The 144179-nt window shown below is 43.1% G+C and overlaps 1 protein-coding gene across 3 annotated transcripts; it reads right to left on the bottom strand.

Moving 5' to 3' along the window:
• Window positions 1-11571: 11571 nt before the first annotated feature.
• On the bottom strand, window positions 11572-113011 carry SAMD5 (sterile alpha motif domain containing 5). 3 transcript variants are annotated; one of them, XM_069767950.1, is made up of 2 exons: window positions 100755-102183; window positions 11572-12996 (listed from the first exon to the last, which is right to left on the bottom strand). In XM_069767950.1, the coding sequence occupies exons 1-2, from the start codon at window positions 101217-101219 to the stop codon at window positions 12811-12813; spliced, it is 651 nt and encodes a 216-aa protein (XP_069624051.1). In that variant the 5' UTR covers window positions 101220-102183; the 3' UTR covers window positions 11572-12810. The 3 variants fall into 3 exon arrangements, 2 of the variants coding, with proteins under 2 accessions (XP_069624051.1, XP_069624052.1); XM_069767951.1 differs by lacking the exon at window positions 11572-12996 and adding an exon at window positions 55988-56364 and having other exon boundaries at window positions 100755-102078; XR_011321698.1 differs by lacking the exons at window positions 11572-12996; window positions 100755-102183 and adding exons at window positions 55994-56364; window positions 112985-113011.
• Window positions 113012-144179: the final 31168 nt, after the last annotated feature.

Below are 144179 nucleotides of genomic sequence, written 5' to 3' on the forward strand. Positions count from 1 at the left end.
ACTATACTGTGTCTGCACCCTTGCCCACCTCCATACTGTTTCCTCACACATGCACCTCAATCTCCCTTCTTGCTCCTCATTCTGTCCTCAAATTTCTCCCGCCTCCCCCTCCCCATATTGTGTCCGTGCCCATCCTTGCTCGTTCCCCAAACTGTGTCTTCAAATCTTATTTCTTCTCTCCCCCAAACTGTGTACTTAATCTTTTTACTACTACTCCCCAAACTGTGTCCTCAAATCCTATTTCTTTTCCCCTCATCATCAACATTCATTACAATAAATCTTCTGTGTCTTCAGCTCCACTGGAGCACTTACCTCTGCAGCGCAGATGACTGATGTCAGCAGTGTGATCAAATGACCTAATCAGACTACTACTGTTGTCCTGAGTTGGTTGTCAGAGCTTTAATTGTACTCACGTCTGAAAGCCACTGGGATCTGGCACACTGCACCTTCTCTGAGCCTGCTGACAGCTTGAAAAAGAAAACAGCCGACTCCCAGTCCAGGGGGGAGGGGTGGGAGGCAAAATGTAACCGCTGGATAGACTTCTCAGAGTGCCGCATCAGGCGACCCGATGGCACCCCACTGCTGGCTGCACCAGGGGAAAATGCCTCGCCTGCCCCCCCCTACATATGTCTCTGTTCATTAGCATACAATTTTAACTATGGATTTCTCTAAAGCACCAAAACAGATTTATATAAGAAATTTCAGTAAGGATTTACTCAACATTAAACTACCTTTAGATAAATTCCATCAGTTCTAGGTACTAAATGCCATTGACAGGCTCTTTTTAATAGTTAATACTATTATGATCAAGAGACGACTTGCCTACTGTACAGCGTATTATATACAGCTGGCAACCCCAACCCATGGCTTGGGAGCCACATGTGGCTTGGGGCCCCATGATGTGTGGCTCGTGACTGTCTGCCAGCTTGATGCAGGTCTCCAGAGGGTGACTTTTGTGAATAGACATCCACAGAGAAGCAGATCTGGATGCACATAGACTGATTTTCAAGAAGAAGTTGGGAAGATAAATATGGTAAGCTGGAGCTTGGATAAAACTGGCAGTTATAGGGGTGCCTGCAGCTGGATACAATAGTGTGGGTAGTGTCCTTGATGCAAGAAAACTGAACGGGGTAAAGTGGGAACCAATTGGTATAAGTTTTCTGCCTATAAAGGAGGGAAGCTGGGTCAATGCTGGAGGGTAGGCAGGTACTGGATGTGATTGTGACGCCCAGGAGACCGGGATACCCAGCACCGGACCAATGGAGTCTGTCTCTTGAGGGGGATGTCACGGGTGGCTTGGCCCGGTGCTGTGGCCTCAGGCAATGCACAGTGTAAGGGGTATCGTGAGGGGACAGGCACTTACTTGATCAGCAGCAGGTTCTCCCAGCGGTGACGATCCCGATCCTGGATAGATGGCTATTGTCCAAATGAAAGACTGAGGCACTGAAACGTTTAACCAGTTTACTTTAACATAAAGGGATTTACAACCAGTCCTGTCACCGGAGTCTGTATGGGAACTCTGAGTTACTTTGACCCTGCCGGGGTCTTCGCCTCTTATTGTGCGCAATTTCTGTGTGGCCCTGCTGCTGTATGTGAACTGGCTGCCGGCCCAATCTGTCCCCTCCGGGTCCTGGTTCGACGGGCAACTTGAGTCCTTTTATCGGTTTACCCCCTCTGGGAGTACCGCTGAACTCTGTGTCTGTTGCTGCGTCCGGCCCTAGTGAAGCTGATATCACCTCACGTTTTTCCGGTTGCTGTATTATATGTAATGAATACAGCCACGGATCCGGTATCCGTCTTTGCGCCTGTTCTGGGTAGTGATTAATGCTACCCGGTTCTCACAATGTCCTTTTTCTCTGTTCCTTTTCTCCTCAGGCCGGTGATTTGGGCCTGGAAACCGTCATAGGGCTGTTAGAAATTCAGCTGTATGACCTCTCACTATCAGCTCCTTAGCCCAACTGCCAGTTCTTCTCTCAGACCAGAATGGATCAAGGGGAGTCTCTGGAGCTCCCCCTTCTGGCCGGAGGTGGTAGTGCAGTCTTGCTATTTTAGTATTTGTATCCAGTGTCAGTAACTGTTTTTGTGGCAAATACCCCTAGGGGTGCCACATGATTCATGATAATCTCTCAGACCAGAATGTGCCTTTCACGGTAAGAAAAGTTGGGGACCACTGATATTCAGTATGTGATCTTGCTGGGAGCACCAGTTTCAGCATCATGATGACTTGTCTATAATATGTTTACAGGTACATCTCACAAAATTAGAATATCATCAAAAAGTTAATTTATTTTAGTTCTTCAATACAAAAAACTGAAACTCAAATATTAGATAGAGTCATTGACTTCCCACTTCAAAGCCAACAAGCTTTTTGGAGATGGAAATGTCATTCTCCAGCAGGACTTGGCTCCTGTCCACACTGCCAAAAGTACCAATACCTGGTTTAAAAACAACAGTGTCACTGTGCTTGATTGGCCAGTAAACTCGCCTGACAATAACCCCAGAGAGAATCTATGGCGTATTGACAAGAGGAAGATGAGAGACACCAGACCCCACAATGCAGATGAGCTGAAGGCTGCTATCAAAGCAAGCTGGGCTTCCATAACACTTCAGCAGTGCCAAAGGCTGATCACCTCCATGCCACGCTGCATTGATGCAGTAATTGATGCAAAAGTAGCCCGACCAAGTATTGAGTGCATTTACTGAACATACGTTTCAGTAGGCCAACATTTCGGATTATAAAATCATTTTTTCATTGACTGTAAGCCATAATCAACAACATTAACCCCTTCATGACCCCAGCTTTTTTCAGTTTTGCGTTTTCGTTTTTTGCTCCCCTCCTTCCCAGAGCCATAACTTTTTATTTTTCTGTCAATATGGCCACGTTAGGGCTTATTTTTTGTGGGACAAGTTGTGCTTTTGAACAACCTCATTGTTTTTAGCATGTCGTGTACTTGAAAACGGGAAAAAAATTCCAAGTGCTGTGAAATTGCAAAAAAAGTGCAATCCCACACTTGTTTTTTATTTAGCTTTTTTACTAGGTTCACTAAATGCTAACACTGACCTGCCATTTTGATTCTCCAGGAGGTCATTACGAGTTCACAGACACCAAACATGTCTAGGTTTTTATCATATGCATAAACGTAACCTCAAGCACTCATCCGTGAGGAAATTCTTTATTAATGGAATTCACAGCCGAAAATAATTACAGAAAAAAACTTTTCCCAACATTTCGGGACTACTTCTGGCCTTTTTCAAGGGTATTTTTCTACATGAAAACATAAATATACAGAATATATAAATCCATCAGATAGTCGTATGACATAATCATGTTATACATACGGCGAAAACCAATGGAAAAAAAAACATAACATACTTGCTTGTGAATTCACCTAAAGCAAAGGAAACCAAACTTATCCTCATTAAAAAGCCAGTATATTAATAGAGGATTTCCAAGAGGCAAAAGAAAAGAAAGAAAGATATGACAAATTAACTCTTCAAATGACAGGGGAGAAAACCAAACACCACTTGTCGGAGACAGGTGCCAGAGAGTAATGATAAAACATGATGTTTATTTATCGGCTATAACCCTGATACTAATCCTAGAGATCGCAAGGCTTTAAAAACATAACAAAACATAATAAAAACCGCCAACCACTGTACCTGCCGATTCCCCTACTTACAGGTACGCTATTGCGGGCACATGTCAGCTGTTCAAAACAGCTGACATGTCCTGGCTTTGATGCGGACTCACTGCCGGAGTCCACATCAAGGCGGGGGATCTGACCTAAGACGGGATTCGTCCGAGGTCAGAAAGGGGTTAAACAGAAATAAACACTTGAAATACATCATTCTGTTTGTAATGACTCTATATAATATATGAGTTTCACTTTTTGAATTGAAGAACTTAAAAAAAAATTAATTTTTTATGATATTCTAATTTTTTGAGATGCAGCTATAGGTCTCACATAAAATCCCTGTGCTTTTTCTGTAGAATCCATATGGAATAAAACAACAACAAAAAAATCAACTTTCATTTGTCTCCATTTGAAAACATAGTATAAGGGGTTTTATGCTCCTTTATGGCAATACTATTATAGCTCCACAAATAAGTAAGACATTACACAGTCATACGCATGAGCTCTAAACCTATTTATATGGTATATTTCTATTAAATCCTTTTTAAACCTTTGTTAATCTTTCTCGATTTCTATACCATTACAATTCCAGAAACACAGCTTTAACAGATTTCCCAATATTTGTTCTCAAACCTGCTCCGGGATTTTCATCTTCCTTCGTAGGCATATAGGTTTGTAATTTTATACGAATGACTTAAGATACCTCATCACTTTTTAATTATATCAGGAAGCTCTTCTTTAGTTTAGACAGGCTCTTATCACATTAAAGCAGTTAATCAATAATAGTGACATGCTTGTCAGGTTCAGCGGAAAGAATGTCAACACATGTCAAGAAAACTTCAGTCAAAGATACAACTATAGATAATAATTCAGAAAATATCTGCATCCTACAATAGCCCCCCAAATACCGTATCCTCTTGGGGACTTATGACCTTTCATTAGAATCATTGTGTGTATATTTGCTTGTTACATTTACGTGGTGGCCAAATAAGAATGTAGATAAGTCCAATAAGGAATGGGCCACAATTTCCACTTAGTTGCTTACAATATCTGGGTAGAGGAAAGAAATATATCTTGGTACCGTGTTAGCCAGTAGATAGAAAAATATTTAGAATTGAGAGTCCTCAGTGGTTGATACCTTTTAATGGCTAACTGAAAAGATGGTAACAAATTGCAAGCTTTCGAGACTACATACGTCTCTTCATCAGGCAAAGTGTCTTTGCCTGATGAAGAGACGTATGTAGTCTCGAAAGCTTGCAATTTGTTACCATCTTTTCAGTTAGCCATTAAAAGGTATCAACCACTGAGGACTCTCAATTCTAAATATTTTAATATCTGGGTAGGAAAGTTTCCTACAATCTTCCGAGTATATCAGGACACAACTGTTATTTTACAATTATAGTAAGGCCAAGTTACTATGCATTTTAGTTTCTTCCATCATGTTCTTCTTAATTGTTGGACAGCAATGACTGGCAACAAATCCAGGAGCAAACATGATTGCTCATCACTGGGCTAGAAGCTTCATAATGTCAGCAGAGGTCTCACAATGGACCCCTCATCTACAGTAAGTATCTTCCTCTTTGGTTTAATAGTTTGCCTGTCAGTATAATATTTTGCAAGCAATAATGCAAACACATAAAGTACAATAAAGTTTAATGAGATATAATAAACTTCCTCACTCAATGTAAAAAAAAACAACTTTTTTAAATTTAATATTAAAGTGTAAATTTCATTTCAGGAGAAGGCAGAGACCATCGTCGCCCCCACAAGTGTCAATGCTTGCTTTTGTCTCTGTTCACTGGGTAATCCTCTTACAACGCACACTGACAGTGCGCTGCTCTGTTGTCGGCTTGATAGTTCTGATCAGAGCTGGTGAGAGAGTGCACTGGCAGTGTGCAGATCGTGCGGTGACAGGAATCTACTGAGCATACATCAGAATTGATAGCTTACGTATGCTCTGTAGGGCAAGGACTAGCCTAGCCCCTGAAACGGATGCTACTGATAACGCTTCATTTCAGGGAGCAGGCAGTGGCTGTGGCAGTGTCCGCAGCCTCTGCCGCTTGGTCACGCTTCTTTTGAGTATCACAGCAAGCACTATGATTCTCAATCTAAGAGTAGAAGGAAGTAGTGGTTAGATATTGTGGTTAGGGAAGGATAGCAGCCTTTTAATTAAAATATATTAAAGTTAATTAAAGTATATTAGAGAATAAATTAGATTATGGTATTAAATAGACAGGCAATCAAAATGAAAATGAATTTGTGTTTCGGATCTCCCCTTTGATAAAAAAAAGAAGAACGTTATTGCTCTTGGAATGAGGCCAGATAAAAATGACCTTTTATTTATATGAACCCTATATTTTTTTTTTTACAAAAGTACTAATACATACCAAAACTACATGTGTTTTATATTTTCATATTTGTACTACAGAATTAACTTATTGTTACTGCACAGCAAACGGCAGCTAAGAAAAACGTTGCAATTGCTATTTTATTTCATTTCTCCATAAAATAAAATCTAATGAATAAATTCTATGTGCCTCAAAATTATGTCATTGCAAAATACATGTTGCTCTTGCAAAAATGATATCCCATCTAGCCAGATCAACAGAAACATAAAAAAGTTATGACTTTTCAGATGTAACAGTGAAAAAATGATAACAAATTACCTCCTCCTACGTATCTAAAACACATGCAGGAAGGGAATTTGTCACCAGGTTTTTGCTAACTCATCTGAGAGCAGCATAAACATAGAATCATAGAATGTTAGAGTTTGAAGGGACCTCCAGGGTCATCGTGTCCAACCCTCTGCTCAATGCAGGATCTGCTAAACCATCTCAGACATATGTCTGTCCAACCTCTGTTTGAAGACTTTAATTGAAGGAAAACTCACCACCTCTCGTGGCAGCCTGTTTCACTCATTGATCACCAACACTGTCAAAAACATTTTATAATATCTAATCTGAATCTTTTACCTTTCATTTTCATTCCATTTCTTCTTGTGTTTCCATGTGTAAATGAGAATAAGGGTTATCCCTCTACACTGTGACATCCCTTCAGATATTTGTAGACAGCTATAAAGTCTCTTCTTAGCCTTCTTTTTTGCAAGCTAAACATGCCCTGATACTTTAACCGTTCCTCATAGGACATCCTTTGCAGTACACTTACTATCCTGGTAGCTCTTCTCTGAACTTTCTCCAGTTTTTCAATGCCTCTTTTAAAAGGAGGTGCTCAGAACTAGACACACTATTCCAGATGAGGTCTGACCAAGGAGGAGTAGAGGGGGATAATTACTTCACGTGATTTAGACTCTATGCTTCTTTTAATACATCCCAAAACTGTGTTTGCCTTTTGCTGCTGCATCACACTGTTGACTCATGTGCAGTCTGTGATCTATTAGTATACCCAAGTCTTTTTCACACGTGTTGCTGCTTAGTTCTATTCCTCCCATTTTGCAGATGTTATTTTCGGTTTTCTTGCCAGATGTAGAATATTGCATTTCTCCCTGTTAAATATGATTCTATTAGTCCTTGCCCATTGTTCAAGCTTATCTAGATCCTTCCGAATCCTTTCTCTGTCTTCTCTAGTGTTAGCTATCCCTCCTAGATTTGCATCATCAGTAAATTTGTTTACCTTCAGTTCCCTTATCTCGATCATTTATAAAAATGTTGAACAACACTGGGTCCAGGACAGAGCCTTGGGGTACTCCACTTTGAAATACTCTTTCAATTGGATGTGCAACCATTTATTATCACTCTTTGAGTCCGATCACTTAGCCAGTTATGAATCCACCTAACCGTAGCATTGTCAATCCCATACTTGTTCATTTTTTCAATAAGGATAGTATGAGATAATTTATCAAATGCTTTGCTGAAGTTGAGATATACTATATCTACCACATTTCTCCGACGCACCCAGTCAGTGATTCTATCATAGAAGGAAATTATATTAATCTGGTATGACTTCTTTGCCACAAACTTATGCTGGCTCAGGTTAATTACTGTATCTTATACAAGTAATTACATACATGCTGCTCTATAATTTGTTCAAAGATCTTTTCTGGTAAATAAAGTAAGGCCCACTGGCCTGTAATTTCCTGGCTCCATCTTCTTTCCTTTTCTGAATATAGGGACAACATTTTCCCTTCTCCAACCTTCTGGGAGTTCTCCAGAAATTTTCAAATCTTCTAGTTAGTGGTTCTGCAATGTCCTCTGATAACTCTTTCAGTACTCTAGAATGTAATTAATCTGGACCAGGAGATTTAAGTTCCCTCACCATTTCTCTGCTTATAGATAGTGTGGATTATTTTATTCCTTTGATAGCACTAATAAGATCAGTTGATGTTACAATTGCTTTCTTAGAGAACACAAATGCAAAACAGAAATGTAAAAGTTCAGCCTTCTCAACATCATGTTTGACCACTTCATCCGTTTCATCCTGTAAAAGTCCTAAAACATCTTTAACTTTTCTTTTGCTATTGACATATCCCAAAATCATGTAGGAAAAGAGACCCTGATTCCAGCAATGCATCACTTAGTTTCCTTGGTGCAGCAGTAGTGACACAGTCAGAGTTTTTAGATATATCTTGGATCAGAGTTCAGAAACCCCACCCACACCAGGCTCTATATGTACAAAGTCAATAGGCAGTGAGCTGCTTATCACAAGAGGGAGTGGAGTTAAACTAGGTCTCATGTGCTGCTGTAGTCCAGCAGTGATAATATCCTGCCGATAAAGCCTTTATTGTATTGCATAGCAAAACCTGCTGACAGATTCTGTTTTAAGGAGTTAATGATTGAATTCCATGTAAAGACATGTAGAATATGGTAATACACTATAAATACAGCATCATAACATGAATTACGTGGCTCAATTCACTAATCAGAAGAGAATGTGACCTGGGTTATGATGTGTGCAATTAAAATCAATTTGTCGCTGCAGCATTGTTGTCATAAACAAATATAGACTTGGTAAAATAATAATCTGAGCAAAAACAAACATCTGAATTATTCCAATGTATTTGCAATGTCATTGTTAAAACCACTTATTTCATATTCTTTTGAGAGGCTGTTCCTAACATTATGTAGCTTTACCCTGTAATGCTAAATGCAGTCTCGGGAGCACGTCTGATATCTCCTTCACATTTGAAGTGACAGGCATTCCCAGCTCTTAGATATAATGACATTTCAGAAAGCACACGGGATTTGGGGAGGAAAGTATAGAATTGGAATCGGGCTAAGAGCTGGTGATGGGAAAAAAACATCCACATGACATCAAAGTTCATTCTACGAGTAAATTCTAAGGCAAATTTCTAAAACAGATTTGTCATGTATGTGGAAGAAGGTTGGTTTTGGCTGTAGACAGTGACCTTAACGCTTTATCTCACTGAAAGATGGTGCTGTAACAAGGGCAGACTTGGTATAGCTCTATAAAATAAAACTTGACTCCATATGAAGGAGCAAACAATGAATGGAGTGGAGGCTATGCATTAGCACCTACACTTCATTCACGACAAGGCTGAAGAGCCCCATTCTCAGGGTTCCAAAGGAGCCCAAATTTCAAATTCACTGTGGGTTTCAGCCATCTGTCCCCAGGGAGTAAGGCAGGATAGGTAATAACTTGACTTTTTTGGGTAGAACCATGAGCCATGAGACACGTCTCGTGACAAAAGACACAATTAGGTCACTGAAGCATAATGATAAAAAATAGGGTCACAATGTTGTTGTAACAATCAATTTTCAAAATAATCCAAATGATTTAGATTTTTGTGACTTGCTTGTTGCAGCAGCCTGTGGGTCAATTACTCTGCCACGTAGAAGTGACATGGGGCACTCTTTGGCTACTTGATGTGTGTCATGGCCAACGTTTCCATTTCCATGTAGCCCAGTCTAAATGTACCTAATGTGACAGTGACATTTCAGGTGCCTGTAGTCATTTTTTCAAAACCTGTCTGTCCATATATGGATACAGATTGCACATTTGTCTATGTAGAAGAGGACATAATAGGGTGCAGTTGACTAATTAAAGGGAATCTGTCATGTTTCCAAATGCTATTACCTGTAGATATGGGGTTAATTTGCAGATTAATAGCAGTATGGCCGCCGCACTGAGAGCCCGGCTACTGGGAGGAAATGAACTCTATTCTTCCCGTTAGCCTCTGGCTTTCAGTCATAGAGGCGCTCAGTACGGTAAGCGGTGGTTATAACCACTCAATGGCAGTGACTGACAGCAGGCTCAGCACTGTTGTACTGCTGGGAGAGATAAAGTCAATTTCCTCCAGTTAGCCAGCTTTAGAATACTATTAACCTGTGGATTGACCCCACATAGGCAGTTTACTAGCGATTTTTTTTTTACATAAGAGGTAAACCATATGGACACAAACAAAATAATTGTGTTGTGTTGCATATCTTTATATTATGGAGAGATGTGACATAGTAACATAATAATATTATTAACATTATTTTATTTGCTGCAGTGTTTTGCCATAAAATAACAACCCAGTTGTTTTGCTGAAGGACTACTAGTGCACTCCAGGGGAGGTCTGGACTCAGCCGAATCAATGATTTAATTCTGGAAACCTAACAGTAAAATGTTCCTGGGAGCAACTCTGGAATTTCCCTGGAAGCCACATTCCTTGGCATCATTAATCAGCTGATCCTGCAACAAGGTGGCTCAGTGGTGAATACTGCTGCCTTGGGGCACTGGGGATGTGTATCCAAATCTGGTTGGGCCATCATGGAAGTATAGATTTACACTTCCCACATTCAAAAAGCTCCTGCTGCAGCTCACGTGTACATAAGGAAAAGTACGGGCCAGATCATTCCGTACATTCTGTACACAATGTGCAGAATATGGTGGCTTTAGTAAAACCTGTTTGTCAGATCACTAACACAAGAAGGCCCAAATTTTCATATGAAACATAAGTTTTGTCAATCTTCTGCTATTCTTCCTGGAAATGTTCAATGTAATGTACAAGTGTGTTTTACTATTCTTCTTCTCAATAGGGCATGTATGGGGCAGGGTGAGGTGCTGAACGCAACATCATTACCGGCAAATGATTGAGATTTACTGCTGTTTAGCCATGTAAATGTCACTAGCAAACGGCAGTTATACTGTGCGACTGGCAGTGAGTATAGACCGGTTCCCATCAAACCTCCTGCGACATGATTATGGGGTGTAGATGGTTTGTCATGGTAGCTAGGACCCCATGGATGCCGCATTAGCCCTCCTCTGGCTGGACTTCTGAGAACATTCTTTTGACTATAGTATATATTGCAATACAGCAGCTTTGCAGAAAACACAACAAAACATCACACGTTCAAGTCCCTAAGGTAAATGTCAAAAGAAAAAAAAATAAATAAAATGACCTCCATTTAAAAAAAAAAAAATTATATTAATAAATAAGCATATTTGGTTTTGTTACATCCATAAAAGTCTGATCTAATAAAAAATATAACATGAATGAACCCATATGGTAAATGCTATAAATAGAAAAAATTGAAATGCAGGAATTGCCTTTTTTAAGTCCCTGAAATCTCCTAAAGAAATGCAATAGAAAGAGATCAAAACGTCATTTGTTCCCCAAAATAGTATTAATAAAAATGACAGTTCCACACACAAAAAACAAGACCACACAGCTCCATCAACAGAATTTTTTATTTTTACAAGTCATGGCAACACAAACCAAAAATTGGTTGTTAGGGCTAGCAGAATGCACCGAGTATAGATAGGTAGCTACAAGGTGCATTCGCAGCCCAGGGTCCACTGTGCAGAGATATCTGCTGCAAGTAATGGCGGATAACCTCTAAGCTCACAAGTGGGTTAAGCTTCACTCCGTATGAACTGGAAGCGATCTCTGTTGCCTCACAGAGTCGTGCTGTGCACAAAACTATTACCCTAACTAAGGGTTGTGCATGCTCTGGAACTATTCTGTGCTAACCGCACACATGAAGGAACCAGATGCTAAGCCAAGGCTAATTGCCCCCACTGACGCTAGCTGCCTGCCTGAGTGTACAGTCCCAAAGCTACAGCCTCACACCACATATGTATAGAGTGGTATAGTATCCACTGGCATAAGCCAAACACATTTGATACTAGTGCATGGCTGTGCGGCCATGCAAACCTTTTATAGTTGCAGCTCTACAGGACCTTCCTGGTGGACCAATAGGAGCTGCAACAGGGCCTGAGCGTATGACCCCCGACCTCCAATGAGAGCTCCTCCCGTGGGCATGCTCAGTGCGTGAAAAGCAGGACTTAGTGGCTGCTGACCAGTGCTGGCTACAAGGGCAGAGCCTGGAAAGGCAACAGTAACCATTCGCACAGTATCAGGCTGAGCCAGACGCTGGGACCGATGTATCTGCTGAGCAGGTTCTACTGCTGCTGGAGGAGAATGGGAGAATGCAGCAGACATGGCTCGAGATTCCCCCTGTGCAGCCGCGGGAACTCAACACCTAACATTGGTTTTACAAATTTTAAAATTTTATTCACTACTCATAAAGAAAAAATAATACACAAGTTTGGTATTATCAGCGTAATATTGACATGCAAAATCATGTCGCCATTTTTACTGCACAATGAACACTGTAAAAACAACACCGAAAACAATGGCAAAATTGGGTTATTTTTTCAAACAAAATTCACCACAGTTGAATTTTTTTCTCTCTGTTTCGAGCACACTGTATGGTGAAGTAAGGGTATGTGAACACGTTGCGGATTTTCCTGAGGATCTGCAGCAGATTGGATGCTGCGGAATCACAGCAGTTTTCCATCCTGTTCACAGTACCATGTAAACCTATAGAAAACCAAATCCACAGTGCACTTGCTGCGGGAAATACTGCACGGAAACGCTGCGTTGCATTTTCTGCAGCATGTCAATTCTTTGTGCGGATTCCGCCGTGTTTTACACCTACTGCTCAATAGGAATCCACAAATGTTAAAACGCAGGTGAAATCCACACAAAAAACGCTGGAAAACGTGATTTATCTGAGTTCTTGAAAGTCTGGGAGTCATTGCCACGGCCAAAAGCTCCAATGTCCACGGTGCTAAAGCGACAGTCCACATCTGCTATTGCCATGAGCACTACAGAAAAATATTTTTGCAGTTGAAGTAGTCAGATCCAGATCTGGCGGGTTTAGTAATCTGTATGTGCTTTCCATCCACCGCTCCCAAACAGTTGGGGAAATTACACACTCTCCAGAATTTTCCGGCAATTTCCATCCACATGTCCACGGTGGGTAGGGGGATAAATTAATCCCAGAGAACGTTCCACAAAGCCTGGCAGGTGTCCGCAACTATTCCAGACAAGGTAGAAATTCCAAGCCGATACTGAAAGTGGAGCGATGATAAGCGCTCTCAGGTAGCCATGAATCTGAAAGAAAAAAAGAAAAAAAAAATAAGAAAAATTCTATTTATGGTGGTGTTTAGCTAAAGACATAAAGGAAAATACAAAGAATACATGGCAGGGCAATAATAATTATGACAGGCTTTTGTTTAGAATTATTACGTCCCTTAGTGTGACCAGGAGATGTTCCTCTGCAGGAATTGCTCTATGGAGCTGGGTGTCCTGTCTCCTGATGGCTCCTTGGACACGACAAAGCAAATCCTGAAAAGTCCGGCTCTCCCGGAGTTCAATAATGGGGTGTCTCCAAAAACACAGACGCCATGTCCTTCTCTGTCTTTCTCGATTTCTTTGTTACTCCCAAGCAAAAGCACAGGCAAGAAACAGCTTGATACGTAATTCCAGGTTGAAATAAAAGCTCTCCATGCGAAGATCCATCATGACACAGGATACAGTAGCAAACTGTGAAGATTTCAATAGTCCAAGGGTCTATATAAAGATATCCCATAATAAACGCCCTCTGTAGTCCCATTGGCGGTGTCTGGTTATCTAGATTTTTCTCCTGTTAAATTTTCCAGCATGCGCACAGAAAACGCAAACGCATGCAAGACGCATGAAAAAGCGTGTAAACGTTGTGTTTTTTTAATGCATGCATTACATTATGCGTCTAAAAAAACGCTGAGTTTACACGCGTTTGCATGCAGTTTATCGTGCGTTTCAGGTTGCAGATTAAATGCTGCCGATTGCAACACAAATGTGAAACTAGCCTTAAAATGACAAATCATTTCCGCAAAAAGCAAGCCCTCGTGTGGCTATGTTAAGGGAAAACTAATAAATGTATGGCAGGAAGAGTTTAATAATAAGTCAGGGATTTATAACAGCCTTGTATCTTCTCTTCCTGCTTATGAAAAAAAGCCACAAAATGAATATAATAGAACATTTTCTGGCATTTTAGATGCCCAAAGTCATGAGTTTTTCATATGTAATACATGGCATGTCATCACTTACATGAGAAAAAGTATATAAAACAAATAATAAAATGCAAGCAGAGCATTATAGAGCTAATGGAAAGCAAATGTTAACTGTTGAAAACAACAAATGAGTTCTTACCAAGGACAATTACAACTTTCTGCATACGTAAGCTCTTACACGGTGCAATAAATAACAATTTCTGTCATTCTAAAATATATTAATGGACAAAGCTCCCATGGCCTAAAAGTAATCACATTACAAAAGATACATTTTAGCACAACCAACAAAAAGCCATTTGAGAATCATTGCAGAAAATATTTATTTTTACTTGGGGAAACAGGACCTGTAATAATGCCCAGGACGCTTATTGTGAATTATATTGGGATGTTGCTCATTAGTCTCTAAAGGAAGCGGATATAAAACACCAGAAGAAATTGCTAAGGGAATGGTTTGCTGTGAAGATAAGAGTATACAGTATATGGATTCTTAGAACTAATGTAACTGCATGAAAAACAGATTTAAAGCTTTCTGTATCCTAATTTCTATTAAAGCGATTACATTTACGGACACCTTAAAGGCAAAGCAAAGTGCTAATATTAAAGATGTAGCAGTATGACAATTGAATCACTAAATTTATAGGGGCTGATTAATAAAGATCAGCGTTGCACATTGCACATGCCAGTGTGAATGAAGGTCTCGCTGGAGACTGATGTGCCCAATTCATTTAGATGTGTGCCACATCTAATCAGTTGCGTGCGCCTCCATGCACCTCGTCAGAAATGCCACTCTAGTCTAGGACTGGAGTAATACTTCTGGCATAAGAAATGCCAGGCACTTTTGCTGATGTTGATGGGTGGGTAGTCATGGCGGTCCTGCCCCACCTCAAACCATTTTGGCAGAGATGATGTAAATTGGCGTGAAAACACCACGTTGCACGTTGTGCAAAAATTTTGCAAATTTTGACAGTGTTTTTGTGCCAATTTTTTTTTTTATCGCCTGCATTAATATATTGGAGATCATACATACGAGATCCTTTAAGGCTAGATCAGCACAATTAATTGGACAATATGCAATCGATACAGTACAGTACATGTGAACACATCCTTAAAGCTGTCAGATATAGGAATTCGACCCTAAGTGAGAAGTGGGAAAAGGAAGCCACTCTGAGCTCCCTGAGGTTTATGAACCTCTTATTAGAAGAGGAGAAAAATACATTAGTTACCTTGGGGGAAAACCTTAATGAACAAATAGAAAAAACTAAAAAGTTTTCAGCAGAAACGGATTTTGCATCAAAGAAGATCACCCTACAGAACTCCATTAAACGCTATCAGTTTCATCTGAAAGAGAGGAAACATCGAAACTTTGTTAGAGACCTACAAGAGTTCAAGGAAAATAAGGCATATCAACTTCCTTCTAAAAGACATCCTGTAAGAATTTTTGAAACAGATATTTCCTCAACGGACACTGACCTTTCGGATTCAGATACATGCCCAAAAAACACGAAAGGAAGGCAGAGAGGGCGAGGCAATCAGAGGGGACGCCCTAACGATAGGACAGGAAGCACACGTTTTTTAGATCGGGATTACTTCCTACGAAACAGACCAAATCCGAACAACAACTAAAACCTTTTTTGGCCCCCAAAGTGATTAATCTCTCCTCTAGAAAATTAAGTGATTTAGAGACACAAATCTTGAACAAAGGCCTCAATTTTGTGCCTACATCAGATTTTTTCAATTGTTTGAAAGCATAAACGATCTGCACCTCTTTACAAGGAAACTAAAGTGGAAAAAATTCTTTGCAAAAGAGGATAAACGAATTTGTAAGGAAATGGACATCCCAGATTCTCTTCTGGGTGATGTCAGATTCCTTTATGGTTTGGCGGAATCCACTCCTGAACAATGTGGTGAGGGACCTTTTACTGAGTTGAAAAATAAAAGTAAAAAAATGCCCCCAGCACAAAGTGATTTATCCACCATTGACATTTTTGTGGAGTTGGTAACCAGAGATCTGGAGAAATTGGAAACTGGAACCAAAAATGGGAGGTACAATTTATCCAGATCTGAGGTAGAAGTCTTGAAAATGTTGGAAAAAGATACCAGCATTATAATTAACTCTCCGTCAGGGGCAACTGATCTGACAGGCGCAGCTCACTTAGTTTCATTTCTCTATTTTCAATGGTTTGTCTGGGAAACACCATCCTCCCAGTACCTTCCTATCTTTAGAAACCTGAGAAGCCTCTTGTGCTGCAGAGCTGCAGGAGATCAGATATCAGTGTTTTGGCTTCTCAGGCTCATTGCCCCTGAATGCGTCACACCTTTGACGGTTAGAATTTGCTGTTTTTATTCATCCCAATTGTTTTTTTAGCTTGTTTTATGAATAGCGTGTGCTAAATTTGTGGATTTGTCATAGAAGGTTTTGTTAGAAATAAGAGTGTGCTTCTCAGGCACATTGCACCCTAATACATATTATCTCTCTTGCTTCTGCTTTTCTTATGAAATGGCGAGGAGAATATTTGACTTGTCCAATGCCCGTCATGTTGAGCAAGTGCAAAATATACTGCTTGATGATGAGACAGAGCCCTTACAGCTAGAAGATTTAGGGGAAGAAAGTGACATTGATTCAGAAGATGATGTGGAAGAATGTCCAGATGTGTCTGATACAGATCAAGATGGAGAGAGTGAGGAGGATGCTCAAGACATAGAAACATATTACTTTTCTGGTTGTTAAACATTTTTTTTTACACCAGATTATGTGTATTCTCATTTATTACATTCCTATTAAGGTAACTGATCACTTTTAGAGTATTGATATTTTTTGAAAAAGAGAAAATATATTTTCTAGCCTGTGGCGGACAGGCACAATGCCCCTAAACTTGTTATGAAACATATTGCCCCTGACGGAGGGTTAAACCCTCTGACAATGGGGGCAACACAGTCATCATGAATCAGAAAGACTATGTAGCCATGTGTCACAAAATTTTGAATGAACCCAGAGATTATGAAAAGTTGTCCTCTAATCCTACATCCATGTATGTCAAACAACTTAAAGAGATCTTATATAGGGGTTTGGAAGACTCCCTAATTGATAAAAAATGAGTATGATTTCCTCTTCCCACAACACCCTGAACTAGTGACCTTCCATTGTCTTCCAAAAGTACACAAAGGTCTGATACTATTGAAGGGGAGACCGATAGTATCAGGGATTAAAGGTACCTTCACACTGAGCAACTTTTGAACGATATCGGTAGCGATCCGTGACGTTGCAGCGTCCTGGATAGGAATATTGTTGTGTTTGACACGCAGCAGCGATCAGGATCCTGCTGTGACATCGCTGGTCGGAGCTAGAAGGCCAGAACTTTATTTCTTCACTGGATCACCCGCTGACATCGCTGGATCGGCGTGTGTGACGCCGATCCAGCGATGTGTTCACTTATAGCCAGGGTAAACATCGGGTTACTAAGCGCAGGGTCGCGCTTAGTAACCCAATGTGTCACGCTCACGCCCTGACTGGTGGGCGTGAGCTCGGGGGGTTTGTGGCCCCACTGAGCCACAAACCAGACTACCCTGGAAGGGGCGTGACTATAACAGCTGCCTGGGTTTTCACTGGAGCCTCTGATGGTGAGGACAGGCTTGTGCAGCAGGCAGCTGCCAGGTGCTACTCCAGGGTGGTGTCTGGCTGTGGCTGCTGATCCCACTTGGGAGACAGGAACACCAGGATTGGTGCGGGCATTAGGCAGGACTGGCAGAAGAGCACTGCTGGAACACAGACAAGTAGGCTGGCACGGCTGAGACAGGGCTGGCAGAGACACGGCAGAGAACTCAGAGCTGGCAGAGACACGGCAGGAAACAGGACTGGCTAGGACAGCAGGAACACAGGACTGGAAGGCAGGGCAGGAACGGCAGAACTGGCAGGAACACAGGATTGGGAGGCACTGCAGAGAACACAGGACTGGAAGGCAGGGCAGGAACGGCAGGACTGGCAGGAACACAGGATACACAGAACGGGTTGATGTGGTGTATGAATCAGGCTGCACTCAGATGACACCCGAGTGCAGTCCTATTGTGAGTGTGATGAAGGAACAGGTAAGGACCTGTACACACAGGAGGTGCAGGAAAGGAAACAAGCAGAAAGGAATGAGGTATGAAGAAACAGGTAGGGACCTGTTCACACAGGAGGACCAAGTAACAAGTAGAAGGTGGAACTAAGAGAAGAGAAGGAGAAGGCAGAGCCAAGGGCGGAACCGCAAGAGGCGGAGCCAAGGGCGGAGACGTTGGAGGCAGAGCCAAGATCGGAGACGCTGGAGGCAGAGCCAAGAGCGGAGACGCTGGAGGTGGAGCCAAGAGCGGAGACGCTGGAGGCGGAGCCAAGAGCGGAGACGCTAGAGGCAACGCCAAGAGCGGAGACGCTGGAGGCGGAGCCAAGAGCAGAGACGGAGCCAAGTGCAGAAACACAGGAGGCGGAGCCAGATGTTAAGGACTGGCGGAAAGCACCAAGTATAGATGATATGAAACTAGGTGCGTTCGCAGTCCGAGGTCCACCGTGCAGGTAAAAACCCTGCTGCTAGTAAGACGGACTATATGGCGGTACTATAAGTATACACGCACGGGTTAACTTCACCCTGTGTGTTGAGTCACAGGACCGCGGTACCGCACATAGAGCACGAGCAAGAAGTCAGCGAACACAACCCCAACACAGGATTGAAGTCCGATTAGACCACTTGCTGGCACAACACCGCAACTGGGTGTGCAGGGAAACTATTAAATAGTATATAAAGGCACGAGAGTGCATGCAGTGCCGCACTGACGGACACCACTAACCACCCAGGCTTGGGTAAGGAAAGCGCAGAGGAAGCGCACGGTGCCGTACAGGCGGACACAGCAACTAGACGCTGTTATGTGTGTAACGTGCTGTTGGATAAGTCGGGCGCTAGATAGCAAACATACACCTTCGGCGAACAGTCATCCAATAGGGAGGGTATTTTAAAGAGCGACTTTCACTCACAACACACACACATATTATCAGGACAATACTAGCGCATGGCCGTGCGGTCATGCGCAGTTTATATAGTTGCAGCGCAGTTTATATAGTTGCAGCACAGGAAGCTGCTACCGAAGTTTTGCCCTTTCAGTTCCTTCCTGGAGGACCAATGGAATGTGCTGCAGTACCTGAGCATGTGACCCTTGATCTCCAACGGGAGATCTTGCCCTGGGCATGCTCAGTGTGTGAAAATAAGGACTTAGTCCCAGAGAAGCCTGCTCGCCGCAGATCAGTGCAGGGTACAACAGGAGAGCCAGAAAAGGCAGTAGTAACCCTCTGCACAGAATCAGTCCCAGCAAGACGCTGGGAGCGACGCCTCCACTGAGCAGACCCCACTGCGGCCGATGCAGAATGGGAGACCGCAGCAGACACGGATCGAGATTCCTCCTGTGCAGCAGAGGAAACTCGACTCCTAACATTACCCCCCCCTCCTAGGGCCCCCCCTCCTTGAGCCTCACTACGCTCAAAAGCTACAATAAGCAGCGGAGCCCGAATGTGCTCTACAGGCTCCCAGGTTCTATCCTCTGGGCCGTGACCCTTCCAGTCCACCAGATAAAATTTCTTGCCACGTACCACCTTGCACCCCACAATAGCATTCACCTCAAACTCATCCGTGGATGAACCCGATGTCCCAGCAGATGACTCAGAAAACCGGGACAAACGAACAGGCTTTAAGAGGGAAACGTGAAAAGTATCGGTGATACCAAGGCGTGGAGGAATAGCCAAACGGTAGACCACAGGGTTGACCTGTTCCAGAACCTTAAACGGGCCAATGTAGCGAGGAGCAAACTTAGTGGACTCAACTCGCAGCCTGATGTTACGGGCGGAGAGCCACACTAAGTCGCCAGGAGCAAAGACCGGAGCGGGGCGCCGATGTGTATCAGCCGAAACCCTCATTCTCTCCTTGGAGGCCCGGATGGCATCCTGTGTGCGGTCCCAGATGTCACGTGCCTCCACCGCCCAGTCTGCCACCCTAGAATCGGTGGATGACACGGGCATGGGCACAGGGACACGCGGATGCTGGCCGTAATTAAGGAGAAAAGGAGTCTGACCAGTGGAATCGGCTACGGTGTTGTTCAAGGCAAATTCCGCCCAAGGTAGCAAAGATGCCCAGTCGTCCTGCCTAGCAGAGACGAAATGACGCAAATATGTCACCAGAGTCTGGTTGGTTCTCTCCACCAACCCATTCGTCTCGGGATGGTATGCAGAGGAAAGGTTTAACTCTATGCTGAGTAAACGGCAGAGCTCTCTCCAGAACCGAGACGCGAACTGGGGACCCCGATCGCTGACAATCTTATCAGGCACACCATGCAATCGGAAAACGTGCTTAATGAACAACACCGCCAAGGCCCGTGCTGAAGGTAACCGAGGAAGCGGCACCAAATGCACCATCTTAGAGAAATGGTCGGTGACAACCCAAATAATGGAGCAGCCATGCGACTTGGGTAAGCCCACCACAAAGTCCATCCTGACCATCTCCCAGGGCCTGTCTGCCACCGGTAGAGGGTAAAGCAACCCAGCAGGCCGTTGCCGAAGAGACCGATTCTGGGCGCAGGAAACACACGCCTGAATATAGTCCCTGACATCTCGGACCATATGCGGCCACCAGTATGTTCTCGCCAAAAGCTCAGATGTTCTCTTGGTCCCAAAATGCCCACCCACTCTGGAGGAGTGAGCCCAAGAGAGAACCTCCGGTTGCAAGTTAGCTGGCACGAAAGTCTTGCCCGGGGGCACAGACTCTAGCGAAACCGGAGCTACAGTTCTCAGGCTCTCAGAAGGTACAATAAGCCGAGGCTCCTCCTCCTCCTCAGATGACACTACGGAGCGGGAGAGAGCGTCGGCACGAACGTTCTTCTCCCAGGAGAGAAAATGGAGAGTAAAATGGAACCGGGAGAAGAACAGGGACCATCTAGCCTGGCGAGAAATCAGCCGCTGGGCCGTTTGTAGATATACCAAGTTCTTGTGGTCAGTGAAGACTTGGAAGGGAAAGCGAGCTCCCTCCAAGAGATGTCTCCACTCTGAAAAAGCCAACTTCATGGCTAGCAACTCCCTGTCCCCGATGGAATAATTCCTCTCCGCTGGTGTGAAGGTCTTGGAGAAGAAGAAGCAAGGATGCTTCCGACCTTGAGCATCCTTTTGGAAAAGGACTGCTCCAGCACCAACAGATGAGGCATCCACCTCAAGATAAATGGTTTATCAACATCGGGGCGATGTAGGATGGGAGCGCTAGCGAAATGAGACTTGATCGAGAGAAAGGCTTTGGAGACCTCCTCTGACCACAACTTGGGATTTGCTTTCCTTTTTGGTGAGGGCAACCAAGGGAGCTACCAAAGTTGAGAAGTGTGGAATGAACTGGCGATAGTAATTAATGAACCCCATAAAGCGCTGCACCGCTTTAAGAGAATGGGGTTCCTGCCAGTCCATTACAGCCTGTAGCTTGGCAGGATCCATAGCCAAACCCTGGGCAGAGATGATATAACCAAGGAATGGCAAGGACTCCTGCTCAAACACACACTTCTCCAACTTGGCGTAGAGGGAGTTTGCCCGTAAGAGGTCGAAGACTTTGCGAACATCTCTCCGATGGGAGTCAATATCTGGAGAGAAGATGAGAATATCATCCAGATAGACTACGACCGAGGTGGTGAGTATATCTCGGAAGATGTCGTTCACAAAGTCTTGGAAAACGGCTGGGGCATTACAGAGCCCGAAGGGCATCACCAGATATTCATAGTGCCCATCCCTGGTGTTAAAAGCCGTCTTCCATTCATCCCCCTCACGGATGCGAATCAGGTTGTAAGCACCCCGCAGATCTAACTTTGTAAATACCCTCGCTCCCTGTAGCCTATCAACCAGCTCAGATATCAGGGGTAATGGGTATTTGTTCTTAACGGTGATGGCGTTAAGAACCCTGTAGTCTATGCATGGACGTAAGTCTCCAGTCTTCTTCTGTACGAAGAACCCAGCCCCTGCCGGTGACACTGACTTCCTAATGAATCCTCTTGCCAGATTCTCTTGGATATACTGAGACATTGCCTCCGTCTCCGGGAGAGATAACGGATAGACTCGACCCCGGGGAGGCTCAGCACCAGGCAAGAGGTCAATAGGACAGTCATAGGGGCAGTGAGGCGGAAGGGTCTCCGCAGCTCTTTTGGAGAACACGTCTGCATAGGGCCAATAGTGCTTGGGGAGAGAGGAAAGATCTGCGGGTACCTGTGTAGTAGCAACCTGAACGCACTCCCTCTGACATCTACCCTCGCAGGATTTACTCCATCCCAAAATTCTCCCAGAGGACCACTCAATATGCGGAGAATGGTAGCGAAGCCATGGTATCCCCAACAGGACCTCATCAATTCCCTCAGGAATGACTAATAGGGAGATTATCTCCTGATGTGATGGAGACACAGAAAGCGTGAAAGGAATGGTTTGGTGGGTAATCTGTGAGGGTAGTGTTGACCCATTTACCACTCGAACGGTTACTGGCTTGGCGAGCATCACCAAGGGTATTGCGTGACACTGGGCAAAAGCGGAAGACATAAAGTTACTCTCTGCCCCAGAATCCACGCATAGCTCGACCATAAGAGTGGATGGGCCTATGGTAATTGTGCCCTTGAAGGACAACTTTGAGGCAAACGTCGCCGTGTCTAGTGTACCTCCTCCAACTGCCACTAGACGCTGACCTTTCCCCGACCGCTGAGGACCCTTGGAGGCAAGATGTCCTGACTGCTGGCAAACATGATGGACCTTATGTGCACGGGCGGACAGAGATTTGGATCCCGCTCGTGTCACCTCTAAGGCCTCATGTGATTTGGATGCCTGGATTGGAGATTCCAAAGGTTTGGCGAAGGTGGGAGCCAGCCGAAACCTCTGCCTACACTGGGCTCGCTCTAACCTCCGCTCGTTAAAACGGAGGTCAATACGAGTAGAGACAGTTATTAATTCCTCCAGTGTGGCAGGAATCTCCCTAGTGGCAAGAGCGTCCTTAACGTGATCAGCCAGGCCCCTCCAAAATATGGGGATAAGGGCCTTATCCGACCACTCCAGCTCGGAAGCTAAAGTACGGAAGCGGACGGAAAAATGGCTGACCAAGGACTCACCCTGAGTTAAAGCCAGTAGTTGGAGCGCTGTGTCATGGGTGACTTGAGGTCCCAAAAAGACCTTTTTCAGAGTGCTCAGGAACAACGGAGCACTCTGCACCACATGATCACCACGCTCCCACAGCGGCGTAGCCCACTCCAACGCCCTGTCCGACAAGAGAGAGACAATAAATCCCACCTTAGCCCGCTCTGTAGGAAAACGTGCAGCCAGGAGCTCGAGATGGATAGAGCACTGACTCACGAATCCCCTACAAGTTTTGCAATCTCCAGAAAATTTTTCTGGCAATGGGAGGCGGGATAATGTCGGAACTGGGGTGGCAGTGGACAAGGTTGCTGCAGCCACGCTAGCAGCCTGTACAGCAACTGCGGTAAGTATACACGCACGGGTTAACTTCACCCTGCGTGAAGAAAGCGATCCTGTTGAGTCACAGGACCGCGGTACCACACATAGAGCGCGAGCAAGAAGTCAGCGAACACAACCCCAACACAGGATTGAAGTCCGATTAGACCACTTGCTGGCACAACACCGCAACTGGGTGTGTAAGGAAACTATTAAATAGTATATAAAGGCACGAGAGTGCATGCAGTGCCGCACTGACGGACGCCACTAACCACCCAGGCTTGGGTAAGGAAAGCGCAGAGGAAGCGCACGGCGCCGTACAGGCGGTCACAGCAACTAGACGCTGTTATGTGTGTAACGTGCAGGGTACAACAGGAGAGCCAGAAAAGGCAGTAGTAACCCTCTGCACAGAATCAGTCCCAGCAAGACGCTGGGAGCGACGCCTCCGCTGAGCAGACCCCACTGCGGCCGATGCAGAATGGGAGACCGCAGCAGACACGGATCGAGATTCCTCCTGTGCAGCAGAGGAAACTCGACTCCTAACACCAGATAGTACCGCAAAGAGCGGAGCCAGATAGAACCGCAATGAGCGGAGCCACAGAGCAAAGCCAGAGAGTGCGAAGCAAGGTCTGAGTGCAGAGCCGCAAGAGTGCGGAGTGTAAGCAGACAGAAAACACAAGGAAAGAAAGCAGGGAAGGAAGCCACAGACAAGGAGACCGAGAAAAGACAAAGTACAGACAAGGCAATAGAACAAGACACAGGGATAAAGACACAGGGACCAGGATATTCTGCCTCCTGGAGGGCGGACTACAAGATCAAGGCAATAGCACAGAGAAAAGCCTCCAGAGAGGGAGAAACTCAGAGCAAGGCCAGGCAAAATCAGCAGCTAAACACTAACTGAGCTAACACATTGCACAGGCCCAGACCACAGGGTGGAGCTGCACTATATACAGGAGGCCTCTTGGTAATTGGTCAGGAACTGATTGGACAGGTGCACCTGATTCCTATAAGAACCAGAGAGTTCAGGCGCCGGCCCCCTATACACGTAGCCATGAGGCATGCAGAGAGCAGAGACACAGAACATGGAGCTGGCATTAAAGAGAAAGCACATCATGGCCTGCAGCAGTGGGTAAGATCGTGTGAGAGATGTGAGGCCATGCTGCGATGCCAGCAGAGTTGTTACACGATGTTTACCCTGGTTACCATTGTAAATGTAAAAAAAAAAAAAAACACTACATACTCACATTCCGGTGTCTGTCACGTCCCCCGCCATCAGCTTCCCGTCATGACGTCACTGCTGTGCTCTGCTTTACGGCCGGCTGGTGCTGACAGTCAGTGCGGGAAGGTGACGGCGAGGGACGTGACAGACACCGGAATGTGAGTATGTAGTGGTTTTTTTTTTTTTACATTTACAATGGTAACCAGGGTAAACATCGGGTTACTAAGCGCGGCCCTGCCCAAAAACCCTGCCCCTATGGCTGAAGATTGTTCCCTCCAAATTCAGGTGACAGAGTCCCTTTAAGAACCTGCCAGTTGACAGAACTATTGCAGCCAGATATATTATTTCATAAAACGCTCAGTGTTTCAGTGAAAATGTAGTTTGAAGATCCCAGCACAACTCCAGGTGATTGACAGATCTTTCCTGATGTACACACAGGGAGAGACCTGTCAATCAATTAGGGCAGTGCAGAGACATGGCGGTCAGGGGGCAACACTAGATTATTCTCATCTCTGCCTACGATTCCCAACCAAATCTTCAAACTACATTTTCTCTGAAACGCCGGGGCATTTCAGAGAACGTATAGTTGACAGCAATAATGTATCTAGTCTACAATTCATTCTGCCCGAGATTTGGGCAGTATGAATCAGACAACAGGTTCGCTCATCGTCATCACTAATCCATACCTATCATATATTTGCAATTAAGGCCAAGATGTTGGAAGTGCAGCCATATTGTTTGTGACTCTGAATTAATGTCTTACTCATTGGCTTGAGTCATTTATATTCCATAAAAAAAGTTTGTAATAAGCCAATTCAAAGTAATAACCTACATGGCTTATCTTTATAGAAAATATTTAGAACCCAATCATCTGGTCTTGGTAGGGTACTACTGTCCAGTTTTGCCATAAGCAACTTATTGTGGACAACAAAAGACAATAATAGTGTAAACTAGAATTTTACGATAAATAAATGACATATAAAGCATAGGAATTTCAACAAGAGAAATAGATGGGGCAGATTCATGAAATATAATGAATATAGTAGCTAAAAAAGGCAATTCATTAAAATCGGCATCTGACTGCTCAGCATTTAAAGATAAATCATAAACAAAGCGAGAGACCCTGACGGGGGAGTCTAAACAGCCTTAATTCTTGAAGGAAAACAGTCAATATCAGCAATTAATTGGCAGTTTGATAGCTGAAGGCCCTCAGGCACAGCTGAAAGCATTTTCTAACAACTTAATTACAGCAAGATGATGGAAATAAATGGCATTAAAATGCTTATTCTGACACTGATAGAAAAAGACTTGGCTTGTAGTGTTGGTGGAAAAATAAAACAATAGGTTAAAGCCTTTTATTTAAGGGGATGTACATTAAAAAAACCTACTGTTTTACTGTGTAAGCCGAAAAATATGTGTAAATACAGTACTATCATATATATTGTAGTGCAGTGCTCACTGTTGAGGGGACACTCGCTTGGCAAAGGGTTTAAGGCACACAGGAATGTTTTCTCACTTAAACAGTCTATGTGGTTTATTTAGAGTCAGCATAAACCACTGTAAGCCATGTTACATATCACAGACCTATCGCATAGTCCATAGCACTTCATAAATCACAGGTACTAAACACGTGTCTTTGTCCAGTTACCGTGGGTGACCACACGCCATGCCAATGTCTCTCACAGCTTTACTCTGTAATACACAGCATTAGATTGTGGTCACTAAACACGCCGGACCTCCCTTTGTTCAGTTACCGTGGGTGCCGGCACAGTACAGTCCTCCATACTCTGAATTACCTACCAGGAGCTCCGCTCCACATGCTGCCTCCTTGTCAGTCCTATGTTCCCGAGGAAGCTGCCTAACTAGCATCACTGTCCCAGACAATGACTTGCTCCACAGGCCACCTGACAGTTCCAGACCCTCAGAAGGTCAGTAGCCTACCCAATGCAGATAGCCATCACAGACTCTGCAGGTACATGGTCTCACCCTGTGCTCTTCAGGTATCCGGGCCACTCGTAGGACCTTCCAACACAGAGGCCATCCTCTTTCAGGACCTTACAACACAGATCATGTGACTAAAACACTGTCACATTATGTAGCTGTTAGTGTTGTTAGCCAGCTCTCCGGGGCATTTACAACTATGCCGGTCACTGTCTCACAAGAGATCGCGGCGGCCATTTTCCCAAAGCCGAGTTTGCATCTCGGCTTTGGGAAAATGGCCGCCGCGATCTCTAATGCGCACGCGCGGCATCCCGCGGCCATTTTCCTGAAGCCCCGTGCGGCAGAGCATTCCATCTGCGCACGCGCGGCCCCAGGAAGATGGCCGCCCCCACCGATGCAAGGGATGACAGCGCAGATCGCGCGCTGTGTCTTCACGAGGGCGCAGGGAATTCGGACCTTGGACATGCGCACACCACTACGCCACCAACGGAAAGCTGGGGAAGAAAAGAGCGCTGTGAACACGCCCACCTGACCAGACCAGCCTGATTGACAGGCGAAAATGGCGACTTTGGTAATGTATTTCTCAGCATACATGGGGAATCAGGGTACACTACAGTGGGGCAAAAAAGTATTTAGTCAGTCAGCAATAGTGCAAGTTCCACCACTTAAAAAGATGAGAGGCGTCTGTAATTTACATCATAGGTAGACCTCAACTATAGGAGACAAACTGAGAAAAAAAAATCCAGAAAATCACATTGTCTGTTTTTTTATAATTTTATTTGCATATTACGGTGGAAAATAAGTATTTGGTCAGAAACAAACAATCAAGATTTCTGGCTCTCACAGACCTGTAACTTCTTCTTTAAGAGTCTCCTCTTTCCTCCACTCTTTACCTGTAGTAATGGCACCTGTTTAAACTTGTTATCAGTATAAAAAGACACCTGTGCACACCCTCAAACAGTCTGACTCCAAACTCCACTATGGTGAAGACCAAAGAGCTGTCAAAGGACACCAGAAACAAAATTGTAGCCCTGCACCAGGCTGGGAAGACTGAATCTGCAATAGCCAACCAGCTTGGAGTGAAGAAATCAACAGTGGGAGCAATAATTAGAAAATGGAAGACATACAAGACCACTGATAATCTCCCTCGATCTGGGGCTCCACGCAAAATCCCACCCCGTGGGGTCAGAATGATCACAAGAACAGTGAGCAAAAATCCCAGAACCACGCGGGGGGACCTAGTGAATGAACTGCAGAGAGCTGGGACCAATGTAACAAGGCCTACCATAAGTAACACACTACGCAACCATGGACTCAGATCCTGCAGTGCCAGACGTGTCCCACTGCTTAAGCCAGTACATGTCGGGGCCAGTCTGAAGTTTGCTAGAGAGCATTTGGATGATCCAGAGGAGTTTTGGGAGAATGTCCTATGGTCTGATGAAACCAAACTGGAACTGTTTGGTAGAAACACAACTTGTCGTGTTTGGAGGAAAAAGAATACTGAGTTGCATCCATCAAACACCATACCTACTGTAAAGTATGGTGGTGGAAACATCATGCTTTGGGGCTGTTTCTCTGCAGAGGGGCCAGGACGACTGATCCGGGTACATGAAAGAATGAATGGGGCCATGTATCGTGATATTTTGAGTGCAAACCTCCTTCCATCAGCAAGGGCATTGAAGATGAAACGTGTCTGGGTCTTTCAACATGACAATGATCCAAAGCACACCACCAGGGCAACGAAGGAGTGGCTTCGTAAGAAGCATTTCAAGGTCCTGGAGTGGCCTAGCCAGTCTCCAGATCTCAACCCTATAGAAAACCTTTGGAGGGAGTTGAAAGTCCGTGTTGCCAAGCGAAAAGCCAAAAACATCACTGCTCTAGAGGAGATCTGCATGGAGGAATGGGCCAACATACCAACAACAGTGTGTGGCAACCTTGTGAAGACTTACAGAAAACGTTTGACCTCTGTCATTGCCAACAAAGGATATATTACAAAGTATTGAGATGAAATTTTGTTTCTGACCAAATACTTATTTTCCACCATAATATGCAAATAAAATGTTAAAAAAACAGACAATGTGATTTTCTGGATTTTTTTTTCTCAGTTTGTCTCCCATAGTTGAGGTCTACCTATGATGTAAATTACAGACGCCTCTCATCTTTTTAAGTGGTGGAACTTGCACTATTGCTGACTGACTAAATACTTTTTTGCCCCACTGTACATACACTATAGTAACGCACAGCGCAGGCCCTATTTAACAGTATTTATAGCTCAATCTGAAAAAACGGGGTGACAGGTTCCCTTTAAGAAAACAACCAATAAAAAGGTAATGTGCAATAATATATATATTATATGTGTTTAAATGCCTATCTGAGCATACTGAGGAGCTTGCTGTATAAGGAACTGTATAGCTACGCCATTTTACCTCAGTATGTGTAAGCCAAAACCAGGAGTGGAAAAATTAAAGGAAAAGTAGAATAGAAACATATTCACCACTTTTGCATGTATCACCCACTCCTGGTTTTGGCTTATGAATACACATGGAAAATACTGACCAAATACTGAACGTGTGAATGAGGCCATAATCTTGTCTTCACATGTGACTACATACTGCACCATCACGGCATTTGTTTCTTCTCATTGGCACATATCTCCACATTAGTGTCTGTTTTCTGTCCTCTGCACCTACACATTTTGTTTCGTTGTGCTGTCCCTGCCTGTAGTCTTTTAATCACACCTGCATTACTGACATACTCTCTACTAACAGCCAGACTATCTTCAAGAAAACCTACCACAGCTCAGAAGGCTTCTTAGAGCCATGAATATCTCAACACGTATTCTTTATATTAGGCTTATCTCACTGTTACCCTCACATATCAGTTTTGGGGGACAGGCCCCCTGGACAGGCCTTCACTAGAAGTGACATTAAACTCTCCACTTTCTTGTGAAATATGTTTTTCTATTTTTTGTTGTGTACACCTTGCTTGTTATAGCTTTAAGGTACTGTATTGTTTGGACTATAAGACACACTTTTTTCCTCAAAATTTTGGAAGAAAGTGGGGGGTTCGACTTATAGTCCTGATGTACAATATATATATATATATATATATATATATATATATATATATATATATATATGTGGCACCCCTAGGGGTATTTGCCACAAAAATAGTTACTGACAGTAAATACAAATACTAAATTAGCAAGACTGCACTACCACCTCCGGCCAGAAGAGGGAGCTCCAGAGACTCCCCTTGATCCATTCTGGTCTGAGAGAAGAAATGGCAGTTGGGCCAAGGAGCTGAAAGTGAGAGGTCATACAGTTGAATATCTAACAGCCCTGTGACTGTTACCAGGCCTAAATCACCGGCCTGAGGAGAAGAGGGATAGAGAAAAAGGACATTGTGAGAACCGGGTAGCATTAATCACTACCCAGAACAGGCGCAAAGACGGATACCGGATCCGTGGCTGTATTCATTATATATAATACAGCAACCGGAAAAACGTGAGGTGATATCAGCTTCACTAGGGCCGGACGCAGCAACAGAGTTCAGCGGTACTCCCAGAGGGGGTAAACCGATAAAAGGACTCGGGTTGCCCGTCGAACCAGGACCCGGAGGGGACAGATTGGGCCGGCAGCCAGTTCACATACAGCAGCAGGGCCACACAGAAATTGCGCACAATAAGAGGCGAAGACCCCGGCAGGGTCAAAGTAACTCAGAGTTCCCATACAGACTCCGGTGACAGGACTGGTTGTAAATCCTTTTATGTTAAAGTAAACTGGTTAAACGTTTCAGTGCCTCAGTCTTTCATTTGGACAATAGCCATCTATCCAGGATCGAGATCGTCACCGCTGGGAGAACCTGCTGCTGATCAAGTAAGTGCCTGCTCCCTCACGATACCCCTTACACTGTGCATTGCCTGAGGCTACAGCACCGGGTCAAGCCACCCGTGACATCCCCCTCAAGAGACAGACTCCATTGGTCCGGTGCTGGGTATCCCGGTCTCCTGGGCGTCACATATATATATGTCCCCTGTGGATATGGATGGGATAGGAGCAGCAGCGGGTCACAGGAGGTAGGAGGCAGGAGCCGGCTGCTGTGGCTAACACTGTGCCCGCTGTTAAAGAAAATGAATATTCACTGCTCCCCACACTCATAGTCCCTCCCACCTCTATGCGCCAAGAGGTGGTAGGCATTATGGGCGTGTGGAGCAGTAAATACAGTGACTATTAATTGTCTTTAATAGCAGCTACACTATTAGCCGCAGCTGCCAGCTCCTGCAGCAGCTGGGTGATCACATGTGCCCGCTATTCAAGAGAATTAATATTTACTGCTCTCCATGCCCATGCTGTCAGCATTTGACAGCAGCATTACCTAGTTAATAGCAGCGGGTGGATTGCGATTTCACACCTCGCTATTGCGGACACATGTCAGCTGTTCAAAACAGCTGACATGTCCCGGCTTTGATGCGGGCTCACAGCCAGAGCCCGCATCAAAGCGGGGGTTCTGACCTCGGACATACTATCCCGTCTGAGGTCCGAAAGGGGTTAATGGTAGTAATACAATCAGTGATACACCAAAGTAGTCAGGACATCAATACAGACCCAACGCACGTTTTGCCTCACTTGATGACGTGAGCAACTCAACAACCTTTCATGTGTTCTCATTAGTAAATGGCTGTAGAGCAATAGCTGCCCGCTTTCTACCTGTACATATTCACATCAGTTTCACCCAGCTGTGCTAAAATGGGCGGAACTGGGGCAGTACAGGGGCATGACACCACTGCTCATCCAATACCTTAAGCCAGAAGACTTACTCTAGTAACTAAGCTGATGGAATGACATTTGTGGCGTGGTGCACGGAGGGGCATGCCACTTGTCAGGCACTCCTAATTCAGTAGAAGGCATACGCTTCTTCATGAAACAGGAGCGTCTGCCTCTAATATGCTTCCTCATCCGGATCGGCGTGATCATCTCCAATCTTGATGAATCAGGGCCAAAGTCTCCATGTTCAAGTGCATTTTGTAGTCAAGTATTTCTGTCTCTTTATTGTAATAAAATGTAAGGAACTGCGTTAGGTTCAAATATACAATTTCTAAAGGTAAACTGCAACAAATCTAAATTACAAGTTCAGATTTTTGTGTTGATCTGGATTTGTCTCCCTTTAGGCATTCAGCTTGAAGTAATGATATCAATGACCCGAAACTAACGTTTTTAATGAATCTATAATATTAACATAAATGTCATTATAGTTGTAATACTGTGCACGCAGGTCACATAAGGAACTTTCCATAATGTGGTGACTTGCAAGGTCGGACGATTGTAATGAGTGACAGACTTTGTGAAATCTGTTCTTTAATGAGAGATATCCTGTAGTGTGCAGAACACTGAAGGATAATAGCATGGTCACGGAGCATTGCTTATTCATGATTTGCCTGTTCAATGAGGGGATTTTTAAGACGTCGGAAGGAGAATAACATACAGATTATACATATTTAACTCCTGCACTCACAAATAAATATATATATATATAATACTTTCACAGTTGGTATAGATAAAATGAGAACAGTTTCTGTAATGTTGGTCATAAATAGAAACCTGACATATCAATGTAAACATTAACAAGTGTGGTAGTAGCATTTATATACTAAACTAGCTGAAGAGCCCGGCGTTGCCTGGGCATAGTAAATATCTGTGGTTAGTTATAGCACGTCACTTCTCTTATTTTCCCATCACGCTTCTCATTTTCCCAATCACATCTTTAATTTTCCCCCTCACATCTCTCATTTTCTCCCTCACACCTCTCATTTTCTCCCTCACTCCTCTCATTCCCCCCTAACACTTGTCATTTCGACCTCACATCTGTTATTTTCCGATCACTACACTATTTTCCCTCACTCCTCTCATTTTGCACTCACACCTTTTCATTTTCACCTCACACCTCTCATTTTCACCTCAGTATATACAGTACATGTTTGTCATCTCCCTTATATATAGTATACACCTGTATGTCATCTCCTGTATTTAGTATATACCTGTATGTCATCTCCCCTGTATATAGTATATACCTGCTATGTGTCATCTCCCCTGTATATAGTATTTTCCTGTATGTCATCTCCTCCTATATATAGTATATACCTGTAAGTCATCTCCTCCTATAAATAGTATATACCTGTATGTCATCTCCTTCTATATATAGTATATACCTGTATGTCATCTCCTTCTATATATATAGTATATACGTGTGTCATCTCCCCTGTATATAGTATATATCTGTGTGTCATCTCCTCCTGTATATAGTATATACCTGTATGTCATCTTCTATATATAGCATATACCTGTATGTCATCTCCTCCTGTATATAGTATATACCTGCTGTGTGTCATCTCCCCTGTATATAGTATATACCTGTATGTCATCTCCTCCTATATATAGTATATACCTGTATGTCATCTCCTCCTATATATAGTATATACCTGTATGTCATCTCCCCTGTATATAGTATATATCTGTGTGTCATCTCCTCCTGTATATAGTATATACCTGTATGTCATCTCCTCCTGTATATAGTATGTACCTGTATGTCATCTCCTCCTCTATATAGTATATACCTGTGTGTCATCTCTCCTGTATATAGTATATATCTGTGTGTCATCTCCCCTGTATATAGTATATACCTGTGTGATCTCCTGTATTAGACCTCATTAACATGTTATTTGCTCAGTATTTTTACCTCAATATTTGTAAGATAAATTGGCAGCCTCATAAATCCCCAGCCAATAGGAAGCCCTCCCCCTGGCAGTATATATTAGCTCACACATACACATAATAGACAGGTCATGTGACTGACAGCTGCTGTATTTCCTATATGGTACATTTGTTGCTCTTGTAGTTTGTCTGCTTATTAATCAGATTTTTATTTTTGAAGGATAATACCAGACTTGTGTGTGTTTTAGGGCGAGTTTCGTTTGTCAAGTTGTGTGTGTTGAGTTGTGTGTGGCGACATGCATGTAGCGACTTTTGTGAGATGAGTTTTGTGTGGCAACATGCGTGTAGCAACTTTTTGTGTGTCGAGTTGCATGTGACAGGTTAGTGTAGCAAGTTGTGTGCAGCAAGTTTTGCGCATGGCGAGTTTTGCGCGTGGTGAGTTTTATGTCTGGTGCCTTTTGAGTATGTGCAAGTTTTGTGTGAGGCAACTTTTGCATGTGTTGCAAATTTTGTGCATGTGGCAATTTTTCCGCGTGTGCAAGTTTTGCGTGTGGCGAGTTTTCCATGAGGTGAGTTTTGCACTTGTGGCGAGTTTTGCGTGAGCCTAGTTTTTGCATGTGGCGAGTTTTGCGCGTGGCGAGTTTTGAGCGGCGACTTTTGTGTTTCGACTTTTATGTGGCGAGGTTGGTGTATGTGTGGTGAAATGTGTGCTGAGGGTGGTATATGTTTTCAAGCACGTGGTAGTGTGTGGCGCATTTTGTGTGTGTGTTCATATTCCCATGTGTGGTGAGTATCTCATGTCGGGGCCCCACCATAGCAACTGTACGGTATATACTCTTTTGCGCCATCGCTCTCATTCTTTAAGTCCCCCTTGTTCACATCTGGCAGCTGTCAATTTGCCTCCTACACTTTTCCTTTCACTTTTCCCCATTATGTAGATAGGGGAAAAATAATTTGGTGAATTGGAAAGCGCGGAGTTAAAATTCCACCTCACAACATAGCCTATGACGCACTCAGGGTCCAGACGTGTGACTGTGCAAAATGTTGTGGCTGTAGCTGCGACGCCTCCAACACTTTTCATTTCACTTTTTCCCCATTATGTAGATAGGGGCAAAATTGTTTGGTGAATTGGAAAGTGCGGGGTTAAAATTTCACCTCACAACGTAGCCTATGACGCTCTCAGAGTCCAGACGTGTGACTGTGCAAAATTTTGTTTCTGTAGCTGCGACGCCTCCAACACTTTTCCTTTCACTTTTTTGCCCATTATGTAGATAGGGGCAAAATTGTTTGGTGAATTGGAAAGTGCGGGGTTAAAATTTCACCTCACAACATAGCCTATGACGCTCTCAGGGTCCAGACGTGTGACTGTGCAAAATTTTGTTTCTGTAGCTGCGACGCTTCCAACACTTTTCATTTCACTTTTTCCCCATTATGTAGATAGGGGCAAAATTGTTTGGTGATTTGGAAAGCACGGGGTTAAAATTTCACCTCACAACGTAGCCTATGACGCTCTCAGGGTCCAGACGTGTGACTGTGCAAAATTTTGTTTCTGTAGCTGCGACGCCTCCAACACTTTTCCTTTCACTTTTTCCCCATTATGTAGATAGGGGCAAAATTGTTTGGTGAAATGGAACGCGCGGGGTTAAAATTTCACCTCACAACGTAGCCTATGACGCTCTCAGGGTCCAGACGTGTGACTGTGCAAAATTTTGTTTCTGTAGCTGCAACGCTTCCAACACTTTTCTTTTCACTTTTTTCCCCATTATGTAGATAGGGGCAAAATTGTTTGGTGAATTGGAACGCGCGGGGTTAAAATTTTGCCTCACAACGTAGCCTATGACGCTCTCAGGGTCCAGACGTGTGACTGTGCAAAATTTTGTGGCTGTAGCTGCGACGCCTCCAACACTTTTCCTTTCACTTTTTTGCCCATTATGTAGATAGGGGCAAAATTGTTTGGTGAATTAGAAAGCGCGGGGTTAAAATTTCACCTCACAACATAGCCTATGACGCTCTCAGGGTCCAGATGTGTGACTGTGCAAAATTTTGTTTCTGTAGCTGCGACGCTTCCAACACTTTTCCTTTCACTTTTTTCCCCATTATGTAGATAGGGGCAAAATTGTTTGGTTAATTGGAACACGCGGGGTTAAAATTTCGCCTCACAATATAGCCTATGACGCTCTCGGGGTCCAGACGTGTGACTGTGCAAAATTTTGTGGCTGTAGCTGTGACGGTGCAGATGCCAATCCCGGACATACACACACACACACATACACACACACATATACACATTCAGCTTTATATAGTAGACTAGCTGAAGAGCCCGGCGTTGCCTGGGCATAGTAAATATCTGTGGTTAGTTATAGCACGTCACTTCTCTTATTTTCCCATCACGCCTCTCATTTTCCCAATCACATCTTTCATTTTTCCCCTCACATCTTTCATTTTCTCCCTCACACCTCTCATTTTCTCCCTCACTCCTCTCATTCCCGCCTAACACTTGTCATTTAGACGTCACATCTGTCATTTTCCGATCACTACACTATTTTCCCTCACTCCTCTCATTTTGCACTCACACCTTTTCATTTTCACCTCACACCTCTCATTTTCACCTCAGTATATACATGTTTGTCATCTCCCTTATATATAGTATACACCTGTATGTCATCTCCTGTATATAGTATATACCTGTATGTCATCTCCCCTGTATATAGTATATACCTGCTGTGTGTCATCTCCCCTGTATATAGTATATACCTGTATGTCATCTCCTCCTATATATAGTATATACCTGTATGTCATCTCCTCCTATATATAGTATATACCTGTATGTCATCTCCCCTGTATATAGTATATATCTGTGTGTCATCTCCTCCTGTATATAGTATATACCTGTAGGTAATCTGCTCCTGTATATAGTATATACCTGTGTGTCATCTCCTCCTGTATATAGTATATACCTGTATGTCATCTCCTCCTGTATATAGTATGTACCTGTATGTCATCTCCTCCTTTATATAGTATATACCTGTGTGTCATCTCTCCTGTATATAGTATATATCTGTGTGTCATCTCCCCTGTATATAGTATATACCTGTGTGATCTCCTGTATTAGACCTCGTTAACACGTTATTTGCTCAGTATTTTTACCTCAGTATTTGTAAGATAAATTGGCAGCCTGATAAATCCCCAGCCAACAGGAAGCCCTCCCCCTGGCAGTATATATTAGCTCACACATACACATAATAGACAGGTCATGTGACTGACAGCTGCTGTATTTCCTATATGGTACATTTGTTGGTCTTGTAGTTTGTCTGCTTATTAATCAGATTTTTATTTTTGAAGGATAATACCAGACTTGTGTGTGTTTTAGGGTGAGTTTCGTTTGTCAAGTTGTGTGTGTTGAGTTGTGTGTGGCGATATGCATGTAGCGACTTTTGTGAGATGAGTTTTGTGTGGCAACATGCGTGTAGCAACTTTTTGTGTGTCGAGTTGCATGTGACAGGTTAGTGTAGCAAGTTGTGTGCAGCAAGTTTTGCGCATGGCGAGTTTTGCGCGTGGTGAGTTTTATGTCTGGTGCCTTTTGAGTATGTGCAAGTTTTGTGTGAGGCAACTTTTGCATGTGTTGCAAATTTTGTGCATGTGGCAATTTTTCCGCATGTGCAAGTTTTGCGTGTGGCGAGTTTTCCATGAGGTGAGCTTTGCACTTGTGGCGAGTTTTGCGTGAGCCTATTTTGTGCATGTGGCGAGTTTTGACCGTGGTGAGTTTTGAGCGGCGACTTTTGTGTTTCGACTTTTATGTGGCGAGGTTGGTGTATGTGTGGTGAAATGTGTGCTGAGGGTGGTATATGTGTTCAAGCACGTGGTAGTGTGTGGCGCATTTTGTGTGTGTGTTCATATCCCCGTGTGTGGTGAGTATCCCATGTCGGGGTCCCACCTTAGCAACTGTACGGTATATACTCTTTGGCGCCATCGCTCTCACTCTTTAAGTCCCCCTTGTTCACATCTGGCAGCTGTCAATTTGCCTCCAACACTTTTCCTTTCACTTTTCCCCATTATGTAGATAGGGGAAAAATAGTTTGGTGAATTGGAAAGCGCAGAGTTAAAATTTCACCTCACAACATAGCCTATGACGCTCTCGGGGTCCAGACGTGTGACTGTGCAAAATTTTGTGGCTGTAGCTGCGACGCCTCCAACACTTTTCATTTCACTTTTTCCCCATTATGTAGATAGGGGCAAAATTGTTTGGTGAATTGGAAAGCATGGGGTTAAAATTTCACCTCACAACGTAGCCTATGACGCTCTCAGGGTCCAGACGTATGACTGTGCAAAATTTTGTTTCTGTAGCTGCGACGCCTCCAACACTTTTCCTTTCACTTTTTCCCCCATTATGTAGATAGGGGCAAAATTGTTTGGTGAATTGGAACGCGCGGGGTTAAAATTTCGCCTCACAATATAGCCTATGACGCTCTCGGGGTCCAGATGTGTGACTGTGCAAAATTTTGTGGCTGTAGCTGCGACGGTGCAGATGCCAATCCCGGACATACACACACACATACACACACACACACACACACACACACACATTCAGCTTTATATAGTAGATGTACTGTAAATAGTGTTTAATTTTTTACAATTTGATGGCAAACCATAGTACCCTGTGGACTGCCATTTACATACTGAAATCTGCTTAAAATAGAAAAAGTATCAAAAGTAGACAAAGGTTTGGCTAAGGATTTTCAAGTGCCCTGTCATGAAGAAAAATTTAAATCCATACAGACATTTCTAGGGAGAGAGCATGTCCCTCACACATTGAACATATGGGGAAGAGAGAAAATTAATTATAACTGAGAAGGGAGAAAATTAATTAAGGCAAAGGAGAGATCTGACATTGCAATCTCCATTGAAGTAGGAACCCCCCTCAATAGACAGGTAATTACAGCAAGGATATTTTCTCGGAAAGAGACAACCAGTCTGAGATTTGTTGACGCAGAGGAGGAGAACTGCCTTCACAGGCATAAACTTTCTCTTATCAAAGCATCTTTTGTAGAAAGCAAAAAAAGGTTTGGGCTAAAAAGCCACAGCCAGCTCACCGATCAAACGCAGGTGCATGGAACTTCATCTTGGACCAGGATGAGTAGATATAGTAGAAAACAGAAGAAGGCGTTCCAGCTCCATAAAATTTCAAATCTTTATTACTCCGTTAAAATACGAATAAGAACAACAAATCCTTGTCTGAGTGCGAATGCAGGAGTGCACTCCTGCATTCGCACTCAGACAAGGATTTGTTGTTCTTATTCGTATTTTAACGGAGTAATAAAGATTTGAAATTTTATGGAGCTGGAACGCCTTCTTCTGTTTTCTACTACATCTTTTGTAGAGACTATGTCTCTGGTGTCCAGTGATGAATATTGAGGTGAGCATCAATCCGGTAGTTATGAGAGATATATTTCTGGCTTAATAGTGAAGGAATGAACAGAACATATTCACTCACATCACTGTAATACCATTGTAACCACTCCAACTTAATAATGGTCCGAGGTAGATGATGCTATCCAGCCATGCTTGATCTCTATGTAAAGGTAAAATCGCAGAAATATGATGAGAATATCTACAGTCTATGACCTCAAACGGCGAAGATAACCTGTAAGTTGGGGATCTCATAAAAATTTAACAGACCTAGCACATCCCACAATCAACCCCCAAATGAGAAATGAGGTGAGGTATGTGATTGTAACCTTGAGCTAACAAAAAGCAGTATTTGGGTTTTGTTCATTGCTCATCCTGGAAGTTATAGTTACCTGTGAGGGTGGTCCATTTTCTCAATCAGAGTGCTTTCCTACTCCAAGCTCTGAGCCATTTCCATGACATCAGGTTTTGTAATTTTCTTTTGTTATTCTTTTTTTATTTTATATAATTGTATATATCATATTGTTTTGTTCCCATTTTGTATCATCTTTGTTTATTTTTATAAACACTGTTTAACTTTCTGGATGAAATATATAAAATGTAGTAACTCTGTTCTTCTTGCTCTGTAAATGGCACCACTGAAGCCATACCTGTAATTGGTGTCCAATCAGCCTGTATAAACAATTGGTAGTGGCTGCTAGTTATTCTTTTTGTTATTGTGGAGTTGGCAGTAACCGTACCGAGGTATATGGAGCGCCCCCAGACACAGGGCCACGAGTTCTCGGTACCGAGCCTCTCTGGTTCGGTTCTGAGGCTGTCACGGTGGCTAGACCCGGTCCGCGACCCTGCTAAGGGGCGTCCAATAAAGGTGGTACAGTCTATCAGGGATTCGTGACGCCACCTGTGGTGTTCGGTCAGGGTGACCGACGCTGCTGTGGGGTCCGCTAGGGTGATGGAATTGCAGTTGGATAGTATACCTTCCCACAGGTGAAGTGTGTCCCCAGGGCTTCCCAGTAAGGTGGATGGTGATGGTGTGAGGTGCAGGCAATAACGAGGACACAAGGTTGCAGTCTCTTTACCTCTTTACTGAAGACTTCAGGATCCTCAATCCAGAGCACGCTTAACAGGGCTATCTGAGACCAGCCGGTCCGATGGGCACATCCAGAGTTCTCTTTGCAGGTGGAAATCAGTGCCTACCACTAGCGCCTGTGTGTTGTAGTGCTACCCTGCTGAGCATTCGGAATAGTCCTCACAACTGCTGTTCTCGTTCGTTCGTTCTTTCTAATTCTCTCTCGCTTGTTCCAGATGTTACTAGTTTCTTGTCCCCCAGTATGTTATTGCTAGGACGCACCCGTATGACGGGGAGGCTCGGAGCTCTTCCGGGACCCTAGAGATGCCCCTCTCCACGCGTTGCCCCCTATGTGTTCGTAGGAAATTTAAGGTAGACAGCCAACCTATAATTAACTGTCCTGCAGAGTTCGAAGTAAGGCCTAGAGTTAGTTACTCCCGCAGTGTTCCGGCCACGGGCTACGCGCCTCAGTAGGATGTTGCCTCGGTCTCACGGCACGACTCCTACTGGTTCTCCTTTATTCTTGATCTCATTTCTCACTGTTCCACAATATCCTTCCCTTCGTGTCTCTCTCTCAGGATACCGCCGCGGGGTGTGCAGGCGCGGTTCCATTACGTTCTGCTCTGTTCGCTAGGCACCTGCCAGGTTCCCACGCCCGACATGGACCCCCCTGAATCTTCTCCCTGCAACACCCCCTGCCACGGGATGTTGCCTGAATCCAACCCAGTCAGCTTCTGACTAACTTCCTATCCAACCCCTAGTTTTACCAGTGTGAGGAGTGGCCCAATAAATAAAGCCCTTTTCTCCCCCTAGTGGCCGGAGTGTGAAGTGTAATGTGTGCTGGTGATACCTGGTCAGTAGAATTCCCTCAGTGCCATCAGACGTACCATCACTCCCCTTAGCGGCAGAGTGTCATACTGCAACGACCAGATCTCTGGGGTGCTGTATATATATATATATATATATATATATATATATATATTTATTCCATGTGGGAATAGGTGGTGTATATACCATACGCTCACTGTGCGTTCCCAATAACCAGCCTAGCAGTGGAAGCAGCCATGGGCTCCTCCATCTCTTGTCACTTTATTGCATAATTGTGCTTATGATTGAGGCAGTGGAGTTGCATTCCCCTGACAAGCTGGTAGCAGCGGTGAAATCTGGATGATCTTTCTGGTAAAATCTGTGACAAACTGGTAACAGTGGAGGGATCTGAGTGACCGCACCCCCCCCCCCCCCCACCCCCCCCCCCCCCGGCTGGATTAATGGATTTAATGGAAAGTACACATAACCAGCAAGCCAGCCATGTTTTCCCATGCAAAGCCTCTTTAAAATAACAAAAAAAAAAGTTTTCTTGAAGCGGCTTTCCCGACCTTGCTGTGCATTAAGTTCATTTTATTTATTTTATTTCCTGTGCTTTTTCAGGCGGATTCCAGGCATGTATGCATATACCCATACACACACATACCCTAAACATGATTTTCCTTCAAAGTTTCTTGAAGTGAAATATAAATTAAAATATTCACTGAAAGCCACATATTTTTAATATTTTGTTGCAGCATACTGTAAATTCAGTAGTTGATGTATTGTATATTACCATTGTCTTAGTCGGCTTCCTGGATTGACTGTTGAGCCCTTGCAAACCTCAAGAACATACTGATAGGTAAATGACTTTCTCTAAAATTTGAACCTCAAAATTGGAAAGTGTTTGAGGTCTTGAAATGTAATTGTAAGCCATATTAAAAACAGATTATGAAAATCTCTGTACATCGCTTCAGAATATATTGGCACTATATAACTAACACAAAATTTATTAAATAATATTACACATATCTAGCTGTTAATGAAATGAATTTAGTAGTCAAAATTGTAAATAGAATGAAATCTTGGCCTTTAGCGAGACATCGGAACAATATCTCATACTTATGTCTTTGCCAATTGGGGAGAGTCATCATTTAAAACTAGTACTGTCATAAATGACAAAAATATTCAGCACATGACAGCGTCATATTGTTGTCATACAACATATTACTTTCATACAAGGTTGCTAAAATCATTGCAACCCTGTAACCTTTCTTTCAACTGTTTCTAGGGTTTTACCAGTAATTTGTAATGTATTTCAGTCCACTTTAAGAGTGACTGGTTTGCTATTAATTACTGACTGCCACCTTTTCTCCCCGAGTGACCTCCTTCCCAGCCTGGCTGAATGTAATCTAAAAGTGATACTAACACTCATTCCCACCTGTGAGATCCCTGCTAGTCCATTCTGAAATAACTTTCATGTGGCGTTGTCAGATCTAAACACAGAATGGACGTGTTACTATGTAGCGGGTGAAGAGCTTTTGATATTTCTCTAACTTGTGTTACAGAGGATATTCAAGAAAAAGTCACATTTTGTTTCATCAGAGCCATAACTATATTATTATTATTATTTATTTATATAGCACCATTAATTCCATGGTGCTGTACATGAGAAAGGGGTTACATACAGGTTATAGATATCGTTTACAGTAAACAGGTTTACAGTGACAGACTGGTACAGAGGGGAGAGGACCCTGTCCTTGCGGACTTACATTCTATGGGATAGTGGGGAAGAGACAGAAGGTAGGGGTGAGGCGGCGGCTCTGGCGGTGGTGAGGCGGCAGCTCTGGTGGTGGTGAGGCGGCGGCTTTGGCGGTGGTGAGGCGGCGGCTCTGGCGGTGGTGAGGCGGCAGCTCTGGCGGTGGTGAGGCGGCGGCTCTGGCGATGGTGAGGCGGCGGCTCTGATCAGTGATCACCAGTGACATTATATCCAGGAGCTCTGTATATAGTGTCAGTGTATAGGTAATACAGTTGATTACCAGTGACATTATACACAGGAGCTCTGTATATAGTGTCACTGTATAGGTAATACAGTGATCACCAGTGACATATGGACATTATAGTGATATTATGGACATACAAGGCTATACAGCTTTATAACAATCTAAAAAGATGTAAGTATTTATTTGTAAAATCTATCTGCTAGAAATAGCAAAGGTGGCAAATAATAATATAAGAATTGAGGATTTTACCAACCAGTATCGCTCAACAATGTAGATATGAAGCTATCGCTAAAATACCAGCGCCTCATTTATGATTTGGTATTCAGGCTGAAGATAATATTGCACAATTTCTGCTATTTATAGGGCTAAGTCCAAACAGCAACCACTTGGGATTCTTTCCACCAATGCCAAAAGTAAATTTGATAAAGGCAACTAGGTTCTCCTAGATAAGACTCTACATTCACTAAACCTGAAGTCGTATATGATGAAATGGATCTTCGCCCTGCACTCCAAGCCATCTGGGTGAATGGTGTTCTGTCAAAGGAATGTGACATACGCAATGGAACCCGTCAGGTTTGCTCCCTTGCGCCATCCATTTTTATACTCACATTGAAGCGTATTCAGTTGATTTATTATTATTTATAGGCAATTATAGCTAAAATAGTTGTAACTGTCATTAAACTTTTTTTAATGTATAGACACTGCAAATATCTGCTGATAGGTGGTGGTCTGGGTTCTGAAACTCCCACCGCTTGCACAAAATACCTCTGAAGTTCGCAGCTCATGTATGCTGTGTGAACTCAGTGCAGTGTATGGGCTCAATACCATGATTATTGCGCCTTTCAATGTTCTGTGTGATTGAGTATATGGACTGTAGATTTTAGAGTGTACTTTCTGTTATTGATGGAGATCTCATGACGGCCGTGCATATTGACTGAAAAAGTGACACAAAAATACCAGCATTGGCCAACCCATGGCGTAAATCCTATTTTGCCTCGCTACTCAGATACCATATTACAATTGGTGCCACCTTACCTGGCTGTGTGGACTCTTTTGTTCAGGCACCTACCATTCCTGTCATCTGTCTGTCATCTCTACTGCTTTATTTGATTTTGGGGAGCCCAAAATTCACCTCACGCATGAATGTCCTGGTTTTTCAATGGTGGATTTTTTCCAAATGGTTATAGTATCTAATTCTGACAATGTTTACATTTACTGTCCACTAATCAGCGTATGGTAATTATATACAGTGGGGCAAAAAAGTATTTAGTCAGTCAGTGCAAGTTCCACCACTTAAAAAGATGAGAGGCGTCTGTAATTTACATCATAGGTAGACCTCAACTATGGGAGACAATCTGAGAAAAAAAAATCCAGAAAATCACATTGTCTGTTTTTTTAACATTTTATTTGCATATTATGGTGGAAAATAAGTATTTGGTCAGAAACAAAATTTCATCTCAATACTTTGTAATATATCCTTTGTTGGCAATGACAGAGGTCAAACGTTTTCTGTAAGTCTTCACAAGGTTGCCACACACTGTTGTTGGTATGTTGGCCCATTCCTCCATGCAGATCTCCTCTAGAGCAGTGATGTTTTTGGCTTTTCGCTTGGCAACACGGACTTTCAACTCCCTCCAAAGGTTTTCTATAGGGTTGAGATCTGGAGACTGGGTAGGCCACTCCAGGACCTTGAAATGCTTCTTACGAAGCCACTCCTTCGTTGCCCTGGCGGTGTGCTTTGGATCATTGTCATGTTGAAAGACCCAGCCACGTTTCATCTTCAATGCCCTTGCTAATGGAAGGAGGTTTGCACTCAAAATCTCACGATACATGGCCCCATTCATTCTTTCATGTACCCGGATCAGTCGTCCTGGCCCCTTTGCAGAGAAACAGCCCCAAAGCATGATATTTCCACCACCATGCTTTACAGTAGGTATGGTGTTTGATGGATGCAACTCAGTATTCTTTTTCCTCCAAACACAACAAGTTGTGTTTCTACCAAACAGTTCCAGTTTGGTTTCATCAGACCATAGGACATTCTCCCAAAACTCCTCTGGATCATCCAAATGCTCTCTAGCAAACTTCAGACAGGCCTGGACATATATGGCTTAAGCAGTGGGACACGTCTGGCACTGCAGGATCTGAGTCCATGGTGGCGTAGTGTGTTACTTATGGTAGGCCTTGTTACATTGGTCCCAGCTCTCTGCAGTTCATTCACTAGGTCCCCCCGCGTGGTTCTGGGATTTTTTCTCACCGTTCTTGTGATCATTCTGACCCCACGGGGTGGGATTTTGCGTGGAGCCCCAGATCGAGGGAGATTATCAGTGGTCTTGTATGTCTTCCATTTTCTAATTATTGCTCCCACTGTTGATTTCTTCACTCCAAGCTGGTTGGCTATTGCAGATTCAGTCTTCCCAGCCTGGTGCAGGGCTACAATTTTGTTTCTGGTGTCCTTTGACAGCTCTTTGGTCTTCACCATAGTGGAGTTTGGAGTCAGACTGTTTGAGGGTGTGCACAGGTGTCTTTTTATACTGATAACAAGTTTAAACAGGTGCCATTACTACAGGTAATGAGTGGAGGAAAGAGGAGAATCTTAAAGAAGAAGTTACAGGTCTGTGAGAGCCAGAAATCTTGATTGTTTGTTTCTGACCAAATACATATTTTCCACCATAATATGCAAATACATTGTTAAAAAAAACAGACAATGTGATTTTCTGGATTTTTTTTTCTCAGTTTGTCTCCCATAGTTGAGGTCTACCTATGATGTAAATTACAGACGCCTCTCATCTTTTTAAGTGGTGGAACTTGCACTATTGCTGACTGACTAAATACTTTTTTGCCCCACTGTAATTACTAGATGGAGGCCCGATGCTATCGCATGTCACAATGGGGGCAGGCTTTGCAGCGTTGAGAATCTCTCCCCCATGTGCTCACCCACTTATCCACTCCATCCATGTGCTGACTTTTCCCATCTGTGCTCTCTTCTTTGACCTGTTTACCCCATGTACTATCCCCCTTGTCTGCTGTCTTTCTCCTAACTGTGCTGTGTTCTTGTGATGCCTCAGGGTCTTGGCCGTCACAGTGGCATTGCTTTCCCCACATGGAGAGTGATGTCACTCTTGGAAGCAATAAAGGATATCTTTCACCAGGTAGTCACTACATACAACACATTCACACTCCAGGCCAGAAGGGGGAGCTCTGAACCCGGATTCAGGGTGAACTCCCCTTGATATATTCTGGTTTTGGAGGGAAAGCGGGCAGTTCATCCCAGACAGCAGACAGTGCAGACGGTCAGGGGACCTGAAGAGAGCAGACAGGCAGTGAGTGCCAGAAAGTCTGAAGGGCTGTGTAGTCCCAGGTACTACAGCTCCTGGAGGAAGAAGGAAACAGAAAGGAAGAAGAGCTTGTAGAAAGAGTGCAAGGAGGGTGAAAGCGCAGGAGAACAAAAACAGTGGAGCAGAGCTGAAAAGTTGCTACATCCCTGGCTAGTGCAGGTTCCAGTAGCTGGAAGACCATGTCCGTGCTGAACTCTATAGTGGCATAGCTGAAACCGGCAGGACAGCTGGATTGTACATCACCTGTCCGCATTGATACCCAGGAGACACAGTGATAGCTATAGGGCCCGGGTCATGATAGAGACCCTGTAAAAAAGGCCCAGTTCATCTGTCATATGGGTTGTGTCCTAACCTTTATGGGGGACAGAGAGGAACTGTGAGGACCTTATTGGAAGCCTTAGGCAGTAAGGGACTACAACACCACCACACTTGGAGGAGGCTTTGATCTCCACCTGGTAAGGGAGACTCTGGATTCGCTTCCAAGCTGGCCGGACCCTGCCTGTACCTGTTGTCTGGTGCCATGGACTGTGGTTGCCTGAAGCCTACATTAAACAAGGTAAAGACATTGCAAACGTGTCCTCATTCTTCATCGCACCACCCATCATCTTTACCATACACTGGGAGCCCTGGGAACCTACTTCACCCATGGGAAGTTTTTACCATCTAGCTGCTATACCATCACCCCAGAGAACCCCTTTAAGCAGTGTCTGTCCCTACTGACCGAATACCACAGGTGGCGTCACGAACTTTGTTCATAAAACTCCTAAAGACTTTTCCTTTAATTGTGCATGCATCCAGGGCCATGGACCTGGTTGCAGCCACCGTGACAACCCCTTCAAGACTGGACCCGGTACCCAGTACCCCACTGCCCAGGCGGGTGACTCATTCTCCCCTCATGTGCTGCCCCGTTTGATCTGTCTCCCCTTGTGCTCTGTCTCTTTCAACACTGTGCGCTTTCTCTCTCCCCCATCTGCTGTCTTCTCCTCTCATGTCATCTCTTCTTTGACCTGTGTACCCCATGTGCTCTCGTACACGGTCAGACACAATTTTTAAAATTAACTTTCGTCGTGGGAAAACCCCTGTAATGTGATCAGCTTCCTCTGTTTGTAGAAATGTCGTGCATCTGCTGCCAGGATCAGTCGAATGATTCACTGCGCCTGTGCGGAATACATGCAGACGCAGTAAATCAGACCACCGCCATCTTTGTGCAGACAGATAGCGGCGGTCACATTAAAACTGCGCACGCGCTCCTCCTGTACAAAGATGGCAGCGGTCAGTGAATCATTCGAATAATCCTGAAGGCAGCGTGTTCGCTATGGTATTCTGCTGGTGGTACCACGCAAGAGGCTGCATACGGCATATACAGTGTGTGTGTGTGTGTGTGCGTGTGGTGCATACGGCGTATACAGTGTGTGTGTGTGGGGGTGGTGCGTACGGCATATGCAGTGTGTGTTAGTGTGTGTGTGTGGTGCACACGGCATATACAGTGTGTGTGTGTGTGTGCTGCGACAGTGTTCTGCTGGTGGTACCGCGCAAGAGGCTGATACCACCAGCATTTTCTATATTGAGACACCCATCACTTGGGTGTCCCAGTATGGTGGTCGGTGAACTCCACCGCTTGGAATTCTGGAATCCGGACACATCTGGACGGAACAGGATGTGAAGGCATTATAAGGTAAGTATATATTCAGATTCACAAATATTAAAATACGTGTCAGAAAGTGTATATCTCTATGGACACAAGTACTGTTCATTAGGCTAACATCCTAAGGTTCTCACAGTCCTAATAATCAAACCTCTTTCAGGGGGTAGAATAAATTGGTGCGACCACTAAATATATCTTTTTACTTTTACACCCCAGTAACATGCTGACTAGCACAATTAGAACTAGTTCCTAAGCCTCCCCAACATATTTCACCAGGTAGCCCAGTACAGCTTCAATCCCCTGATGATGCCAGTCTAACAGGTGAAACATGTTGAGAAGACTTAGGAGCTAGTTTCAAATGAGCTAGTCAGTGTGTCATTTTAATTTATATTTCATAAGTCAACAGTACACATTAAAATAAGAAAAACCTTGTAATATATCTATTAGAAAAATGTGCGCCTTTCTCTATCACGACTAACCATTCATTCTCAAAATTCTCAATTCTGGGGTAAAATCTGAATTCAGTGAAGACAGATTTTTACATGTCTGAGGTAGAAGATTATAAGATAAGATTCTTTAGTAAAGGAGAGGGGAAGGAGCTAGAGGCAGAGCTTCTCTACATCATTCCATCTGCATAGAGTATTATCAGTAGCAGCCCTCATCTCCTATCTCAGTAATATAAAAATCTGTCTTCACTGAAGACAGATTTTACCTCAGAATTCAGAATTTTGAGAATGAATAATCCATCATGGCAGAGAAAGAAGCTGATTTCTTTGTTAAAATATATTACAAAGTTAATTGTTTTCATGAGTACTATTTATGAAATTAAATTGCAATGATGGTTACCCAATAAAAAAGAGAGAAAAACTTGTGCTATAATAACTACATTGTAATAAAATACCTTGTAATGCCTCAGTTTGAATGTGGGGTGCAAATTAATGGCCTAGGCTTCTATCTCATTAATAATGGCACATTCCCACATACATTTCCATTTTAACATCTGTACAAAACAGTCTGTTTTTCTCTCATGTGTCATCTGTTTTGCCTCCATTTCACATCTATGTTTTATCTTTTTTTTCTCATACAATTTTAAAAACTGAAGCAGGTTTACTATCCAAACTTTTTTTTATCCATTGATTCTTAACAGTGGATCAGTTATAAATGGATGAAACATGGATGGAACACTGAAGTACAAAGACTGTTTTCAGTTTTTCATCGATTAGACTTTATTGACCAAGTCTGATCCACAAAACTGGTAGGACATTCTCTATGTCCCACTGATCAGAGACATGTATCGGTTTTTAAAATGAATGTGTATATAGGTCAGGGGTTCTCAAACTGTGGCTGAGGAGCCACATATGGCTCACAGGCCCATAATATGTTGCTTGTGGCTGTCTGCCAGTTTGGTGCAGAAGCACATGGTCTAGAAAACAGCTATGGCTGGTTTCTCACTTGCGTAGGGCATAGCTGCGGCGGGCTGCGTACTTCCTCTGTTAAGCCCCTCCCACTCCAGCACCTCTTCCATTCAGCTCCGCCTACTACAACATGTGTCCTACTGTACCTATCTTTAACATTGGATACACAGGCCATGTGAATGTATGCGGATGCCTCTGCATGCATCGTTTTGAAGCTGCGCTGAACTGCGCCGAATGTAGCATGTTGCATTTTGTTGCGGTCGGCACAGCATCATAACGACGCATGCGGAGGCATCCGTATACATTCGCATGGCCTGTGTACAGAATGTTAAAGATAGGTACAGAAAAACGCATGTAGAGAAAGGAAATGTGGATCCAGCTCCAGGAATAAAATGTAAAAAACTTTATTAGTTCACATTAAAATGCTGCTGAGACATGACTGGCATAGTGGGTAAAGGAGAGCAACCAGCACCCGACTGGACGCGTTTCGAGCAACAAATGTGCCCTTAGTCCTCAGTATCAAGAAACAGAAAAACGCATGCTGACATAGGTGGAGCTGAATGGAAGAGGTGTGGCAGTGGGCGGGACTTAACGGAGGAAGTACAAGGAAGTACGCAACCCTCCGCAGCTATGCCCTACGCAAGTGTGAAACCAGCCTATGAAGAGAAGGTCTCAAGATGGCAAATTATGTCAGTAGCTCAGGATAGAAGAGCAGATATGGATGCACATATACTGGTCTTGGGGGTTTAGAGATAATTTAAGTATGGTATGCTGGAGACAGGATGATACTACCTATCAGAGGAAATGATTAAAGCTGGATGCGAGAGTGTGGAGTGCTTGATTTGAGAATACTGTTTCTTGTGATTACTGTGGGAAAGCTTTTGCTGTCATTATACAAGTAATAGGAGCTCTGAGTGTCACTTCTGTACGAGGGCCGGAAGCTGAACGTGGCTTTCAATCCTCTCTCAGAACTGAATGTGACTCACGATCCTCTCACAGCGATGAATTTGACTTGCGATGCTCTCACAGAGCTGAATTAGGCTCTCAAGGTCAGAAAGGTTGTGTACCACAGGTATAGGTCAATGAAGCTCTACGGATCAGTGTACTGTCCAAGAAAAAAATGGACACCAGGACGTTCACATGGATGTGTGACTGCAGCCTAAGGGTTATAGCAAAGGTTGATCTTGATGCACGTGCTCTATGTAATTAACCATTGGCGATTTACTAAATGTAACGCAATTTATTCAAGGCTTTTACTAGTATATACCTTCACATATCCATCTTTATGTTAAATAATGAAGTCACTGTGCTGACTTGCACACAGTCTAGCATAGTCTAACCATAATCTAACTAGGCAGAAATCAGTATGTGACATTTTTTAGACTGCCAACGCACATTAGTGGTGTGGTCTGTCATTATGCAGACGACAGAACATCACATTGAGATTAAGACTTGAAATTTCCAGTCAACGTAAAACCCTTTCATCTCCTTTTACTGTTCAGAGACATGTAGCTGCTCTACACAAAATGTGTGGTAACCAAGGTAACAAACAAGAAGATTGACAAAAATAACAGTCAGCTACATTCCCTGAATGAAATGAGCTTTCTGACATGCTTTGTGGGTTTTGTTGGATAGCTCAGTACACATATATATGGCGTGACTACATACAGCTGGAGTAAACAGCTTTTCTACGAGAAATCAAACATAGGAAGAACTTCTAGGACCATTTTGTTTTGCAACATGTTATACATGTCCTATCATTATTTCTAAGCCAGAAAATATTTAACTTCAGTATATATTTAATTTTTATTTTTGATAAGAATGACACTGACTCATACACATCTTGAATTACTTGGATTTTAAAATATAATTTCTAAATTCATAGCACCTAACAAACGTACCAGCTAAAGAAGTTTTACCACAACAATAAAATCAGTCTATGTAAAAGATTTTGGAAAAAGAATAAACTTTTCAAATGCAATTTATTTAAAAAAATGTATCATTTTTCTGTTGCAGGATTACCCATATGGCCTGATCATTTGTCTTATTTGCTGCTAATCATATAGTTTGTCGGTAGCAGGCTTCTCCAGCTTTGGTCGAGCATGTGCCGATGCCTTCTGTAGTAAATTGCTTTTGCATAGTAACCGGGCAGCACACATAACCGACTGTGAGGAGTAGAAATGAGTGCATCGATACACAGGACCTTGGTCAATATTCCATGGCTGCAGAACAGGACCTTGCTAACTGCCTCCTACCTGCCGGATATCTCTGATTAGCCAAGTGGGAGAAACATCATCTTCACAGCATAATGCACACACAAAATTGTGCTATGCCAGCTAATCATGAGACAAAAATACCAGGAGGTAGGAGGCAATATCAGAGCTCCCATCCAGCAGCACCAGAGTTCTGACCTGTCCACTGAACCAAGGTCCAGCAATTTGCTTTGCTCACTTCTACAGAGTAGCACCCATAACACTGTGCAGTGGGACAATTTGCACTTTCAAGTGAAGTGGGAGAGGAAAACAGGGTTGCTATTTGAAGATATATATATATATATATACAGTGGGGCAAAAAAGTATTTAGTCAGTCAGCAATAGTGCAAGTTCCACCACTTAAAAAGATGAGAGGCGTCTGTAATTTACATCATAGGTAGACCTCAACTATGGGAGACAAACTGAGAAAAAAAAATCCAGAAAATCACATTGTCTGTTTTTTTAACATTTTATTTGCATATTATGGTGGAAAATAAGTATTTGGTCAGAAACAAAATTTCATCTCAATACTTTGTAATATGTCCTTTGTTGGCAATGACAGAGGTCAAACGTTTTCTGTAAGTCTTCACAAGGTTGCCACACACTGTTGTTGGTATGTTGGCCCATTCCTCCATGCAGATCTCCTCTAGAGCAGTGATGTTTTTGGCTTTTCGCTTGGCAACACGGACTTTCAACTCCCTCCAAAGGTTTTCTATAGGGTTGAGATCTGGAGACTGGCTAGGCCACTCCAGGATCTTGAAATGCTTCTTACGAAGCCACTCCTTCGTTGCCCTGGTGGTGTGCTTTGGATCATTGTCATGTTGAAAGACCCAGCCACGTTTCATCTTCAATGCCCTTGCTGATGGAAGGAGGTTTGCACTCAAAATCTCACGATACATGGCCCCATTCATTCTTTCACGTACCCGGATCAGTCGTCCTGGCCCCTTTGCAGAGAAACAGCCCCAAAGCATGATGTTTCCACCACCATGCTTTACAGTAGGTATGGTGTTTGATGGATGCAACTCAGTATTCTTTTTCCTCCAAACACGACAAGTTGTGTTTCTACCAAACAGTTCCAGTTTGGTTTCATCAGACCATAGGACATTCTCCCAAAACTCCTCTGGATCATCCAAATGCTCTCTAGCAAACTTCAGACGGGCCCGGACAAGTACTGGCTTAAGCAGTGGGACACGTCTGGCACTGCAGGATCTGAGTCCATGGTGGCGTAGTGTGTTACTTATGGTAGGCCTTGTTACATTGGTCCCAGCTCTCTGCAGTTCATTCACTAGGTCCCCCCGCGTGGTTCTGCGATTTTTGCTCACCGTTCTTGTGATCATTCTGACTCCACAGGGTGGGATTTTGCGTGGAGCCCCAGATCGAGGGAGATTATCAGTGGTCTTGTATGTCTTCCATTTTCTAATTATTGCTCCCACTGTTGATTTCTTCACTCCAAGCTGGTTGGCTATTGCAGATTCAGTCTTCCCAGCCTGGTGCAGGGCTACAATTTTGTTTCTGGTGTCCTTTGACAGCTCTTTGGTCTTCACCATAGTGGAGTTTGGAGTCAGACTGTTTGAGGGTGTGCACAGGTGTCTTTTTATACTGATAACAAGTTTAAACAGGTGCCATTACTACAGGTAATGAGTGGAGGAAAGAGGAGACTCTTAAAGAAGAAGTTACAGGTCTGTGAGAGCCAGAAATCTTGATTGTTTGTTTCTGACCAAATACTTATTTTCCACCATAATATGCAAAAAAAATGATAAAAAAAACAGACAATGTGATTTTCTGGTTTTTTTTCTTCTCAGTTTGTCTCCCATAGTTGAGGTCTACCTATGATGTAAATTACAGACGCCTCTCATCTTTTTAAGTGGTGGAACTTGCACTATTGCTGACTGACTAAATACTTTTTTGCCCCACTGTATATATATATATATATATGTATATATATATATATATATATATATATATATAAATATATATATACATATATATACACACACACACTGGTCAAAAAAATTAAGGGAACACTTAAACAACAGAATATAACTCTAAGTAAATCATACTTCTGTGAAATTAAACTACCCTCTTAGAAAGCAGCACTGTTTGACAATCAATTTCACATGCTGTTGTGCAAATGGAAAAGACAACAGATGTAAATTATTGGCAATTATCAAGACACACTCAATAAAGAAGTGATTCTGCAGGTGGGGACCACAGACCACATCTTAGTACCAATGCTTTCTGGCTGATGTTTTGGTCACTTTTGAATGTTGGTTGCGCTTTCACACTCGAGGTAGCATGAAACGGATTCTACAACCCACACAAGTGGCTCAGGTAGTGCAGCTCATCCAGGAAGGCACATCAATGGGAGCTGTGGCAAGAAGGTTTGCTGTGTCTGTCAGTGTAGTGTCCAGAGGCTGGAGGTACAACCAGGAGACAGGCCAGAACACCAGGAGATGTGGAGGGGGCCGTAGGAGGGCAACAACCCAGCAGCAGGACCGCTACCTCAGCCTTTGTGCAAGAGGGAACAGGAGGAGCACTGCCAGAGCCCTGCAAAATGATCTCCAGCATGTGTCTGCACAAACGGTTAGAAACCGACTCCATAAGGATGGTCTGAGTGCCCGACAGATGGGGGTTGTGCTCACAGCCCAACACCGTGCAGGATACTTGGCATTTGCCACAGAACACCAGGATTGGCAAATTTTCCACTGGCGCCCTGTGCTCTTCACAGATGAAAGCGGGTTCACACTGAGCGCATGTGGCAGACGAGACAGAGTCTGAAGACGTCATGGAGAGTGATCTGCTGCCTGCAACATCCTTCAGCATGACCGGTTTGGCAGTGGGTCAGTAATGGTGTGGGGTGGCATTTCATTGGAGGGCCACACAGCCCTCCCTGTGCTTGCTAGAGGTAGCCTGACTGCCATTAGGTACTGAGATGAGATCCTCAGACCCCCTGTGAGACCATATGCTGGTATGGTTAGCCCTGGGTTCCTCCTAATGCAGGACAATGCCAGACTTTATGTGGCTGGCGGAGTTGGTGGGTGCTTTAGTCCAGGTCTGAGAGGAGATCCCTCAGGAGACCATTTGCCACCTCATCAGGAGCATACCAAGGCATTGTAGGAGATCATACAGGTACATGGAGGCCACACACACGACTGAGCATCATTTCCTTGTCTTGAGGCATTTCCACTGAAGTTGGATCAGCCTGTATCTTCATTTTCCACTTTGATTTTGAGCATCATTCCAACTCCAGACCTCCGTGTGATATCAGTTGTGATTTATGTTGATCATTTTTAAGTTTTATTGTTCTCAACACATTCCAATATGCAATGAATAAAGATTTACAAATGGAATATTTCATTCAGTGATATCTAGGATGTGGGATTTTAGTGTTTTAGTGCAAAATTTACTTTCATATGAAAACAACACCTTGGACCACTGAGCAACAGTCCAGTTCTTCTTCTCCTTGGCCCAGGTAAGACGCTTCGAGCATTGTCTATTGGTCATGAGTGGCTTGACTCAAGGAATGCGATACTTGTAGCCCATGTCCTGGATACGTGTGTGTGTTTGTGTGGCTCTTGAAGCAATGACTCCAGCAGCAGTCCACTCCTTGTGAATCTCCCCCAAATTTTTGAATGGCCTTTTCTTAACAATCCTTTCAAGGCTGCAGTTATCTCGTTTACTTATGCACCTCTTTCTACCACACTTTTTCCTTCCACTCAACTTTCCATTAATATGCTTGGATACAGCTCTCTGTGAACAGCCAGCTTCTTTAACAATGACCTTTTGTGGCTTACCCTCCTTGTGGATTGTGTCATTGAATGCCTTCTGGACATCTGTCAAGTTAGCAGTCTTCCCCATGATTGTGGAGCCCAGTGAAACATACTAAGGGACGTTTTAAAATGCTTAGGAATCCTTTGCAGGTGTGTTTGTTAATAATTCTAATTTACTGAGATAATGACTTTTGGGTTTTCATTGGCTGTAAGCCATAATCATCAATATTAACAGAAATAAACACTTGAAATAGATCACTCTGTTTATAATGACTCTATATAATATATGAGTTTCACTTTTTGCATAGAAAAAGTGAAAAAAATTAACTTTTTGATTATATTCTAATATTGTGAAAAGCACCTGTATATACAGTTACATCCATATATATATGGACAGAGACAACATTTTTCTAATTTTGGTTATAGACATTACCACAATGAATTTTAAACAATACAATTTAGATGCAGTTGAAGTTCAGACTTTCAGCTTTCATTTGAGGGTATCCACATTAAAATTGGATGAAGGGTTTAGGAGTTTCAGCTCCTTAACATGTGCCACCCTGTTTTTATAAGATTGTTGGAAGACCATTCCCGGTGACTACCTCTTGAATCTCATCAAGAGAATGCCTAGAGTGTGCAAAGCAGTCATCAAAGCAAAAGGTGGCTACTTTGAAGAACCTAGAATATAAGACATATTTTCAGTTGTTTCACACTTTTTTGCTAAGTATATAATTCCACATGTGTTAATTCATAGTTTTGATGCCTTCAGTGTGAATGTAAAATTTTCATAGTCATGAAAATACAGAAAAATCTTTAAATGAGTAGGTGGGTCCAATTTTTTGGTCTGTACTGTACTATTAAAATGGTATTCTATAGGAGGTGGTGTCAATAGAAATTAGTACAGAATGCTGAGAAGCATCCAATCTAAGGCCAGTTTCCCATTTGGAGAGTCTGACGTTTGTTTTTCAGTAAAACCACAGAAGACCTTGTAAAGTATGAAAACTAAATACCATTTTACTTCACACAAACTCCTTACATTTATGACAAACAAAACACATTTTCCATTTAAACAACTGTATTTTTTTTTATATTTACACTCAAATTATTTTATTATTATCATTGATTGTGGCTTCAAATGGCAAACAGGTCTGTTCACATTCTAAAAGTTGCTGTTTATGGCAACATGTTGTGCAGTGAATATGATGGCTATTATTAAAAAAAAACAAGGTATTCTGGTATATGTCATTTTCTTCTAATAAAACCCACACTGATCAGAGAAAGGGATCCTGGGTCTTGAGCGTCTGTCTCACATCAATCTCTTTTTCACCAAATCAGAAACTTTGTGTGCTGCATCCTTGGAAGGGAACCATGTATTCTTTAAAACTGCTAAAAAAATAATAAAAAAAGAACATTGTTGTAAAAACTGGAACTATTTATCAGTTCACCTGTCTACTATGGAAAGTTGTACTGCTGTGAATGTGACATGCATCAGCTCTATGTGTTACATGCTTGACTGTGCAATTCAGTAGTCTACACAATAGAACGATAAATGGAAAGAGATGGTATAGATAGATAGATAGATAGATAGATAGATAGATAGATAAGATTTGCGCAGAAAATGAAAGGGGTTGTTCTGTCCAAATCGATAAGTCTGCAGTCACTCTGCTTGTGTGAATACAAGTGTATGGAGCGAGGCCAAGCCTACTGGATGTGCTCTGGCAGGGAGTATGTATAACGTATACATATCCTACAGTCCTTGCACAGAAACCGTCAAATCCCCGCAGCGCACAAAGTGTGCTCTCGGGGAATTCATAAGTCTGGAGTCACAAAGAGTGAATGCAGACTTATTGATTTGGATTGGACAACCCCTTTAACGAATTTGTGAAACTGGGGATTGCAATTTAAATTTCTCTTAAATAATATTGTAGAACATTAGCTTCACAAACTTTCAGATTCCAGTCACACATTTAAAATTATAACCAATTAACACATGTGAAAATTCTTATACTTACCCCTGATTTAACATACAGGAATTTTTTACCTAATTTTCTGTGCTGTCCTGCTATAACGTCTCAATGCCCTAAAATAAACAGCTCCCTATTTTTTGAGTTATTATTTTATAAGTGTTTAATATAGCACTAGTAATATGACAAGATAGAAACATTTTTTAGTATTAGAACATTAAAGGGGTATTCCCATCTCCAAGATTCTACACCAATTTATAATAGGTGTAATAATAATAATATTAGCATATACCTCCAATTAGAAATGTAGTATAGTTTTTCTGAGTCACTATGTCTCTTTCCTAAGGTGCAGGAATTGCAAGTAATGATAGGCGAACCTGTGGATGTTTGGGTCCAGAGGGTTCGGCTGAACAGCTGAAATAAACGTTGGTTCGGGTACGAGAACAGTACCTGAACCCGGACACCATTCAGATGAATGGGGGGCTCAAACATCCATTGCTTGCCATGCTGTCATCTGCATGACAGTGCGGCAAACACTGCCTCTGATTGGCAGTAAGATTATTACCAGAGCGATGTGGTTCCCACGCTGTCAGATAAAAGCGCGAGCAGCAACTGTGAGCGGCAGTAAAATGCTTACTACTGTTCTACTCCCTTCAGCCTACATCTGCTGTCGCTGATAACAGCGAGAACAGGCACCACTGATGGGAGTATTCATCAGCCGGCACCTGTGCTATTAATAAATTTAAAACGGCGTGGGTCCCCTTTATTTTTGATAACCAGCATGGCAAAACTGACAGCTGTGGGCTGTGACCCTCACCTCTCAGCTTTACCATGGCTGGTTATCAAGAATAGAGGGGTCCCCATGCTGTTTTTTATTATATACATAAATAATTTTAAAAAAATGTGCCCCCTATTTTTGACAACTAAAGCAAAAGAAGGCAGCTGGGAGCAGGCTGGAAAGTTGCCATGGATATTGCCCCTTTCCAGCTTAAAAATAGCAGCCTGCAGCCACACCAGAAAAGGTGCATCTATTAGATCTGTTAGATTTTGGCACTTTGCCTTGCTCTTCCCACTTGAACTATAGCGGTGACAAGTGGGGTAATATTTGTGGGTTTGATGTCATCTTTGTATTGTCAGGTGACATCAAGCCCACAGGTTAGTATTGGAGAGGCATCTATAAGATGCCTCTCCGTTACTAACACCATAGTCATATTATAAACACATAGCCAGAATAAAGTCCTTTATTTGAAATAAAAATTCACACCGTTTTACTTTTTTATTTAAAAATAAAGAACAAAGTTATGCTCACCTTACCCCATTCCATTGAAGCACTTGTCCCCTGTAAAAAAAAAACCTGAAAATAATAAACAATAATACTACTCAGTTTTCAGAATGGACGGTCACATCTTGGCACCGTCAAGGTTGAAAACCACGTATCACAGACATAGATAATGGCATGGGACTGTATGTTGTACAGGTGAGGCATATGTTTTTTTTTTATTTTTGTTTTTCTTACAAAAGAACAGGGCTTTAATGGAATGGGCGTTAGGTGATTATTATTGTTATTATTTTAATTTTTTTTTTTACAGGGGACGAGGGCTTCATTGAAATGGGCGTAAGGTGAGCATAACTTTGATTTTTATTTTTAAATAAAAATGTAAAATGGTGTGCATTTTTGGTTCAAATAAAGGAATGTACTCTAGCTGTGTGTTTATTTACAATATGATTATGAAGTTAGTAATAGAAAGGCATCTTATAGATGCCTTTCCATCACTAATCCGTGAGCTTGATGTCATCTAGCAATACAAATGTGACATCAACCCCACAATTATTAAACCCACTTGCCACTGCCACAGGTCAAGTGGAGAGAGCTGGGCAAATGCCAGAATTGGCGCATCTAATAGATGCACCAGCTATAGGGCTGCGGGATGCTATTTTAAAGCTGGGGGGGCCCAATATCCATGACCCCTTACCAACCTGAGAATACCAGCCCCAGCTGTATGCTTTAGCTTGGTTGGTTGTCAAAAATGTCTTTTAAATTATTTATTTAAATAATTTTTTAAAAAATGGCGTGGGGACCCCTCTATTCTTGATAACCAGCCATGATAAAGCTGACAGCAGAGGGCTACAGCCCTCAGCTGTTGGTTTTGTCTTGCTGTTTATCAAAAATAGAGGGGAACCCGCTCCATTTTTTTTATATACTTATTAGCAGCACAGGTGCCAGCTGATGAATACTGCCATCAGCGGTGCCTGTTCTCACTGTTATCAGTGACAGCAGGCATAGGCTGATGGGAGTAGTGATCAAAAATGGTATCAATAAAAACTTTACATCAGGCCGTAAAAAGTAAGCCATCATCTGGCATCAGAGCCAGAAAAGTAGAAGCGCTACTGGTCTTGAAAAATAGCGACAAAAGCAGAAATAATGTTTTCGTATACATTTCGGAATTTTTTTCGCCAAATAAATAAAAAATAAACTACACATATTTGGTATGTGCGTATTTTTATTGACCTGGTGACTTTTACTGCCAAGTTAGTTTTACCATATACAGTACAGACCAAAAGTTAGGATACGCCTTCTCATTTAAAGATTTTTCTGTATTTACATGACTATGAAAATTGTACATTCACACTGAAGGCATCAAAACTATGAATTAACACATGTGGAATTATATACTTAACAAAAAAATGTGAAACAACTGATATTATGTCTTATATTCTAGGTTCTTCAAAGTAGCCACCTTTTGCTTTGATGACTGCTTTGCACACTCTTGGCATTCTCATGATGAGCTTAAAGAGGTAGTCACCGAGAATGGTTTTCACTTCACAGGTGTGCCCTGTCAGGTTTAATAAATGGGATTTCTTGCCTTATTAATGGGGTTTCGACCATCAGTCGTGTTGTGCATAAGTCTGGTGGATACACAGCTGATAGTCCTACTGAATAGACTGTTAGAATTTGTATTATTGCAAGAAAAAAGCAGCTAAGTAAAGAAAAACGAGTGGCCATTATTACTTTAAGAAATAATGGTCAGTCAGTCTGAAAAATTGGGAAAACTTTGAAAGTGTCCCCAAGTGCAGTAGCAAAAACCATCAAGTGCTACAAAGAAACTGGTTCACATGAGGACCCCCCCAGGAAAGGAAGACCAAGAGTCACCACTGTTGTGAATTCAGCTTTTGGGCTCCCTCCGGTGGTTGTAGAGGGTAATGCAGTTGTGCCTGGACTGCAGGATTGGACAGGTGTATCTACTAATTGCAAAACTGACTGGGGTATATAGCTTTGCAGGACTCTTTAGTGCCTGCCAGTTGTCCATTGTTTTTTGGAGGATTCACTTCCTGCTGGCCTCTCTTGTTTGCTGTGCTTTTCTACAAAGATAAGTCCTGGCTTTGTTTTTGCTGTTCACCTGCTGTGGACCTTATAGTTCTGTGCTTATTCATGTTTTTGTCTTGTCCTGCTTTGTCTGTGAAGGATTTTTTGCAGCCAAGCTGTGTCTCTGGAGATGCAGATATACCCTCCATGTCTTTAGTCAGATGTGGTGTTTTGTATTTTCTGTGGTGGATATTTTCTAGTGTTTTAATACTGACCGCATAGTACTCTGTTCTATTCTTTCTTTTTAGCTAGTATGGCCTCCTATGCTAAATTCTGATTTCATGTCGGCGTATCTTATTTCCCTCTCCTCTCACAGTCAATATTTGTGGGGGCTATCTATCCTTTGGGGATTTTCTCTGAGGCAAGATAGGTTTCCTGTTTCTGTCTTTAGGGGAAGTTAGATCTTAGGCTGTGCCGAGGGGTCTAGGGAGTGTTAAGTACCCCCCACGGCTACTTCTAGTTGCGCTGCTAGGTTCAGGGTTTGCGGTCAGTACAGGGACCACCTTCTCCAGAGTCCGTCTCATGCTGCTCCTAGGCCACCAGATCATAACACACCTCTGCTTCTAAGGATAAGTTTATCTGTATTACCAGCCTCAGAAATCGCAGGTTAACAGCAGCTCAGATTAGAGACCATGTCAATGCCACACAGAGTTCTAGCAGCAGACACATCTCTACAACAACTGTTAAGAGGAGACTTTGTGCAGCATGCCTTCATGGTAAAATAGCTGCTAGGAAACCACTGCTAAGGACAGGCAACAAGCAGAAGAGACTTGTTTGGGCTAAAGAACACAAGGAATGGACATTAGACCAGTGGAAATCTGTGCTTTGGTCTGATGAGTCCAAATTTGAGATCTTTGGTTCCAACCACTGTGTCTTTGTGCGACGCAGAAAAGGTGAACGGATGGGTTCTACATGCCTGGTTCTCACCGTGAAGCATGGGGGAGGAGGTGTGATGGTGTGGGGGTGCTTTGAGATTTATTCAAAATTGAAGGCATACTGAACCAGCTTGGCTACCACAGCATCTTGCAGCGGCATGCTGCTCCATCCGGTTTGCATTTAGTTGGACCATCATTTATTTTTCAACAGGACAATGACCCCAAACACACCTCCAGGCTGTGTAAGGGCTATTTGACCAAGAAGAAGAGTGATGGGGTGCTACACCAGATGACCTGGCCTCCACAGTCACCAGACCTGAACCCAATCGAGATGGTTTGGGGTGAGCTGGACTGCAGAGTGAAGGCAAAAGGGCCAACAAGTGTTAAGCACCTCTGGGAACTCCTTCAAGATTGTTGGAAGACGATTTCCGGTGACTACCTCTTGAAGCTCATCAAGAGAATGCCAAGAGTGTGCCATGCAGTCATCAAAGCAAAAGGTGGCTATTTTGAAGAAAATAGATAAGGAATATTTTCAGCTGTTTCACACTTTTTTGTTAAGTTTAATTCCACATGTGCTAATTCATAGTTTTAATGCCTTCAGTATGAATTTACAATTTTCATAGTCATGAAAATGCAGAAAAATCTTTAAATGAGAAGGTGTGTCCAAACTTTTGGTCTGTACTGTAGTGAACATGTTAAATTTACAACCCAAAAAACAATTGAGGAATTGCACTTTTTTTGCAATTTTGCAATTTCACCGCACTTGAAATTTTTTTCCCTCTTTCTAGCACACTATATGGTAAAATCAATTGTGCCATTCAAAAATTCAACTCGTACTACACAAAACCAAGCCCTCACATGGCCATATTGACAGAAAAATATAAAAATATTATGGCGCTTAGAAGAAGGGGAAGAAAAAACAGAAATAGCAGAAAATGGCCTATATTATTGTGTATCCCAGGATAGTAAAAACTGTCACCTGCAGTTGGCAATATACAAATGTGCAAAATATGAATTCAAAGTAAAAAAGTAATCAAAATTCAGTGACAAGTTTGACATGTTCACCTACAATAATATTACACAGTGTTTTAGGTGAAGGCTGACATGGAGGAAAGGGTATTTGTGAGGACTATAATAAACTAGATTGTGGCCCGATTCTAACGCATCGGGTATTCTAGAATATGCATGTCCCCGTAGTATATGGACAATGATGATTCCAGAATTCGCGGCAGACTGTGCCCGTCGCTGATTGGTCGAGGCAACCTTTATGACATCATCGTCGCCATGGTAACCATTATGACATCTACGTCGATACTTTGCCCGTCGCTGAATCAGAAACATGAGATGTCTACGTCCTTTATGACATCATCATCGCTGTGCCCGTTGCTGATTGGTCGAGGCCTGGCGGCCTCGACCAATCAGAGACGCGGGATTTCTACGTCGATGCTGTGCCGGTCTCTGATTGGTCGAGGCCTGGCGGCCTCGACCAATCAGAGACGCGGGATTTCCAGGACAGACAGACAGACAGAAAGACAGACAGACAGACAGATAGACGGAAAAACCCTTAGACAATTATATATATAGATTGCATTGCATTATTGTACAGCTTTGAGCTCCATACAAATTCAACTATTAGTTTGCTTGAGCGGAGCTTGAGTTCATGGATATTAATTCTCCTGTCTTTGATGTATTCCACTAACTGTTTAGGGAATTAGCAGTCTGTGGTAGCTGCATAATTTATTAGAAGACAGATTATACACCAGGAAAGGAGCAAGACACAGAGAATGCTACCGTCACACTCCAATGTGTATTTCCTACCAAACGACTGAGCACTGGCTGCCAATGATCCTTATGCTTACCCTGGAGCTAACTGTGGAGATACGAACACATGTTTTGTTTGGTGACCTGCTTCCTGTCACATCAGGTCCTCGTAACTTATGCAATATTAATAAAGATTATTAAACTTCTATAATTTATGTACAAACATGGACAAAATTGTTGGCACCCTTCTGTTAAAGTAAGAAAAACCCACAATGGTCCCTGAAATAACTTGAAACTGATGAAAGTAATTTTCAATTTAAATTTACTGAATATCAACTAATGAAGATCAGACATTGCTTTTTAATTGTGGCACCCTTAACTTAATATTTAGTTGAACAACGTTTTGCGGTAACCACTGCAGCACAACAAATTATTTCTATAACTCTCAATGAAACTTCTGCACCATTCCACAGTTATTTTGATTCATTCCTCAAGGGAAACCTGCTCCAACATGCTCATGTTTGAAGGGTGCCTTCTCCAGCCTCTATGCTTCAGCTCCTTCCTCAGATGTTCAATAGGATTTAGATCAGGGCTCACAGACGACCACTTCAGAATAGTCCAAAGATTTGCCCTCAGCCATTCTTGGATAATTTTAGCAAAGGTTTTTGGCACTGGGCAGTAAATTTTGCTCCAGAATGCCTTGATAGTCTTGAGATTTTATTGTACCCTGCGCAGATGTAAAACACCTTGCACCAGATGCAGCAGGCAGCCCCTTAGACACAACCAAGACCACTCTATGTTTCACAGTAGGCACAATGCTCTTTTCTTTGTATGTTTCATTTTTGAATTTGTGAACATAAAACTGATGTGACTTGCCAAAATTCTAGAGTCATCTGTCCAAAGCACATTCTTCCAGGAAATGTGTGACTTACCGTATATACTCATGTATAAGCTGTTTTTCAGCACCTTTTTTTTGTTCAAAAAGACCCCCGTCGGCTTATACACGAGTCACAGTCCCACTTACCTGTTGCAGTGCGGAGGTCCCCCGGTGTCTCTAGATGTGATTAGTGTGCGCCCTCTGCCTGAACAGTCACTGCAGAGAGCCGGCGATGCTGAGGAGCACTGGTCAGAGACGAGAGGTGAGTATGTCATATTTTTTTATTGCAGCAATATAGGGTATATGATCAGCATAAACTGCATTTTTGAGCATTATATAAGCATTTTATAGGGTCCATCATCAACTTTATGGAGCATTATATGGGCATATCTTTGTATGGAGAATCTTATGGGCCATCATCATCTTTATGCAGCATTATATGGGGCAAATTTTTGTATGGAGCATCTTATGGGGCCATCATCAACTTTATGGATCATTATATGGGGCATATTTTTGTAGGGAGCATCTTATGGGGCCCATCATCAACTTTATGGAGCATTATATGGGGCATATTTTGTAGGGAGCATCTTATGGGGCCCATCATCAACTTTATGGAGCATTGTATGTGGTGTTTTTTTGTATGGAGCATCTTATGGGGCCCATGTCTCAATGAATGTAATTTTATTGGTATCTATTTTTATTTTTGAAATTTACCAGTAGCTGCTGCATTTCCCAACCTAGGCTTATACTCGAGTCATTAAGCTTTCCCAGTTTTTTGTGGTAAAATTAGGTGCCTCGGCTTATATTCAGGTCGGCTTATACTGGAGTATATACGGTATCTATATGAATTTTGGCAAATTCCATTCTTGTTTTATATGATTTGTTTTCAACAGTGGTTTCATCTTCTATGAAGTCCACTTTGGTCAAGACGGTGAAGGATGGTGCGATCTGACATTGATGTGTCTTGAAATTGGAATTCACATCTAATCTCTTTGGAATTTGTTCTGGACCCTTTCATTACCAATTGGATTATTCGTCTCCTCAATAAGTCATCAATCTGCCTCTTGCGGCCACTTACAGGGAAGCTGGCTATAGTTCCATAAGCCTTAAACTTCTGAACAATATGTGCAACAGTAGTAACAAGAAAATCAAGTTGTTTAGAGATGGTTTTATAGCCTTTACCTTTAACATGTTTGTCTATAATTTTTTTTAAATTTCCTGAGACAACTCTCTCCTTAGGCTTTTTTGTGCAGTGTGATACACACAATGATACCAAATGGCACAGTGACTATTTTTCACCCTATAAATAGGAAGACAGATGATTACAAGTTTGTAGACACCTGTGATGCTAATGACAGGACACACCTGTTTAACGGGTCTGTATGGGCAAATTATTTTCAGTCTTTCCTTGGGTACCATCATTTCCACACCAATTTTATTACTTAGGAATGTTTAATTTTCATTAGTTGATATTCAGTAAATTTAAATTGAAAATGTATTTTGTCAGTTTCAAATTATTTCAGTGATCATTGTGGGTTTTTCTTACTTTAACAGAAAGGTCCAAAGATTTTGCCCAAGTCTGCAAAAAGTGAAGGAAGTTATACATGAACTATATATAAAATAGAGCAGAAGTGGAGAAACAAAATGACAAATCATCTAGATTACTTTATTCTTTATGGGTTAAATAGTTCAGAATCACGTAAGTATTAAATACTGATGCATAATTGTTTGTTTGACAAGTTAAACAACACCAATCCTAGGGTACAAAAGTACAGATACCTTACAAAGCAGATGGATATACAGAGATGGATCTGTTATTTCCACCATATGAACTTACCAATTTCTTGTTGTGAGCCATGAGGTTCCTATAAAGCCAAATTGTGTATATAAAATATGTATATAATGCAGAACGCATTCCTAAAGTAATCTGTTGGCTGGATATTTACCCACATGATATAAACAGGAAAAAGATATGTCTAAACAAAGAAGAAATAATTGCTGCAAAAACATAAATGTCATCTAATAAAACACCTACACTACAAGCCAACATACACTAAGATTTAGGAGCAGTCTCGAAATTACCGGAGAGACTACATAGGATTGGCACCATATGTTATGACATATGAGTCATTTAGCAAAAAAAAGCTAAGCGAGTGCATTCCTAATGTATCCCAACAGATAATTTGTTCAAATGGCTCATCTTCTGTATACTTTGCTGACATCTGCAATCTGCTCGGATCGATTTGAAATATAATGTTATTTGCAGCAAAGGAGACAGGTTTTACACTCAAAAAACAATAAAATGAGAACTGTCTGGAGTTACCACGTGCTGATGAACATATCTCCTGTAGGTCACCTTGCCTACCATGCACAATTTAGCAAAATGCATTTTGTCGTACGAAAAATAAGAACATTTTCAACATCTAATGGGGTAAACCACCTTTTCTCTATCGCATCATACAATACTTTATTCTTACAGTTCGTTTCAAACACATTCTTTACTGATGAATGGACCAGAGGGAGATTAAATGGGAAGTCTATCCTCTATTAGTTCTCCACAGTGGATAAGGATGTCAGCAGCATTACTACAGCTATCAGCCATCGGAACATGAGGAACATAATCTCAACATGCTGTAGGAATTAAGGGATCTAAGTCATTAAGTTGTCCAGAGGTATAATTTATGAGGAATATTTTATTATTGAAATGTATAAAGAAAGACAAAAGAGCTGTGCACCTAAAGTAGAAGTAAAGAACACTGCACTGGCCTCCACTGTGATATATACTCGATATGGGGATGGATGGGACTGTAGTTTGACAGCTTTGGTCTAAAGTTCTGGTACAAAATCTTCAGGGATTTTAAAGCATCTATCAATTAGCCATAATTTTAATTCCAACTATTAGATTAGAACAAGATTGATTATTTCCTGGTATGGGCAACTGTCAAGGGGTGAGATACATTTGGCATCAAGCAAACTGTCAGTTCTTGAAGTTAATGTGTAGTTTTCCTGGTATTCAGTGGTGAATGCGTACCAAAAGTGGTTTAAGAAAGAAGATCCAATAAACCAGCAACAGTGTTATGGATGCTCAGATCTCACTGATATGTTTTCAGAATGAAGTGTAGATCGTCTGATCTGATTCTTAAAAAGGGCTTCTGTAGCACTAAACGCTGAAGATTCAACAATGGTTATGATATGAAGGTGTCAGAATACATAGTGAAATACATCATGTAACATAGCCACAAAATAGTCTTGAGTGCCCATATTGACCACTGTCCAATGTCAAATGATCAAACGATTCTACTGGACATGTGAGCATTAAACTGCAGTGGTCTAGACTCATCAATCACAATTTCTTCATCATCTTCTGGATGGCTGGGGTAATGTGTCTGGCTTACATAGCAAACAAGCAACCAGGGTGCATTTTGTCAAAAAATATAGGCAGCGGTGGCAGTGTGATGTTTTGGGTAATGTTCTGCTTGGAAACCATAGGTTGTCTACATTAATGTAACATCTACATGAATGCAAACCAAAACCTACCTAAAAATAATTGCAATCCAAATACGTAGATCCATTCATTGCCAAAAATGTTTACCAATAACAGTGGCTTTTATCAAAAGGATGTCTCCTGCCACATTGCAAACATTGTTCAGGAATGGTTTGAGGAACATGACAAACAGTTGATAGTATTATCTTTGCCTCCAAATTCCTCAAATCTCAGTTTGATTGAGCTATTGCTTGATCTGTAGAAAATACAATCTTGGTCCATAGACACTGAGACCCCACCTCATAACTTACAGGATTTAATGGATCTTCTGCTAACATCTTGGCAACAGATACCACAGGATCCATTTAGAGGTATTGTGATGTCCATGGCTTCACAGATCAAAGCTGCATTGGTGGTGCAAATGGGATGTACACAATAGCAGGCCATTGATTTTAATATTATGACTGATTGGTATAGGCTTTAAATACTTTATGTGACTATAACAATATCTTTGTCAGGGATGGACAATCCACATGTGCAGGTACATCAAGGTCCAGCAAACAAAATAAAACACACCCACATAGAATACACATGAAACAACGAAAGCTGTAGGAAATAAAAGCTAAGTATTGTTTACTTGATTGAATGTAATGGGCCTTGGTAATGTGATTTCTGAAATACTGGAGAAATTGGCTTGTTGATACAAATTTGAAATGATGCCCTCAATTTTGAGATCGGATTTGTTTATCAGGAAGGAAAGCACATCAATTTCTTGCATGGGGGACTATGTCTGTTTAGGCCCTTCACCTCAATTGTTCTCATAGTTTTTTTTGCAGTTATTCCTAACTTAGCAGTACAAAATGTACACAAACAAAAAGTAAAGAATTCGACAAATAGGATGAAGCTCCACATCCTCTTCTGCCCATGGACACACAAGGACAACTGGTTTGGATATGAGAGACACCACTATGCTGCATGCTTTTTATATTATGCAGATATCTCATTCATTAGTTTGAAGGACTTATTGATTGATTTCATAAATAATCTCGTTCAACTTCCCTTTAAAAGGAACCTGTTGCATTAAAATAAATCAGTTCAATCTCCTGGAAAGAGAAACTTGAACATCTTGATATATCATATGTGATATCGATTCAGTACAGGACTGACTTCACATGTCCAAGTTTCACTTTCAGATTGCAGATTGTTCCTTCTGGACCATTGACAGGTGTCTTTACTTAAAGTAAACAGCCTCATGGGCTTATAGGATACTGTGGAGTTCAGGTCTGAGAACCTATGGCCGGTCCAGAAATCATGGTCAGTACACTGTGAAATGCGTGAAGCCAGCCAGACCCATGTATATTTTGGGCTAGTCAATAAAATGGGCAGTCCTAATCAGTGATAGACAGCCTTCCCCATATATATATATATACACAGACAGCGATATCTGTCAATCACTACGTAGCACTGCTCACTCCACTGTGAACCCCAGAATGGACAGGGATTTACATGAATAGATTCGGGTTATAATGAATATTATCACTTGCAACAATTTTCTCAGCTCCTCCTGCTCTACAGCATTCTGCATGCAGACTACACAGGTTCACTTTATCTTTCCTAAGATCACTGACCAGGGACAGCTTAAAACCCCTGACTTACCCTGAAAATTGTGACCTGACATCAGGAACATGGTCATAGTTGCATCCCTATGCTGATAGTCTCAGTGAAAATTAAATGTAATAATATGAATGCAGCCGTGATTCACAGCACTGCATTGTTTCAGAGATAAGACAGCGCCATATATTTGTGTATAATGTACGCTTGCCTAAAGGTGCCCTCCCAGAAAAATTGTATCTACTAATTTCCTCTATGTCTGTAATGTAGTGTGGGTGAAATAATGCACTTGCCAAAACTGTCCTTGTAGCCACCACTGCTCCAGTCCTCTTCTGGATCACATGATCTCATTAGCCAGATCACACAGGATTTATGTGTGGACCTGAAGTCACTTTCACAGGGTAAAGGTACCTTCACACTGAACAACATTACAATGATAACAATAGCGATCCGTGACGTTGCAGCATCCTGGATAGCGATCTCATTGTGTTTGACACGCAGCAGCGATCTGGATCCTGCTGTGACATCGCTGGTCGGAGCTAGAAGGCCAGAACTTTATTTCGTCGCAGGATCACCCGCTGACATCGCTGAATCGGCATGTGTGACGCTGATCCAGCGATGTGTTCACTGGTAACCAGGGTAAATATCGGGTTACTAAGCGCAGGGCCGCGCTTAGTAACTCGATGTTTACCCTGGTTACCATTGTAAATGTAAAAAAAACAAACACATACTCACATACCGGTGCCTGTCACGTCCCCGGCATCCGCTTTCTTGCACTCCTCCTGCATCCTGTGTAGCTTTACGGCCGGCCGGCACTGACACAGTGCAGGGAAGCTGACGCCGGGGGACGTGACAGGCACCGGAATGTGAGTATGTGTTTTTTTTTTTTACATTTACAATGGTAACCAGGGTAAACATCAGGTTACTAAGCGCGGCCCTGCGCTTAGTAACCCGATGTTTACCCTGGTTACCCGGGGACTTCTGCATCGTTGGTCGCTGGAGAGCTGTCTGTGTGACAGCTCTCCAGCGCCCACACAAGGACTTTCCAACGATCACGGCCAGGTCGTATCGCTGGTCGTGATCATTGGAAAGTTGCTGAGTGTGACGGTACCTTAAGTCTATATCACTCTGTTTTGAGGCTCCGAAGGCTAACATTGGCGAAAGTAGTACCAACCCATACAGCAGTCCCGCTGTGAACCTTCAAAGAGGACGCGCACTCAGGTGGGTCAGAAGAGAACCAGTACGTATCTTATTGTATGTATATTACATTACAAACATGTATAAAAGGGACAAGGTGATAACATTTTTGCTGGGAGTGCCTCTTTAACATATTTATTTGAAAAAAAGTCTTAGCTTTTCTCTAAATTTAATAGAGTCATGTACTATAATTTATACTTTTGATTTTACAACTATTATTACATAAAAGGCCACCATGTTAGGAAATAACAATTCACTAAATATAGAAATGATACTAGTTATAAAACTTGTTCTTAAAAAATATTTTTAGGATTATTCTCAAGTTTGGAAACCCATGGAATAGAGGAAAACATCCGATCGCTTGGGATCCGATTTCTGGAACCCCCACGGATCACGAGAACCAGGGCTCTGAGGAGGTGTGGTAGACAATTATACGCACCTTTGCTCCATTCATTCCTATGGGAGGGCTGACGACCAATTGAGCACAATGCTAGGCAATATTTGGTAATTCTATTGAGAATGAATTGATTTGCAAAACGCATGATGAACATACAGCAGGCATTCGTTAACTGGATTTTCTAGGCTGAAAATCAAAGTCTACAGTTACTATACTGTATATGACTGCAGACTGGCAAATTGTGACAGAATATAATGCATCAATTTACATGCAAACCTGTAATCCGGTAGACGGGGCACCGCATCTAGGTAATTTGCATATCTGTGGTCATGTGATGACTAGATTCTCATACTCTTCTCTTAATGTTCTGTTAAAAGGAGCTGATGACAATCTAGTCAGCCGGTAACTAAAACTATACAAGTGCCCACCCACCCACTGCGCCCACCCATACACTCAAGCTGCGAATACAGGTGAATTGTGATAGAGTAAGTATTGCCTACTGTCACAATTTATCAGTTTGAAGTTACATATAGTAGCTACAGACTTTCCTTTTCAGCTCAAAAACCCCTTAAGAATCTTTCTACACAGCTTAACGAGAATGGAATTAGTGTTTGTATTAGAGAATACCAAGACATTTGGTAGAGGATGAAGGGAGTTAACGGCGTACTATAATACTCTGTAAAACAGTGTTCTATACAGGCTTCATCGTTCCTGCTGCCAGGTTTTCTAAATATGAGCTCTTTGATCTAAAATACTAATCCAGATGCATAGCAAGTAATAATCTTAACACTTACTCCAGTTTCCCGATTTTGTGAAAACACGAATACAAATATTCTACATATTGTTTCTTCTGACAAATCAAAAATGTGTAATTCTCATCATCACATGGGCAACAGGATAGTCAAAATTGAACTTAATCACAGCCATGATGGGAACCCTTAGAGTTTTTCTCTTAGATGTTTCCTTTGAAGACTTCAGGATTTGTATTTGTTGCTGTATAACTGCAGTAAATTGTGCAGAGATGACAATTCTATTATCTTTCTTCTGCTCCAGCAGATACCCACTGCCTGCATGGTTGTATGCTATTAGCCGTGGACCTGTCAGATGGATATTCTCTGCAAGGCAATTAAAATTTGAGTATCGTCAGCATGGCTAAAAGTTCATACAGAAATAACTAATGTGGCTCAGTCTTATGCTCCACATCTGTGGTGGTTCAGCTTCCGTTTCATTAAAGCTTACTTACAGTTTGGGAAACATTTTTGCTTTTTATTACATTTCTTTTTAGAATTATTGCTAATTATTGAAGATTTTGCTAACAGACACAATGTTATTTATGTATAAAGGTGCGTTATTTTTCAGTTCCTTTTAGCTTTGTTCTCAAACCAGTAATTAAGATCATATTTAAAAAAAAAACTAAAATTTGTTTTTCTGGTCCAAAGCGCCTACTATTTGCATTGCTTTATATAATAAATGTGTCACCTGTTCTTTTATTTTTATATTTTTATGTTTTTTGTTTTTTTTAATTAAATGTATTTCAATTAGTATATATAGATTTAGAAAGTAACATTCTGGCTACCTGCAGCTACCAATAAAAAGAGCATGCACGGTGGCTCAGTGGATAGCACTGCAGCCTTGCAGCGCTGGGGTCCTGGGTTCGAATCCCACCCAGGACAACATCTGCAAAGAGTTTGTATGTTCTCTCCATGTTTGCGTGGGTTTCCTCCAGGTACTCCGGTTTCCTCCCACATTCCAAAGACATACTGATAGGGAATCTAGATTGTGAGCCCCATCGGGGACAGTGATGATAATGTGTGCAAAACTGTAAAGCGCTGTGGAATATGTTAGCGCTATATAAAAATAAAGATTATTATTATTATTCAGTTCATTGTAGTATACAGCAAGGGCTGATGCTCCCTCATATGATGGTTGCAGGCCTCCAGCATGTTGTTGATTAACCCCTTTCTGCCATTAGACGTACTATTGCGTCCATGTGGGGTGGGCTTTACTTCCCAAGGACGCAATAGTACGTCATATGCGATCGGCAGCGCTCACGGGGGGAGCGCCGCCGATCGCGGCCGGGTGTCAGCTGTTTATCGCAGCTGACATCCGGCACTATGTGCCAGGAGCGGTCACGGACCACCCCCGGCACACCGCGATCAAAGATGATCGCGATGTGCCGGCGGTACAGGGAAGCACCGCGCAGGGAGGGGGCTCCCTGCGGGCTTCCCTGAGACCCCCGGAGCAACGTGATGTGATCGCGTTGCTGCAAGGGTCTCACCTCCCTCCCTGCTCCCTCCAGCCCCGGATCCAAGATGGCCGCGGATCCGGGTCCTGCAGGGAGGGAGGTGGCTTCACGGAGCCTGCTCAGAGCAGGCACTGTGAAGGCTGCAGCGCTGCATGTCAGATCAGTGATCTGACAGAGTGCTGTGCAAACTGTCAGATCACTGATCTGTGATGTCCCCCCCTGGGACAAAGTAAAAAAGTAAAAAAAAAAAATTTCAAATGTGTAAAAAAAAATAAAAAAAAATATTCCAAAATAATGAAAAAAAAAAAAAATATTATTCCCATAAATACATTTCTTTATCTAAATAAAAAAAACAAAACAATAAAAGTACACATATTTAGTATCGCCGCGTCCGTAACGGCCCGACCTATAAAACTGGCCCACTAGTTAACCCCTTCAGTAAACACCGTAAGAAAAAAAAAAAAAACGAGGCAAAAAACAACGCTTTATTATCATACCGCCGAACAAAAAGTGGAATAACACGCGATCAAAAAGACAGATATAACTAACCATGGTACCGCTGAAAACGTCATCTTGTCCCGCAAAAAACGAGCCACCATACAGCATCATCAGCAAAAAAATAAAAAAGTTATAGTCCTGAGAATAAAGCGATGCAAAAATAATTATTTTTTCTATAAAATAGTTTTTATCGTATAAAAGCGCCAAAACATAAAAAAATGATATAAATGAGGTGTCGCTGTAATCGTACTGACCCGAAGAATAAAACTGCTTCATCAATTTTACCAAACGCGGAACGGTATAAACGCCTCCCCCAAAAGAAATTCATGAATAGCTGGTTTTTGGTCATTCTGCCTCACAAAAATCGGAATAAAAAGCGATCAAAAAATGTCACGTGCCCGAAAATGTTACCAATAAAAACATCAACTCGTCCCGCAAAAAACAAGACCTCACATGACTCTGTGGACCAAAATATAGAAAAATTATAGCTCTCAAAATGTGGTAACGCAAAAAATATTTTTTGCAATAAAAAGCGTCTTTCAGTGTGTGACGGCTGCCAATCATAAAAATCCGCTAAAAAACCCGCTATAAAAGTAAATCAAACCCCCCTTCATCACCCCCTTAGTTAGGGAAAAATTAAAAAAATGTATTTATTTCCATTTTCCCATTAGGGCTAGGGTTAGAGTTAGGGCTAGGGTTAGGGCTAGGGTTAGGGCTAGGGTTAGGGTTAGGGTTAGGGCTAGGGTTAGGGCTAGGGTTAGGGCTAGGGTTAGGGTTAGGGTTAGGGCTAGGGTTAGGTTTAGGGTTAGGGCTAGGGTTAGGGTTAGGGCTAGGGTTAGGGCTAGGGTTAGGGCTAGGGCTAGGGCTAGGGTTAGGGTTAGGGCTAGGGTTAGGGCTAGGGTTAGGGCTAGGGTTAGGATTAGGGTTAGGGCTAGGGTTAGGGCTAGGGCTACAGTTTGGGTTGGGGCTAAAGTTACAGTTAGGGTTTAGATTACATTTACGGTTGGGAATAGGGTTGGGATTAGGGTTAGGGGTGTGTCAGGGTTAGAGGTGTGGTTAGGGTTACTGTTGGGATTAGGGTTAGGGATGTGTTTGGATTAGGGTTTCAGTTATAATTGGGGGGTTTCCACTTTTTAGGCACATCAGGGGCTCTCCAAACGTGACATGGCGTCCGATCTCAATTCCAGCCAATTCTGCGTTGAAAAAGTAAAACAGTGCTTCTTCCCTTCCGAGCTCTCCCGTGTGCCCAAACAGGGGTTTACCCCAACATATGGGGTATCAGCGTACTCAGGACAAATAGGACAACAACTTTTGGGGTCCAATTTCTCCTGCTACCCTTGGGAAAATACAAAACTCGGGGCTAAAACATATTTTTTGTGGGGAAAAAAAAGATTTTTTATTTTCACGGCTCTGCGTTATAAACTGTAGTGAAACACTTGGGGGTTCAAAGTTCTCACAACACATCTAGATTAGTTCCCTGGGGGGTCTAGTTTCCAATATGGGGTCACTTGTGGGGGGTTTCTACTGTTTAGGTACATTAGGGGTTCTGCAAACGCAATGTGATGTCTGCAGACCATTCCATCTAAGTCTGCATTCCAAATGGCGCTCCTTCCCTTCCGAGCTCTGCCATGCGCTCAAACGTTGGTTTCCCCCAACATACGGGGTATCAGCGTACTCAGGACAAATTGGACAACAACTTTTGGGGTCGAATTTCTCCTCTTACCCTCGGGAAAATACAAAACTGGGGGCTAAAAAATAATTTTGGGGGGAAAGATTTTTTTTTTTAATTTTCACGGCTCTGCGTTACAAACTGTAGTGAAACACTTGGGGGTTCAAAGCTATCACAACACATCTAGATGAGTTCCTTAGGGGGTCTAGTTTCCAAAATGGTGTCACTTGTGGGAGGTTTCTACTGTTTAGGTACATTAGGGGCTCTGCAAATGCAATGTGACACCTGCAGACCATTCCATCTAAGTCCTCATTCCAAATGGAGCTCCTTCCCTTCCGAGCCCTCCCATGCTCCCAAACAGTGGTCCCCCCCCACATATGGGGTATCAGCGCACTCAGGACAAATTGGACAACAAATTGTGGGGTCGAATTTCTCCTGTTACCCTCGGGAAAATACAAAACTGGGGGCTAAAAAATAATTTTTGTGGGAAAAAATTTTTGTTTTATTTTTACGGCTCTCCATTATAAACTTCTGTGAAGCCCTTGGTGGGTCAAAGCGCTCAGCACACATCTAGATAAGTTCCTAAGGGGGTCTACTTTCCAAAATGGTGTCACTTGTGGGGGGTTTCAATGTTTAGCCACATCAGGGGCTCTCCAAACGAAACATGGCGTCCCATCTCAATTCCAGTCAATTTTGCATTGAAAAGTCAAATGGCACTCCTTCGCTTCCGAGCTCTGCCATGCGCCCAAACAGTGGTTTACCCCCACATGTGGGGTATTGGCATACTCAGGACAAATTGTACAACAATGTTTGGGGTCCATTTTCTCCTGTTACCCTTGGTAAAATAAAACAAATTGGAGCTGAATTAAATTTTTTGTGAAAAAAAGTTAAATGTTCATTTTTATTTAAACATTCAAAAAATTCCTGTGAAGCACTAGAAGGGTTAATAAACTTCTTGAATATGGTTTTGAGCACCTTGAGGGGTGTAGTTTTTAGAATGGTGTCACACTTGGGTATTTTCTATCATATAGACCCCTCAAAATGACTTCAAATGAGATGTGGTCCCTAAAATAAAATGGTGTTGTAGAAATGAGAAATTGCTGGTCAACTTTTAACCCTTATAACTCCCTAACAAAAAAAAATTTTGGTTCCAAAATTGTGCTGATGTAAAGTAGACATGTGGGAAATGTTACTTATTAAGTATTTTGTGTGACATATCTCTGTGATTTAATTGCATAAAAATTCAAAGTTGGAAAATTGCGAAATTTTCATAATTTTCGCCAAATTTCGGTTTTTTTCACAAATAAACGCAGGTACTATCAAATAATTTTTACCATTGTCATGAAGTACAATATGTCACGAGAAAACAATGTCAGAATCACCAGGATCCATTGAAGCGTTCCAGAGTTATAACCTCATAAAGGGACAGTGGTCAGAATTGTAAAAATTGGCCCGGTCATTAACGTGCAAACCACCCTTGGGGGTAAAGGGGTTAAAGGGAATCTGTCATTGGGTTTTTGCTATGTAATCCGAGCCTATGATTCAGCAGAGTCCATTTTTTTTAAGCTTGCATAAAAGTGTGGTCCGCACCACAGTTTTGTGCATCTCTGAAAAGAAGGACATCACTGAACAGAGGCCAGACGAAGTACAGAGTAATTCTGCTGCCTTATTATATTGAATGGATCCCTTAGGGGGGTTCATCTGAATCATGTCATTCGGTGATTTAGATAGAGACCACGATGTAAGTGCTCAGCGTGGAGCACAGGATAAACGTGATCCAAAATGTTATGTAAAAATTTCACAATAAAGTTTCAACCCAATCCACAAAAAAATGCAAGTCCCCACTCAGCTCTGTCATCTGTCAATGGAAAAATAGGGGGCTTCCATCTTACTGGTAGCACAAAGGCTCTGGAAAAGTGCTACGGCTCCTCTCTCCTCCAAAGAAATCCAGCAAATTCTGCACTCCCAAATCCAAATGCCCCTCTCCTTTCTGAGCCCCACAATGTGCCTAAACCACATTTAGTGTCCACATGTTGGGCATTTATGTAATGGTGAGAGCCCGCATAATTTTCTGGGTCCATGTTTCCAGAATCACGAGCTGGGCACAATGTATGGGTACTACAATGTACGGGCACTACAATGGCATATTTGTAATTTTCACTCAGCTAGATCCACTACTGATTGTTTCTGGAAAACACTCATGTCAAAATCATCACTACACCTGTAGATAAATTCGCAGAGGGTGCTATTTCCAAAATGGGGTCACATAAGGGGGATACTGTTCTTCTGGCACTTACAGACCCTGTATACAATAACAATAATTTGCTCTCCAAGAGTCAAATAGCGCTCTGTTCCTCCCCACTGTAGCCATGTGGCTAAGCAGTACTGTATAGCCACATATGGGGTATTTCCACGTTCAGCCGAAATACTGTGACAAATTTTGTTGCCAGGTTTTCTCTGTTTCCCATGTGAAAATTTAAAATGTGGAACTAAAATAAAATTTTTCTGCCAATGTGACACGGCACCCTCAATCCATTCTAGCAAAATCTAAACTCCAATATGAAGCTCCTTCCCTTCTGAGTGTTCCACTGCGCCTTAAAAGTATTTTTCAACCACATATGGGGTTTTAACATACTCAGGAAAAATTACGTAACAACATTTTTTACTATTACTCCTTTTGAAAATTTAAAACTTTGGGCTAAAGCGATATTTTAGTGGAAAAAATTGTAATTTTCCATTGATGCAACCCAATCTTATACAATTCTGTGAATTGTCTGAGGGTTAAAAATGCTCACTACACCCCTAAATGAATTTCTCAAAAGGTGGTTTGCAAAATATGGTCATTTTTGGGGTCTTTCCACTGCTTATGCACATCAGGGGCTCTCTCAAAGTGAAACAGCATGACAATTTTGTGCTCCAAAAGTCAAATGGCACACCTTCCCTTCCAAGCCCGGCTGTGGACCCAAACAGTTTTCCACCATATATGTGGTATCTCCATACTCAGGAGACATTGCACAACTAATCATATAGTCCATTTTCTCCCGTTACCCTTGTCAAAATGAAATACATGGGGCAAACCAAACATTTTTGCGGGAAAAATATATTATTTCATTTTCACTGCTCAACATTATAAAATTCTGTGAAGCACCTGTGAGTTTGAGGTTCTCATCACACATCTACATACATACCTTGAGGGGTGTCATTTTCAAAATGGAGTCATTTGGGGGGTTTCTACTGTTTGGGTTCTCTGGGGCTCTCCAAATGCGACATGACATCTACCACATATGGGTATCGGAGTACTAAAGAGAAATTGTACAACAAATCGTATGATCTATTTTCTACCGTTACCCTTATGAAAATTAAAAATTTGGGGCTTATACAACATTTTTGAGGGAAAAAGTAAAATTTTCATTTTTTCCTTCCACGTTCCTTTAGTTATTGTGAAGCACCTGAAGGGATAATAAACTTATTGAATGTGGTTTTGAGAAGTGCAGTTTTAAAAAAGCTGTCACTTTGGGCATATTCTGTCATAAGTTATTTCAAAGTTATTTCAAATGTGATGTGGACCCTACAAAAATTGGTTTTGTCCCTTTTGTTTGGAAATTGAGAAATTGCTGATTGACTTTTAACCCTTCAAACTAGTGATGGGTGAACCCAAACGGTAAAGTTCGGGGTCCATATTGAACACTTACTGTTCGGGCTCGGATCTCTAGGAAGTTTGTGTTACTATTCGATTTCGGCACCCTATGCATCCGATGTTTCTCACGCTGTCAGTCATCTGCATGATAGTTTGAGAAACAACAGCGACTCTTATCGTCGGTAAGATAATTACTGCTGTTTCAAGCACTGCAGTTCCCACGCGGCCTCCTCCTGCTATCACTGATCATAGCGAGAGCAGGCAACGCTGATAGGAGTATTCCTCAGCTGGTGCCTGTGTTAAAATTAAATTTAAAAGAAAAAAATGATGTGGGGTCTGTTCTATTTTTGACAACTAGCATAGCAAAACTGACAGCTGCGGGCTACAACAGTGTATGGATTTCTATTTAAAATAACAGACTATATTCTGGGTGTTTTTTTATTTATAATATGACTATGGCTAGATGTTTTATAGATGCCTCTCCATTACTAACCTGTGGGCTTGATGTCACCTGACAATACAAAAGTGACATCAACCCCACAACTATTACCTCACTTGCCACCGCCACAGGGAAAGTGGAAAGAGCAAAGCAAAGCACCAGAATTGGCGCATACTTTTCCGGAGTGGCTGCGGCTGCTAAATTTAGGCTGGGGGGCCAATATCCATGGCCCCTTACCAGTCTGAGATTTCCAGCTGTCTGCTTTAACTTGGCTGGTTGTCAAAAATGGGGGGCACCCCACACATTTTTTGTTAATTACTTAAACAATTAAAAGAAATGGCATAGGAAGCCCTCTATTCTTGATAACCAGCCATGATAAAGTTGACATCTGGGGGTTGCAGTCCGCAGCTGCCAGTTTTGCCATGCTGGTAATCAAAAAGAGAACAGACCCCACGTTATTTTTGTAATTTATTTATAGCGCAAGCGCCAGCTGATGAATACTCCCATCAGTGGCGCCTGCTCTCGCTGTTATCAGCAACAGCAGACGTAGGCTGCTGAAAGTAATACTTTTTACCACCGGTCACAGCTGCTGGCTCACGCTGTCATCTGACAGGGTGGTAACTGCAGCTCTGTGACCCGTGGTAATAATCTTAACATCGATCAGAGTCAGTGATGGCTACGAAAATCCAGGGGTTTGCCCATCACTACTCCTAACTTCCTAACAAAAAAAATTATGTTTAAAAAATGATGCTTATGTAAAATGTTGTTTATTAACTATATTGTGTGGTATAACTATGTGGTTTAACCCCTTTACCCCCAAGGGTGGTTTGCACGTTAATGACCGGGCCAATTTTTACAATTCTGACCACTGTCCCTTTATGAGGTTATAACTCTGGAACGCTTCAATGGATCCTGGTGATTCTGACTTTGTTTTCTTGAGACATATTGTACTTCATGACAATGGTAAAAATTATTTGATAGTACCTGCGTTTATTTGTGAAAAAAACGGAAATGTGGCGAAAATTATGAAAATTTCGCAATTTTCCAACTTTGAATTTTTATGCAATTAAATCACAGAGATATGTCACACAAAATACTTAATAAGTAACATTTCCCACATGTCTACTTTACATCAGCACAATTTTGGAACCAAAATTTTTTTTTGTTAGGGAGTTATAAGGGTTAAAAGTTGACCAGCAATTTCTCATTTCTACAACACCATTTTATTTTAGGGACCACATCTCATTTGAAGTCATTTTGAGGGGTCTATATGATAGAAAATACCCAAGTGTGACACCATTCTAAAAACTACACCCCTCAAGGTGCTCAAAACCATATTCAAGAAGTTTATTAACCCTTCTGGTGCTTCACAGGAATTTTTTGAATGTTTAAATAAAAATGAACATTTAACTTTTTTTCACAAAAAATTTAATTCAGCTCCAATTTGTTTTATTTTACCAAGGGTAACAGGAGAAAATGGACCCCAAACATTGTTGTACAATTTGTCCTGAGTATGCCAATACCCCACATGTGGGGGTAAACCACTGTTTGGGCGCATGGCAGAGCTCGGAAGCGAAGGAGTGCCATTTGACTTTTCAATGCAAAATTGACTGGAATTGAGATGGGACGCCATGTTTCGTTTGGAGAACCCCTGATGTGGCTAAACATTGAAACCCCCCGCAAGTGACACCATTTTGGAAAGTAGACCCCCTAAGGAACTTATCTAGAGGTGTGGTGAGCACTTTGACCCAACAAGTGCTTCACAGAAGTTTATAATGTAGAACCGTAAAAATAAAAAATCATATTTTTTCACAAAAATTATCTTTTCGCCCCCAATTTTTTATTTTCCCAAGGGTAAGAGAAGAAATTGGACCCCAAAAGTTGTTGTACAATTTGTCCTGGGTACGCTGATAGCCCATATGTGGGGGTAAACCACTGTTTGGGCGGATGGGAGAGCTCGGAAGGGAAGGAGCGCCGTTTGACTTTTCAATGCAAAATTGACAGGAATTGAGATGGGACGTCATGTTGCGTTTGAAGAGCCACTGATGTGCCTAAACATTGAAACCCCCCACAAGTGACACCATTTTGGAAAGTAGACCCCCTAAGGAACTTATCTAGAGGTGTGGTGAGCACTTTGACCCACCAAGTGCTTCACAGAAGTTTATAATGTAGAACCGTAAAAATAAAAATCATATTTTTTCACAAAAATTATCTTTTTGCCCCCAATTTTTTATTTTCCCAAGGGTAAGAGAAGAAATTGGACCCCAAAAGTTGTTGTACAATTTGTCCTGAGTACGCTGATACCCCATATGTGGGGGTAAACCACTGTTTGGGTGGATGGGAGAGCTCGGAAGGGAAGGAGCGCCGTTTGACTTTTCAAAGCAAAATTGACAGGAATTGAGATGGGACGCCATGTTGCGTTTGAAGAGCCACTGATGTGCCTAAACATTGAAACCCCCCACAAATGACACCATTTTGGAAAGTAGACCCCCTAAGGAACTTATCTAGAGGTGTGGTGAGCACTTTGACCCACCAAGTGCTTCACAGAAGTTTATAATGCAGAGCCGTAAAAATAAAACAAAATTTTTTTCCCACAAAAATTATTTTTTTAGCCCCCAGTTTTGTATTTTCCTGAGGGTAACAGGAGAAATTGGACCCCAAAATTTGTTGCCCAATTTGTCCTGAGTGCGATGATACACCATATGTGGGGGGAACCACTGTTTGGGCACATGGGAGGGCTCAGAAGGGAAGGAGTGCCATTTGAATGCAGACTTAGATGGAATGGTCTGCAGGTGTCACATTGCGTTTGCAGAGCCCCTAATGTACCTAAACAGTAGCAACCCCCCACAAGTGACACCATTTTGGAAAGTAGACCCCCTTAGGAACTTATCTAGATGTCTGCTGAGCGCTTTGACCCACCAAGGGCTTCACAGAAGTTTATAATGGAGAGCCGTAAAAATAAAACAAAAATTTTTTCCCACAAAAATTATTTTTTAGCCCCCAGTTTTGTATTTTCCCGAGGGTAACAGGAGAAATTCGACCCCACAATTTGTTGTCCAATTTGTCCTGAGTGCGCTGATACCCCATATGTGGGGGGGAACCACTGTTTGGGCGCATGGGAGGGCTCGGAAGGGAAGGAGCTCCATTTGGAATGAGGACTTAGATGGAATGGTCTGCAGGTGTCACATTGCATTTGCAGAGTCCCTAATGTACCTAAACAGTAGAAACCTCCCACAAGTGACACCATTTTGGAAACTAGACCCCCTAAGGAACTCATCTAGATGTGTTGTGATAGCTTTGAACCCCCAAGTGTTTCACTACAGTTTGTAACGCAGAGCCGTGAAAATTAAAAAAAAAAATCTTTCCCCCCAAAATTATTTTTTAGCCCCCAGTTTTGTATTTTCCCGAGGGTAAGAGGAGAAATTCGACCCCAAAAGTTGTTGTCCAATTTGTCCTGAGTACGCTGATACCCCGTATGTTGGGGGAAACCAACGTTTGAGCGCATGGCAGAGCTCGGAAGGGAAGGAGCGCCATTTGGAATGCAGACTTAGATGGAATGGTCTGCAGACGTCACATTGCGTTTGCAGAACCCCTAATGTACCTAAACAGTAGAAACCCCCCACAAGTGACCCCATATTGGAAACTAGACCCCCCAGGGAACTAATCTAGATGTGTTGTGAGAACTTTGAACCCCCAAGTGTTTCACTACAGTTTATAACGCAGAGCCGTGAAAATAAAAAATCTTTTTTTTTCCCACAAAAAATATGTTTTAGCCCCGAGTTTTGTATTTTCCCAAGGGTAGCAGGAGAAATTGGACCCCAAAAGTTGTTGTCCTATTTGTCCTGAGTACGCTGATACCCCATATGTTGGGGTAAACCCCTGTTTGGGCACACGGGAGAGCTCGGAAGGGAAGAAGCACTGTTTTACTTTTTCAACGCAGAATTGGCTGGAATTGAGATCGGACGCCATGTCGCGTTTGGAGAGCCCCTGATGTGCCTAAACAGTGGAAACCCCCCAATTATAACTGAAACCCTAATCCAAACACATCCCTAACCCTAATCCCAACAGTAACCCTAACCACACCTCTAACCCTGACACACCCCTAACCCTAATCCCAACCCTATTCCCAACCGTAAATGTAATCTAAACCCTAACTGTAACTTTAGCCCCAACCCAAACTGTAGCCCTAGCCCTAACCCTAGCCCTAACCCTAATCCTAACCCTAGCCCTAACCCTAGCCCTAACCCTAGCCCTAACCCTAACCCTAGCCCTAGCCCTAGCCCTAACCCTAGCCCTAACCCTAGCCCTAACCCTAACCCTAGCCCTAACCCTAGCCCTAACCCTAACCCTAACCCTAGCCCTAACCCTAACCCTAACCCTAGCCCTAACCCTAGCCCTAACCCTAGCCCTAACCCTAATCCTAGCCCTAACCCTAGCCCTAACCCTAGCCCTAACCCTAGCCCTAACTCTAACCCTAGCCCTAATGGGAAAATGGAAATAAATACATTTTTTTAATTTTTCCCTAACTAAGGGGGTGATGAAGGGGGGTTTGATTTACTTTTATAGCGGGTTTTTTAGCGGATTTTTATGATTGGCAGCCGTCACACACTGAAAGACGCTTTTTATTCCAAAAAATATTTTTTGCGTTACCACATTTTGAGAGCTATAATTTTTCTATATTTTGGTCCACAGAGTCATGTGAGGTCTTGTTTTTTGCGGGACGAGTTGATGTTTTTATTGGTAACATTTTCGGGCACGTGACATTTTTTGATCACTTTTTATTCCGATTTTTGTGAGGCAGAATGACCAAAAACCAGCTATTCATGAATTTCTTTTGGGGGAGGCGTTTATACCGTTCCGCGTTTGGTAAAATTGATGAAGCAGTTTTATTCTTCGGGTCAGTACGATTACAGCGACACCTCATTTATATAATTTTTTTATGTTTTGGCGCTTTTATACGATAAAAACTATTTTATAGAAAAAATAATTATTTTTGCATCGCTTTATTCTCAGGACTATAACTTTTTTATTTTTTTGCTGATGATGCTGTATGGTGGCTCGTTTTTTGCGGGATAAGATGACGTTTTCAGCGGTACCATGGTTAGTTATATCTGTCTTTTTGATCGCGTGTTATTCCACTTTTTGTTCGGCAGTATGATAATAAAGCGTTGTTTTTTGCCTCGTTTTTTTTTTTTTTTTCTTACGGTGTTTATTGAAGGGGTTAACTAGTGGGCCAGTTTTATAGGTCGGGCCGTTACGGACGCGGCGATACTAAATATGTGTACTTTTATTGTTTTTTTTTTTATTTAGATAAAGAAATGTATTTATGGGAATAATATTTTTATTTTTTTTTTCATTATTTTGGAATATTTTTTTTTATTTTTTTTTACACATTTGAAATTTTTTTTTTTTACTTTTTACTTTGTCCCAGGGGGGGACATCACAGATCAGTGATCTGACAGTTTGCACAGCACTCTGTCAGATCACTGATCTGACATGCAGCGCTGCAGCCTTCACAGTGCCTGCTCTGAGCAGGCTCTGTGAAGCCACCTCCCTCCCTGCAGGACCCGGATCCGCGGCCATCTTGGATCCGGGGCTGGAGGGAGCAGGGAGGGAGGTGAGACCCTCGCAGCAACGCGATCACATCACGTTGCTCCGGGGGTCTCAGGGAAGCCCACAGGGAGCCCCCTCCCTGCGCGGTGCTTCCCTGTACCGCCGGCACATCGCGATCATCTTTGATCGCGGTGTGCCGGGGGTTAATGTGCCGGGGGCGGTCCGTGACCGCTCCTGGCACATAGTGCCGGATGTCAGCTGCGATAAACAGCTGACACCCGGCCGCGATCGGCGGCGCTCCCCCCGTGAGCGCTGCCGATCGCATATGACGTACTATTGCGTCCTTGGGAAGTAAAGCCCACCCCACATGGACGCAATAGTACGTCTAATGGCAGAAAGGGGTTAAGGACATAAAAATTTTAAGTTTTAAAATTATGAAATTTTCAAAATTTTACCAAGTTTCCAATAATTTCATAAATAAATGCAATTCATATCAAAAAATGTTTACCACTGTCATGAAGTACAATAGCTCACAAAAACAGTGTCAGAATCACTGGAACATGTTCAAGCATACCAGAGTTATTACCACACTGGTCAGAATTGTAAAATTTGGCCTGGTCATGATAGTGAAAACAGGCTGGCTGGTGAAGGGGTTAAATCCATATCTATTTAGAGGACAAAGCTCCAACAGTTACATATATTCACAATTTTGCAATCATAACATTTTAAATATATTTAAATAGAAATTAAAAAGATGGACATTTACATTTAAATTTTAAGTTAATACATAAAACATGTCCAATAAAAAAAACCTTTTCCTGTTTAACACATCTAGAATTAACATACCCAAGATTTATAGGCAAAGCAGTACACATAAACGATTAAATCAATACTACATAAAATATTGCGGAATAAGTAAACCATGCTCTGGATATGATACATACTATAGATTTAACAACGTTACTCCTTTTTTATACTAAGTGCCTGCTTGGCAACAATTTACTACTGAAAGCTTTATGCATATTCAATTTTTCTATAAACACACCCAAAAAGCTTTTAGAATATAGTTTATCTGTCAAAAACCAAACTATAATTATCTAACAAAATTTATCTTCAGCACACCGCAAGCATGCAAGTTATTATTTGTGACTTTCTCACAGGAGCAAAATTATCGAAAAAGCATAAAAGCTTTTAAATCAATCACAGGTGAGTGATAAGGTGCACTTAGCTTCATTTTTAGTAGATACGTGGCAGTGATATATTTCTTGGGTATTTATATAAACAGAATTTTCAGACTGTGTTTCAATAGGTCTGCTCAGTTCTGTTGCTGAAATGACAAATTTGTCTGCATGTATATATTAGGACAAGAGCGGGCCCAGTGAGATGATCAGAGACTAGTATTTGGGTAAACCTCACTTAGGTATGTACTACACAGGAGCTATCTCTTTGAATTGGAAAATATGATAATAGACATATTGTTAGATTTGTGATATTATGACTAGTGACAAACAGGCAATCCCTACATTTGTGGTGGCCATTGAACAGCCGCAAGACATGCAGCCGTGGGGAATCGAACATATTTTTCGAGCACGCCGAAGACAGTCGGTTAGCACACGAGCATGATTGGATAACTCCGGATGTTCACTCATCTCTAATTATTACACATAAATTTATTTGCAGATTAATTTTAATACAGCAATACAGCTACAAGATCTAAAAGAAATGTTCTCTTTCTAGACATTTACTTAAAGTGTATCTTTGCTTCAGACTTTTCAGAATAAGTATTGTGTGTTTATGAGGTTTTGCACGATTTCTATATATTATATGACTAGATGGTGGCCCGATTCTAACGCATCGGGTATTCTAGAATATGTATGTATGTATATAGCAGCCACATAGTATATAGCACAGGCCACGTAGTATATAGGAGTACTACGTGGCCTGTGGTATATACCATGTGACTGCTATATACATACATACATATTGTAGAATACCCGATGCGTTAATATAGGCCACGCAGTAAATAACACAGCCCACGTAGTATATAACACAGCCCACACAGTATATAGCAACCACGCAGTATATAGCAGCCACGCAGTATATAACACAGCCCACGTAGTATGTAACACTGGCCATGTAATATATAGCACAGCCCACTTAATATATAGCACAGCCCACAAAGTATCTAACAGTGGCCACGTAGTATAAAGCACACAGTATAGAACACAGCCACGTAGTATATAACACTGCCCACGTAGTATATAGCAGCCATGTAGTATATAACGCAGCCCACGCAGTATATAACATAGCCCACATAGTATCTAACACAGCCCATGTAGTATTTAGCAGTGTGGGCACCATATTCCTGTTAAAAAAAATAATTAACATAAAAAATAGTTATATACTCACCCGCCGGGATCCAGCGTAGATCCAGCAAACCTCTGGCGATGCGCGTGGTTGCCGCCATCTTGCGTTCCCAGGATGCATTGCAAAATTACCCAGATCACTTAGCGGTCTCGTGAGACCGCTAAGTCTTCTGGGTAATTTCGCAATGCATCTCTGGGAACGGAAGCTGGCGGGAGCGCATCGTCGGACTACGGAAGGTGAGAATAGCAGGTTTTTTGTTTTTTTATTATTTTTAACATGAGATCTTTTTACTATTGATGCTGCAAGAGTGCATGCGGTGCCGCACTGACGAACGCCACTAACCACCCAGGCTTGGGTAAGGAAAGCACAGAGGAAGTGCACGGCGCCGTACTGGCAGTCACAGCAACTGGACGCTGTAATGTGTGATTCGTGCTGTAGGATAAGACGGGCGCTAGATAGCAACCATACTCCTTCTGCGAACAGACATTCAATAGGGTAGGGGTATCCAAGGACGACTTGCACTCACAACATACACACATTAACAATTGTACACTAGCGCATGGCCGTGCAGTCATGCGCAGTTTATATAGCTGCAGCACAGGAAGTGGCCACAGAAACTTTGCCCTTCCAAGACCTGCCAAGAGGACCAATGGAATGTGCTGCAGAGCCTGAGCACATGACCCTCGATCTCCAACGGGAGATCTTGCCCTGGGCATGCTCAGTGTGTGCAGACAAGGACTTAGTCCCAGAGAAGTCCGCTCGCTGCTGACCAGCACTGGCTTCAATGGCAGAAGCTGAAGAAGCAGCAGCAACTCTCTGTACAGAGTGAGACTGAGCAAGACACTGGGACCGAGGTCCCTGCTGAGCAGACTCCACTGCGGCTGGATAAGAATGGGAGACCACAGCGGAGATGGCTCGAGATTTCCCCTGTGCAGAAGCGGGAACTCGAGACCTAACATTACCCCCCTCCTAGGACCCCCCCCTCCTTGGGCCTCGCTACGCTCGAAGGCAGCAATGAGCTGTGGGGCCCGAATGTTTTCAGCAGGCTCCCATGACCTGTCCTCTGGGCCATAACCCTTCCAATCCACCAGATAGAACTTTTTGCCGCGTACCATCTTGCACCCCAAAATAGCGTTCACCTCGTAATCGTCCGTAGACGAACCCGATGTCCCGGCAGATGACTCGGAAAACCGGGACATGTATACGGGTTTCAAGAGGGACACATGAAAGGTGTCGGTGATACCCAAGCGTGGAGGAAGAGCCAAACGGTAGACCACAGGATTAACCTGTTCGAGAACCTTGAAGGGACCCAAGTAGCGAGGAGCAAACTTAGTGGACTCAACTCGCAGCCTGATGTTACGGGCGGAGAGCCACACCAAGTCGCCAGGAGCAAAGGTCGGAGCGGAGCGCCGATGAACATCGGCGGAGGACCTCATTCTCTCCTTGGAGGCCCGAATGGCATCCTGCGTGCGGTCCCAAATGTCCCGTGCCTCCACAGCCCAGTCTGCCACCCTGGGGTCAGCAGAAGACACAGGCATGGGCACAGGAACACGCGGATGCTGGCCGTAATTTAGGAGGAATGGAGTCTGACCGGTGGAGTCGGCTACGGCATTGTTAAGTGCAAACTCTGCCCACGGTAGCAAGGATGCCCAGTCATCCTGCCTGGCAGAAACAAAATGTCGTAAATATGTGACCAAGGTCTGGTTGGCCCTCTCTACCAACCCATTCGTCTCTGGATGATATGCCGAAGAGAGATTCAACTCAATACTGAGTAGACGACAAAGCTCTCTCCAGAATCGAGACGCAAACTGGGGACCCCGGTCACTAACAATTTTGTCTGGCATACCGTGTAGGCGAAAGATATGCTTAACGAACAAGACAGCCAACGCCCGTGCAGAAGGTAGCCGTGGAAGAGGCACCAAGTGCACCATTTTGGAAAAATGGTCGGTGATCACCCAGATAATGGTGCAGTTACGAGACTTGGGTAAGCCCACCACAAAGTCCATCCCGTCCATCTCCCAGGGCCTGTCCGCCACCGGCAGAGGATAAAGCAAACCAGCTGGCCGTTGCCGAGGAGTCTTGTTCTTGGCGCAAGAGACACACGCCCGAACATACTCTGCGACATCACGAGCCATATGCGGCCACCAGTATGTCCTCGCCAGTAACTCAGATGTCCTTTTGGTACCAAAATGTCCACCCACCCTGGACGAGTGGGCCCAAGAGAGAACCTCTGGTCGCAAACTGGATGGAACAAAGGTCTTGCCCGGGGGCACAGACTCTAGCGAAACCGGGGCCACAGTTCTCAAGCCCTCGGTGGGGACAATAAGCCGAGGCTCCTCCTCCTCCTCTGCAGATGACACAACGGAGCGAGAGAGAGCGTCGGCCCGAATGTTCTTCTCCCCAGAAAGAAAATGGAGGGTGAAATGAAACCGGGAGAAGAATAAGGACCATCTGGCCTGGCGAGAATTCAACCGCTGGGCTGTCTGCAGGTACACCAAAATTTTATGGTCTGTGAAGACTTGGAAGGGAAAATGTGCTCCCTCCAAGAGATGTCTCCACTCCGAGAAAGCCAACTTCATGGCTAGCAACTCCCTGTCCCCGATGGAATAATTCCTCTCTGCTGGTGAGAAGGTCTTGGAGAAAAAGAAGCAAGGATGCTTCCGACCTTGAGCATCCTTTTGGAAGAGGACTGCTCCAGCACCAACAGAAGAGGCATCCACCTCCATGATGAATGGCTTATCAACATTGGGGCGATGTAGGATGGGAGCGCTAGCGAAGTGTGACTTTATAGAGTTAAAGGCCTTGGAGACCTCCTCAGACCACAATTTGGGATTCGCCCCCTTCTTGGTGAGGGCAACCAAGGGAGCTACCAAAGTTGAGATGTGCGGAATGAACTGGCGATAATAATTAATGAACCCCATAAAGCGCTGCACCGCTTTAAGAGAATGGGGTTCCTGCCAGTCCATCACAGCCTGTAGTTTGGCAGGATCCATAGCCAATCCCTGGGCAGAGATGATGTAGCCCAGGAAAGGTAAGGACTCCTGCTCAAAAATACACTTCTCCAACTTGGCATAGAGGGAGTCTGCCCGTAGGAGGTCGAAGACTTTGCAAACATCTCTCCGGTGGGATTCAATATCTGGAGAGTAGATGAGAATATCATCCAGATAGACTACGACCGAGGTGGAAAGCATATCCCGGAAGATATCGTTCACAAAGTCTTGGAAAACGGCTGGGGCATTACAGAGCCCGAAGGGCATCACCAGATATTCATAGTGCCCATCCCTGGTGTTAAAAGCCGTCTTCCATTCGTCCCCCTCACGGATGCGAATCAGGTTGTAAGCACCCCGCAGATCTAGTTTAGTAAATACCCTTGCTCCCCGAAGCCTATCGAAGAGCTCAGATATCAAGGGCAAAGGATACTTATTTTTAACGGTGATGGCATTAAGACCCCTGTAGTCTATGCATGGACGCAATTCCCCATACTTCTTCTGCACGAAGAAGAACCCTGCCTCAGCAGGTGACACTGACTTCCTAATGAATCCTCTTGCCAGATTTTCCTGGATGTACTGTGACATTGCCTCCGTCTCCGGGAGAGATAGCGGATAGACTCGACCCCGGGGAGGCTCAGCACCAGGCAAGAGATCAATAGGACAGTCATAGGGGCGATGGGGCGGAAGGATCTCAGCCGCCTTTTTGGAGAACACGTCTGCATAAGACCAATACTGCTTGGGGAGAGAGGAAAGATCTGCGGGTACCTCAGTAGTAGCAACCTGAACGCACTCCCTCTGACACCTACCCCCACAAGATTCGCCCCATCCCAGAATTCTGCCAGAGGACCACTCGATATGAGGAGAGTGGTACCGTAGCCAAGGTATTCCCAACAGGACCTCATCAATTCCCTCAGGAATGACGAGCAGAGATATAATCTCCTGATGAGATGGCGACATGGACAGAGTAAAAGGGATGGTCTGGTGTGTTATCTGTGAGGGCAGTGTCGACCCATTCACCACTCGTACCGTTACTGGTTGAGCTAGCATAACCAGGGAAATTGCGTGACGTTGGGCGAAGGCAGAAGACATAAAATTGCGGGCAAAGCCGAAAAGCATTAGTGCGCATGCGCAGCCGCACTATGTCCCGGAAGTATTTTGCTGTGTTCCGGGAAATAGAACTTTGTTTTTTATATAATACTAAATATAAATAATAAATATACAATATGGACATGTGGGAGCTTGTTTTGTGTACGTTTGAACTAACCAATTGCTTTTACCATATTGTGTATTGGAAAACAGAAATAAAAAAATTCAAGTGCGGTGAAATTGCAAAAAAAGTGCAATTCCACAATAGTTTTTTTTTTCTATTACCATGTTCCCTAAATGCTAAAACTGACCTATCATCATTATGATTATCCATGTCATTACAAGTTTGCAGATACCAAACATGTATTGGTTCGTGCTTATTTAAGTCGTAAAAAAGATGGCTGTCAAATCAGCTCTCATGTGCCCGAAAAGGTGGGCTCAGTGTGGAATCCCACATCAAAGAGGTGACCTACATCATCGGTCGTAAAGGGGATAAAAACTATGAAACTATATCACAGGCCTTTTTATAGAACCTATACAACCTGCGCCTTATGCCTTCTCTGTAAAGTATTGTTACTGCTCTGCATAATGCTGATTTTTTTGGCTTGTGATCGACTAAAACTCTTGACACAAATTATGTAAAGAGCCATTTATTTTAATGAGAGCCAAAAGACCATGTGACTGGGTAGAGAAGAGACTATATCTGCAACATCACAACCATGAAGACTTCCACAACAAATTAAGTCTGTCTGTATGACAGATTCCATTAATAGGATGTAAACTCTAGATCTGCCTGTTGTTATACTATGTTTAGGCTGTCTAATTAAAAGCAACTATAGTCAGAATCCAGCGTCCTACTATTCAGCAATAGCATGCCGTATTCCTGACAAGACTCATTAGGTAAAAGGAGTCATTCATCAGATGAACCATGTCACAAGACAGGAGAACACTACTCTTAATGTCAGTGCTTATTACATGCAACAAGAGACCTTGCCTGAAAGAATAAACAGCAGATGCTTTATTTTTATAGAATTTCTTAACCTATCTATAGCAATGTTTTATAGGTGATCACTGGTGGGTTTTTACAGCTAGTTCACTTCTTCCCATACCCCTATAGTAAGAAATGGCAGCGTGCACGCTCAGTCACCACTATGTAAGGGGGATCGACAAGGAAGCGGGTACTGCGTGGTGGGTCCAGAACTAGAGAGGCTGCATCCACTGTTCCCGGGGGAAGCGTGAGTGAGGCGGACCTCCCCCTGTTGCCTGGTGAAAGCTATAGAGAGGAAGGGCTTCCTGCTGTCAGAGGGGCAGAAGAAAAGAGGGTTAAAAGCGTGCAAGGCAGGGCAGTGTGGGGCCTAGCTCAGAGCAGTGAGGAGCATGCTCTGCTTCCCACTCCAGAGAGTTCTGCAGCAGACCTCCTGATGAAACTGCGGGGGCAGTGAAACGCGCGTCGAGGTGCGCTACGGGACTACTATCTGGGGTTACATCATGGCTGCAGGTAATATATCAGTTCTTTATGGCATGTGTTATCATTAGATTGTATAATCATTCTATGGGCACTACATAGCCGTTGCCATTGGACTATTAGCGTGGCTATCACCTTAGCTGGATATTCCTTAGGGAAACGAGTATTATTGTGACTTGCCTTTCTGATACCTTTAGATTTATACTACGTACGGTTCATCTTAGATCCGGGGAGGTGAGTGCAGTTATTGATTGCCAGTGTGGCTATAACTTTAGTCAGATGTCCTTTCAGGATACCTATACTACTGTGGCTTGCCCCACCAATATTGTTGTATTTATATCTATTATTATTTTTTGGTGTATGGTTCGCTTTGAATCTGATTTGGAACTGTGTTATCATATATAGCAACCGTGTGACACTGGTATTTTTGGATATTATAATATGTATGAGACACAGTTCTGAACTGGTTCTAGGTGTAACCGCTAGTGGTATGTGCTATTTCTAGTTTTGGTGATGTATATTCCAGATGAATTGTGGAGGTCCCTATCGGCTTTTTGCTAATATACAGCCTGTCTTACTCTCCCCCTCTTTTTAGGGTACTGTTAGTGTTTGCACATGTATATATATTTTTGTGATTTCATGTTTGTATTCATGGATATATACAGTGGGGCAAAAAAGTATTTAGTCAGTCAGCAATAGTGCAAGTTCCACCACTTAAAAAGATGAGAGGCGTCTGTAATTTACATCATAGGTAGACCTCAACTATGGGAGACAAACTGAGAAAAAAAAAAACCCAGAAAATCACATTGTCTGTTTTTTTATCATTTTTTTTGCATATTATGGTGGAAAATAAGTATTTGGTCAGAAACAAACAATCAAGATTTCTGGCTCTCACAGACCTGTAACTTCTTCTTTAAGAGTCTCCTCTTTCCTCCACTCATTACCTGTAGTAATGGCACCTGTTTAAACTTGTTATCAGTATAAAAAGACACCTGTGCACACCCTCAAACAGTCTGACTCCAAACTCCACTATGGTGAAGACCAAAGAGCTGTCAAAGGACACCAGAAACAAAATTGTAGCCCTGCACCAGGCTGGGAAGACTGAATCTGCAATAGCCAACCAGCTTGGAGTGAAGAAATCAACAGTGGGAGCAATAATTAGAAAATGGAAGACATACAAGACCACTGATAATCTCCCTCGATCTGGGGCTCCACGCAAAATCCCACCCTGTGGGGTCAGAATGATCACAAGAACGGTGAGCAAAAATCGCAGAACCACGCGGGGGGACCTAGTGAATGAACTGCAGAGAGCTGGGACCAATGTAACAAGGCCTACCATAAGTAACACACTACGCCACCATGGACTCAGATCCTGCAGTGCCAGACGTGTCCCACTGCTTAAGCCAGTACTTGTCCGGGCCCGTCTGAAGTTTGCTAGAGAGCATTTGGATGATCCAGAGGAGTTTTGGGAGAATGTCCTATGGTCTGATGAAACCAAACTGGAACTGTTTGGTAGAAACACAACTTGTCGTGTTTGGAGGAAAAAGAATACTGAGTTGCATCCATCAAACACCATACCTACTGTAAAGCATGGTGGTGGAAACATCATGCTTTGGGGCTGTTTCTCTGCAAAGGGGCCAGGACGACTGATCCGGGTACATGAAAGAATGAATGGGGCCATGTATCGTGAGATATTGAGTGCAAACCTCCTTCCATCAGCAAGGGCATTGAAGATGAAACGTGGCTGGGTCTTTCAACATGACAATGATCCAAAGCACACCACCAGGGCAACGAAGGAGTGGCTTCGTAAGAAGCATTTCAAGATCCTGGAGTGGCCTAGCCAGTCTCCAGATCTCAACCCTATAGAAAACCTTTGGAGGGAGTTGAAAGTCCGAGTTGCCAAGCGAAAAGCCAAAAACATCACTGCTCTACAGGAGATCTGCATGGAGGAATGGGCCAACATACCAACAACAGTGTGTGGCAACCTTGTGAAGACTTACAGAAAACGTTTGACCTCTGTCATTGCCAACAAAGGACATATTACAAAGTATTGAGATGAAATTTTGTTTCTGACCAAATACTTATTTTCCACCATAATATGCAAATAAAATGTTAAAAAAACAGACAATGTGATTTTCTGGATTTTTTTTTCTCAGTTTGTCTCCCATAGTTGAGGTCTACCTATGATGTAAATTACAGACGCCTCTCATCTTTTTAAGTGGTGGAACTTGCACTATTGCTGACTGACTAAATACTTTTTTGCCCCACTGTATGTGTGCTTAATAAATGTATACATTTCTACATAGATTGTACCTTCCTTATTCTCTATTGGGTATGAGTTCTGCAGCAGGCCTGAAGGATGCGGACTGCTGCATTGAGGGGAGTAGAGTGCTCAGCAGCAACCTGGAGAGTAAGAGCCATGCAGAGCAGAGCCGTACACAGCAGAGCCATGCAGAGAAGAGCCATGCAGAGCAGAGCCATGTAGAGCAGAGCAGTGCAGAGCCGGGTAGAGCCGGGTGTTGCAGCAGCCACAAAGCATAGTCCTCTGGCCGGGAGCACCAGCACCAAGCAGATCAGCATTGCCTGCCGCCAACAGCAGGGACCAGGGACAGTGGGACGTGCGGTGTGTGTCTAGTGACTGCCAGAGAGAACCAGGTGACATACACTAAGTGAGTACCACACATGTGCTGCCCCAAGAAAGACGACACATGGGACTGACACTTGCGCCCTGACATGGGTAGAGAATAGTTGTCCTGACCCTTGTTACCCGACTACCCCAGATAAGATAGTTAACACTAGGACTACTGGTATAGTCATTTTGACTACTTGCACTTCAGTAGTTCTAGTCGGGGTCACGAGTCCAGTAGTCCTAGTGTTAAGGAGCCCCGTTGGGCTCGCACAGGACTGTGCTTTTGCTAGCCACATCACTATATGGACAAGGGGCAGTGGAAGGTACCGGAGTATTTTAAAAGAGAATCTATGGAAATGATAGGTATTTAACTCTTGGCAAAAAGGCAGAACCGTATGGTCCAGTATAATGATTGAAATATTATAGTAATGGTAGCATAACTGTACAAAAATGAATATTTGCAAAACGCCTCTTCACGAAGAAAGAGCAGGCATGTACTACGGAGGACAGAGAATGAACTTCAATCCAATATTGCAGCTAGCATGCAGCCTGCAGGTAAGGAAAGTGTGAATCAAACACCCAGAAACCCCGCCTCCATGGCTGAAGATTGTTCCCTCCAAATTCAGGTGACAGTGTCCCTTTAAAATATACTGCCGAACCAGAACCTCCATCTGCAGATACATTGTTTTTAGGAGCCCGAGATCATGCTCTCCACGTAATTGTGCTTAAAAAAGTGAACAGTGCCACAATAAAAGGAGAAAGGCCCCTAAAAAAACCTTTCCTCATCATTCTAGACCAGAAGGCCCTAGCAAAGGTCAGAAATCTTCATCCTTCCTTCGCTGAAGCTTAGGGAAAGCTGGTCTTGCTCTCGGCATTCTCTTGGGCTGTCCCACAACAACAAAACTAGGAGTTCATTGACTCTCCTCCCAAAGGAAATGAAGCAAAGATTTGCAGGGAGAATCGAATGGTCATACATTTCCCCCTAGACCTGTTGATAGGGAACCACACCACAAAAAGTCCTTGTGACAAGATGCACAAGAAAAGACTCAGAAATGGTGGAAACAATGAAAATAAACCATGGTGGTTTTACAGCGTAATATTGACCTGAACTGCCACCAGTAAAGTAAAACATTCACCATCCTAGCCAAAAGGCCTAGAATAATGGTGTGCACTGAAAAGTGCAAAAGTTTTTCAGTGCATGCAAATGTGCCATGAATCTCATGTGAAGTCCCACACCAAATGAATTCAGACACCCCAGGAGGGTCATTACTCCTATGGTACCTCTGCACCTCAGGCCCTCCAAACTACTTCACTTATGGTTTCATCCTAGGATTAAGGGTCACATAACTGAATAACTACAGTATATAAGCCACGTTGCAGACATCCCATAACTTATGACGAATATGCTTTAGTGTATTTGCTTTACGTCAGCAAGCCAGACCATACCCACTGACCCCAGCAGACAGTACGCATGGTCTAAGCCAAAAGGCAGAGAAGCCTTTAGCTATGCAGTGGGACAGAGAATTTCATCGTATATTAATTCTTCACTTTATGGAAAGTTGGGAAATTAAATGTTCAAATTATCTTCATACAGAGGAAGACTCTAAAGCCACGTGTTGTCAATAACAACAATTGAAAGTGTTTTACCGATTACTGTAAAGGGTCGATAATGAATTTTAGGATTGCTACTTCCAACAGGTCGCACTAAAGTATCTAGCCTCTTCCTCTGTGAAGTAGTAATCTGCATATTTAATTTCCCAGAGGAGCACTGCATGGCCTATAAGTCTCCATATGCCAACTTGGCACTTTCCCCAAGGAAAATAATGAATGCAAGAATAAATGCTCTGTACAGATGTGTATTTATATTCATGTCATTTAATTTTTAAGATATTTTGCACCCCAAACTTGTAGTACAATAACAGGAATTGCTATTTAACAGGCATTTCTGAGAACCTACCAGAAAAATTTCTGATCTTATGTTAAAGAATATTAAAGGTGCTACAAAATGTTCTACAGCAAACATACTATATACAGTATAGGTTAAATTAACACCATCCTATATTTGCACCAATGTAATTTAAGTTTAAAAAATTAACAATGCTGCTGAAAAATATTAAACATTTCTGAAGTTTACCTGTAAATTGTGATGTATGTAATTATTTATGGTGGTTTTAGGGTCTCCCGATAGGACTGATATAAAAGACTAGATGGTGGCCCGATTCTAACGCATCGGGTATTCTAGAATATGTATGTATGTATATAGCAGCCACATAGTATATAGCACAGGCCACGTAGTATATAGGAGTACTACGTGGCCTGTGGTATATACCATGTGGCTGCTATATACATACATACATATTGTAGAATATCCGATGCGTTAATATAGGCCACACAGTAAATAACACAGCCCACGTAGTATATAACACAGCCCACACAGTATATAGCAGCCACGCAGTATATAGCAGCCACGCAGTATATAACACAGCCCATGTAGTATGTAACACTGGCCACGTAATTTATAGCACAGCCCACATAGTATCTAACAGTTGCCACGTAGTATATAGCACGCAGTATAGAACACAGCCAAGTAGTATATGACACTGCCCACATAGTATATAGCAGCCATGTATTATATAACGCAGCCCACGCAGTATAGAACACAGCCCACATAGTATCTAACACTGGCTAGGTAGTATATAGCAGCCACGCGGTATCTAACACAGCCCACGTAGTATTTAGCAGTGTGGGCACCATATCCCTGTTAAAAAAATAATTAAAATAAAAAATAGTTATATAGTCACCCGGCGGGATCCACTGTAGATCCAGCAAACCTCTGGCGATGCGCGCGCGGCTGCCGTCATCTTTCGTTCCCAGGATGCATTGCGAAATTATCCAGATCACTTAGCGGTCTTGCGAGACTGCTAAGTCTTCTGGGTAATTTCCAAATGCATCACTGGGAACAGAAGCTGGGGGCAGGCGTGAGTGCATCGTCGGACTACGGAAGGTGAGAATAGCAGGTTTTTTTTTTTAAATTATTTTTAACATTGGATCTTTTTACTATTGATGCTGCATAGGCAGCATCAATAGTAAAAACTTGGTCACACAGGGTTAATAGCGGCGGTAACGGAGTGAGTTACCCACGGCATGACGTGGTCCGTTACCGCTGGCATTAACCCTGTGTGAGCGGTGACTGGAGGGGAGTATGGAGCAGGCGCTGACTGCGGGGAGTATGGAGCGAGCGCCGGGCACGGACTGCAGGGGAGTAGGGAGGGACTAATCGGACTGTGGCCGTCGCTGATTGGTTGCGGCAGCCATGACAGGCAGCTGGCGAGACCAATCAGCGACTTGGATTTCCATGACAGACAGAGGCCGCGACCAATGAATATCCGTGACAGACAGAAGGACAGACGGAAGTGACCCTTAGACAATTATATAGTAGATATCTATAGCCTGATGAGTCTACCTGTAGTTAATACAGTCAACTGCCACGTTGTGAATATTTTTCCAACCAGTTAGAATAAATTTTCATTCAATGTATTCAGAATTTTAGGGGTTCACGCACATAGTGTGGGTATAATATAATGGTGCTTTGTATGGCAGCATGTTTTAAAGACATATCCAACATCAGTCAACTTTTAATATGGAATCTGACATAAAAAGAGACGCATTAAGGTACCGTAAGGCTCCATACAATGCTATGGTTCCCTACAGCTATATGGGGCAGATTTTTTTGTACTTTTTTCGTCGCAATCATTTTACTTATGTCAACGCAAGATGAATAGAGAAGCAGAAATCCTTCCTGTTGCCATCAGATTAGCAACTGTTGAGAATAACGTTAAATATATGACTGTAGCACAATGGATTCTTGCTGCCGTAATGCAAAGGAAAGAAATGTATACCTTATACGATAATCGCCCCCTTCAGTGTGCACAAAGACAGCGCATTCCTGAAAATACATTTACAATCCAAACTAATCCTTGCTGAACCCATTCCTGGAATGTGCAGAAGTGCAGGGCACTCCGCTAGTTCACTGCTGATATACACACATGCTAGGATAAGTAACTAATTACCATTTAACCTGAAAAATCAATGGATAATTTGACCTCATGACGTTTCACTGGTCAAGAAATTTATGTCTGGTCCCATGTGGGTACTCTACAGGATAAATAAAAAAATAAAATAAAATATGACGACAACCACTTAGCTAGGAGTGCCAGGCACCTACTGTGGCGATATATACAGAATGGGAAATTCTAGTATAGACATGAAAACAATTCAGTATTCTTTTTCCAGATTGGAAATAACAATAGAAAAACATATAATAGACCACAGTTGACCAAATCATTTATCCAGTGCTTCTCACTAACAGAGGTGAAACTCATTTTAGGAATGCCTACTGCATTGAAAAATTATCGCAATCACCTTCCAAGGCTTAGAGGGAAACATTACCTAGGAACCAGCAAACACCAATTTATAAGAAACGATGGGAGAAAAGCTGTATAGATTATCCTTTCTACTGAACCCAGATGTCACTCCTTACTTTCTATTGCTTCCTAAATGGCTGCGTGTTAGTGATTTTCAAGGACGGGCTTGTCTATGGCTGATGTGATAGTACTTTCCCCCCGAGGAAAAAGAACACTGATCTCTGTGGCAAATGAAAGTTTCAAAGCCAATTATACTTAAATTGTCAACAGACCCCAAAGCCCGTACTGAAATGACCTGTGGAGGAATAAGTGAGTGGACCACCATATCTGGTGCCCATGGGAGACATAGACGGACAGCCCAATGTATTTAACCGTAATGAGGAAGACGATGGAGACTTTAGAGCTATGCTGTAAATGAAAAATAAAGTCTTGCCATTCCGCACATATCACTGGAGATAAGATGGCTGGACAAATCAAAGTTTTCAATGCCTAGTGATTTAGGATGTCAAAGAGGGGGCACAATGAATATATTATACATATATTGTCTTAAAAGTAACCAGTGAGGCTTTCTATGCCAATATCGTAACGTATCTAGTCTACACTATTTGCATTGGCAGCCACTTACTTTATATCATGAGGAGCCTCCCTATGCGGACAGCAAAGGGTCTGCGGCATGATTTATAACACAGTAGTATGTCATCTTTGTGTCTGTGCCAGGCATCATCTGCATGGTCTACCTTAAGTTTAGGAACTCAGTGAACATTCAGAATGATTTACATGAATGCTTCTCAAACTAGGGCCTCACCAGACCTACCAAGGTGATACCTGTGTCTGTCGTGGAAGTCCATACTAATATTAATTAAGATAGCTTTATCTCTTCATAATATTAAAAAAAGCACAAAATGAGATATGTTTCAAAACCAGAGACTGATGCAGCCCCAGAAAGGACTGTGCAGAATACAATCACTTTTGGGAAAACTGCTACCCCAGCAGGGGGCGCTTCACCACCAACTCACATTATAGAGCAACAGGTATGCTATTCAATGTCAATATTTCATAATATAGTACATAAATTCAATCCAATACCAAAAAAAGAAAGGACAACATGCAGAATGGTTATAACATATGGATTTCCATCTGTATTCTGACCATCTTTATGCATTTAGCAATGTTTCACATCATGGTGAGCATCTTGCATTGGCACATATTGTTATCACGCATATACCATCATGCACATATCTTACCTTTTTGGAGAACGGTGGTTTACTGAGATTAACTCCATCCCGAATGAGTTTATCCCTTATCATGATCTTTAACTTCAGTTTAGGATAAGTAACCAAGTTCTTACTCAGTTGGCCACTCTTATTACTCCTTGGAACTGGTTTATGACCCTGTGCTTCTCTCCAAGCTTTGGTTTCATACTGCTCCACCAAGTGACTAGTGTAGATATCAGGTGTAGGAGAATCTACCTGGGGCTCTAAAGTGAAATATAATCCACTTGCAGCTTCCTTCTCCTCTTCTCTAAGTCTGTGGACTGCATCATGGATCTTCTTCCGATGCTGTTGGACCATTACTCCGATGGCATCCAAATCAGGGTCCCCAATCTGTTTGCATACCTCCAAATCATCATAGCCATTATCCACAAAGGATTCTGCGTATTGAGAAAGCTGCAATGCTTTCAGCCATTCATATACTATATTTGCACACATGGTGAGTTAGCAAAAAATAAAAAATAAAAAAAAAACCTTGAAAATATTCTAAGTAGGAAAGATGTTGTCTTTTACTTCCAACACGTAAATGATGAAATAAACCATCCAAAAGTTAGAATAAAATCCACCATCCTATAACGACTCCTCACAGGTAAGCAGTTGTGAAACAGCAATAAGATACAGTGCAGCATTGGTACCTGATGGTCTGTGTCATTCTGCAGCCGGGACGTGACCGGTCCGTGTGCTGGAAATATAATGCAATCCCAAGAACAGAAGACAGACTGGAGATGTGGACAGTTCCGGTGTGCTTTGCTCAATCAGATCAAGAGTAACCTGATTACACCTCAGCTGTCTCCTGTGCTTACATCAATGATACTGTGCAGGAAGAATTCAGAGCAGGCACCAACCTGATGCCATGCTACGAAATATTTTCCAAACAAGTTAGTATTGCTACTTTTTTATTTCCCGTTAGCTTCAGTATTCCGCTCTAGTGTGGCAGAGCAAGCCTGCGAGACTATGCCTTCCACGCTCTTCTTAACAGTTTGCTTCTCTCCTCCCGCCCTGCCTTCATCTCTGGGATGCCAGACACACTACTTGCTCTTCCACCAGTCAATACACTCCAGGAAAAAAAATTCAATATTGTCTCAGGTTATCCGGCAGCTTGTTGGCTTCTCTGGTCCTGCGGCCACACCTTCCCTTATTTTTTACAACCTGGTAGAATAGTTCCTTCTTGCTTCTGCTTGTTCTTCTCACAATACCGGTTGCACGCTATTTTTTATTTATTGTTCCAGATTACATTTGCAGCCGCTTCACAGAGAGGATTTCAAGTGCAGTTCAGCCGGCAGCCTCTGCTGCGTGTGTGGATGTGGGGAGGGGACTTTTGATTCAAGATTAATCTGCAAGAGAATACAGCAGGCAATTTGGCTGTGGCCAGGCTGCTTCCATAAGGTTGTGTCATTCACTCTTCTTTCTAACCGGTCTTTTATCTCGCCTTTAATTTGTCTCGCATTCACAGCAGAAATGCTAATTATTCTTTACATTTCCTGTTTTATTCCAGTCTCGTTCATCCAAACAAGGGATGTCGGAGCCTTTAGTGAAATGTTCCAATGTGTCAGTTATTCTGAATAGCAGCGAAAAGTAAGAATCTCCCAGATAAGCTTATTGTAAAACTGTTCTGAGGCTAGCAGTCCCCCAACTGCTACCTAAGCAGACCCTGAGAGCATTTCTACCCCACCCATCTCCAGCAATGAGTGCATTCTACAATATGAAATTAATAGCATCTTAGGTATGTAAGACATGAAGTCCAATGCTTCACGGGGGCTTACGTGGGTTTATTTTTATTTACTTGTGGTTTAAAATATTATTATCACATTTTAGGCAAATCTCATTCTTGGTGCTATATCTAGCTGGAAGATGTTTTCACAAAATGTCCACTAGATTTGTACCTGATAAACAGGAATGAATCTCAGAATGGGAAGAAAGAAAAAAAATAAACAAAACAATGACGAGGCATGGAAAACCAGCAACGTTTCGGATTAGCCACATTTTTAATTATTTTCCATGTTTGTCTGTTTGAATTAAAGACTATCATTTCCATTATCTCTATCGCACGGCAGGTTTGTTGTAGACATTTCTGCAGCTGTCTCATTCATGTTATTGGGATTTGCAGAGATACAAGTGTAAAGGCCCCGTCACACATAGCGACGCTGCAGCGATACCGACAACGATCCGGATCGCTGCAGCGTCGCTGTTTGGTCGCTGGAGAGCTGTCACACAGACAGCTCTCCAGCGACCAACGATCCCGAGGTCCCCGGTAACCAGGGTAAACATCGGGTAACTAAGCGCAGGGCCACGCTTAGTAACCCGATGTTTACCCTGGTTACCATCGTTAAAGTAAAAAAAAAAAAACGCTACATACTTACCTATCGCTGTCTGTCCTCGGCGCTCTGCTTCTCTGGTCTGGCTGTGAGCACAGCGGCCGGAAAGCAGAGCGGTGACGTCACCGCTCTGCTTTCCGGCTGACCGACGCTCACAGCCAGACCAGAGAAGCAAAGCGCCGAGGACAGACAGCGATAGGTAAGTATGTAGCATTTGTTTTTTTACTTTTAGGATGGTAACCAGGGTAAACATCGGGTTACTAAGCGCCGCCCTGCGCTTAGTAACCCGATGTTTACCCTGGTTACCAGCGAAGACATCGCTGAATCGGCGTCACACACGCCGATTCAGCGATGTCAGCGGGACCTCAACGATCAAAAAATGGCCCAGGCCATTCCGACACGACCAGCGATCTCACAGCAGGGGCCTGATCGCTGGTACGTGTCACACATAGCGAGATCGCTACTGAGATCGCTGTTGCGTCACAAAACTTGTGACTCAGCAGCGATCTCGCTAGCGATCTCGCTATGTGTGACGGGGCCTTAAGGGGTGTTCGATGTCTGTGTGATACATCTTGGACTGTCTTGAACTGCCTGTTTCAGCGTGCAAGTGAAGCTGGGACTATTATGATGTTCCTTTGTAAGGCTACGTTCACATTTGCGTTGTGCGATGTTGCGTCGGAGACACAACGCACAACGCAAACAAAAACGCAACAAAAACGCACAGTAAAACGCAGCGTTTTGCGACGCATGCGTCCTTTTTTGCTGAATTTTGGACGCAAAAAAATGCAACTTGCTGCATCTTCTGCGCCCTACGCTTGCGGCAAAAAATCCGCATGCGTCGCAAAACGCAGCACAACGAATGTCCATGCACCCCCCAAGTTAAATATAGGGGCGCTTGACGCATGAGTCGCCGCGGCTGCGCCCGACGCAGCCCCGCAAAACGCTAATGTGAACGTAGCCTAAGGTGTCATATTTTATTCTGTCTGGCAAATGCTACTAACATGATTTATTTGTAAGTACTGTGACCTTGATGATTATTGTATGGATCTGCATAAAGAACTCAAGTGAGGTTTCTGGTCAGTGATATGTGACCTTGTAGCATGGTGCACATGGCTCTGTTATAGGAAGGAACATAGTCCATGCATAGTGCTGCTTTTTTGGCAAGTCTGTGAGTCACCTGTGTGGCACTGTAAGCAGCCGACTAGGCAGCTGTGAATTAGAACATCTGTAGACTGTCGGAGAGAAATTGGTGAATCCTGCAAGGAATTGTGTATTAAGGCCCTGATTCATTCATCATGACACTTAATGAATTTTGCACAGAAGTTGATGCATCCTATCAATGGTGAGCGCCTCCTTATTCCTGGTTAAAAATGCTACTCCAGGTCCAACCACTTCGGTCAAAGTGACCAAAACAGAACTTCTGTTTTTCTGGCACCTTAGTTTAACCAAAGTTTATCAGCTCACCACAGCTACTGCACAGCCCCTTCTCTTCATTAATAATCCATCGTATTTCCACAAACACCAGCACAATGTTCTGGATAAAATAAAGCATTTATTATATTTTCACGAAAACGTTAATTGCAGGCTCAATCAAAGGAAAAAACATGAGAGAGACTGGGAAAAAATAAACTATCCCCACCAAGTTGTGTTCCATAGGCTGTAAGTGCCCTGTAACTGCTATGATTTGTGCCCCTGTTCTCCTTTAGTTGATTGTACCACCACAACCTGTTTCCATGTCATGGTCACGTGGGGTGGGAAGCTAGACTCTAAGACAGGGTTGAGGAACCTTCTTTCTGCCAAAGGTCATTTGGATATTTAAGCCATCCTTCAGGGGCAAAATGTGAGCTAACGCCGCCCACAAAGTAAGTCTTGACACTGGCACTGGTGTCAGGATGTAATCATTCATTTCACGCACCTCAGCATTCGGTAGTGAACGCTGCATGCGTGTGCTTGTGAACAGGTAGGAAGAGGCAGTAATGGGTCAGAGGCAGAGCAAGTGTTAACGTGGGGTTTAATTTAACAGGTATACTCCTCGCAGGGAGAACACAGCTAAAACAATATAAAGGAACACAGGGGGCGTAACTCAGAGGAAGCGGGTGTGAAGCATAGGGTAGGAAGTTCAAGGAGGGCAAATTTATCAGTATAACGACATCAGAAGGCAGTTAGTTCAGGATGTGGACATTGGCGCCAAAGCAGTGGCACATAAGGGGTCCAGTATGGTCCTGGAAAAGATGGTGTCCTGGATCCTGGTGGCGGCGGTGATTCCTCGTGGTCAGGTCGGTGATTGGTGTGTCAGGAAACTATGAGCCAGTCAGAGCACAGTCTTTCCCCCTGTCAGCATACAGGGACAATGAGCAACTCGATTCAGGTACAAAGGGAAACCCCGCCCTCACAGTGGGTGTCCCAATTCTTCCATCGGTGCGTGCGCAGGCTTATGTCCTGACTGGGCGTCCTGTCACTCACGGTTAGCGATGTCAGCGGGGACCAGGTACATCATTGTTGGCAGTCTGTGTTAATGCTTTTAGCCTCTGCTGGTTTTTGCCCACTCTGGCAGTTGGCCCCCTCGCAGAAGCCCTGACACTGCGCTCCTGCGCGATGCACGTTCCCACGGCAACTAACTGATTTGCCACGCGCTGTGGCCCTTTTATCTTAGCCATGCCCCCTACTCCTAGGTGCAGAGGTCGGTCCGGGGCTTTAAGCTTTCCCCCATGAATCCTGGGTGACAGCCCCGACAGTTCCGGATCTATCACGGAGTAGGTAGGCCTGGTCCGTGTCTTTTCCTTAAAAGCTCACAGAGCAAGAAGAAATGAATGGGTTGGCAGCCATGAAAACACAGCTCCCGGCCCAAGCATTGTAGTACCAAGGAATCTGCGAGGGGCCGGAGAAAAGGTCATCGAGGGCCATCCTCCTGCCTGAGGTTCCCTGCACTTTCACCTGACCTTCTTACAATTGCACATCCTGCAGAAGCAAGCAGAAAAATTTATGGGAACGATTTTTAGCTATTAAAATTTTTGAAACTAAACCCATGCATGTAACTATATCCTATATCCACTATATTATATAGTACAAAAAAAGAGCAGAGGCAGCATGTAATAGTCATAAATGGGTGTAAAGTCCCAGAAATTTGGCCAAATCCTCTCAATATTTAGTCAAATAGAAAAATAAAGATTATTATTATTATTATTATTATTAAAATTATGCCAGAATGCCAGTAGCCCAGTGGAGAAACTTAGCAATTCTAGGCGAGACTGTCAAGTTCATGTCAGGAAACCAGCGGCCAGTCCGTGCATCACAGTCCTCAAATTGACCATGTTAGGCCTCATCCATCCCTGTTTGTTCATGTACGCAAATATTGAAACGGTATCATCAGTCTTTTGGATCTGTGTTTCAGTTTTTATCATCAGTAATTTTCAAGTGTGATAAATAAATTACAAAGTTTCTCCTATCCTTTACAGTGTTAATCAACTACAGAACACAGACTGCACACTGATGACATCCATGTGTTGGCTGTGATTTCCAATGACCCATAATCTTGTATTGGTACTTTACATCCCTAATGCCGGTAAAAAACAGTCATGTCAACCTCAATTTTGCACAGACACACGGTTCTCAAAAAAACACAGTCGTGACTCGTGAACATCCGCATAGATTATAAATCAGGCACATGTTCTATCTGTGAAAATCACTGATGGAACATGTACATGAAAAACTGAAGTCCGAATTAGTCTTTAGGCTATTAGTGTCATGGTTTCTGTTCTGGGGACTTTCATATAGAGGTAAAAGATTAATTTTTCAATGGATTGTAGCATGGAAACGGAGTCTAACAGATCCTTTTGAGTTAGAATTGGTTTATCAAGTTTATACGGGCAGCACGGTGGATCAGTGGTTAGCACTGCAGCCTTGCAGCGCTGGGGTCCTGGGTTGAAATCCCACCAAGGACAATATGTGCAATGCGTTTGCAGGTTCTCCCCGTGTTTGCGTGGGTTTCCTCCAGGTACTCCGGTTTCCTCCCACATTCCAAAGACATACTGATAGGGAATTTAGATTGTGAGCCCTATCCGCGACAGCGATGATAATGGGTGCAAACTGTAAAGCGCTGCGGAATATGTTAGTGCTAAATAAAGATTATTATTACTGCAGGGTTTTCAATTCTACCTATCAGGGGTAATAAAAGCTTGATAAAAAAGATCCATGATTCCAGTGTGAATGGTGCGTTATACCGTGCCTCTCTATTGTTGCATATTTTTTATTAGAAATACAGTGGGTACGGAAAGTATTCAGACCCCTTTAAATTTTTCACTCTTTGTGTCATTGCAGCCATTTGGTAAATTAAAAAAGTTTATTTTTTTTCACATTAATGTACACTCTACACCCCATCTTGACAGAAAAAAAAACAGAAATGTAGACATTTTTGCAAATTTAATAAAAAGAAAACCTAAAATATTATATGGTCATAAGTATTCAGACCCTTTGCTCGGACACTCATATTTAAGTCACATGCTGTGCATTTCCTTGTGATCCTCCTTGAGATGGTTCTACTCCTTCATTAGAGTCCAGCTGTGTTTAATTAAACAGATAGGACTTGATTTGGAAAGGCACACACCTGTCTATATAAGACCTCACAGCTCACAGTGCATGTCAGACCAAATGAGAATCATGAGGTCGAAGGAACTGGTCAAGGAGTTCAGAGACAGAATTGTGGCAAGGCACAGATCTGGCCCAAGTTACAACAGAATTTCTGCAGTACTCAAGGTTCCTAAGAGCACAGTGGCCCCATAATCCTTAAATGGAAGAAGTTTGGGACCACCAGAAGTCTTCCTAGACCTGGCCATCCAGCCAAACTGAGCAATCATGGGAGAAGAGCCTTGGCGATAGAGGTAAAGAAGAACCCCAAGATCACTGTGGCTGAGCTCCAGAGATGCAGTAGGGAGATCTGAGAAAGTTCCACAAAGTCAACTATCACTGCAGCCCTCCACCACTCGGGTCTTTATGGCAGAGTGGCCCAATGGAAGCCTCTCCTCAGTGCAAAACATATGAAAGCCCTCATAGAGTTTGTTAAAAAAAAACACATGAAGGACTCCAAGACTATAAAAAATAAGATTATCCAGTCTGATGAGACGAAGATAGACGTTTTTGGTGATAATTCTAAGCAGTATGTGTGGAGAAAACCAGGCACTGCTCATCACCTGCCCAATACAATCCCAACAGTGAAACATGGTGGTGGCAGCATCATGCTATGGGGTGTTTTCCGCTGTAGGGACAGGATGACTGGTTGCCAGTGAAGGAAACATGAATGTGGCCAAGTACAGAGATATCCTGGATGGAAACCTCTTCCAGTGTGCTCTGGACCTCAGACTTGGCCGAAGGTTCACCTTCCAGCAAGACAATGACCCTAAGCACACAACTAAAATAACAAAGGAGTGGCTTCAGAACAACTCTGTGACCATTCTTGACTGGCCCAGCCAGAGCCCTGACCTAAACCCAATTGAGCATCTCTGGAGAGACCTGAAAATGGCTGTCCACCAACGTTCACCATCCAACCTGATGGAATTGGAGAGGATCTGCAAGGAAGAATGGCAGAGGATCCCCAAATCCCGGTGTGAAAAACTTGTTGCATCATTCCCAAGAAGACTCATGGCTGAACTAGCTCAAAAGTGTGCTTCTACTCAATACTGAGCAAAGGGTCTGAATACTTATGACCATGTGATATTTCAATTTTTATTTTTTTAATACCGTAAATTTGCAAAAATTACTACATTTCTGTTTTTTTTCTGTCAAGATGGGGTGCAGAGTGTACATTCCTGAGAAACAAAATGAACTTTTTTGAATTTACCAAATGGCTGCAATGAAACAAAGAGTGAAAAATTTAAAGTGGTCTGAATACTTTCCGTACCCATAGTACGTAGCATGCATTGGAATAATTATACCAGTGTTAGCTATAACAAATGGGCCCACTCAAATACAATCATTGCTTTCCATTTTATGAGACACCGAAAGATAGAGGTAGCTATGTAGCAATATCATAGTGCTACTACAAGTATGTGGGGTTTTCTTTATGCAGAAGATATTTGCAATGCTATAAGACAATACAGTCAATATCTTGTTTCCCTGCATCCTCAATAGCTGTGAACATTTTACATTTTATTACATAACGTTTTTTGAAGCAACTTTATAATACTTTCAGGGCTCCCGCATCTTGAAGTTGCAAAGTCTTTGTGGAATGTTTTCTCTACATAAAAGATGTGACACCTGTTTGTGAACGTATAACAGGAAACATGGAATCTTTAACAAAAGGGATTGGATATTTTATTTACTGTATAAATCTAACAAAGCGGGTATTGTTGGAGAAAGACATGCTAGCGGTGCAGACCTTTTTGTTATTGTATCTGGTGGTGTCACTGTGAAAAAATATGCACAGTCAGAGTCTAGACATTTTCGTGTCGAACCATTCATGCCCATGCTCATCTATTTGGTAATGCAATGTGGTGCTGTCAGCTCTTACAGTGTACAGCAGAAAGAAAATCACAGCCCCATAATGGCTAATGATAAATGTTTCTGAAACACATCTCCGAAAAGGTCACCATAGATTGATGACAAGGAAAATATAATCTTAAGCCTTTCTGTCTATTCTTTATGTAGAGAATGACACATATGTGTTTTATGCAATGTATAGACCCCAGGGAATCCGGCTTTATCATTGCTAGCAATATGTGTTAGCAATGATGTACAAATGTATATCGGTACCAAAAACTAGTGAGCCGCTTATTCATTGGTATACACATTGTTTGTGAGTACAATCAATATGTAGGGAATGCATGTGTTCGTTCTCTAATAAATATGGTTCTATCAATCTATACAGGTGCAAAGAACAACATGTAAATCTAGACATGCAATACAGAAAGTTACATAGTATACATACATAGTTATTAAGGTTGAAGGAAGACTGTAAATCCATCTAGTTCAACCCATAGCCTAAATCTAACATGCCCTAACATGTTGATCCAGAGGAAGGCAAAAAAAACCCATGTAGCAAAGAGTAAGCTCCACATTGGGGAAAAAAATTCCTTCCCGACTCCACATATGGCAATCAGACTAGTTCTTTATCATGTTGATATTGTTTCATTTTGCAACCGGATGAATACATTTGAAATTAAAAGATATGACAAGAACCACTTCTGCCACACAAGTCAAATACCTAGTCTTTATTTTCACAAATGTGGTGGGAACCTCATTTTGTGCCAATTACTAATATTTAAGTACAAGTTCTGGTTAGTGTGGACTTCCTGCACAAAAATTCTATGTAGAAAATGTCAGCTAATGAAGAAGCATGTGATTGGATCTGTCCATCAGACTCATCCAACTGAAAAGTAACTATCCCTTAGGCTTCTTTTACACTTACCGTGTTTTTTGCAGCCTGTTATTGCGGGCCTTTTTTGCCAGCCGTATTGCCGCAATTTTCACGGTCTGCCGCAATAACGGACAGCAAAAAACTTGCAGATCGCCGTTTTTGGGGTTTCCAATACTATGGCAAAATCATTGGAAAAAAAAACGGCATTCCGCAAAAATGGTAGTCACGGTGCGCCACAAAAACAAGCTTCGGTTGTTTATGCTGCCCCATTAATTTTCAATGGGAGCCGTGTCGGTAAGCCTTGAAAAATATCGAGCAGGCTCGATATTTTTTTTCACAGCCGTAAATATGGCCCTCAGAGCCATAGGGCGTAGGGCGCACCATGGAATTATTGCGGCCCATTTTTGAGGCCCCGTAGAAATCTATTGGGGCCCCAAAAACAGGACGCAAAACCACAGTAAGTGTAAAAGAAGCCTTATTCGGTAGTTTCCAGCTGGACATGTCTAGTCATATGCTCCTCCATCATCAGTCATTTTGTGGACAAGAGAGATGCGCAAGGGTGTACTAACAAGTGTAGGAAAAAGAAGTGACACCTAATCATGTCCTTTCCCCAACACATCTGATCTGATAAAATAAAATGGTCAACACCTTTAAAGTATTATTGGTATTAATGGAAAGTTAGGGTCTTAATGTTATCATTACATAGGACAATATAGGCCACACCTTAGAGGAGTTGTCCTCTACTGGATGACCGCAGCTTCATCAATTCAAGAGAGAAAATTAGAAATAAAAACAATGCATATTCACCTCCCACAGCAGTGCCATTTCAGTGATTTTGGTGGTGCTCTTCCCAGAAGTGATATAATATTATTGTCTGATGTGTTAGGTGCAGCCAATGATCGGCAGCTCATCAGTTGCAGTCATTACTATTTCATGAGAGCAGATGTCTGTTCTGCCAGGATATTTATGAGCTGGAGCTGAAGAGCGGTCATTGGCTGCGGCCCGCACATAACATAACAATGTCATGTAACAACCAGGAACAGTGGTCATGACATCGATGGAATGGTGCTGCCGCAGGAAGTGAGAATACACTTGTCCTGTTGAAAAATAAATGATGGTCCAATTAAACACAAACTGGATGGAATAGCATGCCGCTGGAAGATGCTGTGGTAGCCATGCTGGTTCAGTATGCCTTCAACTTTGAATAAATCCCTAACAGTGTCACCAGGAAAGCAGCCCCACACCATCACACCTCCTCCTCCATGCTTCACGGTGGAACCAGGCATGTAGAGTCCATCCGTTCACTTTTTCTGCATCGCACAAAGACATGGTGGTTGGAACCAAGATCTCAAATTTGGACTCATCAGACCAAAGCACAGATTTCCACTAGTCTAATGTCCATTACTTATGTTCTTTAGCACAAGCAAGTCTCTTCTGCTTGTTGCCGGTCCTTAGCAGTGAAGCAAGAAGGCCTGCTACACAAAGTCTCCTCTTAATAGTTGTTGCAGAGATGTGTCTGCTGCTAGAACTCTGTGTGGCATTGACCTGGTCTCTAATCTGAGCTGCTGTTAACCTGCGATTTCTGAGGCCGGTGACTCAGATAAACTTATCCTCAGAAGCAGAGGTGACTCTTGGTCTTCCTTTCCTGGGGGGTCCTCATGTGAGCCAGTTTCTTTGTATCGCTTGATGGTTTTTGCCACTGCACTTGGGGACACTTAAAGTTTTCCCAATTTTTCAGACTGACTGACCTTCATTTCTTAAAGTAATGATGGCCACTCGTTTTTCTTAGCTGCTTTTTTCTTGCCATAATACAGCACCATTTATAAGGCAAGAAATCCCACTTATTAAACCTGACAGGGCACACCTTTGAAGTGAAAACTATTCCCGGTGACAACGTCTTGAAGCTCATCAAGAGAATGCCAAGAGTGTGCAAATCAGTCATCAAAGCAAAAGGTGGCTACTTTGAAGAACCTAGAATATAAGACATATTTTCAAGTGTTTCACACTTTTTTGTTAAGTATATAATTCCACATGTATTAATTCATAGTTTTGATGCCTTCAGTGTGAATGTACAATTTTCATAGTCATGAAAATACAGAAAAATCTTTAAATGAGAAGGTGTGTCCAAACTTTTGGTCTGTACTGGAGTATAATGCACAGCCCATAGTCCTCCATATAGTGTAATGCACAGCCCATTGTCATCCATGTAGTATAATGCATAGTCCATAGTCATCCATGTAATATTATGCACAGCCTATAGTCATACATGTAATATAATGCACAGCTCATAGTCATACATGTAGTATAATGCACAACCCAGTTGTACATGTAATATAATGCACAGTCCATAGTTATACATGTAGTATAATGCACAGTGCATATTTATACATGTAGTATAATGCACAGCCCAGTTATACATGTAATATAATGCACAGTCCATAGTCATACATGGACACAAACATACAGTGATAGTCATGCAGTAGTTTGGCCAAGGGCATCGTCTACTCACTGATTTAAAAAAAACAAAACATTATACTCACACTCCCTATGTTCCTCTGCTGCACGGTGTCCTCTGCTGAAGCCGACTTCAACGTACAGGCAACAGGAGCGCATGACATCCCTATCATGTGCCCCTGGTCATGTGCATGCCGATGTCAGCTGCTGGTCTCTAGCCAGAACAGCTCCAATGGGTCTATGTGCTGCAATACACTTCAGCTGAGGACACACATCCAGCTGTAGTATCTGCTGACCTTGGCGGGCCCCCCAACCTGCTGGGTCCAGTCGCAGAGGCAACCGATGCAATCATAGTCGTTCGTTTTACTGCTGGGAGAGGCACAGAAATACGTAAGCTGGTGAGATCAAGCAATCTAGCAAGCTTCAGAGCATCACTGACGGGTTTTAAAGTATAGAGCATACATGGACACCTTCCTTGACTTTCAGCCACTCTTGATAGATTGTATAGCTGGCCAGGTGATCATTGTCAAATGAGCGGTAAATTATAAATCTAAAAATTCTTCCCATTCTAGAGAACAGAGAGGATTTTTAACCTGATAATAACAAAGCAACATAACTTTACAGCACTTGGTTCTGGGTTTTAATCCTGAGCTACTCTAAATGTAAGGCACAGGATTAATACTCCTGCAATCTACTTAGCGCTCAGTGAGCACAATGCAGAAAACACAAACATTGGCTCTGCCAATGCCCCTGTAGGATCTGGTGATCGCATGATTGCTAGAATCCACCTTACAATAGCAAGCAGAGCTGCTGGGTCCTAGCTGACCAAGATAAGCTTTGCCTGTGCCTTACATTAATATAGGGTGCTGTTTTCCCCCTGTAACTAGGGTACATATAGATGCCCCAGTTACATTGGAAAGAGTGAGTAATATAGAAAAATAAATATCTTCCCACATGTCTTTTACGATCTCTTGAGGGACAAATTCTGTAAAAATATATCTATATTTATGTATAAAACATGTGAGAAATGAATCAAGAAAGTAATAAATAAAATGTCATCACCATAAAAAAAATGACAAAAAAAATCACACACATAACAATGAAAAAATGCATAAATTAGATATTAACCATAACATACTACTTGGAGAAATCATTCAAGAGGTTATTTTTTGTGAAACGTGAACAGTACAAATTACAAACAAAACAAAGAAAACTAAACAAATATTGATTTTTTTCTACATTTGCATCACACAAAAAAAAAATGTTAATTATTTTTATGCATCTGACTCAGCAGGAATAATCACTTTCCCCTATGGCAGCTACCTTCTGCTGTGCTCCACACTGGTTCTACAAGTGGCCCGGTGTGCTACCATGTGATCATCTGCCTAGGCTTATATAAGGCCCCCCAGGCACACCTGTCGCCTGGTATTAAGACACTTAGCTCTGTTTGTTTAACTGTGTTGGGCTTACTGGTGTCTGGTCTGTCTGTGCCATCCAGTTCATTAAGTCCTTGTTTCATACCTGCTTTCATGTGTCATGTCTGCCTGTGGCCTCCAGTGCTTTGAGTCCTTGTTCCATACCTGCTTTCATGTGTCATGTCTGCCTGTGGTCTCCAGTGCTTTGAGTCCTTGCTCCATACCTGCTTTCATGTGTCATATCTGCCTGTGGCCTCCAGTGCTTTGAGTTCTTGCTCCATACCTGCTTTCATATGTTATGCCTGCCTGTGGCCTCCAGTGCTTTGAGTCCTTGTTCCATACCTGCTTTCATGTGCCATGTCTGCCCGTGGCCTCCAGTGCTTTGAGTTCTTGCTCCATACCTGCTTTCATGTGTCATATCTGCCTGTGGCCTCCAGTGCTTTGAGTCCTTGTTCCATACCTGCTTTCATGTGTCATGTCTGCCTGTGGCCTCCAGTGCTTTGAGTCCTTGCTCCATACCTGCTTTCATGTGTCATATCTGTCTGTGGCCTCCAGTGCTTTGAGTCCTTGCTCCATACCTGCTTTCATGTGTCATATCTGCCTGTGGCCTCCAGTGCTTTAAGTCCTTGCTCCATACCTGCTTTCATGTGTCATCTCTGCCTGTGGCCTCCAGTGCTTTGAGTCCTTGTTCCATACCTGCTTTCATGTGTCATGTCTGCATGTGGCCTCCAGTGCTTTGAGTCCTTGCTCCATACCTGCTTTCATGTGTCATATCTGCCTGTGGCCTCCAGTGCTTTGAGTCCTTGCTCCATACCTGCTTTCATGTGTCATGTCTGCATGTGGCCTCCAGTGCTTTGAGTCCTTGCTCCATACCTGCTTTCATGTGTCATATCTGCCTGTGGCCTCCAGTGCTTTGAGTCCTTGCTCCATACCTGCTTTCATGTGTCATGTCTGCCTGTGGCCTCCAGTGCTTTGAGTCCTTGCTCCATACCTGCTTTCATGTGTCATGTCTGCCTGTGGCCTCCAGTGCTTTGAGTCCTTGCTCCATACCTGCTTTCATGTGTCATCTCTGCCTGTGGCCTCCAGTGCTTTGAGTTCTTGCTCCATACCTGCTTTCATGTGTTATGCCTGCCTGTGGCCTCCAGTGCTTTGAGTCCTTGTTCCATACCTGCTTTCATGTGTCATGTCTGCCCGTGGCCTCCAGTGCTTTGAGTTCTTGCTCCATACCTGCTTTCATGTGTCATATCTGCCTGTGGCCTCCAGTGCTTTGAGTTCTTGCTCCATACCTACTTTCATGTGTCATATCTGCCTGTGGCCTCCAGTGCTTTGAGTTCTTGCTCCATACCTGCTTCCATGTGTCATATCTGCCCGTGGCCTCCAGTGCTTTGAGTCCTTGCTCCATAGCTGCTTTCATGTGTCATATCTGCATGTGGCCTCCAGTGCTTTGAGTCCTTGTTCCATACCTGCTTTCATGTGTCATATCTGCCTGTGGCCTCCAGTGCTTTGAGTCCTTGCTCCATACCTGCTTTCATGTGTCCTGTCAACCTGCTGCCTTCAGTGCTTTAAGTCCTTGCTCCATACCTGCTTTCCTGTTTCCTGTCAGCCTGCAGCCTCCAGTCCTTCAAGTTCTAGCTTCAAACATGACTTTCTACTGCAACATCAACGCCCAGGATCCATGTGTTCACCCAGGCCTGGGCTTAGAGGGTCCACCATACAAGGTGAGCCTTATAACAATTATGCAGTACTTTATGTCTGCTGAAAAAAATAGAGGCAAAAATGAAAAATAAATTGGCTGTTCATTTAGACTTTTTCACCAGGGGGTAAAGGGAACCTGTCAGCAGGGTTGTGCACAGTAACCTACAAACAGTGTCAGGTTGGCGCCGTTATACTGATTAATATAATATCTGGGTTATAAAATCCATCTTGTGGTTATTGTTTAATCCTTATTTTCATTTTTGAGTTAATGATATTCTCGTGCTCCGGGGAGGTCTATGGGAGTCTTTATGTGGTGCTCAGATTAGCTATTCATTTGTATGGCTTCTGACAGGTCACTGATCCCTCAGTAACCTGCCTCCTATTTTACATACTGTATATCTTATGGTTTGGAAAGAAAAAAAAATGTCAGCGCTGTAGCATGATCAGATCTGTAGTATCATTTTATTTAGTGATATAAATTTCCTCAGAAAGAAAATTTCTTCCTCAAAACGGCATCTATCAGCAATCCGGCAATCCGATCGATGCTACTGTGCAAGAGCGGCTGGCGCCATCTTGGTGGAGACATTTTTTTTGTCCTTTCACAAAATGGCGCCGGCTGTGGCACCTGCACAGTAGCATCTATAGCGTTCCGAGTTATGCTACTGCAAAGGCACTGCCGGGCGCCATTTTGAGGAATCATTTTTTTCTTAAGAAATTTATACGTATCACTAAATAAAATTAATATATGGATACTTTAGATCCGATCAGGCTACAGCGCAAGCGCCGCCACTGGCGCCTGCATGACGAATGACATTTTTTTTGGCTTTCAAAACAATAGGATATACATTATATAAACTAGGGGCAGGTCACTTAGGGATCAGTGACCTGTCAGAAGCCATACAGATGAATAGCACCACAGGCCGCCCAGGAGCACGAGCATATCATTAACTCAAAACGTAAAAGTAAAAATTAAACAACAACCAGAAGATGATTTCATCAATCAATGTATCATTGTAATCAGTATAACGGCGCCGACCTGACACTATCTGTAGTTTACTGAGCACAATCCTGCTTACAGGTTCCCTTTAATAAGAGCTAAATTCAAAGTTGCTTGCTCTTACAGGCACTTTGCAATTTTACCTATTTAATATGAAACAATCCCTTTAACTCTCAGTTGCCAAAATAAGAACAGGACAGCACAAGCACAGCACTAAGAAAAGATGGAATCCAGATATGTATTAAATAAAGACAGGTTAGGTGACTAAGCTAAATATCTGTGAAATAATTTTTATAGTTGGCTGATGATGGCCGTTACATCTGATCCCCAGAAGACTGATGCCCTTCTTTACTAGTGTTTATTGCTGTCGAATGCTCTCACCTACAGTGTGTTATTGCAAATACCCCGTTCTCCAGCACTTGTCAGCCTGGGAACTATAAAACCTTATTTCTATGTTTCAGTTTTATAGTCAGTAATAGGAAGCTGGGATCAATAGTTAATAGTCAGAACTCATTTTGAATATTGAGATCATACCAAACTGCCAGATATGCCATTATATAATTTAATTCCTACATCACAAAATCATAAAGAAATGGTGTGCTATAAACCTTTTAATGCTCAGCTTGCTTGTGTTGTTCCATTTCAGCTAAGAATTTGTGCGAACTTATAACATTGTGCATGTTCACATTTATAGAAATAAATTAGATGCCTGGCTCTGATCTATATATTGCATGAATCTTTATTATACGTTGATTTAAATAAAAAATGTTTTAAGAGTTTCAATTTATAAAGAAAATATTTGTCGCAGATATAATTTTCTACCACTTTTAACGTGGAAACATAAGCATGAGAATGAATGTATTGACCCCACTGTATTAGAGTCACACTAATTATTTTTCCACATATTTATCTTCATACTGTCAATATTCTTTATATTCCTCTGTTTATCTTGTAAAGAATTGTTATATGATTTTCTACAGACAAAAATACTGTATAAAATGGGCTTACAGTGCCCTCTACTGGTTAGTTGCTGACATAGCTTTTGCTTCTGCTTTGACATTTATACCGATAGTTGAAATAATAAAATCTAAATTTGTTTTTACAAAGTAAACTTTAAGGATTACCAAGTCCTGTTTCACTTAGCTTAACTTCCTTACATTGCAGATATTATCAATAAACTTTAGAGTTCTACGGCTCTAAGACCTTCTTCAACATCAAATCAGAATAATAATCTTTATTGTTATGTAGCGCTAAAATATTCCGCAGTGCTTTCCAGTTTTGCACACATTATCATCTCTGTCCCCGTTGGGGCTCACAACCTAAATTCCCTATCAGTATGTCTTTGGGATGTGGGAGGAAATCGGAGAACCCGGAGGAAACCAATGCAAACACGGGGAGAACATACAAACTCCTTGCAGATGTTGTCCTTGTGGGATTTGAACCCAGGACCCCAGTGCTAACCACTGAGCCACAGTGCTGCCAGAACAATTTGTTGTTGATTTCCTATGCAATGCAGTTCTCCAATATACAGTGGGTACAGAAAGTATTCAGATTCCTTTACATTTTTCACTCTTTGTTTCATTGCAGCCATTTGGTACATTCAAAAAAGTTCATTTTTTCACATTCTCACATTAATGTACACTCTGCACCCCATCTTGACTGAAATCAACAGAAATGTAGATATTTTTGCAAATTTAATAAAAAACAAAAACTGAAATATCACGTGGTCAAAAGTATTCAGACTCTTTGCTCAGACACTCATAATTAAGTCACATGCTGTCCATTTTCTGATCCTCCTTGAGATGGTTCTACTCCTTCATTGGAGTCCAGCTGTGTTTAATTAAACTGATAGGACTTGATTTGGAAGTGCGCACACCTGTCTATATAAGACCTCGTAGCTCACAGTGCATGTCAGACCAAATGAGAATCACGAGGTCAAAGGAACTGGCCAGGGAGCTCAGAGACAGAATTGTGGCAAGGCACAGATCTAGCCCAGGTCACAACAGAATTTCTGCAGTACTCAAGGTTCCTAAGAGCACAGTGGCCTCCATAATTATTAATTGGAAGAAGTATGGGACCACCAGAAGTCTTCCTAGACCTGGCCATCCAGCCAAACTGAGCAATTGTTGGAGAAGAGCCTTGGTGAGAGTGGTAAAAAAGAACCCCAAGTTCAGAGTGGCCCGATGACAACCTCTCCTCACTGCAAGACATATGAAAGCCACTTATAGAGTTCGCTAAAAAACACATGAAGGACTCCCAAACTATGAGAAATAAGATTCTCTGGATTCTCTGGTCTGATAAGACGAAGACAGACTTTTTTGGTGATAGTTTTAAGCAGTATGTGTGGAGAAAACCAGGCACTGCTCATCATCTGCCCAATACAATCCCAACAGTGAAGCATGGTGGTGGCAGCATCATGTTTTACAGCAGCATGGACAGGACGACTGGTTGCTATTGAAGGAAACATGAATGCGGCCAAGTACAGAAATATCCTGGATGAAAACCTCTTCCAGAGAGCCCTGGACCCCAGACATCGCCGAAGGTTCACCTTCCAACAAGGCAATGACCCTAAGCACTCAGATAAAATAACAAAGGAGTGGCTTCAGAACAACTTTTTTGAATTTACCAAATGGCTGCAATGATACAAAGATGGAAAAATGTAAAGGGGTATAAATACTTTCCATACCCACTGTCAGGGCTGCCACTAGAAATTTTGGGGCCCCATACTGGCAAAATTTTCGGGGCCCCCTTGAGACTCCACCCAGGCTCCACCCCAGGCCCGCCTCCAGGCTCCACCTCTCGAACTGTCCACAGTCCCACCGCTCTCTCTTGGAAAATCTCCACTTCTCACCTATCACACATTGACAGTTCCCATCACCAGATCACACATATAGCCAACTTTTGTTTTGGCCAAAAGATTTTTTAAGCCGCCACCATAACACGGTAGACACTTTTGGCCGGGCCCTACTCTGCTGTAACCTATTAAATATTTGTTAAAATATGCAATACAATTTAGGTTTATTTTTATTTATTTTTCAATTTTTAAAATTACCTATAATACTAAATACAAGGAAAAAATACCACAACACTATGACCAGATGACATATTACCACCACAGTGATCGAATAATATAAACCACCAATGACTGAATACTACAATACTGATCAGTAATAAAAAAAAAACCCACAATACTATCACCATCAGTGCCATTATACACAGGAGATCTGTAATTAGTATGCAGTGTCTGTGTACAGGTAATACAGTGATCACCGGTGACATTATACACATGAGCTCTGTATTTAATGTATAGGTAATACAGTGATCACTGGTGACATTGTACACAGGACCTCTGTATATAGTATACAGTGTATAGTGTCAGTGTATAGGTAACACTGACTCACCAGTGACGTCTCTAGGTGAAGTCCTTCATCTTTCATCCAGCACAGACCGCCATCACTTCATCCAGCCAGGACTCGTCTCTGCAGGAAATAACACAGTTATCTCGAGTTCCGCTTGTAGAACACATTACTTAATTTTCCCAGCCTCTACATTACACCACATGAAGAAGGCGACATAGTATCACTCTACACAGTAACAGGACCGCCCCCCATTTAAAACAGTATACTCAAAAAATAAAATAAATGCATCACTGCAATAATAATATCCCTTAATTAGCCCCTATGGTAATATTCGCCATCCTAGCCCCCGTGTGTCTCATTCCAGGCTCCAGCCATATGTTCTCCCATCCTGCCCTCATGACTATCCATTCTGCCCCATATGATCTCCCCATCCTGCCCCATCTGTCTCCATCGTATCCATCCTGCCCCATCTGTCTCCAATCCTGCCCCATCTGTCTCCATTCTGCCCCATCTGTTTCCAATCCTGCCCCATCTGTGTAGAGCACTCTGCCCCATCTGTTTCCAATCCTGCCCCATCTATTTCCAATCCTGCCCCATCTGTCTCCAATCCTGCCCCATCTGTTTCCAATCCTGCCCCATCTGTGTCCAGCACTCTGCCCCATCTGTTTCCAATCCTGCCCCATCTGTGTCCAGCACTCTGCCCCATCTCTGTCCAGCACTCTGCCCCATCTCTGTCCAGCACTCTGCCCCATCTCTGTCCAGCACTCTGCCCCATCTCTGTCCAGCACTCTTCCCCATCTCTGTCCAGCACTCTGCCCCATCTCTGTCCAGCACTCTGCCCCATCTCTGTCCAGCACTTTGCCCCTGTGTCCAGCGTTCTTCCCTGGGCCCCCCGGATCGCCGCTCTCAAGAAAAAAAAAAATAAGTTCTTCTTACCTAGCCGTGCTCCTGCGGCGGGCGAAGTCTCCATGCAGCTGCAGCGTGCACTCGCCGGCGACTGACAATGACGTCAGACGCCGGCGACATGCACGCACGCTGCGGCTGACGTCAGCTGCCAGCCTCAGAATGGCTGGCGGCTGTTAACTATTGACGTGCGGGCCCGCGCCCGCACGTCAATAGCTTTAAACAGCTGCAGCGTCGGCGCTAAGGGCCCGGTTAGCCTGCGGCTGCCGGTAGGGGCCCGGTGAGCAGATGAGACGGGGCCCGATGCGGGGCCCCTCTGCCCACCGGGCCACATACGCCAGTCACGGCCGTCATGCCCTGATGGCGGCCCTGCCTACTGTGTATATATATATGCTCTGGCAAAAATTAAGAGACCACCACATGAAAACCTTGTCATGGGCAGCCCAATCTCCAGACCTGAACCCCATTGAAAACGTCTGAAATGTAATCAAGAGGATGATGGATAGTCACAAGCCATCAAATAAAGAAGAACTGCTTACATTTTTTCCACAAGCAGTGTGAAAGACTGGCAGAAAGCATGCCATGACACATGAAAGCTGTGGTTAAAAATCATGGTTATTCCACAAAATATTGATTTCTATACTCTTCCTGAGTTATCTCAGCTATATCTCTGCAAAAAGACAACTGAGCGTCATGCTCTGGGCTTCGAAGAACCTTCTATTCCATCCAGAGTAATTCATGCAGAGGTTTTCTTTTAAGTCTAGATATTTCCTTTGTTTTGTCAATATTAACGACTTTGTTCTCTTTTCCAGTTCACCATGCAGACAACTGGCCTGAAGATTATTCCCAGTGGGGTTCTCCTGATATGACACAATACCTCTGTCCAGCTTTCTAGAATATCGATTAGCTGCTGCTTTAACCCCTTCATGACCCAGCCTATTTTGACCTTAAAGACCTTGCCGTTTTTTGCAATTCTGACCAGTGTCCCTTTATGAGGTAATAACTCAGGAACGCTTCAATGGATCCTAGCGGTTCTGAGATTGTTTTTTCGTGACATATTGTGCTTCATGTTAGTGGTAAATTTAGGTCAATAAATTCTGTGTTTATTTGTGATAAAAACGAAAATTTGGCGAAAATTTCAAAAATTTCGCAATTTTCACATTTTGAATTTTTATTCTGTTAAACCAGAGAGTTATGTGACACAAAATAGTTAATAAATAACATTTTCCACATGTATACTTTACATCAGCACAATTTTGGAAACAAAATTTTTTTTTGCAAGGAAGTTATAAGGGTTAAAATTTGACCAGCGATTTCTCATTTTTACAACGAAATTTACAAAACCATTTTTTTTAGGGACCACCTCACATTTGAAGTCAGATTGAGGGGTCTATATGGCTGAAAATACCAAAAAGTGACACCATTCTAAAAAATGCACCCCTCAAGGTACTCAAAACCACATTCAAGAAGTTTATTAACCCTTCAGGTGCTTCACAGCAGCAGAAGCAACATGGAAGGAAAAAATGAACATTTAACTTTTTAGTCACAAAAATGATCTTTCAGCAACAATTTTTTTAATTTCCCAATGGTAAAAGGAGAAACTGAACCACGAAAGTTGTTGTCCAATTTGTCTTGAGTACGCTGATACCTCATATGTGGGGGTAAACCACTGTTTGGGCGCACGGCAGGGCTTGGGAGGGAAGGAGCGCCATTTGACTTTTTGAATGAAAAATTGGCTGCACTCTTTAGCGGACACCATGTCACATTTGGAGAGCCCCCGTCTGCCTATAAATTGGAGCTCCCCCACAAGTGACCCCATTTTGGAAACTAGGCGCCCCAAGGAACTTATCTAGATGCATAGTGAGCACTTTAAACCCCCAGGTGCTTCACAAATTGATCCGTAAAAAAAAAAAAGTACTTTTTTTTCACAAAAAAATTCTTTTAGCCTCAATTTTTTCATTTTCACATGGGCAACAGGATAAAATGGATCCTAAAATTTGTTGGGCAATTTCTCCTGAGTACACCGATACCTCACATGTGGGGGTAAACCACTGTTTGGGCACATGGTAAGGCTCGGAAAAGAAGGAGCGCCATTTGACTTTTTGAATGAAAAATTATCTCCATCGTTAGCGGACACCATGTCGCGTTTGGAGAGACCCTGTGTGCCTAAACATTGGAGCTCCCGCACAAGTGATCCCATTTTGGAAACTGGACCCCCCAAGGAACTTATCTAGATGCCTAATGAGCACTTTAAACCCTCAGGTGCTTCACAAATTGATCCGTAAAAATGAAAAAGTACTTTTTTTTTCACAAAAAATTTATTTTCGCCTCAATTTTTTCATTTTCACATGGGCAATAGGATAAAATGGATACTAAAATTTGTTGGGCAATTTCTCCCGAGTACGCCGATACCTCATATGTGGGGGTAAACCACTGTTTGGGCACAGGGCAGGGCTCGGAAGGGAAGGCGCGCCTTTTGACTTTTTGAATGGAAAATTAGCTCCAATTTTTAGCGGACACCATGTCGCGTTTGGAGAGCCCCTGTGTGCCTATGCATTGGAGCTCCCCCACAAGTGACCCCATTTTGGAAACTAGACCCCCAAAGGAACTAATCTAGATGTGTGGTGAGCACTTTGAACCCTCAAGTGCTTCACAGAAGTTTATAACGCAGAGCCATGAAAATAAAAAATAATTTTTCTTTCCTCAAAAATGATTTTTTAGCCTGGAATTTCCTATTTTGCCAACGGTAATAGGAGAAATTGGACCATAAATGTTGTTGTCCAGTTTATCTTGAGTACGCAGATACCCCATATGTGGCGGTAAACCACTGTTTGGGCGCACGGCAGGGCTCGGAAGGGAAGGCACGCCATTTGGCTTTTTAAATGGAAAATTAGCTCCAATCATTAGCGGACACCATGTCGCGTTTGGAGAGCCCCTGTGTGCCTAAACATTGGAGATCCCCCACAAACGACCCCATTTTGGAAACTAGACCCCCAAAGGATCTAATCTAGATGTGTGGTGAGCACTTTGAACCCTCAAGTGCTTCACAGAAGTTTATAACGCAGAGCCATGAAAATAAAAAAAAAATTTCTTTTCTCAAAAATGATTTTTTAGCCCGCAATTTTTTATTTTCCCAAGGGTAACAGGAGAAATTTGACCCCAATATTTGTTGTCCAGTTTCTCCTGAGTACGGTGATACCCCATATGTGGGGGTAAACTACTGTTTGGGCACATGCCGGGGCTTGGAAGTGAAGTAGTGAAGTTTTGAAATGCAGACTTTGATGGAATGCTCTACGGGCGTCACGTTGCGTTTGCAGAGCCCCTGATGTGGCTAAAGAGTAGAAACCCCCCACAAGTGACCCCATTTTGGAAACTAGACCCCGAAAGGAACTTATCTAGATGTGAGGTTAGCACTTTGAACCCCCAAGTGCTTCACAGAAGTTTATAACACAGAGCAGTGAAAATAATAAATACGTTTTCTTTCCTCAAAAATAATTTTTTAGCCCAGAATTTTTTAATTTTCCCAAGGGTAACAGGAGAAATTTGACCCCAATATTTGTTGTCCAATTTCTCCTGAGTATGGTGATACCCCATATGTGGGGGTAAACTACTGTTTGGGCACAAGTCGGGGCTCGGAAGTGAAGTAGTGAAGTTTTGAAATGCAGACTTTGATGGAATGCTCTACGGGCGTCACGTTGTGTTTGCAGAGCCCCTGATGTGGCTAAACAGTAGAAACCCCCCACAAGTGACCCCATTTTGGAAAGTAGACCCTGAAAGGAACTAATCTAGATATGTGGTGAGCACTTTCAACCCCTAAGTGCTTCACAGAAGTTTATAACGCAGAGCCGTGAAAATAATAAATACGTTTTCTTTCCTCAAAAATAATTTTTTAGCCCAGAATTTTTTAATTTTCCCAAGGGTAACAGGAGAAATTTGACCCCAATATTTGTTGTCCAGTTTCTCCTGAGTATGGTGATACCCCATATGTGGGGGTAAACTACTGTTTGGGCACACGTCGGGGCTCGGAAGTGAAGTAGTGAAGTTTTGAAATGCAGACTTTGATGGAATGCTCTACGGGCGTCACGTTGCGTTTGCAGAGCCCCTGATGTGGCTAAACAGTAGAAACCCCCCACAAGTGACCCCATTTTGGAAACTAGACCCCGAAAGGAACTTATCTAGATGTGAGGTTAGCACTTTGAACCCCCAAGTGCTTCACAGAAGTTTATAACACAGAGCAGTGAAAATAATAAATACGTTTTCTTTCCTCAAAAATAATTTTTTAGCCCAGAATTTTTTATTTTCCCAAGGGTTACAGGAGAAATTGGACCCCAAAAGTTGTTGTCCAGTTTCTCCTGAGTATGGTGATACCCCATATGTGGGGGTAAACTACTGTTTGGGCACACGTCGGGGCTCGGAAGTGAAGTAGTGAAGTTTTGAAATGCAGACTTTGATGGAATGCTCTACGGGCGTCACGTTGCGTTTGCAGAGCCCCTGGTGTGCCTAAACAGTAGGAACCCCCCACAAGTGACCCCATTTTGGAAACTAGACCCCCCAAGGAACTTATCTAGATATGTGGTGAGCACTTTGAACCCCCAAGTTTACAACGCAGAGCCGTGAAAATAAAAAATCATTTTTCTTTCCTCAAAAATGATGTTTTAGCAAGCATTTTTTTATTTTCACAAGGGTAACAGGAGAAATTGGACCCCAGTAATTGTTGCGCAGTTTGTCCTGACTATGCTGGTACCCCATATGTGGGGGTAAACCACTGTTTGGGCACACGTCGGGGCTCGGAAATGGAGGGAGCACCATTTGACTTTTTGAATAAAAGATTGGCTGGAATCAATGGTGGCGCCATGTTGCGTTTGGAGACCCCCCTGATGTGCCTAAACAGTGGAAACCCCTCAATTCTAACGCCAACACACCCCTAACCCTTATCCCAACTGTAGCCGTAACCCTAACCACAACCCTAACCCCAACACACCCCTAACCCTAACCACAACCCTAATTCCAACCCAACCCTAACCCTAAGGCTTAGGGTTGAGCGACCTTGACCTTTTTAGAGTTGAGTCGTGTTTCGTGAAACCCGACTATCTTAGAAGTCGAGTCGAGTGGAATCGACCGATTATCGCGAAAAGTCGGGTATCGACCGAAACACGAAACCCAATGCAAGTCAATGGGGGAGCATAGTCGGCAGTGAGTGGAGGCCAGGAAAACACCTACACTGCCCATTTTAATGGCAAAAACATCCATTCTTTTTACTGAAGCTTGTCAATCGTAATTTAGCTTATAATAATTGGAAGGCATTTGAAATTGGGGGTCATTTGGCTAAAGTTGTGGGGGGTAGGGCTGGTTCAAGTAATTAGTGGGCCCAGGAAATCTGGAACGCGTCACGGCAGTGGAGCAGGGAGAGGAAAGTATTTCAACTTTGCAAGTGCTGTGATCCTGAGCAAGCAGGGGGGACCCACTCGTTGGCACAGGCACTGGCACAGGGCCCCTCAAAGTACAGCGGTGTGTTTGCACGGCGGGGGCGCCTCCCACCGGCAGCAACACTTTTGCGTACTATGAGAGGCCCTGTGCCAGTGACGTCGCCAACTAGTATTCCTCCCCCCACCTGATGAAGGAACCTGCACTTTCATCTGCACCTTCCTCTTTGTCCCCGTGTAAGGTGGTATGGTATGCGGGAAGAGGAACCTGACTTTCAGCAGGGTCACAATCTTGCTGTGTAGCGTGCACGGGGAATTTAGCATTATGGGTCAATGTACCAGCAGAGTCATCTATCACTGGCTGGGCAATGGGCAGGATGAGGAGGAAACACAGATATAGGCCCAAAGAATAAAGTGGGCTAAATGCAGTTCAAAATTGGTAACACAGGACTAACCAGGGGGCATTGCAGTGGAGGACAACTGGAATGAGAGGCTGACACAGAGAGTAGGCCCAAATCAGTAAGTAGTCGAAATGCAGTTCAAAATTGGCAACCGTAGTAAACAGGCGGCACAGCTTTGTTCAGTGGAGGAGAACAGCAAGGAGTGGCAGACACCGATAGTAGTCTGTAGTTTCCAACAACTACTAAACGAGAGCATTAAGATCGCAGCAATGGCGAGGAAACCTGGGGAACACCTTGGAGTGGAACACACCATCTCTACACCCCAGACCCAACTTGTAGGCCGAATGCAGTGTTGTTTTCAACAACTACTTAAGAAGAGCCTGAAGATCAAAGCTCAGAAAAGGCAACCCGGGGAACACCTTGGAGCGGCAGACACTGGTAGTAGGCTGTAAACCCCAAATTTTGGTCAATGGAGTTTATGAAATGTTCCAGGGGTACACAGGCAGCATTGGCGTGGTAAGCGGAGGACAATTTATATTTGGGACTGCAGACAGACTTTGTAGGCTGTCCCCTGTGGACCATGCATCCACAACATTAACCCAGTGCGCCGTAATGGACATCTAACCTTTCGTGGACATGCCTACTGGTCCATGCATCTGTTGTCAGGTGCACCTTTCTACTATTAGATAGCCAGAGAGCATGGACAATGCAGATTTTTATATGATGCTGTAGTGCTGGGATGGCTTTTCTTGCAAAAGAAGTGACGACTGGGTAGCTCTTACCGTGGTACAGCGTAGCCCATCTGGGCTTTATAATTGTAAAATAGAGAAAAAAAATTGGCTGTATGCACTTTAAAATAGGTTACAGGGGTACACGGGCGGCAGTGGTCTGGTCAGTGTAGTTGTAGTAGAAAGAAGGGACCGCAGACAGGCTTCGAAGGCCTAACATAACAAAAATAGGGGTGCAGGCAATTTAACATTGGTTCCAGGGGTACACGGGCAGCAGTGGTCTGGTCAGTGTAGTAGTAGTAGAAAGAAGGGACTGCAGACAGGCTTCGAAGGCCTAACATAACAAAATTGGGCTGTTGGCAATTTAAAATTGGTTCCAGGGGTACACGGGCAGCAGTACAATGGTCAGTGGAGGCCTAGTGGAAGGAGGGACCGCAGACAGGCTCCGAAGGCCTAACATAACAAAAATAGGGGTGCAGGCAATTTAACATTGGTTCCAGGGGTACACGGGCAGCAGTGGTCTGGTCAGTGTAGTAGTAGTAGAAAGAAGGGACTGCAGACAGGCTTCGAAGGCCTAAAATAACAAAATTGGGCTGTTGGCAATTTAAAATTGGTTCCAGGGGTACACGGGCAGCAGTACAATGGTCAGTGGAGGCCTAGTGGAAGGAGGGACCGCAGACAGGCTTCGAAGGCCTAACATAACAAAAATAGGGGTGCAGGCAATTTAACATTGGTTCCAGGGGTACACGGGCAGCAGTGGTCTGGTCAGTGTAGTAGTAGTAGAAAGAAGGGACTGCAGACAGGCTTCGAAGGCCTAACATAACAAAATTGAGCTGTTGGCACTTTAAAATTGGTTCCAGGGGTACACGGGCAGCAGTACAATGGTCAGTGGAGGCCTAGTGGAAGGAGGGACCGCAGACAGGCTTCGAAGGCCTAACATAACAAAAATGTCAATACAATGGTATTGTCAGTGCCAGGCATTGAAGGATGTCAGCGCATAGACTAAACATTGGTGGAGCTGTGAGAGATAATTTTGCAAGTGGTAGAGCACTGTTTGAGCTGGGGGGGGGAACTGTCTTGTGGCCGGCGGTACAGGCCCAGGGCCCCTCATATTACAACGGTGTGTCTGACGTTGGGTGCGCACCACCACCGCCAGAGACACTTTATTGTACTATGAGGGACCCAGTGGCAGTGCCGTCGACCAAAAGCGGGCACACCCACCTCTTCAGAAAAAAAACAGCACTCTCACGGGTGCTGGCGCCAAGTGGCGATACCACGGCCCCGTGTGGGGAGTTTGGCCATTTAGGGAGGTGTAAACATGTCGTATGCTGGACAATCAGGTGCAGCAAATTACGATATTGGAAAAGTCATTCATAATAGTCCACAGGCAAGACCTTTTCATAGGAAGGCTAGGTGTCAGCCGGGCAAGGTGGGGCAAAAGATTTCGAAATCCAGTTGTGGTTCATTTTAATGAAGGTTAGATCATCTACATTTTGGGTAGCCAGACGAGTCCTTTTTTCTGTTAGTATTGAACCTGCAGCACTGAATACTCTTTCTGATAGGACACTAGCTGCCGGGCAAGCAAGCTCCTGCAATGCATATTCTGCCAATTCTGGCCAGGTGTCTAATTTGGATGCCCAGTAATCAAATGGGAATGACGGTTGAGGGAGAACGTCGATAAGGGATGAAAAATAGTTTGTAACCATACTGGACAAATGTTGTCTCCTGTCACTTTGAATTGATGCTGCAGTACCTGTCCTGTCTGCGGTCATAGCAAAATCACTCCACAACCTGGTCAGAAAACCCCTCTGGCCAACGCCACTTCTGATTTCTGCCCCTCTAACACCTCTGGTCTGCTGGCCCCTGCAGCTCGTGTGAGAACGATCACGGGCGCTGTGTGCAGGGAATGCCAGAAGCAAACGGTCAACAAGAGTTGTTGAAGTAATTAGTAATGAGTAATTAAAGCTGCCAGAAAGGAAACAGAGAAGCACATTGCTAAGGAGAGTAAAACTAATCCCAAACTGTTCTTCAACTATATCAATAGTAAAAGAATAAAAACTGAAAATGTAGGCCCCTTAAAAAATAGTGAGGAAAGAATGGTTGTAGATGACGATGAAAAAGCTAACATATTAAACACCTTCTTCTCCACGGTATTCACGGTGGAAAATGAAATGCTAGGTGAAATCCCAAGAAACAATGAAAACCCTATATTAAGGGTCACCAACCTAACCCAAGAAGAGGTGCGAAATCGGCTAAATAAGATTAAAATAGATAAATCTCCGGGTCCGGATGGCATACACCCACGAGTACTAAGGGAACTAAGTAATGTAATAGATAAACCATTATTTCTTATTTTTAGGGACTCTATAGCGACAGGATCTGTTCCGCAGGACTGGCGCATAGCAAATGTGGTGCCAATATTCAAAAAGGGCTCTAAAAGTGAACCTGGAAATTATAGACCAGTAAGTCTAACCTCTATTGTTGGTAAAATATTTGAAGGGTTTTTGAGGGATGTTATTCTGGATTATCTCAATGAGAATAACTGTCTAACTCCATATCAGCATGGGTTTATGAGAAATCGCTCCTGTCAAACCAATCTAATCAGTTTTTATGAAGAGGTAAGCTATAGGCTGGACCACGGTGAGTCATTGGACGTGGTATATCTCGATTTTTCCAAAGCGTTTGATACCATGCCGCACAAGAGGTTGGTACACAAAATGAGAATGCTTGGTCTGGGGGAAAATGTGTGTAAATGGGTTAGTAACTGGCTTAGTGATAGGAAGCAGAGGGTGGTTATAAATGGTATAGTCTCTAACTGGGTCACTGTGACCAGTGGGGTACCGCAGGGGTCAGTATTGGGACCTGTTCTCTTCAACATATTCATTAATGATCTGGTAGAAGGTTTACACAGTAAAATATCGATATTTGCAGATGATACAAAACTATGTAAAGCAGTTAATACAAGAGAAGATAGTATTCTGCTACAGATGGATCTGGATAAGTTGGAAACTTGGGCTGAAAGGTGGCAGATGAGGTTTAACAATGATAAATGTAAGGTTATACACATGGGAAGAAGGAATCAATATCACCATTACACACTGAATGGGAAACCACTGGGTAAATCTGACAGGGAGAAGGACTTGGGGATCCTAGTTAATGATAAACTTACCTGGAGCAGCCAGTGCCAGGCAGCAGCTGCCAAGGCAAACAGGATCATGGGGTGCATTAAAAGAGGTCTGGATACACATGATGAGAGCATTATACTGCCTCTGTACAAATCCCTAGTTAGACCACACATGGAGTACTGTGTCCAGTTTTGGGCACCGGTGCTCATGAAGGATATAATGGAACTAGAGAGAGTACAAAGGAGGGCAACAAAATTAATAAAGGGGATGGGAGAACTACAATACCCAGATAGATTAGCGAAATTAGGATTATTTAGTCTAGAAAAAAGACGACTGAGGGGCGATCTAATAACCATGTATAAGTATATAAGGGGACAATACAAATATCTCGCTGAGGATCTGTTTATACCAAGGAAGGTGACGGGCACAAGGGGGCATTCTTTGCGTCTGGAGGAGAGAAGGTTTTTCCACCAACATAGAAGAGGATTCTTTACTGTTAGGGCAGTGAGAATCTGGAATTGCTTGCCTGAGGAGGTGGTGATGGCGAACTCAGTCGAGGGGTTCAGGAGAGGCCTGGATGTCTTCCTGGAGCAGAACAATATTGTATCATACAATTATTAGGTTCTGTAGAAGGACGTAGATCTAGGGATTTATTATGATGGAATATAGGCTGAACTGGATGGACAAATGTCTTTTTTCGGCCTTACTAACTATGTTACTATGTTACTATGTATGATTGTTTGGTTGCTAATATTATTTCCAAGTTCTCATGTGGCATTATATTTTGCAATTTGCCTTTATAGCGAGGATCAAGGAGGCAGGCCAACCAGTAATCGTCATCGTTCATCATTTTAGTAATGAGTGTGTCCCTTTTGAGGATACGTAAGGCATAATCCGCCATGTGGGCCAAAGTTCCAGTTCTCAAATCTGCGGTTGTGCTTGGTTGAGGGGCAGTTTCAGGCAAATCCACGTCACTTGTGTCCCTCAAAAAACCAGAACCCGGCCTTGCCGCGCCAACAATTTCCAGTGGCCCCGGAAAAGCTTCCTCATTAAAAATATAATCATCCCCATCATCCTCCTCGTCCTCCTCCTCCTCTTCGCCCGCTACCTCGTCCTGTACACTGCCCTGGCCAGACAATGGCTGACTGTCATCAAGGCTTTCCTCTTCCTCAGCTGCAGACGCCTGATCCTTTATGTGCGTCAAACTTTGCATCAGCAGACGCATTAGGGGGATGCTCATGCTTATTATGGCGTTGTCTGCACTAACCAGCCGTGTGCATTCCTCAAAACACTGAAGGACTTGACACATGTCTTGAATCTTCGACCACTGCACACCTGACAACTCCATGTCTGCCATCCTACTGCCTGCCCGTGTATGTGTATCCTCCCACAAAAACATAACAGCCCACCTCTGTTCGCACAGTCTCTGAAGCATGTGCAGTGTTGAGTTCCACCTTGTTGCAACGTCTATGATTAGGCGATGCTGGGGAAGGTTCAAAGAACGCTGATAGGTCTGCATACGGCTGGAGTGTACGGGCGAACGGCGGATATGTGATCAAAGTCCACGCACTTTGAGGAGCAGGTCGGATAACCCCGGATAACTTTTCAGGAAGCACTGCACCACCAGGTTTAAGGTGTGAGCCAGGCAAGGAATGTGTTTCAGTTGGGAAAGGGAGATGGCAGCCATGAAATTCCTTCCGTTATCACTCACTACCTTGCCTGCCTCAAGATCTACAGTGCCCAGCCACGACTGCGTTTCTTTCTGCAAGAACTCGGACAGAACTTCCGCGGTGTGTCTGTTGTCGCCCAAACACTTCATAGCCAATACTGCCTGCTGACGTTTGCCAGTAGCTGCCCCATAATGGGAGACCTGGTGTGCAACAGTGGCACCTGCGGATGGAGTGGTTGTGCGACTGCGGTCTGTGGACGAGCTCTCGCTTCTGCAGGAGGACGAGGAGGGGGTGCGAACGGCTACAGCCAACTGTTTCCTAGACCGTGGGCTAGGCAGAACTGTCCCAAAATTGCTGTCCCCTGTGGACCCTGCATCCACAACATTCACCCAGTGTGCCGTGATGGACACGTAACGTCCCTGGCCATGCCTACTGGTCCATGCATCTGTTGTCAGGTGCACCTTTGTGCTCACAGATTGCCTGAGTGCATGGACGATGCGCTCTTTAACATGCTGGTGGAGGGCTGGGATGGCTTTTCTGGAAAAAATTGTCGACTGGGTAGCTCGTAGCGTGGTACAGCGTAGTCCATCAGGGCTTTGAAAGCTTCGCTTTCAACTAACCGGTAGGGCATCATCTCTAACGAGATTAGTCTAGCTATGTGGGCGTTCAAACCCTGTGTACGCGGATGCGAGGCTAAGTACTTCCTTTTTCTAACCATAGTCTCATGTAGGGTGAGCTGGACTGGAGAGCTGGAGATCGTGGACATGGCAGACTGAGAGACGGTGGGAGATGGTATTGTTGCCGCCGGTGCCCTAGATGCAGTGTTTCCTACTACGAAACTGGTGATTCCCTGACCCTGACTGCTTTGGCCTGGCAAAGAAACCTGCACAGATACTGCAGGTGGTGCGGAAAATGGTGGCCCTACACTGCCGGAAGGGATGTTGCGTTGATGACTAGCTTCAATGGCCGAGGGTGCTACAACCTTAAGGGACGTTTGGTAGTTAGTCCAAGCTTGCAAATGCATGGTGGTTAAATGTCTATGCATGCAACTTGTATTGAGACTTTTCAGATTCTGCCCTCTGCTTAAGGTAGTTGAACATTTTTGACAGATGACTTTGCGCTGATCAATTGGATGGTGTTTAAAAAAATGCCAGACTGCACTCTTTCTAGCATCGGATACCTTTTCAGGCATTGCAGACTGAGCTTTAACCGGATGGCCACGCTGTCCTCCAACAGGTTTTGGCTTTGCCACGCGTTTTGGGCAAGATACGGGCCCGGCAGATGGAACCTGTTGCGATGTTGATGCCTGCTGCGGCCCCTCCTCCTCCGCTTCAGAACTGCTGCCGCCTGCACCCTGTTCCCCCAATGGCTGCCAATCGGGGTCAACAACTGGGTCATCTATTACCTCTTCTTGTAGCTCGTGTGCAACTTCGTCTGTGTCACCGTGTCGGTCGGTGGTATAGAGTTCGTGATGGGGCAAGATAGTCTCATCAGGGTCTGATTCTTGATCATTACCCTGCGAGGGCAATGTTGTGGTCTGAGTCAAAGGACCAGCATAGTAGTCTGGCTGTGGCTGTGCATCAGTGCACTCCATGTCAGATTCAACTTGTAATGGGCATGGACTGTTAATTGCTTCACTTTCTAAGCCAGGGACGGTATGTGTAAAGAGCTCCATGGAGTAACCCGTTGTGTCGCCTGCTGCATTCTTCTCTGTTGTTGTTTTTGCTGAAGAGGACAAGGAAGCGACTTGTCCCTGACCGTGAACATCCACTAACGACGCGCTGCTTTTACATTTACCAGTTTCACGAGAGGAGGCAAAAGAGCTAGAGGCTGAGTCAGCAAGATAAGCCAAAACTTGCTCTTGCTGCTCCGGCTTTAAAAGCGGTTTTCCTACTCCCAGAAAAGGGAGCGTTCGAGGCCTTGTGTAGCCAGACGACGAACCTGGCTCCACAGCTCCAGACTTAGGTGCAATATTTTTTTTCCCACGACCACCTGATGCTCCACCACTACCACTACCCTCATTACCAGCTGACAATGAACGCCCCCGGCCACGACCTCTTCCACCAGACTTCCTCATTGTTTTAAAAACGTAACCAAACTAACGGTATTTGTTGCTGTCACACAACTTACACGGTGAGCTATAACTTCAGTTTGATTTAGCTACCCCTTTACAGGTGGGTGAGACCACAACGAAAATCAGGCACAATGTTACACACTCTGTTTTTGGTGGCAAAAAATGAGAGAGATGCCACACACGCAGGACTGTCACTGAAGCACAAATGTAAATATTAATCTCCCACTGTTTTTTTTATTTATTTTTTTTTTTTCAGGGAGACTTTAGAAACAAAATAAAATAAAATGATTTTTTCAGGAAGAATTTAGAAACCAAATAAAATAAAATGATTTCTTCAAGGAGAATTTAGAAAACAAATAAAACAAAAAATAGGCTTTCTATGGCCCACTGAGTGAGAGATGACGCACACAGGAGTCAGGAATGGCACACAAGCCCAGAGGCCAATATTTTTCTCCCAATGATTGATGTAATGATTTTTTCAGGTAGATTTTGGAACCCAAATCAAGCAAAAAAAATAATAGGCTTTCTATGAGCCCACAATTGGTGAGAGAGAGAGAGATGGCACACCCAGGAGTCAAGACTGGCACACAAGCAGAAAGGGCAATATTAATCTCCCACTGATTTTTTTTTTTTTTTCAGGGAGACTTTAGAAAAAAAAAATAATTAAAAAAAATGATTTTTTCAGGAAGAATTTAGAAACCAAATAAAATAAAATGATTTTTTCAGGGAGAATTTAGAAAACAAATAAAACAAAAAATAGGCTTTCTATGGCCCACTGAGTGAGAGATGACGCACACAGGAGTCAGGAGTGGCACACAAGCCCAGAGGCCAATATTTTTCTCCCAATGATTGATGTAGTGATTTTTTCAGGTAGATTTTGGAACCCAAATCTAGCTAAAAAAATAATAGGCTTTCTATGGCCCACAATTGGAGAGAGGGAGAGAGATGGCACACCCAGGAGTCAAGACTGGCACACAAGCAGAAAGGGCAATATTAATCTCCCACTGATTTTTTTTTTTTTTTTTCAGGGAGACTTTAGGAAAAAAAAATAATAGAATAAAATGATTTTTTCAGGAAGAATTTAGAAACCAAATAAAATAAAATGATTTTTTCAGGGAGAATTTAGAAAACAAATAAAACAAAAAATAGGCTTTCTATGGCCCACTGAGTGAGAGATGACGCACACAGGAGTCAGGAGTGGCACACAAGCCCAGAGGCCAATATTTTTCTCCCAATGATTGATGTAGTGATTTTTTCAGGTAGATTTTGGAACCCAAATCAAGCTAATAAAATAATAGGCTTTCTATGGCCCACAATTGGAGAGAGAGAGAGAGATGGCACACCCAGGAGTCAAGACTGGCACACAAGCAGAAAGGGCAATATTAATCTCCCACTGATTTGATTTTTTTTTTTTTTCAGGGAGACTTTAGAAAAAAAAAATAATAAAAAAAATGATTTTTTCAGGAAGAATTTAGAAACCAAATAAAATAAAATGATTTTTTCAGGGAGAATTTAGAAAACAAATAAAACAAAAAATAGGCTTTCTATGGCCCACTGAGTGAGAGATGACGCACACAGGAGTCAGGAGTGGCACACAAGCCCAGAGGCCAATATTTTTCTCCCAATGATTGATGTAGTGATTTTTTCAGGTAGATTTTGGAACCCAAATCAAGCTAATAAAATAATAGGCTTTCTATGGCCCACAATTGGTGAGAGAGAGAGAGATGGCACACCCAGGAGTCAAGACTGGCACACAAGCAGAAAGGGCAATATTAATCTCCCACTGATTTGATTTTTTTTTTTTTCAGGGAGACTTTAGAAAAAAAAATTATAAAAAAAAATGATTTTTTCAGGAAGAATTTAGAAACCAAATAAAATAAAATGATTTTTTCAGGGAGAATTTAGAAAACAAATAAAACAAAAAAATAGGCTTTCTATGGCCCACTGAGTGAGAGATGACGCACACAGGAGTCAGGAGTAGCACACAAGCCCAGAGGCCAATATTTTTCTCCCAATGATTGATGTAGTGATTTTTTCAGGTAGATTTTGGAACCCAAATCAAGCTAAAAAAATAATAGGCTTTCTATGGCCCACAATTGGAGAGAGAGAGAGAGATGGCACACCCAGGAGTCAAGACTGGCACACAAGCAGAAAGGGCAATATTAATCTCCCACTGATTTGATTTTTTTTTTTTTTCAGGGAGACTTTAGAAAAAAAAAAATAATAAAAAAAAATGATTTTTTCAGGAAGATTTTAGAAACCAAATAAAATAAAATGATTTTTTCCGGGAGAATTTAGAAAACAAATAAAACAAAAAATAGGCTTTCTATGGCCCACTGTGTGAGAGATGACGCACACAGGAGTCAGGAGTGGCACACAAGCCCAGAGGCCAATATTTATCTCCCACTGATTGATTTATTGATTTTTTCAGGTAGAATTTAGAACCCAAATCAACCAAAAAAATAAATAGGCTTTCTATGGCTCACTATCTGAGAGAGAGAGATGGCACGCTTAGGACTGGCACACAAGCCCAAAGGCCAATATTAATCGCCCTTTTTTTTTTTTTCAGGGAGAATTTATAACACAAAAAAAAATAAATAAATAGGCTTTCTATGGCCCACTATTTGTGAGAGAGATGGCACGCTCAGGACTGGCACACAAGCCCAGAGGACAATATTAATCTCCCACTTTTTTTTTTTTTTTTCCAGGGAAAATTTATAAACCCAATAAAAAAAATAATAAATAGGCTTTCTATGGCCCACTATCTGAGAGAGAGAGATGGCACGCATAGGACTGGCACACAAGCCCAAAGGCCAATATTAATCTCCCTTTTTTTTCAGGGATAATTTATAAAACCAAAAAAAATAAAATAAATAGGCTTTCTATGGCCCACTATTTGTGAGAGAGATGGCACGCTCAGGACTGGCACACAAGCCCAGAGGCCAATATTAATCTCCCACTTTTTTTTTTTTTCCAGGGAAAATTTATAAACCCAATAAAAAAAATAATAAATAGGCTTTCTATGGCCCACTATCTGAGAGAGAGAGATGGCACGCATAGGACTGGCACACAAGCCCAAAGGCCAATATTAATCTCCCTTTTTTTTCAGGGATAATTTATAAAACCAAAAAAAATAAAATAAATAGGCTTTCTATGGCCCACTATTTGTGAGAGAGATGGCACGCTCAGGACTGGCACACAAGCCCAGAGGCAAATATTAATCTCCCACTTTTTTTTTTTTTTTTCAGGGAAAATTTATAAACCCAATAAAAAAAATAATAAATAGGCTTTCTATGGCCCACTATCTGAGAGAGAGAGATGGCACGCTTAGGACTGGCACACAAGCCCAAAGGCCAATATTAATCTCCCTTTTTTTTTCAGGGAGAATTTATAAAACCAAAAAAAAATAAATAAATAGGCTTTCTATGGCCCACTATTTGTGAGAGAGATGGCACGCTCAGGACTGGCACACAAGCCCAGAGGCCAATATTAATCTCCCACTTTTTTTTTTTTTTTTTCAGGGAAAATTTATAAACCCAATAAAAAAAATAATAAATAGGCTTTCTATGGCCCACTATCTGAGGGAGAGAGATGGCACGCTTAGGACTGGCACACAAGCCCAAAGGCCAATATTAATCTCCCTTTTTTTTTTCAGGGAGAATTTATAAAACCAAAAAAAAATAAAATAAATAGGCTTTCTATGGCCCACTATTTGTGAGAGAGATGGCACGCTTAGGACTGGCACACAAGCCCAAAGGCCAATATTAATCTCCCACTGATTGATTTATTGATTTTTTCAGGTAGAATTTAGAACCCAAATAAAGCAAAAAAAAATAGGCTTTCTATGGCCCACTGAGTGAGTGATGATGCACACAGGAGTCAGGAGTGGCACACAAGCCCTGAGGCCAATATTTTTCTCCCACTGATTGATGTAGTGATTTTTTCAAGAAGATTTTGGAACCCAAATCAAGCAAAAAAATAAATAGGCTTTCTATGGCCCACTGACTGAGAGATGGCACACACAGGAGTCAGGAGTGGCACACAAGCACTGAGGCCAATATTTTTCTCCCACTGATTGATGTAGTGATTTTTTCAGGTAGATTTTAGAACCCAAATCAAGCAAAAAAATAAATAGGCTTTCTATGGCCCACTGAGTGAGAGATGGCACAGACAGGGATGGCACTCTAGCAGAAATGCCAATCTTAATCTCCCACAAAAAAAAAAAAAAAAAAAAAAAGGAACTGTCCTTCAATTACTATCTCCCTGCAGTAATCTCGGCCAGGTATGGCAGGCAGCAATAAGGAGTGGACTGATGCACAAATTAAATAAAAAGTGTGGACAAACAAACAAGATAGCTGTGCAGAAAGGAAGGAACAAGAGGATTTGTGCTTTGAAAAAAGCAGTTGGTTTGCACAGCGGCGTACACACAGCAATGCAGCTATCAGGGAGCCTTCTAGGGCAGCCCAATGAGCTACAGCGCTGAGAAAAAAAAGAAAAAAAAATGTAGCTTCCACTATCCCTGCACACCGAAGGTGGTGTTGGACAGTGCAAATCGCTACAGCACAAGCGGTTTGGTGGTTAATGTACCCTGCCTAATGCTATCCCTGCTTCTGACGAAGCGGCAGCAACCTCTCCCTAAGCTCAGATCAGCAGCAGTAAGATGGTGGTCGGCGGGAACGCCCCTTTATAGCCCCTGTGACGCCGCAGACAGCAAGCCAATCACTGCAATGCCCTTCTCTAAGATGGTGGGGACCAGGACCTATGTCATCACGCTGCCCACACTCTGCGTTTACCTTCATTGGCTGAGAAATGGCGCTTTTCGCGTCATTGAAACGCGACTTTTTTCGCGCGAAAGTCGCGTACCGCATGGCCGACAATGCACAGGGTTCGGATCGGGTTTCATGAAACTCGACTTCGCCAAAAGTCGGCGACTTTTGAAAATGTTCGACCCGTTTCGCTCAACCCTACTAAGGCTATGTGCCCACGTTGCGGATTCGTGTGAGATTTTTCCACACCATTTTTGAAAAAAGGCACTACGTTTTACCTGCGGATTTACCGCGGATTTCCAGTGTTTTTTGTTCGGATTTCACCTGCGTATTCCTATTGAGGATCAGGTGTAAAACGCTGCGGAATCCGCACAAAGAATTGACATGCTGCGGAAAAATACAACGCAGCGTTTCCGCGCAGTATTTTCCGCACCATGGGCACAGCGGATTTGGTTTTCCATATGTTTACATGGTACTGTAAACCTGATGGAACACTGCTGCGGATCCGCAGCGGCCAATCCGCTGCGGATCCACAGCCAAATCCGCACTGTGTGCACATAGCCTAATTCTAAAGGTATGTGCACACGCTGCGGAAAACGCTGCGGATCCGCAGCAGTTTCCCATGAGTTTACATTTCAATGTAAACCTATGGGAAACAAAAATCGCTGTACACATGCTGCAGAAAAACTGCACGGAAACGCAGCGGTTTACATTCCGCAGCATGTCACTTCTTTCTGCGGATTCCACAGCGGTTTTACAACTGCTCCAATAGAAAATCGCAGTTGTAAAACCGCAGTGAAATGCGCAGAAAAAACGCGGTAAATCCGCGATAAATCCACAGTGGTTTAGCACTGCGGATTTATCAAATCCGCTGCGGAAAAATCCGCAGAGGACCAGAATACGTGTGCACATACCGAAAAACTACCCCTAACCCTACCCCTAACCCTACCCCTAACCCTAACCCTACCCCTAGCCCTACCCTAACCCTAACCCTACCCCTAACCCTAACCCTAACCCTAACCCTACCCCTACCCCTAACCCTAGTTCTAACTCCAACCTTAGTGGGAAAAAAAAAATTCTTTATTTTATTATTGTCCCTCCCTATGGGGGACAAAGTGTGGGGGGGGTCATTTAGTGTTTTTTTATTTTGATCACTGTGATAGGTTTTATCACAGTGATCAAAATTCACATTGGAACGAATCTGCCGGCCGGCAGATTCGGCGGGCGCACTGCGCATGCGCCCGCCATTTTGGAACATGGCGGCGCCCAGGAAAGAAGACGGACGGACCCCGGGAGGCTCGGTAAGTATAAGGGGGGGAGATCAGGGCCCGGGGGGTGGCACGGGGGGGGTGGATCGGTGTGCGGGCGGGTGGATCGGTGTGCGGGCGGGTGGATCGGTGTGCGGGCGGGTGGATCGGTGTGCGGGGGGGTGGATCGGTGTGCGGGGGGGTGGATCGCAGTGCGGGGGGGTGGATCGGAGTGCAGGGGGGTTGGATTGGAGCAGGGGCGGTGGGATTGGAGCACGGGGGGAGCGGAGCACAGGACGGAGGGGAGCGGACCACAGATCAGAGGGCTGGGGGGCGATCGGTGGGGTGGGGTGGGGGCACAAAAGTGTTTCCAGCCATGGCCGATGATATTGCAGCATCGGCCATGGCTGGATTGTAATATTTCACCAGTTTTTTAGGTGAAATATTACAAATCGCTCTGATTGGCAGTTTCACTTTCAACAGCCAATCAGAGCGATCGTAGCCACGGGGGGGTGAAGCCACCCCCCCTGGGCTAAACTACCACTCCCCCTGTCCCTGCAGATCGGGTCAAATGGGAGTTAACCCTTTCACCCGGCCTGCAGGAGCCCAATCCGGCCATGACGCATATGCTGCGTCACAGGTCGGATTGGCACGGGTTTTCATGACGCATACGCTGAATCAAAGGTCGGGAAGGGGTTAAACGGAACCTGTCAGGCAATTCATGCTGCTCAAATTCAAGGGCAGCATGAATCGCAGCTTGGTAGCACGATTGTAGCCAGGTATATTATGCTCAATGAAATAATGTTTTGAAGATCCGACAGGGAGCCATAGCTGGAGATCAGAATAGTCTAGCGCCGCCCCAGCCAGCAATTCACAGCACCACTCCAAGTGACTGACAGGTCTCTCACCATATACACACGAGTGAGAGAACTGTCAATCACCTGCAGTTCTTCCCGTCTGGGACCATAGCCTGAGATCAGGCTAGTCAGACTCCACCCTGGGCTCACTCATACCAGCACTGCTGCAGGTGATTGACAGGTCTCTCCCTTGTGTATACATATAATTCACCAGAGTGTTTTCAGAAAATATCTGGCTGAAATCTTGCAGACAAGCTCTGGTTCATACTGCACACGGTTTGGGCAACATGAATCACCTGACATGTTCCCTTTAAAAGAAAGCAATTTGTCGAAGCTCTCTGAAAAAGTGGATAAAATATGTATTGCGACTTCTTAACCAATTTTAATATGTTTTTCTCTACTCAGACTAAGTATTTCTGAAATACTTACAGAAAAGATCTCTCTTTGCAGTCAGTTTTTAGATCTGTTCAGAGGGATTTACTGGCTACTGTGCTGTCCTTGGGATGTAAGGGAAGTGATTATTTGGAATGCCAATCTGTTTCTTTTAATCCCATCAAGAGCACAAGACTTTGTCCCTTATAATATCTGTAGTTAGCTTACTAGTAAAGTTTAAATTACACAAGGCATCCCCTTATATAGTGTTCAAGTGTCAATAAAAATTTCCACTTCTATCTCACAGATATATTGTTGCTACATTATGCGGGCTCACTGGGAGAGGTGGATCGTCTAAGCAGCAGGTACGGGTGGGCACACGGGCATCAGTCCAGAAAGCATGTGAGGCATGCAGGACATGGAAAGAAGACAGGAGACTAGTGATGAGCAAGCACTAAAATGCTCGGGTGCTCATTGCTTGGGTCGAGCAATTTCTAATACTCGGGTACACGGACAGAACAACGAGCCCAATATAAGTCTATGGGACACCTGAGAATTTTTACAGCGATCCCCCCGGGGGTCCTTTTAAGGTCTAAAAACGTCTGACATTGATGGAAACACTGCTCAAATGACATGGGACCATCATTGGGATCACCCCTGGAAGCATTTCTGACTCCCAGGTCACAGCTTTGAGCAATGTTGTCAGTCTTAAACCATTTTTACAGGCGCACCCAAAAACATAGAAAAACAAAATCAAAATGGATTTTCCTGGGAAAAATGTTAAGGAACATCCTTTCCAGGGTAATGAATTATATATAAGGCAAAATAATTAACCAAAAACAAAAATGTTCCTGCACCACTTTGGCCTAGTTCGCACATAGCATTTTTGATGCGTTTTCCAACTTTAGCATTGCTTTCAACCAATACGAATGCATTCACTGGGAAATGTCATTGTAACATTGAACAACCTTAGCTGGCCATGTGGTGTGTGACACATCAGACACATCTTGTTTCATTTATGAAGGAGGGACTCTTAAAGTCACAAAGCCTATTTTTATAGTGACATCAGGGGGCATTCATATTCTAAAAGGACCATTATTATACAGTGGGTCTCCTATACTGTTATTGCCTATGCAGTGAGTGGCTGGGCTGCCAAAAATTAGGATACACCACAATACCTCTTTCACGAGACCTACAGGATGGCCTCCTGAAAAAATGTTCCCATTATAAGAAAGTGGGTCTCCCATAGTGTTTGCCTATGCATTGTATGCAAGGCCTGCCCTGTACCAAAGTAACATACACACCAATAAGCCTTTGAGCCCATGTACTGGATGGCCACATTATTATTATTATTATTTATTTATATAGCACCATTAATTCCATGGTGCTGTACATGAGAAAGGGGATACATACAGGGTTGTAGATATTGATTACAGTAAGCAGGTTTACAGTGACAGACTGGTACAGAGGGGAGAGGACCCTGTCCTTTCGGACTTACCGTATATACTCGAGTATAAGCCGAGATTTTCAGCCCAAATTTTAGGGCTGAAAGTGCCCCCCTCGGCTTATACTCGAGTCACGGTAGCGGTGGGGTCGGCAGGTGAGGGGCTGAGGGCGCTGAGGCATACTTACCTAGTCCCAGCGATCCTCGCGCTGTCCCTGCCGTCCCACGGGCTTCGGCGCTGCAGCTTCTTCCTCTCTTCAGCGGTCACGTGGGACCGCTCATTACAGAAATGAATAAGCGGCTCCACCTCCCATAGGGGCGGAGCCGCTTATTCATTTCTCTATCAGCGGTGCCGGTGACCGCTGATAGAGAAAGAAGCTGCAGCGCCGAAGACAGGAGGGGACAGCGCGAGGATCGCCTGGACTAGGTGAGTATGTTATATTCACCTGTCCTCGTTCCAGCCGCCGGGCGCCGATCCATCTTCCCGGCCGGCGCCTCCATCTTCCCGGCGTCTGCGCTCTCTGACTGATCAGGCAGAGGGCGCGATGACGCATACAGTGTGCGCGGCGCCCTCTGCCTGATCAGTCAGAGCAGAGACGCCGGGAAGATGGAGGCGCCGGAACGAGACGCCGGGAGCTGCAATCAAGGGAGGTGAGTATGTGGTTTTTTTTTTTTTATTGCAGCAGTAGCAGCGGCAGAACAGATTAATGTGGAGCATCTATGGGGCACAATGAACGGTGCAGAGCACCGTATAAGGCACAGCTAGGGGGCACAATGAACGGTGCAGAGCACCGTATAAGGCACA

This window comes from Ranitomeya imitator, chromosome 5, assembly GCF_032444005.1.
Source record: "Ranitomeya imitator isolate aRanImi1 chromosome 5, aRanImi1.pri, whole genome shotgun sequence".
NCBI classification, from domain to species: domain Eukaryota; kingdom Metazoa; phylum Chordata; class Amphibia; order Anura; family Dendrobatidae; genus Ranitomeya; species Ranitomeya imitator.

What these genes read in the sequence shown, in the direction of transcription:
- SAMD5 (XM_069767950.1), bottom strand. Translation starts at nt 101,219, where the DNA reads ATGTGTGCAAATATAGTATATGAATGGCTGAAAGCATTGCAGCTTTCT. An exon ending in AACCACCGTTCTCCAAAAAG is followed by an intron (nt 12,997 to 100,754) that starts GTAAGATATGTG and finishes TTTTTCTTTCAG; the next exon opens with ATTCATGGCTACCTGAGAGC.